Below are 144179 nucleotides of genomic sequence, written 5' to 3'. Positions count from 1 at the left end.
TGGTGGGGATGTGGCGGGCAGCTGTGATCTTGCCCATCACACTCCTGCCCCGACGTGCTTCTCGTCGGTCCCAGAAATTTTAATCCCACTCAAATGAGCCTAGAACACATACACTCACACACCAATCCTACTCCTAACAACGCTCCACCAGACCAGGGTCTGCAGGGCAGGTGGAGTGCAAGTGATTCGGGTTCGACTTGCTTGACAACTCGCACCCCAAACCCAGCAATTTTAATTGCAATTGCCAACTGCACACATTGAGCACTGGGGTTTTCCGGGGTGGCGGGTCGCTGGTGGGTTGATGTGGGGGCGTGGTTGGCCAGTTGGCGGCTGGGTGGGCCCCCTGCCGGCTGGACTCGAGAACTGGCGGCTTGGCCTGGTTGTTTCTGGTGTGCTGCAACCTGGCGGGGCTGCAGAGGTGCCTTTCTGGGCCCCTGGGGGGCCGCTCGCTGTTGTGGGTGTTGGTTGGGGTGCGGGAGGCTGCTGTCGAGCTTTGCTTCTGCTTCGCAGCTTCTCTTTTGCCGGTGCCCTGGGTGCCGGGGGTGGTGGAGGGCCCATATATCTGGAGGCCTGCTGGTGTCAGTGGGAGAGGGGGGATCTGCTGAGTCTTGTGCCTGTACATGGCGGTGGGTTGTATTTGTGCGCCTCAGGGGTGTGAGATCTCCTCGCGCTCCATGGGACTGGGTTGAGCTCCTTGGGGCTCCACAGGCTTCCAGCTTCTCTCGGGGCTCGGGGGTCTTCTGCGGCTGCGGGGTGGGGTGCCCAGGGCCATGGGATGTCTGTGCGGCTGCGGGGCTCGGGGTGGCTTCAAGGCCCTTACCACGGCTTGAAGGCGCCACGACATAGTGTCGACCTTATACACCAGAACCACACACGTGTACACACACACACACACACACACACACACACACACACACAACCTTCAGCATCTTGGATCAGTCTCTCTCTAGTGTTTCACTTTCATTTACTGCAGGACTTTAAATGATTGTAAAATCGCCCTTTCACTTTCTGTTTACGGTAGAATTTAAATGTATATTTAATACAACACAGTCAATTAATGCTATTGTATAATTATAGAACGCAGAATCGCGATTGTGGCGCCTCCCCTTGCGGCTGCCTGCGCGAGCACCTTGTGTCGATTACGCACATTTTTTTTTTTTTTTTGTACTTTTAGAGCTTATAGAGCTTATTGTGCGTAATCACCAGGTGTCATGACATTTCACTGCATATATGTATGACCGTATGTATATGTATGTTACAAATAATCTCTTGAACTTGAACTTGAACTTGAACACACAAACACAGACACACACACACACACACACACACACACACACACACACACACACACACACACACACACACCCACACACACACACACACAAACGGTCTCATCACAGACGTGTTCACGTCACCTGCTTTGAACGCATCCCAGCACCCTCCTGGTTGAATTCCTCTCCTTTTCTTCCTCATTTATTGCCATAACCTTGACAGGAAGAGGCCACGTGCCCAATTGCTGTTCCAGGTTTCCTGGATCTCATTAACTCTGTTTTTTCTATACATGTTGTCATCCGATGTACATGTTGTTGTTTATTTCTCTGTTTGTGATTTTCCATGTACATGTTGTTATTGGGTTCTATGTTTATTTGTCTCACCTATGGTGATTCTCACCCTCTTGCAGTATTGATTAGTTGTTTATAGACCCAAACATGGAAAAATAGTTCACCAAAGAGGGAGACTGGTGGCAGTTCTGTACGACAAAAAACTGTGCTCTATTGTTATTGCAGCACTTCTTGATGATTTAAGAATTAATAAAGAGTTGCATTGCAGGTTGAGAACAGCATCCTGACAGCACTGGTTAAAAAAATAATAATAATAATAAATAAATAAAAGTAAACAGCACTGCGTAAAAGAAAGAAAACAAACCCATCTACAAAAAAAAAAAAAAAATGATGTATATATATATATATATATATATTTATATATGTTTTTTTAATGTACAAAAATGGAGAAAGGAAGGAAGACAAAGAAGGGTTTAGGTTTCACACAAGATGGTTGCAAGATTTTCTGTGGCAGTTTTTCACAGAACAGAACTTCCAAGCCATCTTTTGACTCAAAAATGCAGAAACGACTTTCACGGTCAATGGGAGTGATCCCCCAAATGTGACTGTTTGCTCCAGAAATGTGACGCCAGCTTCAAATGCCCTATACCTTGTCTTTTTCAAGTCACTGCATTTGCTGAAAAGATGAAAAGATTTATATATTATCAAGATACATTTAATATATTATTATAGAAATAAATATATAAACTAATAATACAAAGTCAATAATATTATAAATTATATAATCAAGGGGAAAATAAATAATGGGGCCCATTGGCGGTACATTTAACCAGCAGGATATTAGGAATGTTGATGCAGTTCACTTATCCATGCACACAGGTTTTTAATTTGAGGCTAGGCCTATGGTTTAATAATCTGTATGTACAGATTTCTCATTTCTAATTTCGGATTTCTTACGGATGAATCATCTTTGTGCGCGGGTGACTTAATTTTAAAAGTAAAATTAAGTAAAATACTTAAAAGTAATTTGTGGCTACAGTTTACTAATCTGTGATATCAGATTATCCTGGATCAATTTTCTCCTCTAACATGGTAAAATCCACTTAGGTATTGTTTCAAATTAAGATATAGAAACATGTATTTTTCCGAAATCCAGCTGAATCATACACAATGTGGGTGAATGTTTGGCTACGGACTCCCTGGCGAGCTATTTAATGGCTCCATCGGTGATTCATTGGATTAGATGTAGTAAGCTGCTTTGGGTTGAGAATAGTATCAGCATGAAGTGGAGCAGTCTCAAAGGCACAGGGGATGTGGGGTGTCTGGAAATGAGGCGGTCTTTATTCAAGGACGATTTTCACTGCACATGTCAATGTATTCCCTTGGAATTTAAAGATTTAGTAACACTAGGTAAGTCATGACATTGATTATTTATTATATATTATATATATATATTCTTTTGCTTAAAAACAAAACAAAAGAGTGTTTATGAGTGTGTCAATGACTCTGAATACTGTGGAATTTAAAGGTTTTACACTAGAATATATTATTATGTCGTGAATTGTTTTATGTTAGATTTCTTAGAGACAGTTTAGGCATGAGAATGTTTTTGTTTGTATTTTAAATAAATTTTGAATATATTTTGAAATTTGTTTTGTAACTTGAACATTTTGTCATAACCTAAAATGTTAAAACATTAAATATAGTATGTTATATATACTGTATATATGTGTGTGTGTGTGTATATATAGTACCTAAAAACGTTCACATTTCCGATAAAAACATTCACATTTCTTTCATTTCATTTAATTCCTTCTTCTAAGAAAGCGATATCTCCATTTTAGCAAATTGTATTTAGGGTCAAGGGATTGATTTTAAGGACATTTTGTGAACTGGTTCTTCATACCACATGGAACAAACTACACTTACTGTAATACTGTAATATGGGACTTCTTTTTCACTTCACAAATTATACTGTATAGGCCTACATCCACAATTGTCAAAGTGGGGTACGCATACCCCCAGGTGTACGTGAATCGATGTAGGGGGTACGCAAAATTAATCTGTGATTTACCTTCGCAGACAGTCCTGTTGAATAGCAGCTGCAGTCTCAGTATCAAAAGATTAATGCATGCACCCTAGTGTGACAACAAAATAATATTATCACAATGTCTAATATTGTAAGGGATTATGTTCATAAAATATCCATTCGTGCAGGGTCAGTACATTTTATGGGATGCATTTCTCATATCTTGCCTGAACATATCCTGCCTATACAATCCATTAATTATGTTAAAAATAAGAAAAATCAACTGGTTTCATTTTAAAATGATAATTATTTTGGCGATTGAGTGCATGCAGGTGCACGGGGAAGGCATCTTGAGTGAGGGGTTCTGCCATGTAAAAGCCACAGTTGTAACCTTGAATCGGCTAAGTTTTAGTTTAATGTATATAATAAACTAACTAATTTAAAATAATTATAACTAAAAGTCATTAGTTATATTTGCCCCAAGCAATGACTAGATTTATTGTGATGGAAGTATTCTCTCACTTTGTCTCATGCGCTGATAGTCATTTTGATCGCTCACACACACACGCACACAAGTGTCGATTTTGTAACTGACCAGTTTTGTTTAACTTATGTGTTATGTTGTGTGTGAGTTTAGGTGCAGACTGTTCGAAATCCAAAAAAAAAAGCAGGAATTATTGGTTATTCTGTGTCATATATACAGTATATATATGTATGTGTGTGCGTATGTGTGTGTTGTTTCTTTTTTTCTTTACAGACAATAAACATTATAGTAAGCTGTCCTTGGTGCTCGGGGTTCTCAGTACGATGTAGAGTGTCTCACGGGTTACATGACTGTTAAAAGTTTGGAAACCACTGGCCTACATCAATTGTATTAAAGGACCATGACAATAATTAAAGGACCATACCAGCCTAGAATTGAGTTTTAGCCCTTTAAGTATACTCATCACACATATTTTACAATACCCCTGACCATTTTCCTAATGATAGCTCACATATATTGTTATACATCAATTCAAATTATATTGGATATTGCTGAGAAACCTACCATGAAATGATGTCCTGGTTGCGCAATCAATATATATATTTTTTTTATTTAAAAGCACATATTTGTGTCAAAGTCACTATATTTTGCAGTATGTTGTATCTGCTCATTCAATAAAGAACAAGGTTACGGAAGTAAACATTTTTTGTGGTTGACAATTATAGATAGATAGATAGATGGATAGACAAATAGATAGATAGATAGATAGATAGATAGATAGATAGATATAGATAATAAACCAGAAAAAAAAAGAAAACGGTCAACTTGTTAATTATTAAAAAATTTGAAATAACAAACAACTTAGAAATCAACAATAGGAAATTGGCAGTATACCATAAACCCAATAAATCAACAATAAACCTCTGTATAGGTTTCACATTCTTACAGAAATAGGAAGTTGTGTCATTTTGCATAATTATATATAAGAAAATCCATAAATCATTGTAGAAATGTATCCAATGTATGTATGTACCCTGTACCAGAGTGGAAGCGAATTGGCTATGACAATGTTATATATATACTGTATATAAACCATAATTTTTTAATTTTAATTCATTACATTTCCAATTACATTTTTTGTGAAATGGGAATGGGAATATTAAACAAAAAATGGGAAATTAGTTTAATACCCCCCTGTCTGACTGAGATCACCAAGGTCAATCCCACCAGAGGAGGAGTTGTACGTCTTATTTGCAGCAGGCAGAGAAGACCTCCAATAGCCAAATACACTGGCAATAGATGAGTAGTCAAAGCACTTCTGCATGTGACAAGTATCTTAATGGTGTTGTGTCTGAACTCTATGGCAAGTCATTTTAACATTTAATCCATATGACCAACTAGTCACTTTTGTAAGGTCATTTCTGGTCATATAGTTTGTAATCCAAGAAATAGCGGGGTAGTCCACCTGCAGCTTATCCGCAAGTAGTAATGAGCTGTATGGTGTTGGAAAGGAACTTCAGAAATTAAAAAACACATGACATGGATGATGTGGATTTATATCGAGGTAACATATACAGTCAAATGTTCTGCAAAAACCATCACTCTTCCCACAAAAAATTAAAACTATTAGGTAACTTAATTATTACATCGACCTTCACTGACTTTTATTTTTCAATACAGAGAACACCGAACGCTGAGTGAACCGAAAGAATGAGCAGAAGGGGAAGGCGACGGAGCAGTAGGAGGAGGAAGAGCTCCAGCAGCAGTAAACGTGAGCAAATTTAAGCGGACGGACCTCAAGTAACAATGTATCAACGTTGGTAAAAAAATCATATACAGTGGGGCAAAAAAGTATTTAGTCAGCCACCAATTGTGCAAGTTCTCCCACTTAAAAAGGTGAGAGAGGCCTGTTATTTTCATCATAGGTTCACCTCAACTATGAGAGACAAAATGAGAGAAAAAAATCCAGAAAATCACATTGTCTGATTTTTAAAGAATTTATTTGCAAATTATGATGGAAAATAAGTATTTGGTCAATAACAAAAGTTCATCTCAATACTTTGTTATATACCCTTTGTTTGCAATGACAGAGGTCAAACGTTTTCTGTAAGTCTTCACAAGGTTTTCACACACTGTTGCTGGTATTTTGGCCCATTCCTCCATGCAGATTTCCTCTAGAGCAGTGATGTTTTGGGGCTGTCGCTGGGCAACACGGACTTTCAACTCCCTCCAAAGATTTTCTATAAAGTTGAGATCTGGAGACTAGCTAGGCCACTCCAGGATCTTGAAATGCTTCTTACGAAGCCACTCCTTCGTTGCCCGGGCGGTGTGTTTGGGATCATTGTCATGCTGAAAGACCCAGCCACGTTTCATCTTCAATGCCCTTGCTGATGGAAGGAGGTTTTCACTCAAAATCTCACGATACATGGCCCCATTCATTCTTTCCTTTACACGGATCAGTCGTCCTGGTCCCTTTGCAGAAAAACAGCCCCAAAGCATGATGTTTCCACCCCCATGCTTCACAGAAGGTATGGTGGTCTTTGGATGCAACTCAGCTTTCTTTCTCCTCCAAACACGACAAGTTGAGTTTTTACCAAAAAGTTCTATTTTGGTTTCATCTGACCATATGACATTCTCCCAATCCTCTTCTGGATCATCCAAATGCTCTCTAGCAAACTTCAGACGGGCCTGGACATGTACTGGCTTAAGCAGGGGGACATGTCTGGCACTGCAGGATTTGAGTCCCTGGCGGCGTAGTGTGTTACTGATGGTAGCCTTTGTTACTTTGGTCCCAGCTCTCTGCAGGTCATTCACTAGGTCCCCCCGTGTGTTTCTAGGATGTTTGCTCACCGTTCTTGTGATCATTTTGACCCCACGGGGTGAGATCTTGCGTGGAGCCCCAGATCGAGGAAGATTATCAGTGGTCTTGTATGTCTTCCATTTTCTAATAATTGCTCCCACAGTTGATTTCTTCACAACAAGCTGCTTACCTATTGCAGATTCAGTCTTCCCAGCCTGGTGCAGGTCTACAATTTAGTTTCTGGTGTCCTTTGACAGCTCTTTGGTCTTGGCCATAGTGAAGTTTGGAGTGTGACTGTTTGAAGTTGTGGACAGGTGTCTTTTATACTGATAACGAGTTCAAACAGGTGCCATTAATACAGGTAACGAGTGGAGGACAGAGGAGCCTCTTAAAGAAAAAGTTACAGGTCTGTGAAAGCCAGAAATCTTGCTTGTTTGGAGGTGACCAAATACTTATTTTACCGAGGAATTTACCAATTAATTCATTAAAAATCCTACAATGTGATTTCCTGGATTCTTTCCCCCCATTCTGTCTCTCATAGTCGAAGTGAATCTATGATGAAAATTACAGGCCTCTCTCATCTTTTTAAGTGGGAGAACTTGCACAATTGATGGCTGACTAAATACTTTTTTGCCCCACTGTATGTATATATGTATGTAGAAAGAGTAGTGAGGCTGTGAGGGAATGTCGTGATGGAGTATACATGTTTTGCACTGTCATTGAGCGTTCCACTATTTTACACTTAACTTAGCTAATCTAAAGTGCATTCATTACCATGACATCTATCTTTAATTGTGTTATGGTTATATATGTTCTGAAAAGAAAAGCATGGAAAAAAACACTATAATAATATAATAGATAACAAACAAACAAAAACGAAGTGGGCTCCATAGTAGGCATTGTGTACTTTAATATTGAAATTAATGATTTCACATTCTCTGTGAATATGTGTATTCATTCATCTCAGACATGTTTTATGGTAGTATGACCCAACTGTAGACAAAGTGATACGAGAGACATGAAACCAGACGGAGAGGTGGTTGCCCATGCCACCATTATTAGCAGATCAGCAGTAACTATTCAGAAATAACAAACTTCTTATTACCTCTATTGACAAATCAGAATAGAGTATACCACAGAGCCATGTAATACATTTGGATATCCATACATTTGTCTTTGGCAGAGTTAAGTTTGTTTCCTTTGGAGAAATTAGGTTTGTGGTTTGCTTTGATAAATTTATAACAAAGTTCTACTATTTATAGGTTAGACTATTATTTATAGTATTAATATTAAAATTCCAAAGTTTCAAGAGCATTAAATTAACTGTATGTTCATCTTACATGTGCTTGACTTACAGAGAGCATCTCACCAGTTGCCATTCAGAAGCACAAGAAAAACTACGTCATTCATCAGGACAGTATCCATGAATCGGGTGAAATCATTTTTGGAGCACAAAGCGCTTTGTCTGGGCCAAACGAAGAGGATGACAACATACCATGCACAGAGGATGAAGATTATTCCCTGAATTTCTTTCAAAGCCAAAAGAATCATAAAGGAAGTGTAGAAACAGAGGGAAGATCTGTGAAGATCGTAACGTTTGTATCTATTGATAACTACAAAGATTCATCCCCAAATATCGTATTTCAGCAGTCGCAAGAGCCGACGTATGAAAACACGCTAGGATCAACACAGGTGGTTACTAACGCGATAAAATTTAACTGCACAGGCTCATGTGTGCAGTTTGAATTTCAAGAAATCCTCCAGCTCGATATCTCGGTACCCATGTCAACCATTAAGACCTCTTGTGTTCACTCGCATCAAACAGAAGAGCGTGCCGAGGCTCGTTTTGAGAGCAAATGCCCAAGGAGATGGATGGCTAATTCCAACTCATTGAAACAAACTTCAAATCTGAATGGAGCCATCAACTACAGATTTTGTTTAGGAAACATAGGTGATAATCATGATAGTCTGAAAATGTCAGAATATGTTATTCCGTCTAAATCTGAGAATTCGACCTGTTGCCAAAATTGTTGTCAAAGTAATGGAGACATTGCATTAGCAAGACTGTCACCCAGCCTACCTGCAAAATCATATTTTCCACCTCATGGGACAACGGCGTTGATTCACAAAAGGTTTGACAGTGATCAGTCCTGGGACATTCCCCCACCGCACGAGTTTGCAGATAACTCTTTAGAGGACCTGACACAGGATATTGGTTCCTTCAAGATTGATTCTTGCAATTCCTCTTGTAAACATAATTTTCACTGTACACACAAACAAATGCATTACCAAAACTCTGGTTGTCACAAATTGGCAGACAACGATGAAGTCACTAATGTGATGCAAAGTGTTGATCAATTATCTGAATCTGACAACTTTGAGCCCATGTTCATGAGGCCTTCCATGTCCATTAGCAGGTCTAGCTTTACCAAAGATTTTGTCAACAAACACGAGAACGAAAACTGGATTCGAAACAACAGCATTTCCACCTTTCGATACAGAACATGTTCCATACCGCAAAGGAGACGCCAGACATATCCCGGAATGTCGGAGGGTCCAAGTATGATGCAGGAGGATCTCCTGCTCTATCGGGAATCCATTTCCGCAGATTCCGTCTCTTCTTATATCATACAATCTCTTTCCCTTCAAGCCAAGAGACTTTCAAGGTTCGGCCAGGGAGGTGAGACATTTTCTCCACTTCATCAAGTTTTAACAAACAAAGGAAGCTCTAATGACGACGACGAATTGGAAAGTTTCGAAGGCTACATGGGAAGGCATCTCATTGAACCCCTACACATTGAAAACCTTGACAGCACCTCTGAGGAGGCATTAGGGGTCAATAAACATCCTAAAGTTCAACTTGAAAACTGTGGCAAGCATAACATTGATTTTGAAAAGGATCTTTTTGACACTGAATTTCTGGAAGCCGCAGAGGGCGGAGATCCAGCAGAGTACAGTGAAGTAGCAGAGAGTGGTTTTGATGAGGAGCTGGTAGAGGAAGGGTGTCCCAGTCCAGGACCAGCTGCAGACAAGCCTCCTCAACAAACATTAGTCATACGTGTAATCCCCCCCTCACTCAGTGGTTCCGAGGAACACATATTAGAAAACAATGCGCCCAAATTACGACAGAACATGGCTACGTGGAATGCCATGGCAATGCCAAATCAAACAAGTCGGCATCGTCCAATTTCTGCACATTCACTACACCAAAAGCCCTCTGTTTTGACTATTACAGTCGACGCATTGGAACGACAGCCACTGCAAAAAGACTCTGAGTTTTTAGAAGGTTGTTCTCCGGAAGCACAAGCCAAGGATAACTTCAACACAACCTCTGAAGAAATGGTGGTCACGTCTATATCGAAAACAAACAGGGTCAATTCAATGGAGGTGAACAAAGTTATTGAGGATGTTCAGCCAAGTATCAGAACATCGAGACCAACAAATGGCTCGACTAATCAAGAAACCGAGCAGTTCTGCAAAACTGACAACGCCGAAAAATATTGCATGTTCAAATGTAAGCTATAAGGTTCATTGAGACAGACAAGATATACACCGATCAGCCACAACATTAAAACCACTGACAGGTGAAGGGAAAAAACGTGAGTCATCTCGTTAAAATGGGACTTGTCAAGGGGTGGGATATATTAGGCAGCAAGGGAAAAGTTGGTTCTTGAAGTTGATGTGTTGGAAGCAGGAAAAATGGGCAAGCGTAAGGATCAGAGTGGCTTTGACAAGGGCCAAATTGTGATGGCTAGGCGACTGTAAGAGCATCTCCAAAAGAACAGGTCTTGTGGGGTGTTCCCAGTATGCAATGGTTAGTACCTACCAAAAGTCCTCCAAGGAAGGAAAACTGGTGGGCATTTGAGTGTCAGAACTGCACCATGGAGCAATGGACGAAGTTGGCCTGGTCTGATGAATCATGTTTTCTTCTACATCATGTGGATGGCCAAGGTTAGGGTGGAATGTTCTGGAAGAAATTAGCCAATCCATGGGGGCCACACCTTGCAACTTCTACTGTTTTTACACCAAGATTAGCAGTTTTAAATGTGGGTAAACCCACTAAAAATGGGTGCCTTTCCCATTTCCAGAGTGTAATCAAAAGTGTCAAGAGTATCTTTTATTTTTTGGTGTGTCACATTCGATGTCACAAACACGCCGGAAAAGGGGCATGTCATGGTTCCAGTGTGATTGGGAAAAAACAGTAGAAGTGTCCATGCCCGCACCGGCAGACCCTGATGCCGGTCCTTCGACGGTGGGAAGTGGAGACGCTCCTCTGGTTCGGAGACCAGCTTGGGGCAGTGCTGAAGTTGCTTGGAGTCCGGCGGGGAGCGTGGGGGTTCTCAACTGTGGTCCCCACGGAGCAATCCCCACACTCAAAACATTTAATGGTCCCACGTGGGAAAAAAAGTCAATAACTTCACATTTTGATTTTGGATTCTAAATCGGTTATGAAATGATCGAATGATACACAGATATTCCTGTCTATTAACACGTCAACGTCCGTAACTTCAACGTGTATCGCATCATGCCTCTAAAGGGGCAAAAAATGTGCGTATCTACCTGAGTGTCATGTTTCCATCTGAGCCGACGGGAGCTGGAGACGATAAATACTGTGACTATTGCAGGGTCATTTGTCCAGGGACTGAAATCCGGGTGTAACCTTTCCCACTAATGACAAATGTCAGATGTTAGCAGATGTTATCAGTTTTTGGTGCAGTGGGAAAGGGATATTACAGGACCTTCTGCTAATGTCTTGGTGATAGATACCACAGGACCACTTCAGAGGTCTTGTAGAGTTCATGCCTTTTCAGGTCACAGCTGTTTAGGTAGCACGAGGACGAGCTACACAATATTAGTGGTTATCATTGGTGGTTTTAATGTCGTGGCTGATCGGTGAACAATAATTGGCATTTGAACATAGCTCTGCATCACTACATATATGTTTTATTTGACTTTTGCAGCTTCTCTGGAGCTTAAAGGGCACCTCAAACCGTCTATCCACATAGACTCGGATAGCAGCAGTTCTGACCACTGGACAAAGAGGCGTAAACTCTTCAAGGAGTCCAAGCAATGCAGCTCGGCAGGGGGGAGTTCTATAACCAGTTACATCACAGAAGAGTCAGGTACCTCTCAGTAGACTGGAAACTAGTATGTTTGTCTGGGTAACAGAAATAGATATGCTTCTGCCAAGATACACATGAATCACGGAGCACAATGAACCAGACAGTGACTCGCTATTTCACCGGATGAAGCATATCATCCTGGTACTTTTGGCTTGGCTTTTGCTAATTTTGTGCACTGAATACTATGCAAGCATTCCTTTTTGGATGCAGCAGTTATGAAAACTGCAAGGGGTCTTTATTTCCTGTAAATTCTGATTTGGTAACTGAGCCACTGCCACATTCATCTTACATGCAAGTATGGCTTGTAAAAGCAAAAACAACATGGTTAATTTTGTCTTGCCTTTTGTTGGATATCAAAACAATGTAGATCACAGTCACAGCCGGCTACAACCAGACTTCCTTTATATATAGAATTTGCTAAATACACTCAACAATATCTCTTTAATATAAAGAGAGCTGAATATGAGAGCTGAATATGAGAGCTGAATATGAGAGCTGAATATGTACTGAACCAACGCTATTTTATTTCCATCCCATATGAAGAATGCAAAAAGAGGAGGTGCTCAAGGAACTACACTGTGCCAGACCCGCCCGGTCTGTTTGACGGTCACGTCTGGCCCATGTACGTCAAACACAAGAACATCTTCAAGCTGCATAGTTAACTTGAGTGACATTTTTTTATTGTGCATGTACATTCATGCACATTATTTCTGCATGTACAGAAACTTTTTATTAAAATCACAAAAGCAGCCCCACTTTAGGAAACTTTAAGTCAACATCGAGTTAGCATTAACCCCCCCTCCCAAGGAATAATAGAGAGTTATCTCATCTTGTCTTGAAGACTCTCTCAGTAACCAATCAGAAGTGGTATAATAAGTGAAATGATCAAGTTAGTGGATTATGCAACGCGCGCATACATATATCACCTATTCAACCAAATAAAAACTACAACTGCGTTGAATATGAACAGGTAGATATTAATACAGTTTGACAACATGTTATATAGTGACCCACCGCTGTTATACTGAGCGATCTTTTATATTACTAGAATTCTGATTCAATCCTAATTAACTTTTTTTCACAGAAAAATCACTTGTTCAGCTACAAAAAACAAACAAAAAAAACAACCTGACCATTCCACTTGAATTACATAAAATTCCTAGTTAGCTGCCTTTTTACATAATATCTCAAAGCCAGCTGAATAACATTATATACATGATTGTACACTGGACAATTTTTGTTTATTTTATTTTATTTTTTTGTGCTGTGAGCATGCTAGGCATACAACACGGTGTATCTGAATGCTATTGCTTCTAGGACAGGGTTAGTCTGCAAGTAGAGTTCAAGTTCTCAACCTGCAATGCAACTCTTTATTAATTTTTAAATCATCAAGAACTGCTGCAATAACTCTGTCCTGTGGATGACCTATAGGATGACAAGAGCACAGATTTTTGTTATACAGAGCGGCCACCAATACCCCTCTTTGGAGAACTATTTATCATGTGTGTATCATGTGTCTATAAACAACTAATCACTACTCCAAGAGGGGAGATTTACCATGGGTGAGACAATTAAACATAGAACCAAACAACATTTACACAGAAAACATAAACATTGGATGACAACATGTATTGAAAAGGAGTTAATCAGGTCCAGGAAAACCTGGAACAGCAATTGGGCACATGGCCTCTTCCTGTCCTAGTTATGGCAGTAAATTAGGGAAGAAAGGAGAGGAATGATATGAGGAGGGTGCTGGGGTGCGTTCAAAGCAGGTGTTGGTGGTGTGTGCGTGTGTGTGTGTGATGGGACCGCCTGTATGTGTGTGTGTGTGTGTGTGTGTGTGTGTGTGTGTGTGTGTGTGTGTGTGTGTGTGTGTGTGTGTGTGTGTGTGTGTGTGTGTGTGTGTGTGTGTGTGTGTGATCTGTCCACCAGTGAGTGTACAGGACTTATCCCAATTGGTTCTGGTGTATAAGATCGGTATTATGTCATGGAGTCTCCAAGCAGCAGAAAGGGCCCCAAACTCACCCCCGAGCTCTGCAGCTGCATAGACACCCCACAGCTGCAGGAAAGCTCCGAGCACCCCGCCAAGCAGCCACAGAAGACCTCCGGGGCCTCAGAGAAGCAGAAAGCCCAGAAGCCCAAGGAGCATAACCTAGTCCCAGGGAGCACAAGGACACACTGTACCCCAGTGGCGGACACATACAACCCAGCAGAAGATGCAGCAGCAGGCTTAGAATCCGGGCCACAGGCAGCAGGCCAGGCTCCACCCTGGCGGACACCCCGCCCGAACCGCCCGCCCCGCAGGCGAGCCGGTGGCACCCCCATGCCCACTTACGCCCCGCGCAAGGGCGAGGCCCGCCCCGCTGCAGGGGGGCGGGCCTCGAGCCACAAGCCCCCAGCGCGCATCCACGTACAGTAGCTGAGTGTGCTCAGCACGGTGCATGGGGATGTTAGCCTCCCCCGCCCACTGACACCACCAGGCTGCCATATATATTGGCGCTCCACCACCCCCAGCACCCGCCCCCCGCACCCCAACCCACACCCGCAGGGGCGCTCTCTGCAGCCCCACCAGGTAACCAAGCCACCAGGCGCCAGCCGCCAACATTCCAGCCCAGCCGGCGGGGGCGTCACCCGCCCACCCCCCGGCCAACCACACCCCCACACCAACCCACCAGCGCCCCGGCACCAAGGAAGACCCCACTGCTCAATGTGTGCTTTTGGCAATTGCAGTTAAAATTGTGGGGGTGCGAGTCCTTCAAGCAAGTCGAACCTGAATCACTCTCATCCCTCCTGCCCCGCATAACCTAGTCTGGTGGAGTGTTGTTCGAAGTAGGATTGGTGTGTGAATGTTTGCGTTCTCAGCTAATATGAGTTGGATTCAAATTTTGGGACAGACGAGAAGCACGGCCCCAGGAATGCTGCAACCCAGAAGGGTTGATAGCTTCTTGGTGATGTTGATCCAGAATGCTAGGATAGGCCGGCAGAGCCAGAAGGCATGAAAGTAGTCATCTCTGGTATTAAGGGAACAGAGAGAGCAAACGTCTTTATCCACATCACCCATTTTGAATATTTTGTTTTGGGTGATATGAGCTCTGTTCAGAATCTGATATTGGACGAGATGCATTTTTAGAATTGCGGATCATAGAAAAGGTGTTGTTGCAAATAAGCTTCCACAGGATGATATTGGTGGGAACAGTATGGTCTCTTTCCCATTCCATGGTAGGTAAAGTTAAAGTGTCATCTGTTTTTAAGAAAAGTTTGTATATTCTGGAAAAGGGATTTTTGAAATTTCTGACATGAGTAAGATGTTCAATCATCAGACGTGATTGTAGGATGTTGTTCCTTAATTTTATTTGAACTTTTGAGACTGCTGTAGTTGAAGGAATTGAAGTAAGCCGTGGCCACCGATATTATACCTTTGGGTTAAATCTAGGAAGGATAAAAGCAAATTGTTTTCAAAGATGTGTTCACTGGACAGTTGATGATGATGTTAGCAATAAACGATCTAGGGTAATTTTCATGATTTTCTGTCCTGTCAATTTTCATATGGCAAGCATCAAAATTTGCGGAATAATCACATACGCACAATTCTACTCAAAAGTGGAAAAAATAATCTTTATTTTAATGCTTTATTTTCATTGTTTTCAAATGTATTTATTTATTTTCAATTTATGTATTTCATTTCTTATGTTTTTTCCTTTTGTCCAGTTTCTGAGGATACTCGCTCCATAGATATGACAATGCGAGAGATCGAAAACAGGGGTTTTTACACTGAGACTTTCCACTCTACTGCATGGATCTACAGGGGAGATGACGTTGGCTCGGCTGCCAGCCCCCACGGACTGAGCGCACGTCCTTGTGTGATCTCAAGTAAGCTGTTTTGTCCTTAAATCAAAAGGGACAGGCCTTAATTCACTCCAAGGTTATTGTATGTTGATACGTATGTTGATGTATGTGTTTGTGTGTGTGTGTGTGTGTGCGGGTGTGTGTGTGTGTGTGTGTGTGCGTGTGCGTGCATGCATGTGTGTGTGTATATTTATATATATATATACATATATATAGAATTAATTTAAGAGAAGCCAATCTGTCCAATAATTAACGGATGGAGATAGAAAAGCGGGACATAAATCCCAAGGTGTAGCTTCCCTGGGTAGGGTTGGTTGACCTTGGTTGACCTTCCACTTATTTGACATACACTTATTTTACATCTTCTAACCCTTTATAACAAATTTTCTTCCCTTTTTAGTTCGCGAGAGAACCGTCAAGATCAACAAAGGAACGAGAGAGTACGCTTGGGGTTTCCGAATCCAGTTCTCGAAACCCATCGTGGTCACGGAGGTGGACACGAGTGAGTAAAAGCATGTCGGGCTCAATTTAACAAAGTATTAAACATGTCATCCTAAAATTCCTCAAGGGACACTAATGTTTTGGCGTGAGATAAAAAAATGCAAATTTCCCCCCCAAAACTGACTGGAGTATCCATTCGTTTTGAAACTCTTCTCGGGAATATGAACGTTTGCGAAGGTGCTTCTTTTTTGCCGTAAATGACGTAGACCGTTTAACTCTGTATTTTTCAGATGGAGCAGCTGAGGAGGCAGGCCTGTTGGTAGGAGACTACGTTTTGGCTGTCAATGGTACTGACGTGACGAGCGTTCCCCACTCTGAGGCTGCTGATTTGGCCAGACAAGGTACTACAATGACCTATTTAGGGCTACTTACGGTATAGGAGAAAATATATATAAGTAATATCAAAAAATAGTATTTGTTTGAAATAGTAGATATGAAATAGGCACACCTATGCTACAGCCTAGTAATTGTAACATGGGAAAAACAGGGGTTGGCTTTCTGGTTGACTGGTGATAAAAAGATCATTTAATATATTACCCATAAGTGACCACAGCACAGATAAACATCAAATACATGGTCGGGAGCCACTTAAAAGTCAGATGGCATTTGATTTAAAAAACAAATCCTATTTTATGCTCCTGTTTCGTGCGAATTAGACATAAGACATAATGGTTATGGCCTTTTAAAATGTTAAACATTTTTATAGCGCCACCATCAGGCCAATCTCGAAAATGTTGATTAGAGAAGTACCTTCAAGTGAACATCTCTGCAATTGAAATATGTCAAATACATGGTGAGATGGCAGAGATGTTTTGAAACGCAGGTTATACTTTAGATAAGGGGTGCCCACACTTATTCGGCTTGCAAGCTACTTTTAAAATTACCAGGTCAAAATGAATCTGAAATGAATGGAAAATCTACCTGTATTAAAAAAATGCTAAATATATTTAATATATATATAGTATACTTTATATGTACTTTGTTGGCGTATCTTGCATCACTGCATGAACCCTTACGGCACAATACAATTAAATTCATTTATGGTCACTACCTTACTCTGATGACTTGCACTGAATGGAGTCGGGCAGGGTTGCATCGTCTGGACAGTAGCTGCTGGTAGCCAGCCTCAAGGAGGCTTCCAAATGATCATCAGTCATGGTGGAACGGTATTTGGACTTAATGATCTGTAGGAAAAAGCGAACTCGCATAAATAAGTAGAGCCGAATAATGCAGTCAAGGAGGTAGCAGATTTCCTCATGTTTGGGTACTTTTCCTCTGTGAGTAAGTCCAAAACTCTCCATGAGCCCTGGACTTGAGCTTAATGTCAGCCTGTAGTGTCAACATCTCATCCTCCACTGCAGACGATTTGAGGTGAAACAGTGTTGCAATTTTTGATGCGAGTGAATCAACCCTAATATCTTCCCTCAATAGGTAGCATATAAATGTAGTGATTGGCTCGAGTAAAGCAAAATCTTGAAACCGTTTGTGAAAGTCTGACAGACAGTTTTCAATCTGCTCTGTGTAGCGCCCACTGTCAAGTTGCGTACACATCTTCCCTTGTGTCTCCAGCTCTGATGCAAGGTTTTGAAAGTTCCCCAAATCATGGCGCTTTGAGGACAGAAGTTGCATTTTTCGTTTGAAAGCATTGACTGAACTGATCATGTTGACGACGGTTTTGTCTTTCCTTGCAGCTCTAAATTGAGCTCATTGAACATGTTGTTCAGATCGGTAAAAAAAATTTTTTTTTTGAATGGCGCGGGATCTACCCACACTACCTCTGCGATCTACCGGTCGATCACAATGGTCGTATTGGGCACCCCTGCTGTAGATCTACTAGCATGGAATACTGTCAGTGGATATCTATAATTTATTCCAGAGTTTTATTCCAACACCAGAAAAAATAACTGAACTCCTACATACAATATATACGGCCTAGATCTGGAGTCAGGCAACATCTGGCTTAAATCCATTAACCCGTATCTGGAAATTTCCAACTAGATTATATCCAAAAGATAAAGCAATCCAATGATGTCAAGAAAAGGACTGTGGCAAACATTTAGTCAAGTATACCAGAATAATTGGTCTTGGGAGCACCACCTAATTGCATCACAGGAAAAAGTATAATCTATTATAGTGAATGAATCCATTAACTAGTCGCTATTATCCGTTAGGTGTATCTATTAAAGTTGCATGTGCACAGAAATCCCCTAGAATGCATGGTTTTCCCTCTTGAAATGTGTCATTTAAACCTTTTATATGGACATTATCTAGCCATTCACGAAATATAAAGAAAAGTCTCCTAGTTACATTTTGACTGTTAAATGATATTATGTAGTGAGAAAAATATTTTTTTTTTTAGCTAAACGATTTTTCCTAGGTCAGGTTAAATTTGCCCACAATCGGCGCCGAATACAAAATATATAACAAATAACCTGAACAAGTGTAATAAGCATGAAATATGCATATGAAATGAAAAAGCTGACTGTCTGTACAATTGCCTCATGTTCATGTTCTGATTTCAAATCCAAATGCTTTGAGTATGTTGCAAAAATAAATAAAATTCTAGTGTTCCCACACTTTTGGAGGGCACTGTATTTTTCTTACACAGCTCAAATTTGGCTGTTTGCTGGCTCCTCAGGTCCTGATGTTTTGACCTTGACCATCGGGTCCGACATTGGGCGCAACCCCAACTCCCCGAGACCATCATGCCGCGGTTATCTTCACAAGCGCACCCAGTCTGGAATTATCAAAGGCTGGAGAAAGAGGTGGTTTGTGCTCACACATGACTGCTACCTTTACTACTACCGCCACAAACGGGTAAGCATTGTACGAGTGATTCCTTTTAAATTATAGGTTGGCAATTTTTCCATCCAGGCCTTTTTTTTATTTAATGTCGGTTCCGATCATTTATAACTGTTCATAGCACACACATAGCTCACAGCCACTCTGAAAGCTTTACGATTGAGAAATGTACCACTCTGCTGTAGCTTTTCATTGTGCTTGAATGGAAACTGGAAACTCACATTATATTCCCATGAGTGTATTTTTTATAATAACATCACATTTTATTTAGAACTACCTTTTCAATTGGCACAGTACATTATAGTTTTTTGATGAATTTGAGGAGTTGATGAAGGAGTGACCGCTGACGCTGACTTGAGTAAAATAAAAGGTTTATTACAAAAGAACAGCATCAGACCAGACTTGCCATGGACGTCTATGAGAGAACCGAGCCGGATGGATTCTCTGTCGAATGAAACTCAGGCGGGTTCTTTTATCCTTGTCCAGAAACAACGTTGACCATCTAATTCCCCTAGATAGGTCACCGTTCACATTTCACCTCCCTTATCACTGGGACCCCTGGTGATGTGCTCTCTCTCTCTCTCTCTCTCTCTCTCTCTCTCTCTCTCTCTCTCTCTCTCTCTCTCTCTCACCGTTACATAGGTCATTTTTCTTCTTACCTCCCCCCTTGCAACATGGACTAACCCATGTGCTTCCTGAATCATCAGACCTAGTAGGTCAGGGGGTGCTACCATCAGTCCTTCATGATTTCTCCACAGACCAGCAGGCTCTTGTGTGGCCCCTTGGTCCATAATTGTTTTCTATGGCTGACGCCGCTTCTTGCATCAAGATCACATCTCTGAGCGTGATTTTATCTTCCAAGTCCACTTCATGGGTGACAAGAAGAACTTTGCCTGCTTTGTTTGCTGCTGTAACTGCTTTTGCAGCCTCATCCGCTGCTTTGTTACCTTGAGTAACCCTTGACGTTTCCATCTTGTGTGCTGCACACTTAGCTACAGCTATTTCCTTTGGCTTCATCATTGCATGCAACAATTTCATTGATGAAATTGTATGAATGGACACAGAAGCATGATGCTTCTGTGTCCATGGGTAATTGTTTGACCCATATAAACTTCTCTTTCTTAGTGCAGCGTTAGTGTGTCTTAGTGTAGCTTCTTCTATCCTTTCTCCTATATGCTTCTGCTCAAATCCTTCAGCCACCATTAAAGTCATATGTGGCACAATTTTCTCAATGTCATCAGTGTTTATCTTCATGGCTGCTTCTTTACTTCCTCATTCCACCACCAAGAATCCTCCTCTTTCGGCTGCTCCCGTTAGGGGGCGCCGCAGTGCATTATCTACATATAATACCTTCTGTTCTGCTCATCTATAAACCTTCTCTTTGGCCTTCTTATCCTCATTCTTCTTATCCACCAACTGTATTTGGTTGAGTTTTTTGAGAGTCTCCTGGTCTTGTTCCTTCCGGTCATGCTCCTTTTTCCTCCGCTTTAGCCAACATCCGTCTGACTGCGGGGTCGTATCCTCCAATAGCTTCGTCCGAGTCACTCACACTCTCTTCTCCTATTTCCAAGCTTCTGACTTGTTGTCTGCTTCCCAAACAGTTCCTTCCCTTGGTACTGTTGGAGCTCGGATACATCTTTATGGTTGTTGTAGCCTTGCCCATCTCTATTATTTGCTCATCCTCATCTTTGAAGAGATAGTTGCCCTCTGTTGTCATCACTGGGAGCTGGGGATAAACATCAGTGAATTTCACCTCCTTCTCAAAAGGCAGGGGCTTCTTTACAGATGCTGTATTTGAGAAGGGTGCGGTAATCTTCTCCATCAATTTTCTGCTTCCTTTTAATTTGTCTTTATTTCTTGTCTACTTTGTTCTCTTTTTTCTTTTGCAGCTTCGAATCATGTCTGTCCCTCCTTTACGAACAGCTGTAAAATGCCAAGTTCTGTTTGTCTTTTCTCCGTGCGTCTCTTTCCTCTTTTTCCTTTCTTTTGATTTACTTTATGTGGACACAAGTGCCTGCATTGTTTTAATCACATCCGGGTTAAGAGTTCCTTCAGATGGCCATGGTTTTTCAATGTCAGGCCACCACTTGCTCCATTTTCCTGATATTTTTGCAATATCTTTAATAAGGGGATTATTCTTTCGCACTACATCAATAGGAGTGATTACTTTTGTAATTTTTGTATCCATTTCTTTTATTGTAAATTAAATTGATTTATTTAAAAAACATTTATAAAGCACCATGTAATCACACTCAACCAAAAACAAATGAATTTACCAACCCCAAAGGAGACCAATAGCTTCCCACTTATCAAAGCAACTTCACTTGTTCATGTCATCTGCAAGCTTCCGGTGTCTGTGAAGAACTGCCAGATGTCTTGTCATCTGCCCCTTGGATGATCCAATTCAGACACATTCCATCTTCGCTGTCTTTCCCCCAGCTCTCACTCAGCAAAGTAAAAGAGAGGAAGAAAGAAAAAACAAAAAGAACAACACAAGAGTTCAGTGTCTTAAGACCACTCTACATTCTTATACATACTATAATACAATTCAATGAGCCATACATTACCAGCTTTTTTATTTCTTGCGCATTTGAAATAAAGCAATGTTTACTTTTATTCATACAACGCATCTAAATCTAAAGAGTACATTAGACAATCTAATATCACCTCTAATTAATTATTTTCATTCTATGTTCCAATTTCATTTTATTTTATTTTTATTTATTTTTATTTATTTTATTTTAATATTCATTTATTTATTTATTTTCTATTATCATACTAAGAATGTAGAGAGAGAGGAGGGGGCTTCTTCTCTGCCCCTCTTGTCAGGGGTAAACATTATGATTGTGCTCAGAACAATGCAGGAAGACGCAGTTTTACCACCAGTTTTCTGGCTTTCAATGAGTACTGTCTTGGGACGCCACACATTCCAAGACACCTCAACATCAAAGCGCCACGTTGGCTACAGTCAGTTGCCTTCCTTGTTGTTGGATTTAACAACAATTTAGGGGCTTTCAAATTATATTTAATGGATGGCAATTTCACTGGCAATTTCAGTTCATTCTTGACAAGGTGAATTCGGGACATGCTGATTTGCCCTGCCACGCAGAGTTGCATTGTGTGAGTCGGGGAAAATGTGATTGTGAATGAAAATTTTTTTCATTGTATGAGGAAATTTGTCATTTCAAAGAAATGAAAGGAAACAACATGCAACATGCTGAAACTAAACCTGCAAGGACGAGATCATGTGATCACTGACATGTTTGACTCTGTGAAAGCCTTACAAACTAAATTGGGGGGGTCAAATGCAACAAGACACTTTTCATGCAAACAAATTATCACAAACAAGTTCGCTGACACTTTTTCCAAGTGTACATTTTGCCTGAGAACTGGGCACACTTCTGACAGAGTCTTTGCAAGAAGAATTGTAGACATCGAGGGTCAGTAATTCAATTATGTTTTATATGCTGAAGACGAAGATCATGAGCCCTGTCAACCAACCAGTAGGCCAATATGACCCTAGTCAACCAACCAAGAGGACAATATGACCCTATTCAACCAACCAGTAGTTCTATTTGTCCCTAGTTAACCAACCAGTGGGCCTATTTGACCCTTGTCTACTAACCAGTAGGCCTATTTGACACTAATCAACCAATCACTAGGCCACTATGACTGTAGTCAACCAACCAGTAGGCCAACATGACCATAGTCAACCATACCAATAGGTCTTGTTGGAGAATTCTCACTGCATGGTCGGTAAGGTTAACCTGCCTGCTACAGGAGAACAAACTGAGAGTATAAAAGTTATTTATTCTGCACAATAAAGAGAAAGATACAGATGCACTACAAAACAGTGATCTGATTAGTATAGTTTTACCTTTGAAAAAAACAGCTTATATACAGAGAAAAGGTTATGCCTATTCTGAGACTAGACATGTGATTCACTGTTGCCTTCAGTAACAGCTGAAAACATGTATAACAAAGAAAGACAAACACTATCATAAAAAGAAAGCATACATTGAGTGTTTCTCCAATTGGTCATTTTACGAGGTCAAAAAATAGCGATAACAACTAAAACAGTTGTGACAGTTGAATGCAGCAATGTAAGATCTCCTGAAAAAGACAGGCTGGGAATAATCACTAAACAAAACAAATTCCCTTTAGCATTTAGACATCGCTTGGTTGGAAAGCAATATCTTTCATGAGCATGAATCATCTGCATTTTCTCTCACACTCCCTTCTGTTGTTCCCAGTGGAACAACACAAAAGAAAAATGCACTCATGTTATGATTTCATATAATTGAGGCAAAGGAATCCTTTGCCTCAATTATAACAACCATGCAACAGAATAATATTATAACAGAATAATATTATAACAATGTCTAATATGTAGGAAATAATGTCCATAGAATATCGATTAAGCTACAAATTAACCGACAGTGTGTAAATTGTGCAGGGTTTTCAAGTTTTCCTAGAATGCATTTCTCGAATGTTGCCTGAACATAATCCCGTCTACACAATCTATTTATTAAGTAAAATCTAAAAGTAATAAATACTAACTGGAACATCTGATCACTACTAGTTTGCGTGATGTAATTCATGTGTGGCTTTTGTCGACAGAAGACAGACCGAATCGCATTGGTCTCCCGGTCAGCACTTCATGCTTGGACAGTCCGGTCACACCATGTGATCATCCTTGCATTCCGATCATCACAAATGGCAGGAATGAAACTCAGTTGAGCTTACCTTCACTGGGATTCCATTAAGAAAAACAATTACAAACATTACAAACAATTATCACTGAACAATATTTTAACCATGACAGGGAGTCAGCTTGATAAAGTCCATCATGAGGTGTTTGAAAGGAGCACTTGGAATAGAATGCAGAAAACTGGTAGTAAAACTGCATCTTCCTGCATTGTTCTGAGCACAATCATAATGTTTACCTAAATCGCTAACTATCCCTCATTTTTGACAAATGGTAGTTACCATACTGTATGTCAAACAAGCAAAGCAATGAAACACTAGCGGGGGAGATACAGCTCCCCTGTGGATCATACAGTACCAAGTGGCTCTGCCACTACAAACTTTGGCTTGCCACAACAATAGTTCAATGCGGAATGCCTTCGAGTAGACGAAAAACAAGGTTAGTGAGGAATCCTGTGTCCTCATCTGAGGAGGAAACAACCATTATTAGGCAGCAGCAATATCAGGTATGGCGGCTTTGTTGGCTGCGTTGGCTCCAACATTTCCTATAGAGATGGGGTCAAGTACATTCATGTAAATAACACAAATAGGAAGATCAGAATGGGAGGGTTATGACATCAAAACATTAAACGGATGTTCTCTATATCTCATTAATCAGCTACACCACACCGTATCACAGTCATACAATCAAAATAAAACAAAAGACAGCTTACAACAGATAGAAACACAAACACAACTGGTTGTACAAAATAGACAAACTGTTTTATACAAAAAACAGATGATGGACAGACAGACAAAACAAAATCCCTCCTCATAGTTGCACTCCATAAGATTGCAATAAGACAACAAACATAAACCCATCTCCCTCATCCACAGTTAAAGTAATCCAGCAAAGCCAACATGGAGCAGGTGAAAAGCTAGTTTGAAAGCAACAAAAACATTCTCCGTCTAATGGCTCAGCGAGCGTTGCCTCATTCCATGATCCGAAATCACAATAAGCACGACAGCCAGGAAATTCCATGCTAGGGTGTGACCCTGAGGAGAAAAGAAAAAATAATAAATGAAATGTCATGACTCAAATTGTGAACGTTCTTTTGTGCTGGCTGGAATTATAAGGGGGGGAATTAACTATGTATCCTCCTGTGTATAAACGACACAAGCAGATCAATAAATGATCAACATTTGGATTAATGAGCTGCCATTAATAAACTCAAAATCAGCTAAAAATGTATTTCCGTAATATGGCAGAAAAAACATCTCCCGAGGCTCCACATAACTTTAATAATAAGTTAAGCAACTAGATAGTGTAAGGAAAAAAATGTGATTCACATACCAAAACATTTTAAAATTTAGCTTTCAATACAATATTCCTAATTTTTATATAATTTTTACTTATACCCTTAAAGGTACAATTAATCACTTCAAACAATAAGCCTGAGATCTCAGCAGTCATCAAGCTAACAGAAACCTGACTGGCATTGATCAACAATATTTGATTAACTATCCATTATATCATGGTCAATTTGTGTCATCTAACTTCTAAAACATCTAATGAATTATGTGTTCAGCTTTGAACTGCTTGTCTTACCTTTTGGCCAGGGAGTATTAAACTCTAAGTCACATCATTCTGCAGTCTGATTAGGGAAATTGCTAGGTTATTTGGCATTTCCAATGAAGTTAATATATTTACTTAAAAAAAATATATATGACAATAACATAGCCAGATGCCATATGCTTTAATTTAGAATTACCAAATTACTAATGCTTTATGCTGTTGCGCCAATCTGTTACTGCTGTAATACTGCAAACTATCTCACTGTGGGGTAGAAAGAGAGTTATTTTATCTCAACCAGCAGATCACTTTCACACAAGAACACGAAACAAAGAACTCAAAAAGAGAACAGAAATTATAAACCAAAAACGAATGCATTTCTTATGCCTCATATCTGCTCTCCGCGCATCACAAAAATATATTTTGTATCCAATTTATCCTGATCAATTTAGTTTTATCAATTTGGAATGCTTTGCAATAAAATCTATTTACAAAGCACAAACTACAGTTCTGAAAACAAACACTCATCATACTCCTTGCCTTTACCAAAGTAGTATTAATAAACCAACAGACACCTTTTCCAGCAACTTAAAACCTGCTCCAACACCACACCACTTTGATGAATATAACAATTATCTTGCTGAACACAATCCAACAGTTCAAACCGTTCAATATCTATTTATAGTACCTCAGCATAGACTACTGTTTTTAACTGGCACTTAAATACAATTAGATTTCCATTTAGTGTGCTAAACGCCACTAGTTATCCATAATCACAGTGTACCATTTGAATATTGGTTAAATCACTCAGTCCTGCAGTTTTCTCTGCTGAAACAATATCTTACTAAAATGATATTCCCAACTCTCTTTGCTTCAAGTTCCATCCTAAACATAAAATCCCAAATGCATCATGTGCCAACTTTTCCACTTTCATTGCCTTTCTCATCTTCTTCTTCTTTCGGGCTGCTCCCGTTAGGGGTCACCACAGCGGATCATCAGCCTCCAATACCTTCTGTTCTGTGCATTTCCTTCATTGCCTTTCTCATCAACTTACATAATCCTTTCAGTCCATCAACTATCTTTACATCTCTCTCTTGCCTTGCTATACTGTTTTCAAATGAATTTAAAGCCTTGCAATCTCTTCCAGCAATCACACCAGGTATTTTTGATTATAATGCTACTGTTTCACCAGGGACCCATGTGTTAAGCTAGTTTGACATGTTATGTACAACACACATACCACTCTTATCTTGTGTTTATGCATTCACTTGTTTCATTGAGATTTTATCAGGCAGGTAGCTAACATAACCGAGACACTGATAAAGTCACTCTGAACTCATTTCATCCATATGAGTTCCAGTGTGATCTATTGGCCATGCGTTCACACGCTCCAGACACCAATAAGTCACCCAGGATTCATGTGAAGTTTATCACTACAAATAGAGTAAACACAAAAGCAAACCACACAATGGGCCTTTGAATTCTGTCCTCCCCCTAACTATTCAAAACGTACTTAAACTAGTAAACCGCACAAAACTGGATTAGTTATTAATACTCCAGAAGTTTCTTACCATCCTCAACACTTTGCTACAGAGGGATCAAAAGTACTATTCGCCCTCAAGTCTTTGCTTCAGAGGGGTCAAGAATAATAACCTGCTCACTACTCTCAACACTTTGCTATAGAGGGGTCAAGTAATCTATATACCTATAGTTTAATAATTATGTATTCAATTATGCCGAATTTATTATTTATTAATATATTTAAAAATATATATATTTAAAAAAACAAACAAACAGACAGACAGAAAAAAAACACCATCTGTCTTGATTGATACAAATTTGGCAACTTCATTCACAGTCCTCCAGACTGATATTTCCACTCCCCTTCCTAGCCTGTGCGGCTGGCAACACGTCTGTCTGGGTGAGGGGGGGCGGATTTCTAAGCTTAACAAAACTTCTTCAACGATTCTCTAGATCGATGCAATCTTGAAGCTTACTCAAAGCTTTTTCCTTCCATCTTCTCTGATCGGCACAATATCTAAGCTGACTCAAAGCTTTTTCACAATACCTAGGCTTACTTAAAGCTTTTTGCAACTATTATCCTGATCAACCCAATATCTCAGTAAGTCCGGTCGGTCCTTGACTGCCATTGTGCACACAACCTGGACATGAAGAGGTCCAACACAGCCAACCAGAGAATCTCATCATCATTGCCAAGTTATTGGAGAATTCTCACTGTGTGGTAGGTGAGGTTAATCTGCCTGCTACAGGAAAACAAACTGAGAGTATAAAAGATATTTATTCTGTAGAATAAAGAGAAAGATACAGATGTACTTCAAAACAGTGATCTGATAAGTCTAGTTCTACATTTGAAATAAACAGTTTACATACAGAGAAAAAGTTGTGTCTATTCTGAGACTAGCCATGTGATTGACTGTTGCCTTCAGTAACAGCTGAAAACGTGTTTAAAAAACAAATACATCAAACACTATCATAAAAAGAACGCATACATTGAGTGTTTACAAAAATGGTCCTTTTAGGAGCTAGAAAAACAGATAAAAACTAAAACAGTTGTGCCAGTTGTGTGCAGGAACGTAAGATCTCCTTATAAAGAGGAGTTGGGAGTAGTCACCAAAAAAAATATGCCCCTTAGCATTTAGACATCGCTTGGTTGTAAAGCAATATCTTTCATGAGCATTGATCATCTGCAATTTCTCTCACAGTCTACATGACCCTAGTCAACAAATAGGTTTAGTTATACCCCAGTCAACCTATACTGTACAGTAGACTTTCATGACCTCGGTCAACCAACCACAGAGCCTTATTAACTCTATTCACAGCACCCTATGCATATCATGGTAGCACAAAGACAAATGCTGGGTGTCTCTCTGTCTCTTTTTTACTGTTATTCTCATTGAGAATAACAGTAAAAAATATATATTTAACCGGCCAGAGGAAATAAATCCTTCAGAATGCTGTATTTATGCCTGAACTATGTTTTGATACATCTGGCATACACATTCTAGTGATCTGTTACATTACATAGAGAAACTCTATTGCTGACACATCAACTCATTGTACTGCAATCTAACCATCATGTCCATGAAACCATGTGTGGCTGTGATTGTGTAGTTTTTTTTCTGTTTTATAATTACAAAAATGGTTCACGAAAGAAACAAACACACATTTGCATTACCAGGTATTACAGTCTCAGTCACTAAGTTGGCTCTAGTAACACCATGAGACAAAAAAGGCTGCCCTAATAAGAAATCAAGGTGCTGCATGGGAATTGTCTGTTATCACCCCCCTGAGTGTATCAATGATGCATGATGACACAGGGCAGGTAACATGAGTCAGTTCAAGTCACTATTTAAGGGGAAGCTCTAAGTCTGTCAAAGACTGTCTAAAGACTATATTGTGAGCTTTCTGTTTCCAAGGAGTTGAATTAACATGTTTTTAAGGCTTAAAAGTTAGCCCCAATGGACTCCATTGCGTCAGTGAAAAGCTGCAGCAGGACAGTACATTTTGATAATAGTAAGGTGTTCAACAATGTTGTGCTTTGAACAGTTCCAAATTTTTTGGGAACAACATTTTAATAAGGCCTGGGTTGAACAATGGCAAAACCCATATGTTAACTAGGAATTACACAGCAACTGAGGTTAAACACAGGTTGACAGAATCCACCTCTATACAAAACCTGTTTCAAATATTAATTTTAGGATGAGGGGAAGCGACACGCTTTGTCAGCAGTCAAGATGGAAGGAGCGGAAGTAGGACTGGATATTAGCCTCGGGAAACCGTTTGTGTTCAAATTCTGCCCCCAGACAAGCAACCAGGTGTTTTTCCTCTGCGCCACTTCAAACCAGGAGATGAAAAGGTATTTATACAGTATTTTCAGTGTGGAGAACCTTTGTTGCTGTAACGACCAAAAAAGAATGATGTAAAAAATGACAAAAAAATAAAAATACTCAAAAAATATTGCACTTAATTCAATATGCTAAATAAATAATAAAAGATAAAACAACTTTTGTCATGCTGTGGTAAATAAATATTTCCACATGATGATATATATATATATATGTGTGTGTGTGTGTGTGTGTGTGTGTGTGTGTGTGTGTGTGTGTGTGTGTGTGTGTGTGTATGTGTGTATGTGTCATTGGGGATTAATAAAGTATCTTTATCTTGTCTTTTCTTATAACAAGATAATTAAGTGGTTAAGTGGTTCATTTTCTGTCTATTTCAATTTTCATTTATCTGTATTTTTGTTGTTTTAGGTGGCTGGAGGCGATGGAAAAAGCTGTTCATCCCGTTACACAGGTATTTGTGAATTGAATGTTAATTAAATATACAATTGGTAATATTTTCTATCCATAACCAACTATTACACCATTACAAACAATTACAAATCATCCAAGCCAATGTCAACAACAACAACAACAACAACAACAACAAAAACAACAACAACAACAACAACAACAACAACAACAACAACTCTGTGACTACGGGTAAGCAAGGTTCTAGTATTAAATATACAACTAACTACACCAGCTTGGGAGTTTCACCAAAAGAACATCCATGATGAGCACACCGTTTCAGAAATAAAGAGCCAATACCAGGTTTTCCTGGTTTTCCTACCAGGTTTTCCTGGTATTGGCTCAGACGCACAGACAAAACTTACAAACCACTCAAGTAGTGCCGGCCCTGGCAAACATGGCACCCTTGGCAAAATTTCCGATGGTGCCTCCTTGTGATCCGAAATATATGCTTTCAATGTACAACAGAAAAAAAGTAAAAACTTTAAGCCTACATTACGAAGCACCACTATAAATAATAGTCATATAGAGTATTTTTTTATTTTATTCAAACTTGTATTTATTCTCTTTATTTGGTTTATAAGGTTCTTTATAATCTTCCAGATGGGTCAATAACTTGCAAATTTGTACAGGCTATAAAAGCTATAGAAATAAGTCAATTCAAATAAAAGTCTGACAGAAATATTGCACAGAATTTTGAAAAACAAATAGCTTGACAAGCTCCCCCAAAAAAGCCTATCTTTCAGTACAATCAGAGGTGTGCCAATAAACACTTTTTGTTGGACAGTATTTGCATAATTAATCCCCGAATGCGTTTCACAAGATTTAAAACAATTAAATACACATGTTTTTGTAGTTTCTTGATGAATTTGATGTGTTGATGAAGAAGAAGTAACCGCTGACGCTGTCTTGAGTAAAATAATAGGTTTATTACAAAAGAACAGCATCAGACCAGACTTGCCAAGGACGTCTGGGAGAGAACCGAGCCGGATGGATTCTCTCTCGAATGAAACTCTGGCGAGCCTTTTATGCTTGCCCACAGACAACATTTACCATTTGGTTCTCCTACAAAAAAAAGGTTAATGTTGTGCGCTCCGCCACCACATGCACACTAAGTCAGTCAGGCTACCAACTCCTCCAGGCCAGTTTTTAAGGTGACCCTGCTACAACCATAATAATTAACAGCCACCTGCTTAAGTCCTTGATTTTCTAAATATTGCATGCTCTAAGACCAAAAAAGCGTATTGTAAATTTACATAACTCCAGGCAAAATGGACTCCACATTTTTCCTCCCAAACTTTAAACTGGAGCAAGACCTATCCTATCATCTCCAATGCAGACCTCTGGATTAAAAAAGGTAAAAACATATATTCTTTATGACCTTTAACAATAACCTACTAACCTCTTACAAAGTAATGTATAGGACTATAAGACTACACTGGGCAAAATATGTCAAAAGTGAGATTTACCACATTTGTTCTTACTGCACTGAAAAGACCGGTGAGCCGCCGACCAACCTACACACCCCCTGGCACGGTGTACCTGTTAAACTCCTCTGTCACTCCTTCTGGGCTGTTACATCCCACTACCCACTCAGTTCACTGACTTGGAGACTAACAGTGACTGAACGCAGCATGAAAAATAACCTACCATACAATACTCCTCCTCCACTCTAACCATCGCCAAGAAAGCCTCAATAAAATTAACATTAACTGACTTCTTACTCATACACGCAGTAGCAACAACACAAAGTTGGATTTACATGATATTTTTTAGGCTCTTACCCCATCGTACGTCGTACCATACTAGCTCTATGTTAAGCCTCAAGGCAATAACACTAACCTTAAAAATTAAATCCTGTGTCTAGAACCATGTGTGGGTTGACGTGACTAGACACAACTCCAATCTTCCTCCACTGGCAGTCAAGAACCCAGATTGTCTGGGATTGCTTCATCAAATTGATAAGAACAAGGATGCGTGGGCACAGCACTACTGCATCCTCAAAGATGGCTGCCTCTACTTCTACAACGGCATCCGTTCAACTCACGCGCTGGGTAGGCTGACTTTTCATAAGTTTAGCTAGAAGGGTGGGAACATATTGTTAAAATGTTGTTCTTCATTGTTATTGTTATTATTGGCGGAAAATGTTGGTTCCCAAAATTTACTGTTCACAGCACAACCCGAGAAAATGCAGCTTTTTGCTGTAATGAAAGTCCAATGGGGTGAAACCCTAAACACAAAAAAATAAAAAAATTAATCTCCTTTACAGAAACGAGGAAGCTTAATAAGATTACTGTCATAAAGCCTGGCTTGAAAAATGGCGAACCTATCCTTTAATTCACAAATGAGTCGCTAATCAGTATGTGATTATATGTGCCCACAGGTGGCATCTACCTTCATGGTTACATGGTCAAGGAGCATACCTTTGGTTCCAGAAAATCTGCCATTGAACTCAAACCTCCATCGGACGAGTTCAAGACTTTTTTTCTCCGCGCGGAAAACCCAAATGAGAACACGAGGTGAAGGTTGAAAAGAAGATGAAAAAATGTTTGATTTCAATACCACCGTAAGGTATATTAATGTTTGTTTATTTTATGTTTTTTTACAGATGGATCGAAGCAATCAAGGTGTCGATAAACAAGTGGCTGCCTTTACATCGAGCGATTCGGGATTACATGAAACGATCACCGGAGGAGACAAAAATGTGATTTATATGAAGTTATGCTTGAACAGCATCTATCACCATTTGCGCACACCCATGAACTTTTACGAATGTTCAATAAAATGATACCAAACCAAGCCATAATTCCACTCCACTCTTTAAATTTTATTCATAGTTTGCAACCATGTAAATATATGGACTCGTTGGGACTGGGACTAGAGAAATCAAACAAATCAAGATTTTCTTATTATGAATTTTTGGGATCAGTTTGGGTTATTGATGGTAATAGCTAAAACCATGGAAACAGCCACTGTAAATCTTGATATTTGTGATTTTACATTTCCTGTTTTTGTAGTTTCATTTGATGATACTACTTTAAATGTATAACAAACAACCATCAATTGCTGCTTTTGTGTGAAAATTGTATTTTGAGTAACAGCTCTCTTTGAAATTTAAATGAACTTTCAAGACTGTGGATTCCCAAATGGAGTTGTGCATTCCCAAATGTAAATACACAACTGTTTGTGCGGAATGACCTGTGGATAGGGAAAGTTGTGATTTGGGTGACGTCTCAATTCAACGCCGCTCATTGTCTATTTTGCAAGCGGTGGTGTTGCTGTAGATTAAAATAGCGAAGACTTCAGGCCAACGAAACGAACCCTTCGCCCATTTATTGAATTCTCCGGCTTCATAGTAACAAGAAACAAATAAGCTTTCTAAGGTTGTAAGATTTCTATTGATTGTATATTGACTTCAGGGAATTTAAATAAACATTTGAAATATGCAGTCTTTGGATCAAGCCTAATTTATTAGATGGTCTTCTAACTTGCAGATGTTACAAAGTACTAAACATTTTGGACAGTCACATTTCTTCCACCACTGGATAAAAAGCACTGTACACTGCTGCTTCTTTTTGGCTGAAGCACTTCCAGAAAGACAGTTAGTACAAGGAAAGACAACTGGAAAAATGTCAACTAGGGACAGCTCAAAAATTGTCCAATTAAATTCAAAATCTTAAAACACAGAGCTTTACCTTTCTATTTTTGTTATGTTAACATGGGGACTACGGACATGAATTACAGTTTTCTGAGTTTCTGTGGAATGCAGCATCACTTCCTGCTGTCTCTTGACCCAATACAAACTAGGAGCACTTCCTAACCCACCTGAACCAGAGAATGCGGGCAATAGCCTTTATCAACGATAGCACCAGAACTGGTGGAAGAGATAATTAGTGAAATCACAATCAGAATCAGAATCAGAATTACTTTAATAATCCCAGGGGGAAATTACTTTTGTTACAACTCCAAATCTACATACAACATATTTACATGCAACATACAATAATTATTAAGAAATAAATATATATAAACGGTTACAGAGAGGGGGTGTCTGACTCTCTGAGGGAGGCGTTGTAGAGATTGATGCCCACAGGCAGGAATGATTTCCTGTGGCGCTCTGTGGTGCATCTGGGTAAGAGGAGTCTTCTGCTGAAGGTGCTCCTCTGCTGGGCCAGTGTGTCATAGAGAGGTGTGAGACATTGTCCAAGATGGACTTAAGCCTGGACAGCATCCTCCTCTCTGCCACAGTCGTCAGGGTGTCCAGCTCCTCTCCTACGACATCACCGGCCCTCCTGATTAGTTTGTTTAGTCTGTTGTTGTCTGCGACCCTCAGCCCACTGCCCCAGCATGTGACAGCGAAGAAGATCGTACTGGCCACAACAGACTCATAGAACATCCTCAGCATCGTCCGGCAGATGTTAAAGGACCTCAGCCGCCGTAGGAAATAGAGTCGGCTTTGGCCCTTTTTGTAGACTGCCTCAGTGTTTCTGGTCCAGTCCAACTTGTTATTGAAGTACACCCCCAGGTACTTGTACTCCTCCACAGTGTCCACAGGGACCCCCTGGATGGAAACAGGGGTCACGGGTGTTTTTGCCCTCCTCAGATCCACTATGAGCTCCTTTGTCTTAGTCACATTGAGCTGCAGATGGTTCTAGCTCTTTCAACCAAAAGGTGCAAAATAGAAAGCGCAAACACAGATGCCCACGATCTAAAGAAATCCCCTGTCGATGTCCATATATGACGTCCAGCCTTGACTAGTAATTTTTTAAAAAGGGGTTGTAGCAGTTCCGCCTGCCACACGCCACCCAAGTGGCGTTTCCAGGGCCCTCCTGCACAGACGACGATGGGTTGTAGACATCAGTTTATTGTAGAGAGGAGGCTGATGGAATTAGCTAGGAGCAGATGAAACATGTCACGACAGGGCTCCTCTCCTGAGTGTGAGTGAGATGGGGGTTTTAACCTGCTGCTTGTTAGGCAAACCAATGAGCCACAGGTATGCAGCCACCTTTATCCAATCATCTAGATCCAGGTCAGGTGTGGCTGCAAAAACCATCCTGCCACCACATACCCCCAACACCAAACTGAGGCCAGGAAAAATTCCTGGCCGGAGCCTACTCCTACCCCCCCACCAAGTACAGAACAAAAAGTTTGTTTGAAGCACACTCTGACACAGGGTTTCAATACCTAAAACTACAGACTCTGACCCAGTGTTCCAATACCTTAAATAATAAAAACACCAGACTCCGAAACAGGGTTCCCATACCTTATACAAACAAATGTCCAAAGAAAATTAACAGGTCCCCTTCCAGAGGACCTGGGTCCCCGGAGCAGCATGACCGACTGGCGTCCCTCGACCAGGGCGATGACAGACTGTCCCCTTCTCCCTTCCGGAGTGTGGGGCCTCAGGCTGCTGTGCTGGCTGGTGACGGCGTGGCCAGAATTGGCTCCTGCAGGGGCTGCTTGGAGGAGTGGCCAGGCTGCTGGGCTGCTGGGTGGTTCCAGCGGTGGCTGCTGGGTAGAAGAGATAGCCGCAGATGGTTACCCATTGTGGTTGTTGCAGCTGCTTTTCCTTCAGTCCTCCGCCGGACCCCTGGGTGCTGCTGCTGCCAGTCGGGAGAGGGCTGGTACTGGGGCCACACGTTGACCCGCTGGTGGCTCCAGGGCATCTTCCGACGGCCCCTCTGTGTCCCTTCCCCCGTGCCAGAGTCCCTGTTCAGGTGTCACTGTTGCAGTTTCTCCTACCACACGCCACCCAAGTGGCGTTTCCAGGGCCCTACAACACAGAGACAGACAATAATGGGTTGCAGTCATAATTTTATTGTAGAGCGGAGGCTAGATGGGATTAGCCAAGAGCAGACATGTCATGACAGGACTCCTCTCCTGAGACTGTGTGAGATGGGGGTTTTAACCTGCTGCTCGTTAGCCCAACTAATGAGCAACAGGTATGCCGCCACCCTGACCCAATCATCTAGATCTAGGTCAGGTGTAGCTGCTATAACCGTCCCATCTCCACACCACAGTGGTCTTCCTCTCTTCTCTTTCTGAAAGAGAGATTTCCTCCAAATGGACATTCTCCAAAAGAGTTTTTGCAAGAGTTCACCTTTTCCAACAAATCAGTTTGTCAAATTTCTGCCCTGCTAGAACATAAATTCTGTTGTTGTGAAGTGGGAAAAGTCTTGGAGAAGCAACAGCTCAACCAGGAACTGGTAGGCCACACAAGCTCACAGAACGGGACTGCCAAGTGCTGATGCATGCTGCATGTAAAATTTGTCTGTTTACAGACTCTGGTGTGGAAGAACTTGACTGGCCTGCACAGAGCCCAGACCTAAACCCCATTGAACACATTTTGGATGAATTGGAACGCCAACTGCAAGCCCCTAACCTCACTGATGCTTTTGTGTCTGAATGGGAGAATATCACCACAGCCGTGTTCCAGAATCTAGTGGAAAGCCTTTCCAGAAGAGTGGCAGATAGCAGGTCCGTAGCAGCAAAGGGAGGACCAACTCCATATCACTGCCCATGGTTTTGAAATGAAACATGGCAACATACTTTTGGCCATGTATCTCATAGTTTTACTCTGATGCAGGAATGTACTGTATATTGCCCTGTCTCAAACCACCAAGTATTAAGACGGTCTGCTAAACTCTTGTCAGAGTCAACTCTAACTCCAATGCCGAATTCAGACAACATGATTCTAGCCTGAGTTTCCACTTCCAGACACTTTTTGGAGATTGCCGACAAAAGCCCTAAATAAGAGTGAAATCAACACTCTCTCTTGTGAGCGATGATCACTATGTGTGAATGTCAGAGAGTGAACCCTGACTTCTCTGGCTGAACATGGGATTTAATGTTCCCCAGCACACAACTCTGACACAAAAGACCAGGACAGGTAAGTAAGCTCTCAGGTAAGTTTTATTACAAAAACAATTTATTTGGTGTGTCCTGGTGGCCCGGGTAAGCGCGAACACCATTTTGGCAAAAAGCACCCGTCCAAACGGTAACCCGTCCGCCTAATCACTGCCAGCCACTCACTAACCAGTCAATCAAATCAGTCTCAGACTGTGACATGAACTGTTAAAGACGTGATCCATTAAATATATGCAGTTTGGCAGCTCTGCAGGTGATATTTTTTCTCCAAACAAAGCAAATAAAGACTCTAGATTTAATTAATTTACTCCGTTTCCTGCTGCTGCTCTGCTGCTGAGCAGATTGCTCCTTAAAAGATTCCTGCCTGCGTTCCCATGGCCCCGTGGCAAATAACCTGCGGTGCGGCACGGTCCACGAGCCTCTGCACTAGAGGATGTGCGTTCACTGTGCAACAAACTAGATTAACTTATATTGAACTTTATTGCTCATCACATGTGAATTGATTTGCTAACATCAGCCAAAACATTTCTGGTCAATTATTTATCTGCTAAAAAAAACCCACAATCAAATGGCAATTTCAGTATTCGAATACTGTTATTTTTTCAATCTTCAAATTTTATTCGAATTACGACTTTAGTTTCTGCAGCCCTATTGTGTCTGTGGGCGCCATAAGCAACATATACCGAGTGGTGGATTTAGCCAATGGGGAAATGAAGTAGTACAGAACCTGATCCCTGATGATCATCAGCTGTGGAACCAGGACCTGACCAGAGGAGTGATAGGGAGAGAGGGGGAAGAAGAGACAGAGAAGCCACCAAACACTTACTGTAGATCCACGCCAAAAGAGAAAAGGGGAAAAGAAAACCACACACAGCGCAGGAGGGGTAGGAGGCCTGTGTCGAATTTCAAGGGAAAACCGGTCTTTTTTTTTTCTCCTCATGCACATTAATTAATTGACTTGTAATCCTGTCAGAAATAGCTCTCTTTTGATCTATTTATTTCTGTTTATATTTTTTTCAATATTAAGTACATTTGTGTGGATTAATTAAGTATTGTGATTTGAAGAAAATATTCACAGCCAGATTTATCAATATATTATTATATTACCACAATGTAGCGGGCCACATTTAGTTGTCTCGCGGGCCGGTTGTGGCCCCCAGGCATGTAGTTTGAGGGCCCTGGTCTTATCTCAATCTGTCTAATCTATATCTGACCCTTTGATATATATCCAATCTAACAATCCAAGTATTTTCTTTTATTCTTCCACCAATATCTCTCACCTGCGTATCAGATACACTAAGTGTGGTGGTGGTTTAATATCCATTTTTATAAAAAAAAATGTCTTGCTGTCACCAGTAGAAACCTTAGTTTTACCAGTAACAACTTATTTTTATCCGTCAGAAAGAATCTGTGAGAAATTACTGGACAAAACAGCTTGTTGATTTTTTTTTTTTTTATTTTAAATGTAAAATTGTACACTTAAAATGTAAAAATGGTACTGGTAACAGCAGGAAAATGCACTAGTCACGAATGAATAAGTACTAGTACTCAATTAATATTGACTAGTACAATTAAAAAAAAAAAAAAAAAAAAAAAAAAAGTTATTAGTAACAATTAAAATAGATAATAGAGGGAGGCAAATATTTGATATGTCAAACACGGAGCCCCATAAGATTTAATGACAATTGTTACTAGTAACATTGCGATAGTTACTAGTAACAATTGGAATAGTTACTAGTATCGAAAGAACAAGTATTAGTACCTAATATATTTTGACTAGTAAAACGAATAGTTACGAGCAGAGCTACCAAGTCTTGAGCGTTGGCCGTGAGGCTCACGAATATCAACCAATTTACACGCTCACACCTCGTAACTTTCCAGCTGAGGACACCATAATAAGTCGAATTGCTTTGTTTCCTCGACGTATAGATTCCCTCGCTCGGGCTTGGCTGGGTGCCCGTCAACGCGTGGTGAACGGGAGACGCGTTCAGCACGTTACGCATGGGCGGTCATTCCACAGGGCGCTTGGCAACTCAATTGCCTGGGGCCTCGTCCATTTGTGTGGATTTTTATTTTTCCATAGAATATGTTGTTTCCTCTGTCACCCACTCCAGCGATCAGCACTGTGCATCGCTCACACCTGATGACTACAATTAGAAGAAAGTGGGCGGAGAAGAGACAGACGGCTCTTACGGCTTTCAAGCACTTCTATAAACTATGAAATTGTATGAAATATTTTGTTTATATTCCACAAAACCTTACATTACTTATGATGAAATGTGACTGGACTCAATGTATTATCCGTTAAAACAAATTACACAATTATAAGAAAAGCAAGGCATTTGATGAAAAAAAAAAAAATCCTGTTTAAAAATAATGAAGTGTGATATTCATAATATTTTTCTTGCCCTATTTGTAATGACGCGAGTCCCCTTTAAACCGCTTCTCAAAAGAAAGAAAATAAAAACAGTGTTTATATCATTTGGAAGTGAAGGACCCCCCCCCCCCCCCCCCCCCCGCCGTAATCTCACTCCGATCTTTTGGTGAAACTTGGCAGCCCTGGTTACTAGTAACTGTTGAAATACCAACTGGTAACTAAAATATAAAAACTGTGCTAATAACTTAAAAAAGGGAATTAAATGTTAAAATGGTTTGACATACTTCGCGGGGGTGGTGTGGTACAGAGTAACTTAGGACAGAGGAGGAGGCTTCGTCGTGTGGTTTGGGACGCAGAGGCACTCCCGAGCCGAGGAAGAAAATGGCGACTGCGGAGAATCGTCTTTCGTCGGCGGCGGCGGCTCAGATGCTAAAAGCAGATGCTGAATACGCCGCGGACCCCGAAAACGACACCTCTCGTCGTGGGGGAAACTCTGGTCACCGTGATTTTCGCAGCGAGGCGTGGCGGGCAAACAGTTCCGGGGGAAATCCAAAATGGAGGCGCGGAGAACTGCGTAAAGTCAGGAGTGTGGAGCTGGGGACCACCGAGCTCGGAGATCCGACGACAACGCAACTCTACTCTCCGTCGAGTTCCAAGTCAAGTCTCTGCTGTGGGGATGAATCCGAACGTTTTTTAATCGCCCAGGAACTGTTGAGAAGTTCTTTCCCGGGAACGTTACTGGAAGCGGATACAACACAACACCGGTAAGTTTTACAAAAGTCACTGAAGTATACTACCGTCTGAATATCTTTTTTAAATATTTGAAAACATCTCGCTGAGGTGTTTATTTAGATATTTATGAAAAAGTAGAGACAGTTAATGTATCTGTACTAAACGTACTTAATTGACTGATCTCGTCATTACTAGATCAAATTATGTCGTTAAGTGCTACACAAAGTGATTTAAACGTTGCTGAAAAAAATTCCTCTGTGTTGACACATGGCTAATAGAATCCATTACTAACAACTCATTAGAAGCTAATGGTGGTCAGTGTTGTACGTTTATTTATTTGGGTCTGTAAGAGTGTGTTTTGTTTCAACCATGGTGGCTTTCTTTTTAACTAGTCATGAATAATTCATTAAAGCTTTAAAGACATGCGGTGACCTGTTTTAGTAAGATTAAAAATAAATAAATACAACTCTAAATTGCTATATTAGTATTGTCTCACTTCGTGTGTAATACTTCAGCACAGGAAGTAAATATTTTTTACTTCCCTCGTTTTGAAATGCATGTGGGGGAAAACCAGCCAGGGGACCCTAAACTCGGGGGTACCACCAGCTTCATTCACAATTTCCTGTTGACATGGTGCACCGTAGCCATTGGTCAGCTGTTTGCAGGCTTTGCAGATGACTGATTCTTGAGAATGTAGCTCAAGTAAGGCTGTACTCTTTTTAACCTCTCTTAAGGGTTCGTCATTCATTCGCCGTTACAGCAAGATGAACGAAACAAGATATATATATATATATATATATATATATATATATATATATATACACACACACTATTCACAAAAAGTTAGGGATATTCGGCTTTTGGGTGAAATTTCAGGATGAACCTAAAATGCACTATAACCTTTTACAGGTGAACTTAATATGACCTTCTCTAAACTTTTGAATGCATACGTCCAACTGTTCAATGTTTCAGTACTTTTTGCACAACTTGCTGTTCTCTAACAAGGAGCTGAATGTCAAAATTCACAACAGGTGTTTGATCCATGAATCGACCAATACATTTCCTGGTTCAATTAGCATTGGTATTTAAACAGTCCCTTCATCATGCTGTTCACATTTTGACATCATGAGACCAAGACGACACCTAACAAATGATCAACAGTACCTCGCCTTTGCGAGACTTCAAACAGGATGTTCTCAGAGGGAAGTGGCCACTGAGCTTAGAGTGTCACAGAGTGTCATCAGCAGGTTGCAACAGAGAGACTGGAAGAGTCACAGAAAGGCATAGAAGTGGACGTCCTTTGGCCACATCCCACACTGATGAGCGCTTCATTGTGAACAGTGCCCTGCGGAACCGGATGATGAATACCACTCAACTCCAGGCACATTTAAGTGAGGTGAGAGGCACCCAAGGGTCACGTCAGACCATTCGAAACCGTTTACATCAGCGTGGTCTAGGTGCTAGACGACCTGCAAGGGTACCTGACCACACCACCAGGCACAGGCATCATCGTCTTGCACGGGCCAGGGAGCATTTACGCTGGACGAGGCACCAGTGGGCCTCAGTGCTGTTCTCTGATGAAAGTCGATTCAGGTTGAGCAGAAATGATGGTCACCAACGATGTTGGAGACGTCAAGGAGAGTGCTATGTATCAGCCACTGTTGTCCAGACGAGCCTTTGGTGGTGGTGGTGTTACAGTGTGAGCAGGTGTGTCTAGTCAATACAGAACTGCCCTACGCTTTGTGAATGGTACAGTGACAAGCCCATACTACCTGAATAACATCATTACTCCAGTCATTGTGCCCCTTGTGCCGATTACTGGGTGGCAGCGATTGCAAATTTACGATTCTATTGGGAACGGGGGGGTGTGCGTGCATAGAATGTAATGTAATGGGGCAAATGCGGTCTCCCCATTACAGAAGTGCAGGATTTATTGCTAATGAGTAAAGTATTTACACAAAAACATCAAATTTTTCCTAAACTAAGTCCCAAAGCAACGGGAAGACGTGCGTAACGTGGCACGGGACACGCAGGTTTATTTTACAACGGGAAGGAACGGGATGCTCAAATTCTCAAGTGTTGCAGGAACGGTTATCCCTGTAATTTACTAGGAACTATTTGTGAAAGGGGCTCAAAACAGTTCTGAGGGGAGAGGGCGAGAGGGAGAGTGCAGCTCTCTTCCTCTCCACCCCCACGATCAGTTTCAGAACACAGTGAACTGCACTTAGATGGTACCCCATTTCAATGCTCAGATTTTTCCTGGTGGATAAAATGAAAATCGTTTGTCAATTGACGATCGATGGAGTCAATTGCCGATTGCCTATTTAATTGTGAGTTGTCAGTCAAAAGACATATGTAAATGTTTGTAAAAATGTAATAATACTTTTGTTTTAGAGTAACATGATTTAGCTCAATGTACAGTAGCTCTATGCCTACAACTGTGATGAGGCAAGCGGCAACTGCATCCAGGCACACAGGTGTTAACTTGATTCTCAAATATGAATTTGTGAATGAAAGAGCTGTGAGTTGTGAGTCATGTTTGCATCTCAAGCATATAGGAAATAGACTGGCCAGCCCAGCAATGTGCAAAACAAGTTTATCAAAGAAGTACTGCGCACTAGAACATGTTTTTTGACCAGAAACTGAAATATGAAAGTGCAGAGAAGATGCTGATGTAGATGGGCACTTTAACCACTCTATGTTACAAATTAAAAAAAAGAAATAAAAAATGTAAGTGGGGGGAGGGCAGTCCAATCCCCCCTTAACCAACATGCATTGACTGATTGAGGACTGAAACCAAGGCCATTTGAAAATAAGAAATCCCCCCTCCCCACTCCCACTCTTGTCCCATTGAGTGAGTGAGCGAGTGAATCTTTGACTCATGACCTTTAAATAATAACCAAGGACTTAGGACTGTGAGGGGAAATAAGTTTTTATCTCTCTCTGCTAATTGCAGCTGACATTTGTATGTGGAATTTATGGATTGAAAGGCGTGTTAGAAAAATTGTAACTTTAATATAAAATAGTAAATTAGTCTATATTGTGGTTGGTTATTCATTTATTAAATCGCTTTTGTAGAAGTGTTTATTTTCGAGTTGGGGTACAGTTAAATTCTATTTAGCTGATAAAACCATATATAGTTTACTCCATATGCTATTGAGGGAAATTCTGTATTTATTTTCATCCTAGTGTACATGAAAAACTTTTGTATTTTGACTGGAAAAGTTAGTGAAGATTTAAGCATTTCTGGAAACTGGGTATTGTAATATTTAAAAGTGGTGTCCGCATCAAAATCCACATTTATTTCAATGGTGGATCTAGGGCTGTGACGATGGTTGGACCGTGGTTATGTGATGTCACTGCAGTATTGAGCTCATTACGGTAATCACCACAAAATCATTTATTTGTATTTCATTTTTTTGCTGGTGAAAGGTATAGGAGGATATGAAATGTAAACACAATCATTGTTTAGTTATCATCATTGACTGTCTTCCATGTTCAAGGACTTCTGGAGAATTCCCCCCCCCCACACTCTGGCTTTGTGCACCACGCGTGAGGGGCAGTCCATTTAAACATACTGTTTGGGGGATTTATTTTGTGTGTCCCATTATTATTAATTATTTCTAGGGCTTTACCCGACTCAGAATTTTGTCAGTCGAATCGGATTTGGCTGTTCAGTGCAAATATGAATAGGGCACAGCCGACGGAGAGCCGTGTTGCCTAATATTATGTAGGTCCCCCTCCTACCACCAAAACAGCTCTGAACCATTGAGGAGTGGACATCGAGGCATACAGAGACACGGTGGAGCTTCAGATGGAGCAACAGGACATCAGACCCTTGTGGCATGGGCTACAGACTATTACCAATTACAAGAGCAGCCCCTCCCTAGCCAACGAACTGAGCTCCTTTAAGCGCGGTTTGAGGCTGGCAACATCACTGCTAGCTTGCTGGCTAATTGGAGTTACACCGCTAGGAATGAGTGCGCACTCTGTGCAGCTGTCCAATCATGTGAGAGTGATCAGATCACGGGATGTGTTTGTCATTGACATACAGCAGATCAGAAATCGGAATCTGCAGGTCAGACTTCTCCTGACTTCAAAATGTGAAATAGCAATCAGCCAAGCAAATTGCAATTAGTGCATCTCTAGTTGGTAAACATGTTTGGTAACTTTACGAGATGATTCATTTCAAGGGGTAAATCCTAATGATATGAATTTGTATACTGTACATAGTAAGCCGTAGTAGCTTGCATACGATGTGATGAGCCTCGTTACGAGATGGCTAGGGTGTGAATGACTGGAGTAATTTAGCTGCAGTAACTCAAAGGCCATGGAGACTCCCTGTTACACTATTGTGTTACTCAAAATATTTTCCCAAGGTTGGCAGGTCTACTAAACATTTCTGTAGAATTTTTTTCCTTCCTTTCCTCCTTAAACTCCAATTCCTTTCATGACCCGAGTCTCAATCGTATTAATCTGGCTGAAATATGAAGCAGATGAACGCTAAACAGATGTATAGGGACAGAGTGGAGCGACAGATGGAGCAACAGGACACCAGACGCTTGTGGCAGGTGCTGAGACTATTATGAACTACAACAGCAGCTCCTCCCCAGCCACGAGTATGGACGCCTCCCTAGCCAATGGACTGAACTCCTTTTCTGCCCGGTTTGAGTCTGGCAACAACAGCGCTAGCTTGCCAGCAAATTGGAATTACACCGCTGGGGATGAGCGCGCACACTGTGTCCGAGCATGATGTCAGGAGGGATCTGATGCGTGTAAACACCGGTAATGCTTTGGGCCCAGGTGGCATATCTGGGCAAGTGCTGAAGACCTGTGCAAACCAGCCAGCCCCGGTGCACACTAGGAAATTCAACGCCTCCCTGGCCGAGTCGGTGGTCCCGTCCTGCTTCAAGAGGTCCACCATCATCCCTGTGCCGAAGAACGCCTTTCCCGCCTGCTTGAATGACTGACTCCGGTCGTTTCATCTTGGTCTCATCTTATGAAGTGCTTCGAGAGGCTGATTGAGGACTACATCTGCGCCTCCCTCCCCGACGGCAACTTAAACCAATAACATAAACAAAAAATATATTTTTAGCCATTCAACAGAAGCACTCCATAGTGCCGGTGCGGTGTGTGTACCGGTCCTTCGATGGCGGGGAGCATGGGGGTTCCTCGCTTTGGTCCCCACAGTGCGATCCCCACACTCACAACATTTCACGGACCCCTATGCGGAAAAAAGTCAATAACTTATGATTTTGGATTCTAAATCGGATATGAAATGATTGATATTCCTGTCTATTTTTGCGCAAACATCCTGAATTTCAATGCATGTCAAATTGCGCCGGTAAAGGTGCCAAAATAAGCAACTCAACCCGAGTGTCCTGTTTACATCAGAGCCGATCGGAGGTGGAGCTGCTTAAGAGCTGCTGGGTCTATTACTGGGTCATTTGACCCGGGTTTTTCCTTTTCCACTGGTGACCCGATGCTGGATGTTAGCGGGTGTTACCGGCTTTTTGGTGCAGTGGGAAAGGGGTATAAGTTGCAAGGTGGGGTCCGCATGGATTGGGCTTGTTGTTCTAGCATATCCCACAGATGGTCGATGGGATCGACATATGGGGAATTTAAAGGGCCAAATTAACACCTTGAACTCTTTATCTTCCTCAAACCCTCCTGAACAATTTTCTGCAGTGCGGCAGAGCGCATTATCCTGCTTAAAGGGCCACTGTCATCAGGGAATACCGTTGCCATGAAGGGATGTACTTGGTCTGCAACAATGTTTAGGTAGGTGGTACGTGTCAAAGTAACATCCATATGAATGCCAGGACCCAAGGTTTCCCAGCAGAACATTGCCCAGAGCATCACACTGCCTCCCCTGGCTTGCCTTCTTCCCATAATGCATCTTGGTGCCATCTCTTTCCAGGCAAGGCAAAAATGCATCCGGCCATCCCCATGATGTAAAAGAAAAACAAAAGTGATTCATCAGACCAGGCCATCTTCTTTTATTGCTCCACGGTCCAGTTCTGGTCCTGAGGTGCCCAGTGTAGGCGCTTCCGGCGGTGGACAGGGGTCAGCATGAGCACTCTAATCGGTCTGCGGCTACGCAGCCCCATATGCAGCAAACCAAGGTTGCACTGTGTGTTCTGACACCTTTCTATCATAGCCAGCATTAACTTTTTCAGCAATTTGTGCTACAGTAGCTCTTCTGTAGGAACCAACCAGACAGGCTAGCCTTCGCTCCCCACGTAATAAATGAGCCTTGGACGCCCATGACCCTGTCGCCATTTCACCGATTGTCCTTCCTTGAACAACTTTTGGTAGGTACTAACAACTGCATACTGGGAACACCCCACAAGACCTGCTGTTTTGGAGATGCTCTGACCCAGTCATAGCATCACAATTTGGCCCTTGTCAAAGTCGCACAGATCCTTACGCTTGCCCATTCTTCCCCACACATCAACTTCAAGAAACTAACTGTACTGCTGCTCCCAACCCTTGACAGGTGCCATTGTAACGAGATGAGCAATGGTATTTATTTCACCTATCAGTGGTTTTAATGTTGTGGCTGATCAGTGTAATTCCTCATTGAAATGTTATCCATCTGCATTTTTGTAAGCATCTATCTGTTTTATCCTGTTATTGTAATGCCCCATCACCCCCCTCACAAAACCGCTATACTGCCCTAGGTGAAGCTCAGTTGGTTGAAGTTATTTTAGTGAAACAGTTTGTGAAGCTATTGCTTGTATGCTTGTAGAGGTAGGTAGAGTAAACAACCATGTCCCTGTTCTGGAGGAACAACAGATACTGCTTCCTCTTGGGGAAAATCTCTTATTTCCGAGGATTGGGATTTCATGTTCATCTGTGACATCATGCATTCCCTTATCAGTTCCTTGGGTAATTATCATCATTATAATCAATGTAGAAATTAGATTATTGTTATTTATTTTCTTTCCATAAGCATCACATTTCGGCCACTGTCTCATGGGACTGGGCAGGGCCACCAGAAGCACCTCTTTCAAAGCCTGGGGTTAGTGGTAAAGCTCAGAGCCCCGAGTCAAGCAACAATAGGCCGGCCTATTTTCATCCCTTTTAGGCCCCCCCCCCCCAGATACTGTTTGGCTAGCAGCAAGGCGAGCTAATGATTCCGTGTGAAAAGAAAACACGTCTCACTGGTTGACCGGGCCATATTACCAGTTGTTATAGCAGTACCCTCTCAAGCTCATAGTTCCCAGGCATGCACCACATATGAATCAATACTGTTGGAATTTTACCCATTCTAACTTGCCGACAACTGAATCAGCTCTTTGTTTGCAGGGTTGCAAGATGCAACAGAATTATCTATTATCAAATGTGTATTGAAAACTTTATGGCTCCCTGTTAAATGTGATTTGATGGCATTCTTGCGTACGCAGGCTATTAAGAAAGTTATAGATGTAACTATTACTGGACATTAAAGGTCTTTGTTTCTGACATAGTCCATGGAACATTCTTTGAGTAAAAAAACTTTATTTTTTGGGCAGTTTTAAATGAAGCACTTTTGCAAAGGTTTCTACCACAATCCTTATGTAGTGGTTGTTTCTTCACACCATTAGGAAAAATACAATGATTTCCATTGAAAGTATTGACCGAGTGCAGTTTTTTTTTTTTTTTTCACTCTCCATTCATCATTGCAGATTCTAAATAATATAGTTGTGTGAGCAGCAGAATTAATTTGTTTGGTTTTTAAATCTGCATTGAAAGCCGTGAAATGTTCCATTACAATTAAAAAAAAAAAACAAAAACAAAAAAAAACAAAAAAAAACAAACAAACAAAAAAAAAAAAACACAGCCCACCTTGGGCTGCACACGGCACCCTGACTCTGAAAGACGCATCTACAGTCTGAGTGGCATTTTTAAGAAGAAAAGGAATTAAATTCAAGAATATAAAGACCTGTCTCGACTGGATGTATTTAAGTTTCTTGTTTTTGCAGCCGAGGGCCCGCAGTTCGGATCAAACTCGCCATTTTCAGAATGGTTTTTTTTTTTCCTTCCTGAAAACAAATAACTTTTGAAATATTTGTATGAAATAAATATTCGTAAAAACCCACTAGTTGTGCTTTATTTGGATTCGGCTCCACCCCTACTTTACGGCAACGTTACTGCTTCCATTCCAACACACTTCCATTCATAGCTGTACCGGCATTTTTCTGGAAATTATACTAGGTAGAGAGTGGGGAAATTTACTGAACAACTTTTACAGGACATCAGCTCGGAGTCCCACATGACGGCAGCATGGAACATTGCCAGTAGATTTCAGTGCAAGTGGGGAAGGGGCTTATGTTTGCAATGGGTAAGTGCCCAATTGCTTATAAGTGCCCAATTGCAATTGTATAACTTACAAGTTTAACTTGTATTAAAATTCAAATTCTGACCAATGCTACTCTTTACACTTACAGCAAAAATATGGCTTCATATTTATTAAAGAATAGGAGGTTGTTTGACCACTGTAGTCATTAAAAGATTGATCATTCCACTTGGTGGTCATAAGGCCCTAGTTACTTCCTGTTGGTTGCACATGAATGTGCGAGGCTAGAGCTGGGCGATAATCAAATTTAACACCCAGTGATAAATTATTCAATTATTGTTGATTTGAAAAGGTGGAAGCACCATTGCTTTGACAGATACCAAATACGGCAAAATACAGTGAAGAAGAAAGTGTTCCTATTACACATGGTTGCTCACAGTATGTTTTTTATTTGTATTTTTTTTTTAAATTTTATATTCATTCAATTACAATAAATCCGTATACAATAAAAACACTCTGTATTTGTTTTCTTTGGATAAATGGTGAAACTTAAAGTTTCACCAAGTTAAAGTTTCACCACCTAAAGTGTGTGCAGAAAGGATCTCCCGTTCACCAGTCAGTCAGTTTGCATTACAATAGCAAGATAAAGCAGATTTACAGGTTTAACATTTCAATGGGGAATTATAAATAAGGGAAATCATAAACATATTTTTATGTGTGAATTGTCCGTGTCTGGACACCAACGAGAAACTGCTCTCTGTGCGCCCTGATCGCCGTGCCCTGTTTCTCCAAATAAACCAACTAAAAACAGTCTGGGGACCGGGCACAGAGGAATGGGGCACAACTTGTAGACTCGTTAAGATTATTTTCTGTGCATAACGCACGGAGAGGGGGTGATCGGGGAGGGAGTCAAGGAGAAAGTGTCCCGATTAGGCGCGGTTTCGTTCCATACCGTTCCATGTGCACTTGTTTCGTTCCATAAGCAGACATAAAATTCGATAACCTACATCTAAAATAAAAACACTGTTTTAGTACAGCGATTACGGGCAAAGCTATTAATGCCGCGTGCATCACTAGTGCACGCATTGCAAATATTGCAATTTTAGTTATTAACGATTATCGGCCTAAGCCTACAGCATGGGCACTCTGACCGGTCTGTAGCTACACAGCCCCATACCCAACAAGCTGCGAAGCACTGTGTTCTAACATCTTGCTATCATAGGCAGCATGAACTTTTTCAGCTATTTGTGCTACAGTAGCTCTTCAGTGGGATCCCACCAGAGGGGCTTGACTTCACCCCCCACGTGCATCAATTTGCCAATGGGCGCTCATGACCCTGTCACAAGTTCACCAGTTGTCCTTCTGTGGACCACTTTTGGCAGGTACTAACCACTGCATACCAGGAACAGCAGTGGTTAGCTTGGAGATGCTCTGACCCAGTCATTTAGCCATCACAATTTGGTCCTTGTCAAAGTCGCTCAGATCCTTACGCTTGCCCATTTTTCCTGCTTCCAACACATCAACTTCAATAACTGACTGTTCACTTGCTGCCTAATACATCCCACCCCTTGACGGGTGCCATTGTAATGAGATGAGCAATGTTATTCACTTCACCTATCAGTGGTTTTAATGTTTTGGCTGATAGGGTATTTCCTCACTCGTGCTAGCTTGTTGCCTGTCACTGTTCGCATGGTGAAAGGGAGATCCTTTCTGCACGCACTTTGTGTGAATGCCCACATGCAACTTCCTTGTTAGAGTGGCATAATACATCCGTTCGGCATGATCCGGCATAAAGGTTCACTGCTTCTCCAAATAAAATCGTGTTTTTATTGTAGATGTATTTATTGTAATTGAATGAAACCAAAAAAGCACTGTGCGTAACGGGAACACTTTCTCTGTCTCTCCAGATGGTCCAGACGACATTATCTGGATGTTGTCTAGCATGCATGTGTGAAAGCAGCTTAGGTTTACGTTTTGCCTCAAATATGAAGTATTTCCAAACAGCACTTCTGCCATTTTCTTTCCAAACCAGCTGTGGAGGCTCGGCACTTGAATGACTGTCCTCATCTTCAATGAGCTGACACCATAACAAATGAGATAAAATGAGACAGTGGAGACAGCATGTGAGTGAGAGGAGGCAGGGCTATGTGGTACGATTTGGGGAAAATAATCATTGTTTTCTTTGTTGTGTTTTTTTTTTTTTTTTTAAGACCAATATTGCGATTTAGCTTGCAAATCTTTTTAAAGTTCCTTACCTTCTGTATTATTCACTAAACACAAGCAATAAATCATTCTATAGTATGACCAACACACAATGGATACACTAAACATATAAACTGCTCTTTTCTGTAGGCCAGGCCAACGTGTTGTGATGAAATGAGATGGATGTTTTGTTCCATTAGGAGACGTAAAATAAAAACACAGTTCTGGCGCATCGTCGGTACCGTCGGAGAGGAGTGCAGGTGCGCAAAATGTGAGGAGAAAACAAGGAAGCAGCTGCTACTGGTATATCGGTAGTGCGGAAAATTAGTTTATAGTTTCAAATATTCAGAATCTATGTACAGAAAAAATATATATTTTTGATATATATATTTTTTGGTTTATCAGTCTTGTGAGCGCAGGCATCAGCCGATGCTGATGATCTCAAAATTCGCAAATATCGGCCTCAGCAATACGAGGGGTCCAGGGTAGTTGGCCCTTCGCTAAAGTTCAATGAACGAGTGTGCTTTGGCTCTCTGTTATGTCGTATATTGTGACTGCAGAAGTTACTTTGTTCCGGTCTGGTTACAGTGTAATTCTATGATCAGGCATTGTTTGTGGCTATGGGTGTCTTTCCTATGCTGCAACTAACAGCGGGTATCATTCTGAAGTAAGGCTGCGTGATTATAGCTAAAATGATAATCACGATTATTTTAGTCAATATTTTGATTGCAATTATTTATCGTGATTATTAATCTATTTTGGGGAACAGAATTCTTTGATGGCACTTTGTAAATCAACAGAAAACTGTCTTTACTTTAATTATGCATTTTACAAACCTATAAATAAACTAAGGTCAGTGTTTTAATTTTAGAGGATATACAGTATAATGAAATCAATTGTGCGTAGTTGGCCACATCAAAAACACAAAGAGAATGGAAAATATATAAAAATACATGTTCACATGCCAATTGCTTGCTTGGTTATTGTTACCGGTAATTATAATTCAGGATGTTTGTATACATTGATATCTCTGGAATGTCTTTAAATTCTGACAGTGACGTGATATTGGGTTATTATTTTGTAGAACTTACTCTGGTGTGTGCCAGTTGTCCTCAGAACAGTATACTGGGTATTTATGATGTTTAATACACTGTGCTTTCTTTGATCAAATTGTCTTCTGGTAATACTCTAACTTAATCTTTTTCAAATATAGGAAATATTAGTTAATAATAATAAAATAATACATGTGACTTTGTATAGTTAAAAGTTTGTATCTTATATTCCTTGAGTTTAAATCCAATTGCTACTATGTCTGCAGGATGCACAGATTTCCTTCAATACAAATCTCATTCAGATTGTCTTTGGGTTTGTCTGATCCATGAAAGTCTGACGTTAGTCACATCTGCACGTGTCACCATCTTGCTGAGGACCTGGTTGTTGACTAATAACTAGACTGCAATGTTATCATGTGACCTGTGTGAGCTATCATTTGCGCATTCATTCGCGTTGCGGCGATGATTAAAAATGTTTTTTTTACAAGATTATTCCACAATAATGGACCGATATGTCTATGTCGGTACTGCCCCGAATACACATTTTATTTGTCTTGTCTTTGAATGTGGCGGATCCTTGAGATGCTGAGGCTACTGACGTCACTTTTTCATGAACAATAGTAATAGAGCTGGACCCCTAATTATTTCTTCATTGTGTAAAGAGAAGTAGGTCACGTGTAAACAACGGTAGCTATGTGTGACTTAATGTCAACATGAAAGCAGCAATAATCTTTCATCATAGCATGTGTGTGGTAGTTGCCAGAACGTCAGCTGTGCGTTGATAGTTCACACTCCAGGGTTTCTCTGAGGAAATTGGTAAGTGGAGGTGGTGAGTGAAAGAACTTACATCTGATCTGGGCATAGCTATGTCAATTGGAAGCTAACAATATTATAATAGATATGACTGATTGTAGCACTCCAAAGCCTTAACAAAACATTTTACTGAAGATACAGCACTTTCTGTACAAATCATTTGAAAATCATCGAAAATAATTCACACAAATATCCTTTACCATGGTTGCTGCCTGTGTTATTACAGAACTGATCATAAAGGACACGGTGAAAGCATCTGTAAATGAGCAATTTACATACTTAATGTCTGACTATGCATTAAGCAAACTCTGGATTCCCTAACCCAGGGGCTCTAAAACTTTTTTTGCTGGCTACCCCTAAAAAAAGTCAAAGTCTCGTGACCCTGTAATTCCGACTCGCTGATGTTCGATCCAACAACAGTCTTGTTATGGTGTTTACATCGGAGTCCACCAAGCAAGTGGTCCTGCTAGAACTGACTGTCCCCTGGGAGGACCGGATTGATGAGGCCAATGAGCGCAAGAGGGCTAAGTATGCTGAGCTCACCAGTGAGTGCCGGAGCAACGGCTGGAAAGCCTGCTGTGAGCCTATCGAGATCGGGTGCAGAGGTTTCGCAGGTCATTCACTCCAGAGAGTGTTCAAACTCCTTGGTATTAGAGGACTGCAGTTGAGGAGAGCCACTAAGAACATTCTTGAGGCCGCAGAAAAGGCCTCAAGAATGGCTGTGGATCCATAGGGGGGATCCGTGGTGCGCGCTACTTGTACACAAGCCGGGGGGTTGATCGCCCCTGGTTGGGTCGCCTGGTGGAGGGTGTCCGATGATTAAAGACCCGTAACACCCTGAGAACCCAGGTCAATCGCTGAAGATGTGTCCAAGTATCACCGTAAGGTGTATTAAAGTTCTTGTTATGTACACGTACAAACGTCTATGGAGTTGACATGTGATTCGAATTTGAATAAGATTATTGCCATTGCCAGTGTTTGTGCTGATTAGTGCCGTAAAAAATTTAATTTGTGCCGCTATGGTTTTTGTTGTATATATAATTTCACAGGGCTTGACATTAAGCTTTAAGCCGCAAGATGATTTACTTGCCCAATAGCCAATTTTACTCGTCTGAAATTGTTAAAGTAGGCCAATTTAAATAAAACCAACAGGGATTTGGACAATTATAATTAATGGACAAAACATACAATTAACAGGTAACAATTACAATAAATAAGGTATAGATACACAGAATAGTGTGTGTATATATATATATATATATGTGTATGTATGTATGTATGTATGTATGAATGATTGGGGTGATCGTTTCTATTTTCATATCGTCCAATTGTCAAGATGAGGGTGGGAGTTACATCATAGCCCGCCAGTGAAATGGCAGCAATGGGGGGGGCAAATGCACATTCTGAAATTGAGGGGGGCGTATCACCTGCACTCCCCCAAATCTATCTCGCCAAACCCAATCTTGGCTAGTAAACATTATCTATTTTGGGGTATAGTTCTTTCCAGTGAACAAAGCTAAATGAGAATTCTAACTGAACCAGTCAAATGCTCTGCACTCTGTTAGAAGACAATGGAGCAAGAAAAATATAGGGGATATAACATGTCATTTAAAACAATAGTTTAAGGCATTTAATGAAACAATAGTTTCATTAAATGCCTTGCTTTCATTGCAATTGTGTAATTAGTCTTAGAGGATATTAATTGAGTCGAGTCACATTAAATCTTTATAAATAATGTTATTTTTTGTAGTGGAATACATATCAATTTTCATACAATTTCATAGTTAAAAGAAATGCTTGGAGCAGTAAGAGCCAGCTCTACGAACTTTTCGAAACTACTGCAAGTGCGTCTCTTCTCCTCCGCCCACTGCCTCCGCGTCTGCTCTGTACATTCTTCTCTTATATTATCCTCATTTCTACTCATCATATTACAGCGTCATGTTCTGTTGAACATTATTATCTTATCTTTGATGTCACAATCCACATGTCACGTGAACTACTCTTATGGATCGTGTACCAGCACTTCTCAACAGCTGCCGGTACTCTGTTCTACCCTCTCAAGTGGACAAATCAAGTGGACATTATGGTTGCAATGGTGCACGGTATGTTATCGAACAGTTTAGTATGCCTCTACGGTTAAATACGTACACATGAACCGCGGTATTACGGTATCACAGAAGTCTACTGGACGCCTTGGATCAGCGTACAGGCGCCGCACAGCGTGCAGTAAGTGCTGCTTCCTATTGAATCTACTGTTGGAGCTCCACTGCCATGTGGGTCGTGCGGGGTCCGTGAGAGGCTTATTTTATTTTTACTTTTTGGTCAAGTTTTACAGTTTTATGTCGTGTTGTTTATTTAAGTTGCTGTCTCCTGCCACCAGCAAATATTTCTCCCACACCGGGAGGTATCTTGGCTGAAAAGGAGTGCACCCACTGTTATGTCATGTTCACAAAGTGAAGGCACATGCTCTGGTCTGACTGTGAGGAAGTTATTTTACTACTATTATTTGTGTGAAAAATACTGTTTATTAATTTTTTTCAATGATAACTAACTATAGTACAGTATGGTTTTATTTATTTTTTATTGTGAAAAAAGTTATATAAATAAATATTAACGAAAATGACACTATATATATATATATATATATATATATATATATATATATATATATATATATATATATATATATATATATATACACACACACACACACGTGTATGTTTGTACAGTGGGGGTAATAATTATTTGATCCCTCACTGATTTTGTAAGTTTGCCCACTGATAAAGAAATGAATGGTCTATAATTCTAGTGGTAATTTTTGGTAGGTTTATTATAACAGTGAGAGACAGAATATCAAAAAGAAAATCCAGAAAATCACATAAAAAAAAAAAAAAAATATATATATATATATATATATATATATATATATATATATATATATATATATATATATATATATATATATATATATAAATTATTTTGCATTTTATTGGGTGAAATAAGTATTTGATCCCCTACCAACCATAAAGAATTCTGCCTCCCACAGATTAGTCCTCTCGCTTTAAGAAAGTACTCCTAATCTCAACTTGTTACCTGTATAAAAGACACCTGTCCACAGAATCAATCAGTCAGACTCCAACCTCTCCATCATGGGCAAGACCAAAGAGCTGTCTAAGGACATCGGGGACAAGATTGTAGACCTGCACAAGGCTGGAATGGGCTACAAGACCATAGGCAAGAAGCTGGGTGAGAAGGAGACAACCGTTGGCACGATTAATCGAAAATGACAGAAACACAAAATGACCGCCAATCTCCCTTGGTCTGGGGCTCCACGCAAGATCTCACCTCCTGGGGTATCAATGATCATGAGAAATGTGAGGGATCAGCCCAGAACTACACAGTGGGAGCTTGTTAATGATCTCCATGCAGCTGGGACCACAGTCACCAAGAAAACCATTTGTAACACACTCCGCCATAATGGATTAAAATCCTGCAGTGCCCGTAAGGTCCCCCTGCTCAAGAAGGGACATGTACAGGCCCGTCTGAAGTTTGCCAATGAACACCTGGATGAGAATGCTTGGGAGAAGGTGATGTGGTCAGATGAGACCAAAGTCATGTAGCGTGAAATCCTGGGTGACAACCTCCTTCTCTCAGCCAGGACACTAAAAATGGTTCGTGGATGGGTCTTCCAGCATGAAAATGACCCAAAACATACAGCCAAGGCAACAAAGGAGTGGCTCAAGAAGAAGCACATTAAGGTCATGGAGTGGCCTGGCCAGTCTCCAGACCGTAATCCTATAAAAAATCTGTGGAGGGAGCTAAAGCTTCGAGTTGCCAAGCGACAGCCTCGAAACCTTAAAGATTTGGAGAGGAGTGGTCCAAAATTTCTCCTGAGATGTGTGCAAACCTGGTAATCAACTACAAGAAACGTCTGACCTTTGTTCTTGCCAACAAGGGTTTCTCCACTAAGTACTGTCATGTTTTGATAGGGGATCAAATACTTATTTCACTCAATGAAATTCAAAATAATTTGTCTTTTATTTAATGTGATTTTCTGGATTTTCATTTTGATACTCTGTCTCTCACTGTTATAATAAACCTACCAAAAATTACCACTAGAATTATAGACCATTCATTTCTTTATGTATGTATGTATATGTATATATGTATGTGTGTATATACTGTGTGTGTGTGTGTGTGTGTGTGTGTGTGTGTGTATGTGTATATATATATGTTTGTATATATATATATATATATATATATATATATATATATATATAGTGCTCACACCCCTTCACTTTCCCCACATTTGTTATGTTACAGCCTTATTCCAATTTCACACCCTTTACTCAGTACTTTTTTGAAGCACCTTTGGCAGCGATGACAGCCTCCAGTCTTCTCTGGAAGGATGCTATAAGCTTGGCACACCTGTATTTGGGGTATTTCTCCCATTCTTCTCTGCAGATCCTTTCAAGCTCTGTCAGGTTAGATGGGGAGCGTTGCTGCACAGCTATTTTCAGGTCTTTCCAGAGATGTTCAATCGGGTTCAAGTCTGGGCTCGGGCTGGGCCACTCAAGGACATTCACAGACTTGTCCCAAAGCCACTCCTTTGCTGTTTTGGCTGTGTGCTTTGGATCATTGTCCTGTTGGAAGGTAAACCTTCGCCCCAGCCTGAGGTCCTGAGCGTTCTGGAGCAGGTTTTCATCAAGGATCTCTCTGTACATTGCTCCGTTCATCTTTCCCTCGATCCTGACTTGTCTCCCAGTTCCTGCTGCTGAAAAACATCCCCCCAGCATGATACTGCCACCACCATGCTTCACCGTAGGGATGGTATTAGCCAGGTGATGAGAGGTGCCTGGTTTCCTCCAGACGTGACCCTTGGCATTCAGGCCAAAGAGTTCAATCTCTGTTTCATCAGACCAGAGAATCTTGTTTCTCATGGTCTGAGAGTCCTTTAGGTGCCTTCTGGCAAACTCCAAGCAGGATGTCATGTATGGCCACTCTACCATAAAGGCAATTTTGAGTGTCAGAGCAAAGGGCGTGAATACATAGTGTATGAACATGTGATATTTCAGTTTTTTATTTTAATTACATTTGCAAAAATTTCTAAAACAACTTTTTTGCTTTGTCATTGTGGGGTATTGTGTGTAGATTGATGAGAAAAAAGATTAATTTAATCCATTTTGGAATAAGGCTGTAACATAACAAAATGTGGGGAAAGTGAACGGGTGTGAATACTTTCCAGATGCACTGTATACAGTATATACAAATTCATACATATATATGACCCACCACAGAAAAAGCCGCCATCTTGTGCATTTCTAAAATCGCCAGGAGCAGCCAAATAAGTTGAAAAAGCCTTTCTTGAAGGAAAATTAGATTTTTCCAGATTCGTGTTCCGTTGTTTTTTTTTAATTTTTTTTTTTATCTCAACGTATTTTCAAAACTGAGTTTGATTTATTAATAGTCAAAAAATGTTAAAACGTGGAGTTCAATATTCCCGTTAGATTACATGGGGAAACACAGTTCACTTACTGAGACGCTAAACAACGCTGAACGACGCAGATCGATAGTTTCCTTTAAAGCGACCTTCCAGGTGAAGATCATTCATCCATATTCCATGTGATGTGAAGTCACAATGTAAAACCATTTTGATAGAGTTCAGCCTTTAAATATTACATGTTTTATACACACACGGAGACAACGTTGTGGAGGGGGCGTGTCACTGACGTCACCGTCACTTCCGTAAACAAGACGAGGCTCCGGTTTCACTTGTCTGTGAAAACCCCGGTTGATTAGGAGAAGCGGGTGGAGGAAGATCTGAATCATATAGCGGACCTTAATCTAAACAGTGCGATAGATCCAAGTCAGTATAAGCAGCGCGCACTGGACTTCTCCTGCAGCGACATTGCAGGACCCCTCTCCGCCCTAGGGGGTGGGGAGCCACAGTTTGAGAATCCCTGCCCTAACCTATCCCTTTTCCCCTGTTTTGTACTACTCCATCAGTCCTTCACTTTCAGCTGAATTTTTTCCATTGTCATGAATATGAAAATATAATTTGACAGACCTTAACAGTATCTACATAGGAGTGTGTGGGGGTCTCTGCCCATATGTAAGGATTTAGGGAGGGAGACAGTCATTTTTACTGTGCTGTGCCAACATGGCAAGAGTTTTTATTATAACGTTAAACAGAAAAGCTCGCTGGCAACAACTATTAGTAACAAATTATAATGATGAGGATGATGATTATTATGAATATGATCATCTCGAGTGCAGGAGGAATGGCGTTTTTCTCTGTCTCCTGTCCGGCTGACGAGCCTGTGCGCGGATCCCCCCTGCAAGACAGACAAACATTAAGAAATCTCCCTGCCTCGAGTTGGACCAATCAGCGCTGCAGCTTGTCAGCAGCGGAAAGGGAACTTTGCTGTCGTCCGCTGCCGGTGCTTGACCCTTGGTCCGCCGCAGAGTGTTACATTTCACTCAACCGAATTACTTTCGATAAACACACCAATATCCAGAGTGTTCTTGGTTTTGTTAAAAAAATATAAATAAAAAGGATGTTTGAAACTATTTCGTGGGGCTGTGCCTACTCTAGCCATTGGATAGGGACACAATGACTTTAGAGTAAGAGTTTAGCTGTGGGAGTCCATCGAGGTAAGGCCATTGAATAGGGAATGGATTCTACCTGTGGGAATCCATCAAAGGAAGGCCATTAAATGGGGACAAACCAGGACTAGTAAAGCCATGGGAACACTACACGACTTTCAAAGTCGTCAGATCACTGTACTGTTCACATGACATAACTTTCTGTCGTGTGATCAGGAATCTTGAATTTGTTGTGGTTTCACCCTACATGACTGATCAGCGACAGGGTGTCACACATTATACAATCTTTCACCAGGAAGAAACCAACACGAGTCTGTCGGGTCTCTAAATCACATTTTGTCACGAAAGCACAGCGAAGAAGTGACACCGGATATCAGGTGATGCCATGCGCAGGACAGGATTATTATTATTATTATTTTTTTTTTTATTTGATTCTTGATCACTGTCAAAAAAAAGACTAAAAGCACAATTTACATAAGAAATATATTGAAAACGTGCTGCTGCTGCTGCATGCACTCCTGTCTTCTCGACTCCTCCCCTCCCCCTCACCCCGTGTCTGCTCTCATTGGCTGTAGCTTGTTGCTACAGATATTAAATCTGCTAGATATATTGACGGCATCTGCGAGCGCTCTGCAAGCAGTGGGATCCTATTGTGAGCAGTTCACACAACATTCGCGACACTCACGGGAGCGCGCTACGATTTGCCTCCCATCTGGGGCTTTGTTCGACGATCTCCAAAGACCTGTCGGCGAGCGGATAAACAGGCCAGAAACACGTAGTTTAAACTCGGCATTAGTTGGGAGGTGCCCATGAATCAGGCTTGTTGTTCCACATCTCACAGATACTCGATCAAATTTAGATTTGGGGAATTTGGAGTCAACACCTTGAACTCTTTGTTATCTTCTTCAAACGATTCCTGAACAATTTTTGAAGTGTGGCAGGGTGCATTTTCCTGCTAGAAGAGGCCACTGCCATTAGGGAATACTGTTGCCATGAGGGGTGTACTTGGTCTGCAACAATGTTTAGGTTGGTGGTACATGTCAAAGTAACATCCACATGAATGCCAGGACCCAAGGTTTCCCAGTAGAACATTGCCCAGAGCATCACACTGCCTCCGCCGGCTTGCCTTCTTCCCATAATGCATCCTGGTGCCATCTCTCTCCAAGGTAAACGGCATACAGTCACCCGGCCATCCATGGTCTAGTTCTGAAACTCATGTGCCCATTTAGGCACTTTCGGTGGTGGGCAGGGGTCAGCATGGGCATTCTGACTGGTCTGCGACTGGGCAGGCACATACACAGAAAGCTGGGATTCACTGTGTGTTCTGAGATCTTTCTATTATAGCCAGCATTAACTTTTTCAGAAATTTGTGCTTCAGTACTCTTCCGTGGGATCAGACCTGACGGGCTAGGCTTTGCTCCCCATATCCTGCTTCCAACATATCAACTTCAAGAACTGACTTTTCAGTTGCTGCCTAATACTATATATCCCACCCCTTATCATGTGCCATTAGATTGAGATGAGCAATGTTATTCACTTCACCTTTGGTTTTAATATTATGGCTGATCTGTATATTTCCTCACTTGTGCTCGCTTGGTGCCCGTCACTGTTCGCGTGGTAAATGGAAGATCCTTACCACGCACGCGTTGCATTAACGCCAACACAAAGATTCACCGTTTCTCCAAAGAAAACAAATAGTGTTTTTATTGTAAATGTATTCTTTGTAATTGAATCAAACCAAAAAAGCGGCTTGCGCAACCATGCAAAACAGCAACACTTTCTCTGTCACTCACCCCCCTATCAGCAACGATTCTGTCGTATCGCGATAGTGAGGCGGGACTGCATCGCGATATAACATTTTGGATATCCCTCAAGCCTAGTGTGTATGTGTTCTAAGCTAGTATTCAACCAGTCTCTATATGACAGAGAATTGAATTTGCCAGATTAGATTGTTAAACATAATTTGTAACGACCAGGGAAGTATTCCTGAAAGGTCCCTAGGATTAAGAAGGTGATAGGTGACCCACAATAGCTTGTGAAGCGCCATTTTGCTTTTGTTGCTCAAATGATTCCTTTAATGTCGCTTGGAGCTCATTCAGTCTGAAGTGAACTGGAGTGAAGACGTGCCATGCAGTGGAATGCTGAGTGCTTCAGGATCAATACAGAATGTGTCATTTCATATAAATGCACAGAGCAAGGATTTCAGATGGAACAATATGAGGACAATATGGAAATACTAAATGGTAGCCTTGTGGTTGAAGTTGTCGTGCACCTGAGCCTCCTCTGGAACAACAGCCTGCTTCTGTCCATTCCTGTAGAGTGTTTTGAGTCAAGTCCAATTTATTGTTTATTTATACACCCCTCTTTACCTCCTCCCCATGAATATTAACTGATGCATAAAGTTGAAACCCTCTCAACTTTTTTTGTCACGTGAAGCTGTCAGCACCTCGCAGGTTGACTCTCTGCCCCTTGCAGCTGGATGAAGCTGAGCTCCGTTTGAAATGCTTTACAGCCTGTCGCTTTGCAGCACCCCATCGCCAGCGGTGTGGCTGTACCATAATGTTTTACAAAAAACTCAAAGTGATCGTATGAACTTGTTCCATAGATTTCGCCACACTTTTTTTACACAGTTAGGGCCTCTTACACCCAACTTCTGGACAATTCTGTTCCAGGAGTTGTTGGACATTTCTCCAACTATAAAATCCCTTCTTACTACATGATTCACATGTGGAAATCCTTCCACAAATTTTGCAACATTGACTTTGAAAGGCTTCTTTTAGCTTGTAACTCACAATGGTGTGATGTGATGCTAGTTGTTGTTATTGTTGAATAAACTGGAAATAAAAAGTTGATCTCTGGTCCCCAATGCCTTTTAACCGTGACACAAACAACCGTGTGATATACAGGTACCTCTCATGAAATTAGAATATCATGAAAAAGTTCAATAGTTTTTGTCATTTCCGAAAGTGAAACCCATATATTATATAGATTCATCACACATAGAGTGAAAAATTTCAAGCTTTTATTTCTTGTAATTTTGATGAATGTGGCTATAAATAATGAAACCCAAAATTCAGTGTCCCAGAAAATTAGAATATTTCATAAGATCAATAAAAAAAAGGATATTTTAAAAGTATGTTCATTTCTATGCCATCAATACTTGGTTGGGCCTCCTTTTGAATGAATTACTGCATCAATGCGGCGTGGCATGAAGACGATCAGCCTGTGGCACTGCTCAGGTGTAATGGAAACCCAGGTTGCTTTGATAGCAGCCTTCAGGTCATCTGCATTGTTGGGTCTGGTGTCTCACATCTTCCTCTTGACAATACTCCATAGGTCCTCTATGGCGTTCAGATCAGGAAAGTTTGCTGGCCAATCAAGCACAGTAACCCCATGGTCATTGAACCAGCTTTTGGTACCTTTGGCAGTGTGGGCAGGTGCCAAGTCCTGCTGGAAAATGAAATCAGCATTTGCATAAAGCTTGTCAGCAGAAGGAAGCATGAAATGCTCTAAAATTTCCTGGTACATGGCTGTGTTGACTGTGGACTTCAGAAAACACAGTGTGAACACCAGCAGATGACATGGCAGCACAAATCATCACTGACTGTGGAAACTTCACACTGGACTTCAAGCAATGTGGATTCTGTGCCTCTCCACTTTTCCTCCAGACTCTGGGACCATGATTTCCAAATGACATGCAGAATTTACTTTAATCTGAAAAGAGGACTTTGGACCACTGAGCAACAGTCCATTTATTTTTCTCCACAGCCCAGGTAAGGCGCTTCTGACGTTGTCTCTGGTTCAGGAGTGGCTTGACACGAGGAATGCGACATTTGTATCCATGTCCATGCCTAGGATTCGTCTGAGAGTAGTAGCTCTTGATGCGCTGACTCCAGCCTCAGTCCACTCTTTGTGAAGCTCCCCCAAATTCTTGAATGGCTTTTGCTTGACAATCCTCTCAAGGCTGCGCTTATACATTTTGCTGGGGCACCTTTTCCTACCACACTTTTTCCTTCCACTCAACTTACTATGAATACGCTTGGATACAGCACTCTGTGAACAACCAGCTTCTTTAGCAATGACCTTTGGTGGCTTACCCTCCTTGTGGAGAGTGTCAATGACTGTCTTCTGGACATCTGTCAAGTCAGCAGTCTTCCCCATGATTGTGTAGCCTACTGACCCAGACTGTGGTCGTTTCTCAATACCAAGTACACGAAGTCCGGACTTGTGGACTTGGTAGTTCAGACTTGGCAAGTTCGATTTGGGAGTACAGAGTCCAGGGCCATTACCATTACCACCGCTTGGTGCGAAATGCATTCTGGGATACTTGGCCGTCATAAGTCCACACAAGTCACCAACGAGGCATCCCTGATAAAATGGGCGGAGTAAGTCCACATCCGGGCATTTGGACTAGACTTGGCTTGATGTGGACTTTGAATTGGAACAGTACTTGGGCTGCGACTGATGACGTTTCACAAGAAAACAAGTATAGACAAGAACGCAGATTGAGAAAGGCCTTGTGAGACCATTTAAAGGCTCAGGAAACCTTTGCAGGTGTTTTGAGTTAATTAGCTGATTAGGGTGTGACACCATGACTTTCCAATATTGTACTTTTTCACAATATTTGAATTTTCTGAGACACTGAATTTTGGGTTTTCATTATCTATAGCAACAATCATCAAAATTTCAAGAAATAAAGGCTTGAAATATTTCACTCTACGTATAATGAATCTATATAATATATAGGTTTCACTTTCTGAAATTGAGTGACAAAAAATATTGAACTTTTTCATGATATTCTAGTTTTATGAGATGTACCTGTATATGGATCCATTGAAGAGAGGGGCGGGTCACCATTCTACAAACTGCACTGAATAAAGTTTGCCTCCGCAGACTGCAGAAAACAACATACAAAGGCAAACATTGACTCGTTTTGTTCTGTTTGGTGCCATCCTTTTGTCAGTGCCACATACCATGTTTGCAGGTCCAGCGTCCTGTTCTTCCGTGTCTTATAGGACGGGTTGGAAAGGGGGAGATGATTGAAATCCTCCTTGAGCAAGAGTTGAGCATGGGAGTTTCTCAACTTATCAACTAACAACAAGCTCAGTGAGAAGCTGCAGCACAGTCATTCGTTTCTTAAGAGTTCAGTAATGTGCTCTTAACAGTGAGAAGTGGGAACCAACATTTTAGTAAGGCCTGGGTTGAAAAATGGTGAATCTATCCTTTTAAAGTGCCTGTAAAGTGAATTCAGTGATTTGTTTCTAAACACATTATACATGTTTGAGAGTAATTGCTGAAAAATCATGAAAAGACTGAACGATCTAGTACTGAATTGTGGCGTTACTGTTAAACTGTTTCTCACCATGTTTGCGGTCCAGATTTTTTTTGGGTGAGGCTAAATCATGACTCGATGACGTAGAGTGGTCATGGCATGGCCCTCCCCCTAACACTATTATAATCACCAGGTCGGACCATCGGAAACGGAGCATCAGTGTTGAAATAAGCAAAGCTAAGAGAGTTTGGGATAAAACACTGCTTTGGGAATGAACACCTGGAGGCCTCTTCAGGGAGACCATGAACTCATACCAAGTCTTGGCGCAGATCCCGTGGGTACCTCAGGGTGCCTCCTCCCCTCCCAAGTACACTGTGCACCTGCAATGTTGCACAGCTGAGTGATTATTTTCACTTTAGAGGTACTTTGATGTTAGTTTTGTGTATACATATGCAAATGTGATTGTTTCTTTCCTCGTTTAGGAAAGTTAATTTCAGTCCTTGAATGATCATCATTTGTTTGCAATGGTATTTTTGCTCTTTTTTTGCTTCATACAGTCATGTTACATACATATTACATTTAGTCATTTAGCAGACGCTTTTATCCAAAGCGACTTACAATTGTTCAAACACCGACGGACGCAGCCATCAGGAGCAATTAGGGGTTAAGTGTCTTGCTCAAGGACACTACAGCATGCTAGCAGGAGGAGCCTGGGATCCAACCAGCAACCTTTGGATCACTAGACCACCAGCTCTACCTCCTGAGCTACCATCCCCGACTCTACGTATAATGAATCTACATACAGTCATGTTACATGCTTGTAGTCAGGTAACAGGGATTAATGTTTTCCCATTTTTGTTTTTCCTGGACATGTTTTTTAATTTTGATATTTATTTTTTACGAGAACCTTCCAGCTAAAATTATCTTTCTATTCAACATCTACCCCCTCCCCCCAGCAGATGCATGGTATTGTATTAAAGAAACCTGAGTTTTAGGAGTTGCCACTCCCAAGGAGAAAAGGGTGTGCCTAGCCCAGCTACTCTTGACTGCTTACGTGGACGTTTGAAATGGACTCCTTGCCTGTAGGCGCTTCCAATGCCACACCTGCACAATGCAACAATGCCCCTTTGTTCCAGACTCATAACACTGTGGGATTGCCGTTACTTGAGAACTGTGGGGGCGGCCACAATAGCAACCTTTTATTCGGAGTGGAGACTGTAGTCTTCTGTTATCTGACTTCATTCTTCCCCCCATGATTCAGCTCTCGAGAGCCCTCAGGCTGAACTCCACAAAACTTAAAATAAGTACCTTAAAACGTAGACTCCCCAACAAATACATTCATAACACTGAAAGGAAAAAAAATCCCTACAAAAGAAATATACATTTGGTACAATGGGGATGGAAAAAATAACATTGCTACTAAGTGAATATAATCCCTTAATTTGAGTGTAACAAGTGTATTTGCCTTACAAGGGCAATCTTCCTTTTTTGTTGTTGTTTTTTTCATTTTTTTGCCTAAACTGTAACTTTTCACAAAATCCCCCAAAAATTCTCATTACCTTAGTTTGAAGAGTTAAGAAACACTGGCTATATAAGTGGCTATACTATGTTGTTGATAGAACTTGGATCACTCTATCTTCATAAGATAACGCTGTATTCATTTCTGTGGGGAAATTCTGGTGTTACTACAGCACAAACAATGCAAGTCCAGAAAGGGATAAGAAATAGATGATTAAAAAAAAAAAAAACCAAACCGAATTGTTAATTCTGAGTCCAGCGCTAATACCACGGATGTGCTGGGTAGGTGTAACTACCCATTTCTTCTGGTATAGGGTAGGTCAGTTAATACTGGCAGGCACTTTGTTGTCAGCACCCTACACTGGCGGGTCGAACTGTAAACTCTCCACTCACCATCACCACAAAAGTTTAATACCGTGGTCTTTATCGGTTGGGGTGAGAATCTGTGTAACTGAAGAAGAAAAAAATACCCCGAAAAAGACAGTGGAAATTATGTATCTATTGCATCATTATTTAACTGTATTGTTGTGTTAGATTCACAGAAGTTGATAACTGAGATGAAACGCGATCGCTGTCCGCGATCGGGACGCATGGGGACTGGGAAGCTGTGTCCGTTTACAGACGTGGGCGATTCACACATATAAAAATATATTTATGATTCCCCTTATTTATACTTCCTCATTGAAATGTTACCCCTTTGCATTTCTGTGTGCTTCTGTTTTATCCTCTTATTGAAATGCACACTGACTGACCCCCCCCCCGTCTGTGTACCGCTGTTATACATTGCCCTTCACAGCGGTTAAAAAAAAAAAAAGTTCATACTGTCACAGCCCTCGTCACAATCAGTGTTGGGCAGTAACATGTAACTAGTAGCGTGTTACAGTAATAATATTACTTAAACAAAAATAAGATTTCAGGAATAATATTACATTTACCCCCCAAAAAAACTACAATCTCACTTTTGTTGATTCATTTTCGTAATCATCGAGCATGCACGTACCAGCATGTACCCTGACATGCATATTTTTATAGATACATAGGACCGGAGGACTTGTTATGAGATATCCAGACTTCACTTTAACAGCATGAGCTCAACATTTGTTGCAGGCAGTCGAAAACTGCGTCCGCATTACATGCACTCTGAGCTTATCCAGACCACTTCTCACGGTACTCCGCCTCCACATCACGAACTTCATCACATCAGTATCACTGTGCAGCACTAAATACTACACAGACAGAGGCGCACATGCAAAGACTGAACTTTGAGGAGAAAGGACGCAATTACCAATTTTGTGGGGTATAACGGAAATGTAATATAACAAGTAGTGTAATGCATTAATATAATAAGTAAAGTCATAACATTACTTTTGAAAAGAGTAATGAGTAATACATTACTTTTTTGCGTAATGAGCCCAACACTGGTCACAATGCATACAATTTATTTTTCATACAATTTTTCTCCGATGGATATGAACTGCTGCAGAAAAGTAACACTGCATGATATGCAGTGAATCGTGAGGTAGGAATAGATGGTGTGATGATGTTTCTGACCTTGTGAACCAATGGTATTAATTTTGAATTGGTACCCCCTCCTTTGCAGGGACATGGAAAGGAATTCTTCTGCTATTTCAAGGCGTGATATGGAGAACCGAGAATCCCCAAGAGGGCTGCAGAAGTTTGAGGACAGACCAGAGGAGCGCATGATCCGGGAAAAACTCAAGGCAACATGTATGCCCACCTGGAAGCACGAATGGATTGAAAGACGCAACCGGAAAGGCCCTGTGGTATGGCAAGCGAACACCTCTACACAAACTCATTCATTTCCTACATGTTGTTTGCATGCAAATATAAATTGCTCTTGGCATCATGATTTGGAGTATCAATGGGAGATTTTAATGGGGTTTCCAAATCAATTTGCATAATTTCTTTGTTCTTGTATATAAATGAAGTGTAATTCTGTTTAGAAAAATAGAGTGCCAATGTGTCACTCATAAGTCACATAAATAAGTTGAATGAAAGAAAAACACAAACAATAACTAAGAGACTGAGACCAGTGTACTGAAAACACTAGTGTGTCGTAGCTCGCCAGGAAAATAGATTCTAATTCCACTTAACAAATAGATAATGGAAACTAGCTCTTGTGTTACAAGATTTAAATGACAAAGCTTTTAATTACGTCCCATGTTTTCCATCTGCATAGGTGGTAAAGCCTATTCCGCTGCATATAGTCGAGGTAGAAGCGGAGCAGCAGGGCGCTGAAGCAGGATCAGACACCCAGGCCAACTCTTCACCCCAAGGCCACAGCCACTGCAGTTCTTCCTCCACGTCCCCAGTTCCGTGTTCCTCTGTGAAATCTTACGCGAAGCCCAAGTCACCCAGTGTACACAGGAAGAGGGTGTCCCCGATACCAGTGAGTTGAGTTTTGGTCTTCTTAATTTGTTGTTCAATTGGTATTTCTTAATTGCAGGAAATTGCATGTGTTGGATGGATACCACTGTAAATCCTCAAATTCAATTAAAAACTGCAATACTCCCCAACATCTGGGAATTAACACATCTACATCCTGGCAGCATCCTTATCCACAATCCAAAAGGGAAAACACCCCACCCGTCTTCTTGTATGGTTTAGGGGGCCAACATACCATCTCCTTTTCCTTTTCTTCTTGATTTGCTTAGCCTTCAACAAATCATCTTCCCCCTCCTCCATCGTGAGATGTTCCATTATCACCGTCAACATCGACTGTTTGTTTTGGTTTTCACTGCACCTTATACAGTATGCCATTATTTACATTTTTTCTCTCGTCTCCTCCCATCTCGACTGAGCCCTGTTCCTCCCCCTGGTGTGGAGCCGGTCACACCGAGTATGCTGGCCTTTGATTGAAACGCTTCGCACACTGGCAGTCGCAAAGTCATTCGTTTTTGATCGCGCATGAAGTATACTGGAGCCTTTAATAGTAATAGTAATCGAAATGTTTGCTGTTTCTCTCTGTTGGTAGGCTCGGCCCTCGTCCTCCCTGCCCCTGGCCGCCTCCTCTGTCACTCTTTTGTCACTTTATCTACTGACACTGGTCCATCAGTCTCCGGGGATCTGATGACTTGAACTCTGCATCCACTCTGCCCCATATCCTCTGTTTCCTCCTCTGCCGAGTCGTACAATCAGATCTTGTCCTGGTAGAAAACATCCAGCATGGCTAGGAATGCAGTTTGGAACCAGTTTAAAAGCTTTTCTCTAAAAAGGTCTTTGCATCAACAAGTTCCTTCGCACTTTCTGCCGCCCTCCGGAGCAGAGTCGCGGTCCTTGTTGACACTTTTTTTCTGCCAGAGGAAACCTTTCTTTTGCTACGTTAGTTAAAGAATTTCTTGTTTTCATGCCTTGAGCACCCCTCCTGGTCAGTTACTCTCTTCTCGAACTAGACTTTTCGTGTCAACCTCTCAATCACGACATCCTCCTTGGGCTGTAGTCTCTCCTCTGCTTTTTGGTTCTTTTCCAAGCCTCAGCTTACCTTTTCATTGGCTTTCTTAGTGTCTTGCCTGATGTCTTTGAGCTGTTCTTTGTTGTGATGCTGAAGATCTTGCAGCTGAATGCAAAAAGGAATGGAATGAAAGTACAAGTTTTACCAAAGAAATATGAAAGAAAAAAATAAAACTTTCTTATCGGTCCCAGCCAAATTAAACTAAAGGAAGGAAAGAACGAGCCTTCCATGCAATGGGCTGTCAGACCGTACGCCCAGCTATCCAAAGAATAACCTGAAAATTGTAGTTGAAAAACAGTAACCTCCAAAACAAAATTACTACAAATCAAAAGATTGTAAAAAATATGGCATAGTGATAATTCATAATGGCATCTTGATGAAAAATCCAGGTGCTGTGTGGGAACTGTATGCGAACTGTATGCATCAGGCTCTGGTCATTCTTTCATTCTATTCAAGGACACACTCTGATCCTGGCTTCAACAGATGCTATTCAACTTATAATGATGTTGTTATTTGCTGTACGGATCTTTAGTTGAAAACATGGACAGTTGGGTACAACAGCTGAAATTCTACCACAGCTGCTTTCGGACGTACTTTAGGATGACAGAACAGTTTGAGGCTCTTTAAATTTGGTTTCCTATTTTGACAACTACAACTTTGTGAGGCACGAAAACATTCAGACCATCTGTTGAATGTTGTAAAATGTCAAATAAACATTTTCTTGATTTGTTGACGTGTACATCTCTGGAAAAATGTACCTTTTTCAAAATTCAGTAAACTATGTAATTTGTGACTTTTTAAAATTTGTTTTTCTATAGTTTCAAAGCGGCAGAGTCACCCCTCCCCGGAGGGCACCCTCGCCCGATGGCTTCTCTCCCTATAGCCCTGAGGAAACCAGCCGCCGTGTCAACAAGGTCATGAGGGCTCGCCTCTACCTGCTTCAACAGATAGGACCCAACTCGTTTCTGATAGGCGGAGACAGCCCCGACAACAAGTACAGGGTTTTCATTGGCCCTCAGGTATGGAAACGGATCATGCAATTGCCAAAGAGAATGTTTTAGCTGCCCAACTGACATTAAAATAGTCCCTACATCTGAAATGGCGTCCAACATATTGCGTGTTTGTACAATCGTCCAGCGCACTATTTTTACAGTATGCAAGTAAAAATAAGGATGGTTTCTTGGACCACTTCCACTTCCTTTCAGCACTTTGCGGGTTAATGACAACAATGCTAGGGCTGCCCCCTGAAAGTCGATGAGTCTAATCATCAGTCAGTCGGCTGAGATTTTTCCAGCAATCTTCAAGCAGTCGTTTTTTATTTATTTTGTCAGTTAGTGTGCATTACAATAATAGGTAACAGATAGAAGCTTACAAAATTCACAGGGATACTTTTTTTATTGGAGAATAATAAGCTGCTTTCACAGATGCATTCCGGACAATGTCCGGATAATGTTCCGAACTAATTATCCGGACATTGTCCGGACTTAACCTTTCATACATGCAAAAAAATGGAGATTGTCCATGTCAGACGCATTTGCACGACATAGAAATAATCAGTTTGGTTTAGACGAGGGGCAGAACCTGGATAGAGCATGCAGGAGGCAGGATATGACACAATGACGCTGCAGAGTTTTGCAACACACCCAAGATGGTAGACGAGGCTACAGGCTTATCAGTAGTTGGGCCATGTATTTGGACATATCTACAATATAAATGAGACAGTGGAAAGGAATAATAAAAAAAGCAGAAAGGAGTACGCAGCAGCTACGCTCCGTGCACGATGACAAAGGTAAATAACTGGCGCATGATAGAGATGTCATCAGCACACGCCCTCTTGCTCGATGTGAATGATCCAGACAATTGCCTGCTCTGTTCACACATACCGCTCAATCAGACATTACCCAGGCTTTGTACTAGGCTGGGTAAAGTCCGGGTAATGTCTGGCTGAAATGATTCGGACATTCTTGTTCACACATACATCTTATCCGGGTAATGTCTGGCTAAAATTATTCTGACATTCTTGTTCACACATACATCTTATCAGGGTAATGTCCGGATAATTGAAGGTTTACAGTGCATGTAAGAAAGCAGCTATGAATATATTTTTATATTATATATTTTATATAATATACATATATATTTTTTTTATATAGTGTTCGTGTCCGGCTCTCCGTGTACCATGATCGCCATGCCCTGTTCCTCCAAATAAAACAACTAAAAACAGTGTTTTCAGTTGGGGAGGTTGGCCCCGTTATGCACAGTGTTGCATATAACAGAGTCAAATAAAAGATATCCAAAATAAAGTCACAATGTTCTCAATGTGTTATTGAGAGGAACGGAACGGTACGAGCAGAGAACAGACATGGCGGCCGCAAATCATGCATGGAGAGGGAGACAGGTCCCGATCTAGAACCGATCTAAGGTCTTCCAGAGCCTTCTTTCTCTCGTCTCCTCTCCTCCCGTGATAAGTGAAATGTGACTATGCAGTCTGTGCTGCGACTCTGCTGCGGATGCACGAAACAGCCACTTTCAGTTTTGTAGTGTCCGACTGAGTATTGAACACATGTAACTGTTTTATTCGATGAACGTGGACACGTGAAAATAAACAAACTTGTTTTATTTCTATTAAAAAAAAAAACAACGGTGGAGGCGGTGGGCAAGTAATGAACACTGTGTGACACCAGTAACCGTGGCAACCCTTGTGTGCAGTGTTTTCATACTACAATATTTCACCTAATAGAGCATGTCATACCATGGTCGGAATGATAGATCCAGGGCAATATTTCTTATTCTCAATTATTCTTATTTTTGTAAAAGAAAAAAAAATTAGATCAGGTCTATTTAAGAGATTTTTTTTATTTGTCCTTAATTACTTTTCATATACTTTTCACATGTTAACAAATATCTGACAGTTTAACTAGGCTTGGGCAGATTTACAATTAAATCATCTATCGGCGTTGATGACAGACATTTTGTTATGTTTTTTATCCGCCAGGAATGATCCGAGCATTGAAACGGTATAAGTGCAGTTTACCGTGTCCTGAAACTGGAGCAGGGAGGGGGAGAGAGGGCAGAGGCTCTCCCCCTCAAGTTTCAAGATTCAAGAGGTTTATTTGTCACATACCTATACAGTACATATGTTCATACATGTATGCTGTCCGCTCAGAGCTGTCCAGTAACCACTGGTGATCGGATCTTACTTCCCTACTCTACAGCCCCGTACAGAGACTGTGAGGGGCAGGTGCTCAAAAAAAAAGAAAAGGCACCTAGCTCCGGTTCTCGGCATTTTGCCACTCTGGGCAAATGGAGCAGCAGAGCGGAGCCGCTGTGCGCACAGTGCAATACATGATACATCCTGCCCGGACAATCGGTGACCTCGATACCCATTCACGCTTAAAAAAAAAAAAAAAACCCGCCTGATTAAAAGGGTATGGGGCAAGGGCCCTAGGGGCCTAACCCTACCCTTATCCGTTAGAAAAAATTGGTGCCGGTCAAGGTGTCCTGGGAGATTTCAATTTTACACACAAATGGGAGAGATTCCATTCAAATATTATCTGTGTTAATTGAGCTTAAAAACAATTCATAAACAGGCTATATACACCGTGTTCCAAATTATTATGCAAATTGGATTTAAGTATCATAAACATAAATTTTTTGTTTTTCAATTAAACTCCTGGATGGTATTGTGTCTCAGGGCTCTTTGGATCACTGAAACGAATCTCCGACACCTGTGATAATTAGTTTGCCAGCTGAGCCCAATTAAAGCAAAACTACTTGAAGAAGGACGTTCCACATTATTAAGCAGGCCACAGGTTTCAAGCAATATAGGAAATAAAAAGGATCTCTCTGCTGCAGAAAAGTGTTAAATCGTGCAGTGCCTTGGACAAGGTATGAAAACATTAGATATTTTACAAAAACTTAAGCGTGATCATCGTACTGTGAAGAGATTTGTGGCTGATTCAGAGCACAGACAGGTTTGTGCAGATAAAAGCATAATGAGGAAGGTTTCTGGCAGACAAATTCATCGGATTAAGAGGGCAGCTGCTAAAATGCCATTACAAAGCAGAAAACAGGTATTTGAAGCTGCTGGTGCCTCTAGAGTCCCGCAAACCTCAAGGTGTAGGATCCTCCAGAGGCTTGCAGTTGTGCATAAACCTACTATTCGGCCACCGCTAACCAATGCTCACAGGAAGAAACGGTTGCAGTGGGCCCAGAAATACATGAAGACTAATTTTCAAACAGTCTTGTCCAGATGGATGGAGTAGTGGATGGTTGGTGGATGGCCACCATGTCCCAACAAGGCTGCGACTTCAGAAAGGAGGTGGCGGAGTCATGTTTTGGGCCGGAATCATGGGGAGAGAGGTGGTAGGCTGCTTTAGGGTCCCTGAAGGTGTGAAAATGACCTCGGCAAAGTATATAGAGTTTCTGACTGACCACTTTCTTCCATGGTACAGAAAGAAGAACCGTGCCTTCCGTAGCAAAATCATCTTCATGAATGACAATGCACCATCTCATGCTGCAAAGAATACCTCCGTGTCATTGGCTGCTATGGGCATAAAAGGAGAGAAACTCATGGTGTGGCCCTCCCCTGACCTCAACCCTATTGAGAACCTTTGGAGCATCCTCAAGCAAAAGATCTACCAGGGTGGGAGGCAGTTTGCATCAAAACAGCAGCTCTGGGAGGCTATTCTGACATCCTGCAAAGAAATTCAAGCAGAAACTCTCCAAAAACTCACAAGTTCAATGGATGCAAGAATTGTAAAGGTGATATCAAAGAAGGGGTCCTATGTTAACATGTAACTTGGCCTGTTTAGATGTTTTTGATTGAAATAGCTTTTGATTTCAGTAAAAATGACCTCCTAATGCTGCAAATTCAACAAATTACCATTTTCAGTTCTTAACAACCTATAAAATGTTTTGAAACTCTGTTGTGCATAATAATTTTGGAACAGTGCATTGAGTTTATTTATTTTTTTTTTTTGAAAAAAATACTGTTATGATTGGGAGGTTTGTTCAATAATTCAAATTATACCCTAACGGTTGATACTTGAAAATTATACTGACTGTCATTTGCATCGACTATTTAGGAAAATCAGAGAAAAATATAGTTTGCATAATAATTTGGAACGCAGTGTAGAGAATGACATCATGTCATGTAGACGTATAATATTTTTTATTAAGTTACAGTTAACACCATTTTAAAAACAAATATTGAAATCAAATAATTTCCGTTTGTGAACAATTAGTAACAAGTGCATATGCTTTAACAGTTCAGTTAAATACAATTTTGATCAAATCAAAAACAAAATATATAAGGCAAGTAGGTCTAAATAATCATCGTCTTGCACGGGCCAGGGAGCATTTAGGCTGGACGAGGCACCAGTGGTCCTCAGTGCTGTTCTCTGATGAAAGACGATTCACGTTGAGCAGATATGATGGCCGCCAACGATGTTGGAGACGTCAAGGAGAGCGCTATGAATCAGCCACTGCTGTCGCCAGATGAGCCTTTGGTAGTGGTGGTGTTACAGTGTGGGCAGGTGTGTCTAGGCAATACAGAACTGCCCTACACTTTGTGAATGGTACAGTGACAAGCCCATACTACCTGAATAACAACATTAATCCAGTCATTGTGCCCCTGCATGAACAACACAGGCCTTATTTCATCTTCATGGACGACAATGCTCCAGCTCATCAAGGTCGCATCATTAGGGAACAGCTGCTGGAGACTGGGGTACCTCAAATGGAGTGGCCTGCACTTTCTCCAGACCTGAATCCCATAGAAAACCTATGGGATCAGCTGAGTTGCCATGTAGAGGCTCGTAACTTTGTACCCCAGAACCTCAATGACCTGAGGACTGCCCTTCAAGAAGACTGGGGTGCCATGCCTCAGCAGACAATAAGTCGACTTGTGAACAGCATGAGACGTCGTTGTCAAGCTGTAAATGCTCAAGGGCACATGACAAGTTATTGAGACATTGACATTTTTTGTTGTGGTATACCCACCACTGTTGTTGGGTTTTGTTTCAATCAATTGTTTGAGATGAGGAAATCACCATTGCATGCTTCTACTTAAATGCCCTACTTTCATGATATAATATCACTGTGGCCTGAACTTTTTACGTTTTCCATTAATTTCACCCAAAAGCCAAATAACTTCCCTAACTTTTTGTGAGTAGTGTGTGTGTCTGTGTCTGTGTGTGTATATATATATATATTACATTTTACATTACATTTAGCAGACGCTTTTATCCAAAGCGACTTACAATTGTTCAAACACTGACGGACGCAGCCATCAGGAGCAATTAGGGGTTAAGTGTCTTGCTCAAGGACACTACAGCATGCTAGCAGGAGGAGCCTGGGATCGAACCAGCAACCTTTGGATCACTAGACCACCAGCTCTACCTCCTGAGCTACCATCCCCTGATATATATATATATATATATATATATATATATATATATATATATATATATATATATATATATATATATATATATATATATATATATATATATATATATATATATATATATACACACACACACACACACACACTGGGGCAAAAAAGTATTTAGTCTGCCACCAATTGTGCAAGTTCTCCCACTTAAAAAGATGAGAGAGGCCTGTTATTTTCATCATAGGTATACCTCAACTATGAGAGACAAAATTCGGGAAAAAATACAGAAAATCACATTGTCTGATTTTTAAAGAATTTATTTGCAAATTATGGTGGAAAATAAGTATTTGGTCAATAACAAAAGTTAATCTCAATACTTTGTTATATACCCTTTGTTTGCAATGACAGAGGTCAAACGTTTTCTGTAAGTCTTCACAAGGTTTTCACACACTGTTGCTGGTATTTTGGCCCATTCCTCCATGCAGATCTCCTCTAGAGCAGTGATGTTTTGGGGCTGTCGCTGGGCAACACGGACTTTCAGCTCCCTCCAAAGATTTTCTATGGGGTTGAGATCTGGAGACTGGCTAGGCCACTCCAGGACCTTGAAATGCTTCTTACGAAGCCACTCCTTCATTGCCTGGGCGGTGTGTTTGGGATCATTATCATGCTGAAAGACCCAGCCACGTTTCATCTTCAATGCCTTTGCTAATGGAAGGAGGTTTTCACTCAAAATCTCACGATACATGGCCCCATTCATTCTTTCCTTTACACGGATCAGTCGTCCTGGTCCCTTTGCAGAAAAACAGCCCCAAAGCATGATGTTTCAACCCCCATGCTTCACAGTAGGTATGGTGTTCTTTGGATGCAACTCAGCTTTCTTTCTCCTCCAAACACGACAAGTTGAGTTTTTACCAAAAAGTTCTATTTTGGTTTCATCTGACCATATGACATTCTCCCAATCCTCTTCTGGATCATCCAAATGCTCTCTAGCAAACTTCAGACGGGCCTAGACATGTACTGGCTTAAGCATGGGGACACGTCTGGCACTGCAGGATTTGAGTCCCTGGCGGCGTAGTGTGTTACTGATAGTGTTTTTTACTTTGGTCCCAGCTCTCCGCAGGTCATTCACTAGGTCCCCCCGTGTGGTTCTGGGATGTTTGCTCACCGTTCTTGTGATCATTTTGACCCCACGGGGTGAGATCTTGCTTGGAGCCCCAGATCGAGGGAGATTATCAGTGGTCTTGTATGTCTTCCATTTTCTAATAATTGCTCCCACAGTTGATTTCTTCACAACAAGCTGCTGACCTATTGCAGATTCAGCCTTCCCAGCCTGGTGCAGGTCTACAATTTTGTTTCTGGTGTCCTTTGACAGCTCTTTGGTCTTGGCCATAGTGGAGTTTGGAGTGTGACTGTTTGAGGTTGTGGACAGGTGTCTTTTATACTGATAACGAGTTCAAACAGGTGCCATTAATACAGGTAACGAGTGGAGGACAGAGGAGCCTCTTGAGAAAAAGTTACAGGTCTGTGAAAGCCAGAAATCTTGCTTATTTGTAGGTGACCAAATACTTATTTTACCGTGGAATTTACCAATTAATTCATTAAAAATCCTACAATGTGATTTCCTGGATTCTTTCCCCCCATTCTGTCTCTCATAGTTGAAGTGTACCTTTGATGAAAATTACAGGCCTCTCTCTTCTTTTTAAGTGGGAGAACTTGCACAATTGGTGGCTGACTAAATACTTTTTTGCCCCACTGTATATATATATATATATATATATATATATATATATATATATTTTTTTTAATATATATTTTTTTTCCAGTTAAAAGGTGTAAAATAACTAGCAGGGCCGATTGGTGATATAGGTGGCCGCCGAGGAGACTGCGAGGCAGAGAGGGAGTGATCGGGGTGCACCTGTGTGCCTTTCCGACGGTACCGATGATGCACCCCCCAGCGATGGGGTGCCCGTTATAGGCACACCAGAACAGTGTTTTTTTATTTTGTCTTACGTCTCCTTATGGAACAAAGCAAGTGCGCATAGAACGAAACCAAACGTAATGGGGACACTTTCTCCCTGACTCTCTCTCTTAAGGACACGCCCATCCCACAGGGTTTTCAGAATGGACACCTTGATTGCACCGTTTACAAAAATATTTCTTTGTACTTTTATATTGTGTTTCTATTAAAGGCTTGCGTAGCCGCGTACAGATGAAAAAAGAAATAAACCTCTCGTACAAAAATAGAGAAATGCGGCACGGTTCCGAGCTGCTCCCCACACAGCCGATGTGGCCAGCTGCAACTCTGGATTCAATAGGAAGCAGCACTTACGGCACGCCTTCAATCGGAAGCAGCACTTATGGCACGCCATGCCTGTACACTGCACCAATGTGTCCGGTGGCCTTTTATCGTGATAGCCTTATACTGCAGTTCACGTGTGCGTATTGAACTGTAGGGTGCGTACAGAACAGTTTGATAACATACCGTGTACTGTTACATCCCTAGTGTGAACATGGCTAGTCAGGAATGTACAGAATGTGATGTCCTCAAGCAGCATGAGGATAATGACTGGTAGTGCAACTGGATGTCAACCACTGAGTTGACGGTGATAATTTCTACTGGAAAATATCAAATGTTAATGATACAAAAAATCAAGTATGAGCAACATTTATTTCCCAGTAGTAAAAAACTCCTTGAAATGGAGGACTTGGATTTAGAGTTTATTGCAAATTTATTTATTTTTTGTTCTGTTCATGACATTATTGTATAGAGGGGGATAACAAAGGCGTAACAGGCTGTTTTTGAACCACCTTCATTTGCCCACATTGCCAGCACAGCCTGTATTTTGTTGGTTTTCCATCAAATTCCGGAGTAATTAGTAGATGTGGGAAGTGGACAAAATAGGCATCTTTTCTACTTTATTGTAAAAGAAGTAGAATTTGGAAATTTGACACAGGTGTTCCTCAGGTCCCTCTTTGAGTTCACAAAAGGTAAATCTAATGATTTCCATTTGGGGTCAAGTCATGCATCAGAGTAGATTAACATCAAGCATGTTGGAGCGGTTATGTAAGAGGTTCAAAATAAGCATTAAAATCAATGAAATAGAAAAGCAAACTGACTCATAATGATAAATGACACAGCAATCAATTTAACTTTTGTGATCCAACGTTGCCTAATGCATCAAACCCATCTTGCGTCTCCTGCATTGCATGAGTCGACTATGATTTTCAAGTGTGCTGAGACTTGAGTTAGATGTGTGCATATTGGAGGCAAGACTTTGGAAAAATTTACCCTGCTCCAATAACCCTATCCCAAAAATCTTTGTTGATGTGCAAGGTCAGGTTGTGCCTGATGCTTAATGACCTTTATTCTGTTTTCAGTTCAATATTTATATGCAACAATTCTGCTATGCTATTCCCTTTGTGTGCCTCCACAAAATTTCATCCGGCCCCCACCTGACCAACTCTTTGAAAGTTTTCTCAAGGCCACACTATCTGAATTTCTCCTTAGGAGCAATAAAATTGTATCTTTTGCGATCTGTAGACCTGCAGCTGTGGACGGGGGGTGTTCTGTATTCACGTCCTCTTCGTCATGCTCAGGGTGTTTCAGTTGGAGCCCTCGGACCCTTTGCTCTGGAGAAAAACACTCAAGAACTTTGAGGTAACCACATACACCTAGAACACATAGCATTTTTTAAATGGTGTACCATTTCTGTTAATAATTTGCAATCTTATTCTTATTCTTATTCTGTCAGTTAACCATGTTTCCTGTTCTGGGAATTGCTAGTTTCAGAAGTTTTCAGAAAAATAATGCTTTAAAGAAATGATTTTCTATTAGTTGTATGTTGTAACCCATAGTTAATCATTATTCCATGCCAGTAAGAATTAAAATAACTGATAGTTATTATCAGTTTTAAATGTTCAGGGTTCGTACAATGTTTGAATTCATACAAATTCTTGAAATCTTCCAAATATGCTTGAATTTTAATCTTGTATTTGAATGGTTAAAAATGTGCATTACATTTGAATGAATTGGCTAACAAAGTTATTCAAAGTTATGAACTTTTCATTATAGAGCAACGTTCAGGTTGGCATACCTGGTGAATTTCAGCAGCAATGTAACTTTTGGTATTTGGAAATTGGCACCCCTACAGTTTCTAAGTGCAATTGCACATTTTTGCCATCGTAAAATTCGGTCCGGTGTCCGCACATCATTTTTTTTACCAGACTAATTTTAACATTATCTGTCACGTTTCAATAGCAGTCTACGTTACGAACACAAATGTAATGTACACCTAGGTTACAGCACCCCTTGCATGGACCTCGCCGCTTCCCGCTGCCTCTCTCCCCATGGCTCCCCCGGAGAGGGCGCAGGGATCGTGTAGGTACTAGATGTACTTGTCCTGGCAGATGGGCTCACATGTACAAGTCAGAGAGTGAAACAAACTCCATGGGGCACCTACGTTTTGTATGAGCATTATTACCAGACATTTTGACCGGCAGGTTTATTATTCATAATTTTTTTTAAATCATTTTTGTCAGCGAAATAAACAGTAATTACATCAAGCAAGTGATGTAGTGCTGTAAAGCGTAACGCACTTTTCAAACGGTTTCAAACCCAAACATAGAACTTATATAGAGCAAGAACAGGTGTTTGAGGGGGCTGTGTGGGAATGGAAGAGGTGCCATTCTCTATATTACAAGTTAGTGTACTATCAAAATGATTTTGAAGCAGTTATTTTAAGGTAAAAAATGTACATAGTGTTGCTTTAATGTACAGTATGGGTAAATTAAACCACATGGCCTCAGCTATGTTATTTATATAGTTTTTATTTTATATTGTTAATGCTAGGGTTTCTACAATCTGCAAAAACACTGTACTTCACCATCCTAAATAGCTGTGAATCTGACTGACCTGCCAACAAACTACCACCCTGCTACTACCTGCTGGCAGTCAGTGAGACAACCTTCTTGACATCACCGGCTGAAAGTTATTTGTTTATTTCAAGCAATGATTGTAAATTCATAAAACATTTTAACCTGATGGTTGCTTTTCATGTCAAATCAAACATCATGCTTTGAGAAATGTGGCCGTTCTCAAAAATGTTGACTGGTCTACGTTCCATTATCTTTGTTAAAAGTGCTGTATGAGCCCCTCCAAATTTTCTATTAAATTCATAGCTTTGTGGGAGCACTTAAATCAGACTTTGACTGACGGTTGGTTTCAAACTTTGTCCAGGTGGAGAGCTTGTTTCAGAAATATCACAGCCGGCGCCGCTCTCGGATTAAGGCACCCTCCCGCAACACCATCCAAAAGTTTGTCACCCGCATGTCCTACTCCCACACCACAAGTACATCCAGTGACACCATGACCAGCAACGAGAACAGGTCCGCTTCACCAAACGTGCAGACACTTACTTACACTTTCTAGCATGCTGAAATCCCCGGAAACTGTGAACTAGCTGTGTTTTGATTTTTCCACTCTCAAATGAGCTGTGCCATGCTGAGGTACCCGTCCTGATTTTTGCTCCTTGTCTGGCCTATTACCAATTGTACCAACCGGGCTCCATTGACAGAGTGAAGTAATACTGCAGGCCACTCATTAGTCAATCCCGGTCATCTTAAAAGCGAAGAAGTAAAGTGCAGTTTAAAGTTCCTCCATTAAATAAACAGAGATTGTGTTGTGTTATTGTAGAGAGATATGGTTCGCAAAACACTCCAGATAACTCCTCCTACAACCACGGCTCTGATCATGGCTCTGTTGAGATCTGGAAAAACTCAGTTCAGTTCAGATTGCAGTGTTTCTTCTACAACCATATTTTAAGTAAGGTAATTAGGTTTATTTAACTACTACTTATTTAACACTACTATACAACTATACAGGTACTCCTCACTTAACGACCTACCTGTTTGACGACTGTTCGGACTTATGACCAGCTCTCGGACCTGTCTGTATTGTGCGCTGCATACAATACACCGCGGCATGTGCACTGTGTTCACTGCGTCTCAGCGTCAAGAACCTCATCGCGCATCACCATTCTCAGCCTCAGTGTCGTTCCTGCAGTCTGTCAGTATTCACTACACTAGCGTTCGCAATTGCCACGCTCCTTTACCGTGAATTAACACGGGTCCTCGCTTATCGACCAATTCGCTTAACGACCTGGTCCTAGGAACAGAACTCAGTTGTTAAATGAGAAGTACCTGTATAACAAATGAAGATATGAACAAGGGACCATGAAGGATGTTATCCTATGCTTTAACATGTTATAGTTTTTTCGACATTCTCAGGCTGTTGTTAAATATTCCACAGCTTGAAGTTGCTGTAGAAATTTGAATTAAAACGTTATGTCAAACACCACAGAAGAACATTGGGAGCATGCACATTGATGGGGTTCTTCAGTGAGGAATAAAACAACACAGCATGGCGTATTTTGAACCGCAGATGGAGAGGTGGATTGAGAACTTTTGGGCACAGTGTATTTACATGCCTCAGCACAGCAGTGTAATGATGAAGTAACGCTAGGTTGACTTAAAAATGTTACACGTTAACATGTAATTGACCAGATGTCCCAGTTTGCTGGGATTGTCCTGGTTTCAACCTCCCCTAGCTTTTGTTTTTATTCAATTACAATAAATACGTCTACTTTAAAAACTGTCGCTGTTATTGGTTTTGTGTGAAGAAACAGAGAGCGATCCATGCCAGTGGATCGCATAGTGGTCAGCAGAGATCGTGGCCCCATCAACCTTTTTTATTTTTAGAAAGGTTAAAAATACAGGATATTTACAGGAAACTACACCTACATTAAACCTAACAGAACTAGCCATACGTAAACGTTTTTAAAAACCTTTGTTTTCAGTTACCTCAAATGCCGTTATGGTGTGGACAAAAGGCCAAAACACAGAGAGAAAACTACGTTTTTAAAAATACCCATAGACAAGGCCACAGATAATTCTCAAAAAAAACAGCGAAGTCTAATCAATACTAAACTGAACCTTTGTTTTATGAAGGCCTTTTATTAACATACATTTTCCCATTTCACTGTTGGTGGGGGAGTTGCAGGTGGATATTCAACATTAGTGGAGGGTAGGGGGAATACTGCACATGTTCGCAATCATGGTTTAAGAAAATGATAAAAGAACTATTTACATCAACAGATATATAAAGTATGTAATATAAACAAGATGAAGCTTTAAACATTTTTTGAAAGGATAGACCATTTTCAACCCATGCCTATTTCAGCTATTTATAACTGTTCATAGTACAACCTCACTCAATACTACAAATTGAGAAACATACCAATCTGTTGCAGCTTCGCATTGTGTGTGAATGTAGTCCAATGGGGCAAATGTTTAAGCCTCCTTTTGGGGAAAACTTTTTTTTATGCTACCCATCTGTCTGCTCAACTTTGCATCAACATTTTGTCAAAATGTACTTGGCAGAAAAAATAGGCTTGTAAAAATATCAATGAAAAGTAATGTACTGATAGTTTGCATTATCAACAGTGCATTGCAGACCCACAGTCCTGCTCCACTTAGTCTGACAGTTACTGGGCAAACAGTTTTTTTATATCTTATACTGGAAAATTAGCCACCCATTCAGATGGATTGGCATCCAAGATGCTAACTTACTATAGCCAACGTTAAGCTTTGGATGGACTGGCAATTGCAATACCCTTAGACACTGGGAGTATAATTTGTGCTTCCACTTTCAAAAAGTATATTTAACATGATTTCTTCAGAGTTTTGCCCGATTGGACTGCATTCAAGCACAGTGAGATGCTTCCCAATAGTAGAGCATTTAGCAAGGTTGTGCTATGAACACACATAAATCAGGGAAACCAACATTTTGGTCTGGGTTAAAAAAAAATAATAATAATTAAAAAAAATATATATATAGCGAACATATCCTCTAACAAGTTATGAATAAATTATTGTGCTTTTCCCATCATGTTTCTCACTTCTAATCTTCCGTGCTCTGTCCTTGTAGTTTGAAGGATGAGGAGCAGATGTGTCCCATTTGCCTATTGGACATGCTGGACGAAGAGAGCCTGACCGTGTGCGAGGAAGGCTGCAGGAACAAACTTCACCACCATTGCATGTCCATTTGTAAGTGGATGTCATTCAAGTGGGATACATGTAGAAAACAAATCTGAAATTGAAATTGTACACTGATGAAAATTTGCAAATGTTGGGTGCATTAATTATTTTCAGTACTCATTGTGCTTCAAGGACCATACCATGTTTGACCAGTGTCAAATGTTGTTTCAGCCTGTTTCCTAGTCAGCTAACACGTTATATATTACCCCTGACTACTTTCCCGATGAAAGCTCATGTTTTAACATCTTTTATATAGTCTCTATTTTTGTGTTTTGGAAATATTGAACCAGGTTGTGAGAAACCTAACTCAAAATGTTCTCCTGATCCTGCTGACATTTACAGTAACATATTTTTGGAATTATCTGGCTGTTTTGCAATCTATGGAGTCTAAAGAGATTTAAAATGTATTTAAATTAGTTTAACTTAGAATTACAGGACTCCTTTTTGAAATGCAATTTGCCACGTCCACCTAAAAATCGGACATTGTCCACAAACCTGCATGTGATGTCACGGGGGGGGGGGGCAGAGCTAGAACTACAGTGAATGGCAAGTAGAAATGATGTAGCGTTTTTATGCAATATTTGTTTTTATTTTAGGTTTAGATTTATTTCCGTTAGTTTCCTACTTGTATGAAACGAAAAACTTAACATAACTAAAAGGCGGTTCCGTTCCGTCCCCTGAAATAGACAGGGTGTGTTTTTATTTTATTTTTGATTTAGATGTATTTGTTTTCCTTGGTTTCCTGCTTGAATGTAGCACAACAAAACTTGTGCACATGTGCCATGTCACACACATCTCTCTGTTGTTCTCTTTAACTTTACCGTGGTCTCCGTTGGCATGGGACTTTTTTTGTTTTGAATTTTGTAAATATGTTTTTTGTTTTTTTTTGTGAGTAAATACTCACCCCCTGTCAGCCCCTTCCTCCTCCATCCTGCTTCTCTGGTGCTTATGCAGGCACGTGACCCATGGCCTCAGCTGTGTTATTTATTTTATTTTATTGATTTTCTTTTTAATTTTATGGTTAAAGCTGGAGTTTGCGCAAACACAGCACTTCACCATCTTGAATAGCTGTGAAACTTAAACTGACTGACCTGCTGACTGCCTAGCCTAGAACCGTGACCGATTTAAAAAAAAAAAAAAAAAAAAAAAAAAAAAAAAAAATTGCGATGTCTTTAACTTGTGGCCAGGAGCTGGATTTATCACCCTTCCATATGCTTAACTTGACCTTAACTCCACCAAACCTATATTCAGTTGGGGAGGTTTTGTTTTGGAGCGCTGCCTTGTCAAAATGCTTGTCATCTGAACAGAAATCTTAAAAAACTCCTTAAATATTATTGAACATTCTAATAATATATCACAGAAATATTATGCCTAAATGCGCAATACTGTCATCCACATTTGGTCCTTTCTTTCTCGAATGACAGCCAGCTGAAGTTTAAGGCTGTAGGTACTGAAGTACATGCCCACTTGGAACAACTAGTTATTTTAATCCCCCGGTAAAAAAAATATCCATGGTCTAACTGGCACAAACTGGAAGCCTTCATCCACCCATCACTAATAAAAACTGTATGCTAGAGCAAGATTACCTCAAAATGCACCCAGTGTACAAAAGATATATTAGAGCCAATTCACTCCATATAGCAAGCATTATAAAAGAAACAAGGAGATTGATAACACATTCAATGACGCATACAGTTTACCGATAACACACTTAATTAATTTTATCCTCTTCAAATGCTGCACTCCCGGCACTTTCTTCAGGAAATGGAAGCCTATTACAGTGTATAGGCTGTGTTGAATAAAAAGGTTAGCATTATTTGGTCATGGAAATTAAGATCACTAAATTCGTCCATTTCAAAAATCACTACAAGTTATATCTTCCTACACTCAGGCTGTACCTGGGAGAGTGTTTAACATAAAAAGTTGATTTACTCTTAGTTTGTTATTTTGTGATTCACATGCATTAAAAAAAGAATATTAGAATGGAGGGAAAAGTCTCTGACCAAAGACCCTTCTGAAATTTGGACTCTCCCCAACCACACCAAGACATAAATTCCACAGAAAACACTGCCCATACCTAAACTTTACCATTTCTAAACTTTACCATTTATAACTTTATACCTAAATGTGGGAGGCTCTACCCACGGGTTCAGAAAGGGAGATGGAGACTTTCAGGCAGTGAGGTGCTGACATGGCGGGGTTTTTAATAAAGCATTGGCTTGCTGGCCAAAACGTGAACATAAAGCAATGTCGGAATAATTGATGTCAATTGATTAAGAGTCAGAGTCTGTGTGCCTTGTGATCTAATCCGCAGGGACACGTCTCTTGCACCACGCAGTCCCCACTGCAAGACAAAATAACACATAAAAAACCTCTTCCAGCCGCGTCCGATGAATCAGCACTAATGAAGCTGATTAGACGGATCCGGAACAGCTGCGCCATGTCTAGAAGAAGCCAGCGATTAACGCCCCCCACCCCCCATTGCCACACTAAAGTCAACCATTTATAACCTACCAAAACTAATACTGAAACATAAACCTCTCTAACCTTATAGACAATTAACCCTAACCCCTGGGCCACACCAGAAGTGACATCGTCAGTGTCAGCAACACAAAAGCGTCGCGTCATTTGACGGTCCGTCAACTTCTCCCAGGTCCGTCTTCACTCCGTCTACAGCGTGTTCGCGTAAGCAGCATTTTCGAGACTTTAAACTTCTAAATTGTGAAATTTCTCAACTTTCAATTGGTAAGTGAATTAAGTGAATCTTTGCTTTAGTTTTCAATCATTTACTTTTCATCTCTTTTGGAGTGTTTGTTTGTTTATTGTTTAACGTATTTGCATTAGTTTGTGAGTTTAGCATTTATTGTTTATATTTCACATCAGCTTCTGCCTTGAATGCAACACTTTTATCACTGGAATTAATAATAACCTTTAAATAGAACGTATTTTATTGCTGGAATGAGTAATAATCTGAAAATACATTGCTGCTTTTGACAGGAGGGAGGTGGTGCCGATTATCCTCTATGGGTCCGAGGGAGAATCCAGAGACGGCAGCGGTGGGTTCGTCCCATTAACCAGAGGAGGTTGCCGGGGATTCCCACAATCTTTGTGTTATTATTGATCTGTTTCTGTAATAAAGTGTTTTCTGATTATTTGTTGTGATTTGTTATTTGTGGTATGATTATTAAATGAACACAGACATGCAATGGATATATTCTCAAACATTTGATAAAACCTGTTAATAGCTTACTAATAACTTATAAATAATTTGACAGATTTTTATACAACAAAAAAGTGTTGCTTGACAAGTCAGACACAGAGTCCAAGCAGCAAGGCCCCCTTCTGTGTTCTGGTAATTTTTGGTTGGTTTATTATATCAGTAAGAGACAGAATATCAAAAAGAAATCCAGAAGATCACATAAAAAAAATATATAAATAATTTAGCATTTCATTGGGCTAAATATGTATTTGATCCCCTACTAACCATAAAGAATTCTGGCTCCCACAGATTAGTCTCCTCGCTTTAAGGAAGTACTCCTAATCTCAACTCTTTACCTGTATAAAAGACACCTGTCTCAACTTGTTACCTTTTATAAAAGACACCTGTCCACAGAATAAATCAATCAAGACTCCAACCTCTCCATCATGGGCAAGACCAAAGAGCTGTCTAAGAACATCAGGGGCAAGATTGTAGACCTGCACAAGACCGGAATGGGCTACAAGACCATTTGACAAGAAGTTGGGTAAGAAGGAGACAACTGTTGGCGCGACTATTCGAATGGAATTCGATGGAAGAAACAAAGAATGGAAGAAACACAAAATGATGGTCAATCTCCTTCGGTCTGGGGGTCCAAGCAAGATCTCACCTCGTGGGGTATAAATGATCATGAGAAAAGTGAGAGATCAGCCCAGAACTACACAGGGGGAGATTGTTCATGATCTCCTGGCAGCTGGGACCACAGTCACCAAGAAAACCATTGGTAACACACTCCGCCGTAATGGATTAAAATCCTGCAGTGCCTGTAAGGTCCCCCTGCTCAAGAAGGAAAATGTACAGGCCCATCTGAAGTTTGCCAACGAACACCTGAATGATTCAGAGAATGCTTGGGAGAAGGTGATGTGGTCAGATGAGACCAAATTTGACCTCTTTGGTATCAATGCGACTAGCCATGTTTGGAGGAAGAGGAATTCTGACTATGACCCCAAGAACACCATCCCCACCGTCAAGCATGGAGGTGGAAGCATTATGCTTTGGGGGTGTTTCTCTGCTAAGGGGACAGGTCGACTTCACCGCATTGAGGGAAAGATGGATGGGGCCATGTACCGTGAAATCCTGGGTGACAACCTCCTTCTCTCAGCCAGGACACTAAAAATGGGTCGTGGATGGGTCTTCCAGCATGACAATGACCCAAAACATACAGCCAAGGCAACAAAGGAGTGGCTCAAGAAGAAGCACATTAAGGTCATGGAGTGGCCTGGCCAGTCTCCGGACCTTAATCCTATAGAAAATCTGTGGAGGGAGCTAAAGCTTCGAGTTGCCAAGCGACAGCCTCGAAACCTTAAAGATTTGGAGAGGAGTGGTCCAAAATTTCTCCTGAGATGTGTGCAAACCTGGTAATCAACTACAAGAAACGTCTGACCTCTGTACTTGCCAACAAGGGTTTCTCCACTAAGTACTAAGTCATGTTTTGATAGGGATCAAATACTTATTTTACTCAGTGAAATGCAAAATAATTTATATCTTTTATTTAATGAGATTTTCTGGATTTTGTTATAATAAACCTACCAAAAATTACCACTAAAATGATAGACCGTTCATTTCTTTGTCAGTGGGAAAACGTACAAAATCAGTGAGGGATCAAATAATTATTTCCCCCACTGTGTATATAAACACATACACACACACGTGAGTGTGTATGTGTGTGTTGAAATCTGGACATTCCAAAATGAACTGAAATTAAAATAATTATTTTCACATTTAACTGTTGACGAGATGATTCGTGGGCGACCTGACCACTAATGACTTCTTCCTTGTCTCCAAGGGGCGGAGGAATGTCTGAGAAACCAGGAGACCCTGATCTGCCCCCTGTGCAGAGCCAAGTGGAAGTTTCACGATTTTCACAGGTCATCTTCTTACATTTCCTTCACATTACATTTTATCTCCACTTGAGCAGAGTTCAATTACAGAAACGTCAGAAAATTTAATTAAATAAATTAAATACATCTACGGTTTTGTTTGGAGAAACACGGGGTGGGTCACGCACCGCAGCCTACATGACAGTCAACCTAACGTGGACACGGACACACACACACACACACACAAACACACAAACAAACAAAGAAACACACAGCAGAATCAATTTTTAAATGCTTACATTTCCCTCATCTGCAGTTTTTTCACGGACAGTTGGTATTGATTCCTCTTTCTTTTAAAATATTTGTGGTGGTCTCTGCAGCCAACAGAGCACTTCCCATGACTAGCTCTTAGCATTAATGCTAGTGGGTCAAGATTCAGGATTCAAAAGGTTTATTTGTCACATACATATACATACTTCAATACATATATGCAGTGAAATCTCCTTGCATTACACTGCTTTGTTTTCATCAAATCTATCTGGAAAAACAGCCGCTGACATCTGTGTGAAATTAATGTGTATCTAGATTTAAAGGGATACTCCAGTCATTTAGGAAATTACCTTTTTGTCTATCATACACAGATTAAGACGAGAAGGTCAATAGCTACTTTATGTGTCGAGTAGTGAGATAGCGATGCACTACGTGCTGACTGTATTCACTCAATGCGATGCAAAGGAACTATTCTTGCCCTTGTAAAATTAAGGAAGTACACCCTCCTCAAAAGTGGAGTTATTTAACTTGTATTTATATCTTGTGTCTTTATGACAAGTAGTTCTATGTTTAGAACTATTTAGACGCATAACCATTTATTTATCTGCTGCATCCACTTTACAGGTAATAATCACTGGGCCCAGCGGATGGATAGTCAAAAATAGTTTTGAAAGTGTAAACTCAGTTTTTGAGATACTGAAAGTGTATTTCCCCAATTTATCAAGAGCTAGGCCAGCTGATTCCCCCTGGAGCCTTGCATTGATCACACACGGTCAGCATGTAGCCCGTAAACATCTCAGTACATCTCAGTCACATACACAAATGAAATTGGTATTGACCTTCTCATCTGAATCTGAAGATTTTAATCTGATTGTGAAATTTTCAAATTTCACCAAAAATGTAATCTTCCTTTAAAGTACATCGATAAAATTCCTAATCATTCATAAAAAGTGCCACTAATTTACATTTGGTGTCCTGTCTGCAGTCACGAGTCCACCATGTCTAGCGAAGGATCATCAGGTCACAACCGTCTCCAACATGATGCCTACTCATCCCAGAAAAACAGCTCAAGGGCTTCTCCTCAAGATGGAGATGTCACCCTGCCCCACTTCAGCGTTCAGCAGATCCCTAAGTCATACCGTGAGCTGGCTGAACCGTGGATAAAGGTAGGCAAAACAGTGGCAAATTCTGTGATAATCGCGCGACTGTCTGCGTATTTCACTTATCATGGACAGAGATGAGAGAAAAAAGCCTCTAGAAGACCTTAGATCTTCTCAGGGATGTCTCCCTGTCCATGTGTAATTTGCCGCCGCGATCTCTGTCCACTGCTTGTCCCTGTTCCTCTCAATAACACATTGAAAACATTGAGCATTTAGATGTATTTATTTCTACTCATTTTTATTTAACTTTTTATTTTACTCCGAAACCAAAAAATAAACAACCAAGTGCGTAAGGGAAATTATATGTTGTATTATCGTTTAAAACACGTAAATAAAAATACACTAAGACACCTAACAAACGTCTGTCCCATCAGACTGCATTGAAGCATAATGAGAATCTTCATCTATAAACATATCCTTTAAGCTGAAACCAAACTGAAAATAATAATTATATTTAAGCGGAACTGAAATATTTTTGATGTGTCAGAAATTGTATGCCGCACTGGCTCCCTCTGCAGGTGTTTGGTGTCGAACTAGTGGGGTGCCTTTTTTCCCGGAACTGGAACATCAGGGAAATGGCCCTACGCCGTCTCTCACATGATGTCAGCGGGGCGCTGCTCCTCGTTAATGGGGAGCGTTTCAGTCCCGGTTCCGGACATAAGGAAATGACAACCACATGTGGACCGGGCTACGACAAGACCTCCGGGGACGGGGTGCTTGAATCTTGCTGCAGCATCCTCTCCATGGTCTGCGCCGACCCCGTCTACAAAGTCTACGTGGCGGCATTGGTGAGTCTTCTTTACTTACGCGTCTAAAGCTAGGGCCACATTAGGTGATTTTCAAGGCCTATTTGGCAACGATTTGAGATCAGGCTGAATCCAGGTTAGTCCAGGGTAGTCACGCTATAGAATCGTAGCTAACTTTTGTCGGACAATATAGTGTCCCAGGAATAATTGCGTCGAACTACACCGATCAGCCACAACACTAAAACCCCCAATAATAACTAATATTGTTTAGTTCCCTCCTCGTGCCACTACAACAGCTCTGACCCATCGGTGCATGGATTCCACAAGACTTCTGAAGGTGTCCTGTGGTATCTGTCACCAATACATTAGCAGAAGATCCTTTTAAGCCCTGTAAGTTGCGAGGTGGGGCCCTAACCCCGACCATCCACATGATGTAGAAGAAAACGTGATTCATCAGAATATACCTTCTTCCATTGCGCCATGGTCAAGCTCTGATGCTCACTTGCCCGTTGTAGGGGCTTTCGGCGGTGTTCTGACACCTTTCTATCATTGCCAGCATGAACTTTTTCAGCAATTTGTGTGACAGTACTACTCTTCTGTGGGATCGGACCAGACCGGCTAAACTTGGCTTCCCACGTGCATCAAAGAGCCATGGGTGCCCATGACCCTGTCGCCAATTGTCCTTGCTTGGACAACTTTTGGTAGGTACTAACCACTGCATACTGGAAATACTCCAGCTCTGACAATTTGCCCTCACAGTGTGGCCCTTGTCAGAGTCGCTCCGATCCTTACGCTTGCCCATTTTTCTGCCTTCAACACATGTCACATGAGTGTGTGGAGGAGCTGCCTGAGCCCCGCCCACGGGGAAACTTCGACACAGAGAGCAGATGACAGGACAGAAGCAGTGAGAATAGAAATGACAGCAAAACGTTTCTCAGCATAGTTTTTTATTCTGTTAATTTGGCCCAGTTACATTAATTTATAAAATGGTTCATACAAGACAGTGACATTATTTATTTGTGGATTTATAAATACATTTGTCTGTGATCTTTTTAAACCTTTTTCTATCACATTTGTATATTGTAGTATTTATGATGATCATGATCTTTTCCCATGTATTTATTGCATTATATGTATTTGTGAATTGTGACACATACAGTAATTCCTTCGATAATGTGTTTTTATTCACTTTAAAACGTACAACATTTTGGCTACATTATGTTATTTAGCTGGCACTTTTGTCAAATATAAGTAGAGTAGGAAATCGTAAATTCTCACGTGACTTGAACACAGCATCTGTAGGAGTAACTGGGTGAGCAAGCGTCCAAACGACTGCCTGGTGCAGTGCTTCATCTCCCGCTGGAATGATGCGGAGGAGTGGCACAGCACGGCTCAGAGCCTCCTCCCCGGCTGCTCTGCTCCTCTCAACTCAGACTGAATGAATATTATTAATACTATTCATATTATCTGTATTATTGTCCTAACAGGGTTTTATCACTGTTTCACCACTCGTTAAAAACTTTCCAGCCAGGTGGAGGTGTGGGGTGTGCCGGGATGCCGCTGGCCCTTGCAGCAGATCAGCCCCGGTCTGTCTGAACGGCTCTCAGTAATAAACGTATTAATATTTATAGTATCGATACTTGGCACCACTGTATCGGTATTGTGTTGTGAAAGAAATATTTGTCGTCCTTTAATTTGTATTCATTTAGATAATAAGAATAAAAAATATAAATAAGAAAAAAAGACAAAACACTAGACTGCTGGCCCTGAATTAGATACCAGTCCTGTTCGGACTGCTCAATTGTGCCACCTGGTGATGTTTGGTGTGCACTACAGATGTTTTTTTTGTTGTTTTGATAGGATAGGATCAAAACAAAAATAGGATAACATTATGAAGCAATGGCATTTTATATCCCAAAGGTCAACTTCATAATGCTCTGCAAAAACAAATTTTCTGGGCATTATTCAACGCCATAACTCAGGAACAGAAGGGGAAATTGTGACCATATTTCATATTTGGTTAGATACTGAATCAGATACTCTCATGAGTCTGGACAGACAGGGATGTAAACTGCTAAATTGACTGGTTGGCGGAGGCATACAACTGCAATGCAGTAATTGTGGTTACTTCTTGTGCAGTTTGTTACTCACTGTTTCCAATTCATGCCATTGTTAATGGATAAGTTTTACTGGTTTTGAATTTGTGATTGTGGAATTAATGTACTGCAGCAGGGAGCGTCATAGAAAAACATCAAATAGCTCAAAAAGCTAAAAGAAATACCGGAGGGTTGTCTGTAAGTTGAAAATACAAAGTCCACCTTTTACACTTTAGATATATTTAGATATTAAATGACATTTGTGCAGATATACCACATTTTGGTAGCCCACAGCAAGCTGTTTTCTCTTATTGTTCTCTAGGCCTTCATTTTATAGTTTATGGAGTGCAGTGCCTTTCAAACAATGCCTGTTCGGAATGGGCTGCACTGTGGATGTAAGTGACTCAGTCGCAGAGCCCTGAAGCCCCACCTCGCTGCTGCACACGGTTCGCTGTTTGCGAAGCCCTGCCCCGCAAGCGGAGTGGCTCGCTGTTTGCTTGTTTATTCAAAGTTTAATGATATTACAGTGTTGCGTGTCCAAATTGCACCAAACACTGCATGTCCTTGGGTCCCCAGCAACACGCCTGCCAAGTGTTAAGTAAATCGGATGAACTGTTTTTGAGATAATCGACATGCAGAGATTGGACAGACAGAGATTCCTTACTTTATAGTTAAATAAGTGAAGTGCTGCATAATAGTTCTTATAGAACTGAGTCCTTTAACATGATGTTGCAAATTGGTGTGTAATTCTTAAAGTACTGCAAATTATGAATTGAACTCGAATTGAACAAAAATATTTTATCAGTGCAAATTATTTTGGTACAATCCTTGAATCTCAATGCAGACATACATTTATTCTCTCTGTCCAATACTCAATGATTATTAATTAACGGGGTCACATTTAATATTCCAGATCCAGCAATTTCCTTGTAGGTAGGCGATAATCGGCACGTTTGCGTTCCACCATGTTTTCCAATCAAATTAGAATTTTGTGTGTTTACTCCCTTGGTATTTTTTTCTTTTTCTTTTTCTTTTTACCCACAGAAAACCTTACGAGCTACGCTAGTGTATGCGCCATGCAATTCTGTGTCGGAGTGTTCACGACTACAGCAGCTTCTGCAGCCCGTTATTGAGACCATCCTTGTGAAGTGCGCCGATGCAAACAGGTAAGTCGTCGGGTCACTTGGTAGCCTGCAAACTCAGAAGACACATTTATGTTAGCTTTACAGGGACTTTACTAAACTCAACAAATCATGTACTATATGTTGACCCAAAAATGCTCTATGTTTACTATATTATATATTATAGCACTCCAACAAATGCTTCCGAAAAAAAAACATGTTTAGAAAAAAACAATCTTGAATCGCAAAATTATTAGGCAAAAAGGAACAAAAATATATACACTACTCACAAAAAGTTAGGGATATTTGGCTTTCGGGTGAAATTTATGGAAAATGTAAAAAGTTCACGCCACAGTGATATATCATGAAAGTAGGGCATTTAAGTAGGAGCATGCAATGGTGATTTCCTCATCTCAAACAATTTATTGAAACAAAAGCCAACAACAGTGGTGGGTTTACCACAACAAAAAATGTCAACGTCTCAATAACTTGTCATGTGCCCTTGAGCATCAATTTCAGCTTGACAACAACGTCTCATGCTGTTCACAAGTCGACTTATTGTCTGCTGAGGCATGGCACCCCACTCTTCTTGAAGGGCGGCCCTCAGGTCATTGAGGTTCTGGGGTACAGAGTTACGAGCCTCTACATGGCAACTCAGCTGATCTATGGGATTCAGGTCTGGAGAAAGTGCAAGCCACTCCATTTGAGGTACCCCAGTCTCCAGCAGCCGTTCCCTAATGATGCGACCTCGATGAGCTGGAGCATTGTCGTCCATGAAGATGAAATTAGACCTGTGTTGTTCATGCAGGGGCATAATGACTGGATTAATGATGTTATTCAGGTAGTATGGGCTTGTCACTGTACCATTCACAAAGTGTAGGACAGTTCTGTATTGACTAGACACACCTGCCTACACTGTAACACCACCACCACCAAAGGCTTGTCTGGTGACAACAGTGGCTGATGCATAGCGCTCTCCTTGACGTCTCCAACATCGTTGGCGGCCATCATTTCTGCTCAACGTGAATCGACTTTCATCAGAGAACAACACTGAGGCCCACTGGTCCCTCGTCCAGCGCTGTAAATGCTCCCTGGCCCGTGCAAGAAGATGATGCCTGTGCCTAGTGGTGTGGTCAGGTACCCTTGCAGGTCGTCTTGCACGTAGACCACGCTGATGTAAACGGTTTCGAATGGTCTGATGTGACACTTGGGTGCCTCTCACCTCCCTTAAATGTGCCTGGAGTTGAGTGGCAATAATCATCCGCTTCCGCAGGGCACTGTTCACAATGAAGCGGTCATCAGTGTGGGATGTGGCCAAAGGACGTCCATTTCTATGCCTTTCTGTGACTCTTCCAGTCTCTCTGTATCTCTGTTGCAACCTGCTGATGACACTCTGTGACACTCTAAGCTCAGTGGCCACTTCCCTCCGAGAACATCCTGTTTGAAGCCTCGCAATGGCGAGGTACTGTTGATCTATTGTTAGGTGTTGTCTTGGTCTCGTGATGTCAAACTGTGAACAGCATGATGAAGAGGACTGTTTAAATACCATTTCTAATTGAACCAGGAAATGTATTGGTCGATTCATGGATCAAACACCTATTGTGAATTTTGCCGTTCAGCTCCTTGTTAGAGAACAGCAAGTTGTGCAAAAAGTACTGAAACATTGAACAGTTGGACATGTGCATTCAAAAGTTTAGAGAAGGTCAAATTAAGTTCACCTGTAAAGGTTGTACTGCATTTTAGGTCCATCCTGAAATTTCACCTGAAAGCCGAATATCCCTAACTTTCTGTGAGTAGTGCATATATTTTGGTCATTGCATGACGTTATTTAGCAGATGCTTTTGTCCAAAGGGACTTGCGATAAGCAAATATTGTTGTTAAAAATGATTAGGACGACCTCAATAATGATAATGAATTATATTATATTTTAATATCTAAAAATGTCACTTAATTTACCTGAAACAATGCATTTGGGCTGATTGCTTAAGTGAGATCATTGAGGAAATTTTCTCAGCTAGCTAGCTGAATGAGCGTTTACACATCCTAGCTCATAGTCAAGTCTCGTAAAAAAAAAAAAAAAAAAAAGCTATAGTATTTTGAAGATTGTTCTTTTGTTGTATTTTTTTGTTCTTGTTCTGCGGTGCTGCCTAAATTTAAATGATGACATTAAGATAAATATCAGCCATTTACTTCAATATGTATTACTTTCACCTGGATTCTTGAATTATTTATAGTCTTCAATTTGTTACATACAGTATATATTACATGTTGCATGATCATTTGCATTTCTCAGTCGTACCAGCCAGCTGTCCATATCCACCCTTCTTGAGCTGTGTAAGGGCCAAGTTGGAGAACTGGCTGTTGGCAGGGAGATCCTCAATGCAGGTAAGAAATTACACCTCTCTAAAAACACATCTTGTGCCCAGTGAGATATTTGTAGTTCTCTTGCTTCTGAAGTTTGTGGATCTTCATTCATAACATGGGGGTGCAGTTTTAATCGAAAGTTGCATTAGCACTCATGGCAAGTGTCAAGATTGGGAAGCGAGAGTGAAAGTAGGGACCACTCAAACTTAAACGTTTTCTCTCTAAATAGACTGGTCATCAAAAGATTGTAGTCACTGAGTAGCAAAAGATAAAAAAAAGTAACTAATCAAAATACCATGCTGTATTGCCATAGAAAAACTCCAAATTGCTCCAAAACACAAAAACCATTGGTGTTTTTTGATGTCAGATTATTTTTGCAAAAAATGTTAAATAGATTCTCGACAAAACTTCAACCATGAACACTCAATGAACAGCAGAACAGCAATTATCTGAAAGCGAGCCGGTTCGTCGCATCTAATGTTATTGTTCGTTCAAAATCCTCTGAATTCTCAGCAACGTATTGTGTCTGTGACAGACCGAACTGGTGCATGGCTGAACTTATAAGAATATAAACACATGGTAAATGGTTTGTATTATTGTATTGATATTAAACACCATGTTAAAACCTATTTCAGATTTGTAAAAACGTATTAAGTATTTTATTCATCAAAACGGAGGGAGTGGATTTCATTGTGCATTTTTTACATACAAGGCATTTAAGACCAGGTCTAGAAGAACAGAGAAGAAGAACAATCTTTAATCGTCACACAACACAGAACACCACACTACAACACATGCACGCACGCACACACATGCACATGCTTTGGATGGTGGCCGGTGAAATGAGGCCTCTGCGTTTAACCCATCCTGGCTTGTCCTTCCTCCGGGGGCACAGCAGGTCTAGATAATAAAAAAGAAAACTACTGCATTTATAGTAGTCATACCTGGACTAGATAATAATAAAAAGGCCAAAACAGCATTTCAAACCCTTTCTCAGATTTGTGAAACCTTTTTTCTCTTTCTGAAAACAAGAAAAGGGTGACTTTTACTGTATTTTTTTCAATACAGACCAGTCAGACTCCATGACTGGTCTACTAACAAAACTAAATTAACAGAAATAAACCTAAATCTAAAATAAAAACACACAGGGACTGTAAGTATCATAACTGAGTATATGAATAGGTTATAATGGCATTATAAACAGGGGTGCACATAGGTTATGCGCAGGTGCGCATGGGCTATCAAAATAAACAATGCGCGCCAGATCAGATGTTGTAACGCGCGTTTGCGTACCTAACATTTTGGTACAGATAGTACAAAACATTGGACTGCAGTGCAGAGTATTAGCCAGTGCGTTTAGGACTTTCTCCATTCATCAAAATGTCCAAGACGCAAGCTCCATTAGGCAATTACGTTAGTGTTCCTCCACCTCCAAAGAAACGTCAGACTGAACCGCAAAAGATGCGTGTATGCCATGAAAATCCCACTCCAGCGGATAAAAACAGTGCCTTTTATAGAGGGACTAAAAACTTAAATCATCCAGCTTTTGATAAGCATGCGAATAGCAGAGAGCACTAGAAAGTAGTGCAAGTGATTGATAACAGGCGCAGCCAGGACCAGAGACCCAGTGGCCTGCTCGACAGATGGCAAGACAAACTGAATGAAGAACAGCATCGAGCACTGTGTAACGTTTTCTGTTGGCCTTTCACAAAGCGAAACATGCACATCCTATTTGTTCATATAAAGAGGATATTCCGCTTCTCAAGAGGCTTGGAGTTAACGTCGGGACCGCTTATCATTCACGAGATCAGAGCATGCAGAGCATCGCACAGACCATGGGTTGAGAATTGAGTCAAAAAATGAAAGCAGCTGAATTTTGAGACTATTTGGACTATTGATGAATGCAAAGATGAGCTCATGGTTGCTATTGGACAGTTGACACTACTGATGGACAGTGAGGGCAAGTACAGGAAGGAGACTGAGTCACATGCTGATGCTGACAGGGACAAGATTGATGTGTTGAGAGCTCAAATTCATGAGTTTGAAAGCAGATATGAACCCCTCAAGTCTATGTGATCACTTTTTGATTTTTGATCCTACAACTTGGCCTCTTGAAATTATGTTTTTGCAACACAACACAATCCTTCCGAAATATAAAGCCAGCTTGTCTGTTGACAGAGACTTCACTTTAAGAGAGTGGAAGGAGGATCGAATCAGCAGTCTTCCGAATCACTAGACGTTTTTGTTTTTGTTTTTAATGAAATATAACATTTATAAAAGAGTATTTCAATACATTTTGTCTGTGACATTGTCTGCAGTATTCAAAACTGAATTTACCATTAGACACATCAATCTATTACGGCTTTGAGAGCGCATTTCTGACCCACCGCAGCAAAACCTGCATTTGTCTATTTGAGTTGGAAAAAACCTTTTAGAAGGAAAATTCAATTTTTCCAGATTCATGTCCCTTTGTGTTTTTTGTTTTTTTTATCTCAACGTAGTTTCAAACACCGAATTTGATTTATAAATAGTAGAAAAATGTTAAACCGTGAATTTATATATTGCGGTTAGATTACATGGGGAAACAGTTCCCTTACCGAGACGCTGAATAGCGCTGAACGCCGATCGATCATTTCCTTTAAAGCAACCCTACATGTGAAAATCATTCCTCCGTATTCCATGTGATGTGAAGTCACAATGTGAGACTGTTTTGATAGAGTTCAACCTTTAAATCGTACTACTTTTACACACTCACAGACATTCTTGTGTAGGGGCGTATACCAACCAAGAAGTAATGCTGACGTCACTTCCGTAAACAAGTCGAGGATCCGGCTTCACTTGTCTGTGAAAACTTTCATCTCCGTGTTGTTATGGATTACGAGAAGAGGGTGACGGATTTAAATCATATCGTGGACCTTAATCTGATCAGTGCGATAGATCCAAGGCAGTGTAAGCAGCGCGTACTGGACTCATTTTCTGCAATGATAGTCAGTTTCCGGACAGCAAAGCTGAATCTGGTACCGGCGTTGTCCTGGACTTGGAGAACATTTTAAACAGCAGATTTCAACCTGAATGTGACGATGAAACAGAATATTTTCAAGAACGACTGGAGGAGAGCGATGATACACCCGTTGTTACAACGGATGACGTTGACGGCGATAGTGGCGCCGCCCCTAGCGGTCGCCTGCGCCGGCGCTCCGGTTACTTTCTTACTCTTTAGTATTTTTTTCCTTTTTTTATCACAATGTTCGCCAGAAAAACATCAACAATTAACTCATACGCCCGCGATGCACTCATGGATATAAAAATTTCCCTAAACGAACAACTTTGGGACTTTTTATCAACAACAACTACAACAAAAATGGAGCCGCTGTTCCACGAGCGGGCCCACGGAGGAAGCACCGAGGTAAACGAGGCGGCATTCGGGTCAGAATGAGGACGCAACCTTACCGTCCACCTCTGCCAAGCATCCTTCTTGCTAACGTCCAGTCCCTGGAGAACAAGATGGATGAACTTCGAGCGAGGATTCAATTCCAGCGAGACACGAGGAACGGTTGTGTCCTCTGCCTGACGGAAACATGGCTGAACCCACTGGTGCCGGATGAAGCCATACGTCCAGCCGAGGCCTTCTCCGTGTTCCGCGGCGACAGAACGGGAGAATCGGGGAAATCCAAAGGTGGAGGCATCTGCCTAATGGTAAACAACCGCTGGTCTAACGCCAACAACACCAAATTCCTCTCCCACTCCTGCTCGCCGAACCTGGAACAGCTGACTATACTATGCCGTCCATTTTATCTCCCCCGGGAATTCAGCACGGTCATCATTACAGCCGTTTATATCCCACCGCAAGCCGACACCGACGCAGCTCTGTCGGTTCTGTACGATGTGTTGTGCGGATTTCAGAACAGACATCCCGACGCGGCTGTGGTGGTGACTGGGGACTTTAACAGGGCCAACCTTAAAAAAGTTCTGCCTAATTTCCACCAACACATCACGTGTGCCACCAGGGGAGACAGAACTCTGGACCATTGTTACACTCCTTACAAGAACGGATACAAGCCCGTCTCGCTCCCTGCTTTCGGGAAATCAGATCACGCCGCGATCTCGCTGCTTCCTGTTTACAGGCCTCTGATCTCGCGGGATCTGGTGATGACGAGGGAAGTGAAGCGGTGGACGGACCAATCGGAGGCTGCATGTTCCAAACACGTTCAAGTGACGTCAGCGAGTTTACGGAGGCTGTAGTAAGTTTTGTGGCTACGCTAGCGGATGAAATCGTTCCCACGGTGAAAGTTCGGATATTTCCAAACCAGAAACCATGGGTTGATAAATCCATCCACTGCGCTCTGAATGCGCGCACGGCCGCTTACAACGACGGTCTTGTATCTGGTAACATGGACAATTACAAAGCGGCGTCGTACAATCTGCGGAGGGCGGTGAGGGACGCTAAACGGACGTACAGAGACACCGTGGAGCTGCAGATGGAGCGGGGGAACACAAGACGCTTGTGGGAGGGGCTGCGAACAAAAACAAACTACAAGAGCAGCTCCTCCCCAGCCACGAGTGTGGACGCCTCCCTGGCCAACCAACTGAACTCCTTTTATGCGCGGTTCGAGTCTGGCAGCAACACCGCTAGCTCGCCGGCTAATTGGCGTTATACCGCTGGGGATGAGCGTGCACTCTCAGTGTCCGTGCACGAGGTCAGGAGGGCTTTGATGCGGGTGAACCCCAGGAAAGCTGCGGGCCCAGACGGCATATCGGGGCGAGTACTGAAGACCTGTGCTAACCAGCTAGCTCCGGTGTTCACTACAATATTCAACATCTCCCTGGCTGAATCAGTGGTCCCATCCTGCTTCAAGAGGTCCACCGTCGTTCCTGTCCCGAAGATCGCCTCTCCAACCTGCCTGAATGACTACCGTCCGGTGGCCCTCACCTCGGTGGTCATGAAGTGTTTCGAGAGGCTGATTAAGGATTACATCTGCGCCTCCCTCCCCCGCACCTTGGACCCGTTGCAGTTTGCGTACCGGCAGAACAGATCCACGGATGACGCGGTCTCCCAGGTACTGCACACCACGCTCACGCACCTGGATGGCCAGAAGGGGTCCTATGTGAGAATGCTGTTCATCGATTATAGTTCAGCTTTCAACACCATAGTTCCCACCAGACTGGCTGTCAAGCTGATGGAGCTCGGATTGAATGGTCCGCTGTGCACCTGGATCCTGGACTTCCTCACAGGCCGCCCCTAGGTGGTCAAGGTGGGGAAGTACATGTCCAGCTCCCTCACCCTGAATACAGGATCCCCCCAGGGCTGCGTCCTCAGCCCCCTACTGTACTCCCTGTACACACATGACTGTGTGGCCAGGTCCAGCTCCAACACCATCATCAAGTTTGCTGACGACACCGTGGTCGTGGGCCTGATCACCGACTGCGATGAGAAGGCCTACCGCGAGGAGGTGGCTGACCTGTCACTCTGGTGCCAGGACAACAGCCTACACCTGAACGTCAGCAAAACCAAGGAGCTGATTGTGGACTTTAGGCGTGGATCACAATCGAGGACGCACGCGCCCTTGTGGATTAATGGGACTTCTGTCGATAGGGTAAGCAGCTTCAGATATCTGGGAGTCCACATCACAGAGGACTTAACATGGACTGTTCACACAGACACTCTGGTGAGAAAGGCGAGGCAGCGTCTCTACCACCTCAGGCAGCTGAGGAAATTCCGGGTCTCGGTGAGGATCCTCAAGTCCTTCTACTCTGGAGCAGTGGAGAGCATCCTGACAGGCAACATCACTGCCTGGTTTGGGAACTGTACTGCCCAGGGCAGGCGGGCCCTGCAGAGGGTGGTGCGTTCAGCTGAACGTACCACTGGAACTACCCTCCCCCCCTTGCAGGAGCTATACACCAGGAGGTGTAGTAGCAGAGCCCGTAGGATCATGAAGGATCCTCATCACCCCAACAACGGACTGTTTCAGCTGCTGCTGTCAGGCAAGCGCCTCCGCAGTCACACAGCGAGAACAGAGAGAGACTGAGACGGAGTTTTTTCCCGCACGCCATTAGAACTGTCAACGCTGACCTCACCAGGGGTCCTAACTGAGACACACACTAGGCTCCACTACCTACTGTACTGTATGTAGCATACTGTACCGCATACTGTATCACTGTTCAGGGTTGTTCGTGATGCCGTATTGCTGCGCCGTACTGTTGTATACTGTGCTGTATTATCCCAAACACTACTCCCTCTATTCACATTCACATGCCACTTTAATTCACATGCCACTTTAAATGCACATATCTGTATATACATAGGCATATTCCTTCTATCTATTCCATTTTATTTCAATTTATTTTTATTGTATTTTATTCTTTATATTTTTATCTTATTCTATAAGTATTCCACTTACTGTATTACGTTTTAGGAGTCAGTTAGTCGTTCTATTAGAAAGGAATTTTCTACTTTTTATTTTATTTTATTTTTTTCCCTAGGACATAGTGTGCTATCACCGGGTGCGTTGCATTACATTTCACTGCATATATGTATGGAAGTATGTATATGTATGTGACAAATAAAAAATCTTGAATCTTGAATCTTGATGACGTGATGAAGTCCGTTGAGGTTGGTGATGCAGATTATTAACAAGTAGCAATGCACAAGATTGTTAATTTTACCTGCAAATGCAGCCTGAGGAGAAGTAAAATGAAAAGATGCAGCCCCTAACAGGCTTTCAGAGTGTAGCTGGGGTAGGCTTGGGGTTAGCCCACATAATAACTCCAAGAACTTTGAAGATATTTGGCATACACACATTTATATAAAAAATGACACACCGAGGCTGATATACAGTCTTCTGCCCTCACCACGTAAAGCCGTACGTGGCTGTACAGCAAGCTAAACACTGTTCCAATAAGTACCCGGAGTCGTGCTCTCACTCTGGTATCTTGAATGAAAGCGGTGTAAAACAGTGGAACAATACAGAAATATCCAGGTAAACGACCATTCTATGCAGGTGTAGATAACAATACGTTGTCATTGTATACGTGTATAGTATGAACTTACTGATTGTGCTTTCTCAAGGGCAGTGCCGAGGCTGATGGAAGAGATGGTAATCCTGGGACATAATCAGATTCACTGTGTTTATCCCCTTCTGCCTATGCCTGCTCTGATGTCATACTATCATCACAGTACCCTGATGTTGCAACACAGACTGGGGGAGGAGCTTCTGGGGTCGGAACGTACATATACATATACAGTACATAGACTCATATTATTGATAGACTCTACATTTTGTTGTGTTGTCTGCACTTTTAAACTCCTAAATAATTCCACTTTTATAAAATATGTATATTCTTACTTTTACATAAAAGCTTCATTTGAGATTCAAGAGGTTTATTTGTCACATATATACTTTCATACATGAATGCAGTGAAATGTCTTTGCAACACACCCGGAGATTATGCACAATAGTTACTAAACCAAACATAATAGCTAACCTAATTCCTACCTAGCTAACTAACTGAAACTGATTCCTAAAACGTATTGCAGTTAGTGAATAGAATAATATAAATAAAATAAAAATAAAAAGACTCAAAAAGATAATACAAAGTGGGGGTACAAAATAGAAGGGAATAGAGTTATGTATATGGGATAGGCTATTTGTATATACAGATATGTACTGTAAAGTGTATGTGAATAAAATGAGTATGGAGATATACAGTACAGTATACAACAGTACGACGCAGCAATACAATGCAATATGCAGTAACCCAGAACAGTGATACAGTATGCAGTACAGTATACTACATACAGTCCAGTAAGGCAGTGTGAGTGACTCAGTGCTTTTTGTTAGGACCCCTGGTGAGTCCAGCATTGATAGTCCTTATGGCTTGCGGGAAGAAACTCTGTCTCATTCTCTCTGTCCTCGCTGTGTGACTGCAGAGGGGCTTACCCGACCGCAGCAGCTGGAACAGTCAGTTGTTGGGGTGATGAGGATCCTTCATGATCCTGCGGGCTCTGCTACTACACCCCCTGGTGTATCAGTCCTGCAGGGAAGGGAGGGTAGTTCCAGTGGTACGTTCGGCTGAACGCACCACCCTCTGCAGGTCCCGCCTGTCCTGAGCAGTACATTTCCCAAACCAGGCAGTGATGTTGCCTGTCAGGATGCTCTCCACTGCTCCAGAGTAGAAGGACTTGAGGACCCTCACCGAGACGCTCAATTTCTTCAGCTGCCTGAGGTGGTAAAGGCAGAGTGTCTTTGTGTGTGTAGTCCACGTTAAATCCTCCATGATGTGGACTCCCAGGAACCTGAAGCTGCTCACCCTGTCAACAGAAGCCCCATTAATCACCAACGACGTGTGCGTCCCTGGTTGTGACCCCCTCCTAAAGTCCACAATCAGCTCCTGACAGGTCAGCCACCTCCTTACGGTAGGCCTTCTCATTGTCGTCGTTGATCAGGCCCAGCATGACGTTGTCGTCATCGAACTTGATGGTATTGGAGCTGGACCTGACCACACAGTCATGTGTGTACAGGGAGTACAGTAGGGGGCTGAGGACGCAACCCTGGTGGGATCCTGTTTTCAGGGTGAGGGAGACATGTGCCTCCCCACCCTAACCACCCGGGGCCGGGCTGAGAGGAAGTCCAGGATCCAGGCACACAGCGGAGTACTGGTGGGGACTATGGTATTGAAAGCTGAACGGTAGTCAATGAACAGCAATCTCACATAGGCCCACTTCCGGCCATCCAGGTGCGTGAGCGTGGTGTGCAGTACCTGGGAGACTGCATCATCCGTGGATTTGTTCGGCCGGTACGCGAACTGCAGCGGGTCTAAGGTGCGGTGGAGGGTGGCGAAGATGTAATCCTTAATCAGCCTCTCGAAGCCCTTCAAGACCACCGAGGTGAGGGCCACCGGACGGTAGTCATTCACGCAGGCTGGAGAGGCAATCTTCAGAACAGGAATGATGGTGGACCTCTTGAAGCAGGACGGGACCACCAACTCGGTCCAGGGAGGCATTGAATAGCCTCGTGAACACTGGGGCTAGCTGGTTAGCACAGTACTCACCCAGATATGCCATCTGGGCCCGCAGCTTTCTGGGTGTTCACCTGCATCAGAGCCCTCCTGACATCATGCTCAGACACTGAGAGTGCATGCTCATCCCCTGTGGTGTAACTCCAATTAGCTGCCAAGCTAGCGGTGTTGTTGCCAGACTCAAACCGCGCAAAAAAGTAGTTCAGTTGGTTGGCTAGAGAGTCATCCAGACTCGTGGCTATGGAGGAGCTGCTGTTGTAGTTTGTAATAGTTCGCAGCCCCTGCCACAAGCGTCTGGTGTCCTGCTGCCCCATCTGTCTTTCCAGTCTGTCCCTACACATCCGTTTAGCGTTCTTCACCGCCCTGCGCAGATTGTACGACGCCGCTTTGTAACTGTCCATATTTCCAGATTCAAGACCGTCATTGTAAGAAAGAAAGAAGAAAGAAACAGTCTTTATTTATCACGCAACACACCACACTACAACACATGCTTGCACACACACACACACACATGCACATGCTTTGATGGTGGCCGGTGAAATGGATTCTCTGCTTTTGACCCATCCTGGCTTGTCCTTCCTCTGGGGGCACAGCCAGGAGCAGTGGGCAGCATACGTGGACGCGCCCGGGGACCAGGTGATAAATGTCCATTGCTGGTCAGACAATGATGGGTGCATGTTTTTGGTGTGGGTCCTTACTGACGTGAGGTGGAGGAAACCCCATGTCAGCACGGGGAGAACATGCAAACTCCACACAGAAAGGCTCCTATTTGGGAGATAACCGCCGGAGCACGGTGCCAACAGCGCCCCAGGCGGGAATCGAACCCAGGACCTTCTTGCTGTGAGGCAGCAGTGCAATGCACTGCGCCACCGTGCCACACCGTGCCAATCGGCTGTGCGAGCATTCAGAGCGCCGCGGATGGATTTATTAATCCACGGTTTCTGGTTCGGAAATATCCGCTTACATAGCTATGAAGCACGTAGCTACTTCCGTAAACTCTGTAATGTCACTGGAACTTGATTGGAACATGTCCCAGTCTACGTCAGTAAGAGCGTCCTGCAGCGTGGCCTCTGATTGGTCCGATCACTGCTTTACTTCCCTTGTCAATACCGTTCTAAGCACGATGCACAGCTAGATGTTGTGTGTCGATGACGCTGTTGAACATTCCCTCAAAACACAAGAACAATGCAGAGATTGCCCCATTCCGCAGGGTACAAGTCCCCATTCAGCAGGGTGTGTCATGGCCATGTGACAAGTAGCTATGCGGCTCTGTTGGTCCTCCACTCATTTGCATTCTGGGAGCTGGCTGAATGAAGCCAAGCGTGGGGAAAAACTTTGAAAGTGATTAGCTCAGAAACACAGTTCACCACACCCTTGTTATTCACAAGTCAAAGTTTTAAAAATATTTGCTTGATTTGCACTAGTGACAGCTTGTTTTGAAGCTCTGATTCTTCACTTTCAAATAATGTGAAAAAAAAAGTCAAATGCCACCAAATGTACCTAAAGTGCGGTGGATCACATTTATAGACATGTATTTCCTGGTAGTGATCAATGATCTCATAAACTGAGTGATCAATGCTGAATTGCTTTCTCTACTTATCTGCCGGTTTGCTGTCTATCGTAATCCATGTGAATGCAGCGCATCCTATTCTAGCACTCTGTTTGCAGTGTGCGAGAAAAGCCGTGTGACTGTGGGAAAACAATCCTAACAATCCCGTAAAACTTGGCAATAATAATATGGTAATAATAATAATAAATTGCAATTATTGCTTAAATCATGCCTTTCATTCCATAATAAGATATTATTAGTAGCCTTATTTTAGAATGCATAATGGTTTGATGGAGGAAAGGGACGTTTTAGAAATTTGGCACTTAGGAAAATATTTTTTGTCAATGTGGCTCCTGAGCTGGGAAAGGTTGAGTACCACTGGCGTAGACAGGCAACCTGAGCCGAGAGGATCATAGAGTTGCATTCAATTGTGCCAGGACAATTGCATCATAGAGGGATTTTATGTTTAATTATTATTCCAAAATCCATATTATGTCCATTCTTCATCCAATATATTGCCAGAATTTTAGTGTCGACACGAGCCAGGAATAAAACCAGTTTTATTGAATTCTTCAAACTTGTTTTTGAAAAAGCTTTAATATACTTTTACTGTACTTTGACATTCACAGCGTTCTGTAATGTTTTCCTTTTTATTTATAGGTTCTTCTGGTATTGGCGGAGTGGACTTTGTCCTGAAGTGCATCTTGGGGCCTCAGACAGAGGCCAATAACTGGCAGGCTCTGTTGGGGCGTCTGTGCCTTATCGACAGGCTGCTCTTGGAATTCCCAGCTGAGTTCTATCCACACAGCATGCCAGAAGAAAATGTCAACCGTGGCGATTCTCGAGATCTTTTAGATAGGTAAGTCCTTTGACTCAGTAGCAACAAAGGGTATGTGGAAAATGTGATGGTTACTAATGTTTTAATTTTGAGCTATTGTGTTTTCTCATCATTAACATACTACAGCAGGGATCTTCAACCTTTTTCAGCCCAAGGACCCCTTTGGTGGATAGTGAAACAGAGCAGGGACCTCTAGATTTTTGTGTTGCACTTTAAGTCTGGCCCATAATAGCATGTTTATATACTCAATTATGATGCTTACGGTTCCTGTGTCTTTATTTTAGATTTTGATTTATTTCCGGTAGTTTCCGTGAGTGGACCAATCAGAGCGTGACTAGTCTGTGTGTGGGGGGGATACAGTAAAATCCACCTTATTCTTGTTTACACAAATAGAATATAGGTTTCACAATTCTTAAATCGGGTTTGAAACTATATTAAGGTTTTTTATTATAATCGAGTCCAGTGTACGATAAGTACAGTTGTTTTTAAAATGATAAAAAATTGTACCCGTTAGTTTCAGCCATGCACCAGCTATGTCTATCAGAGACAGTATGTTTCTGAAGATTCAGAGGTTTTGGCATGCACCATAACGTCAAAAGCTGAATCAACTCGCGTTCAGCTGATTACTGAAATAAAAAAAAATCTGCTGTTCTAGTGTTAATGGATGGAAATAATTCTGACATTAAAAATAATTGGTGGACCCCCTGCAGTACCCCCGGTCGAAGACCACTACAGCATTTACAAGGTTTTCACCGTTTGGTCTGACTGACAGTAAAGTCATGGCAGCTGGCACAGCAAAAAAAATCTTAGCACACCAGTTTCATAGGTTATTTCAACAATTCAGAAAAATCTGTTTCCGGAAATATTTTAGTTGGCAAATAGTCCACGCTGTCACTGGCAGCTAGGTTGAACGTTTTTTGATAGTTTCCCTTATTCTGGCACCGAAATAAGTGATCCAGTTATTCTTTATGGAACACTGTTTTTATCAAGGAACCAGGATTTGGGTTGTTTATGATAATTGTATATACTGATGAGGTGGTTGGTAGAAACAGCTTGACAGCCATTATTACCAGTATTGGTAAATGTATGCAGATTTATGAATGCAACTTTCACTTTAAGAACTTGTATATCCACATGCTATATTTTAAGCCAAATTAGAAACCAATTGCAATATGTATAAATATGCTTGCCAATACTACATCTTACAAATGTCCCTCAGCACTGTGCCCAGGGGTTAAATTAAGGGTAGGCCTGGATGGACGCCATCCATCCACCTTTGATAAACACATGGATGAAGATAGCGGTGGGCAGGGGCAAGGAGTTCCCTTGCCAATGTTGCCATTACTTTTCTCTATGGGTCTTCCAGAAGGGACCGAACTCACTGACATTTTGAAGACTCCCATTAAATTCCCATTGCCAAAGCTAAACCGTCCTTCAAATTTTCAGAACAAATCTATTTTTCCACAGTGTATCAGTCCACTACAATATTTCCATCTCACACAAAACATTTACTTATTGATTTTTTTTTTTTTTTTACCTTTATTTAACCATGGGAGTCCCATTGCTATTTCATCAAATTTTATAGAGGACCCTAGCCAAGAAAAGAAGCATGCAAATTAAAAGTCAAGTCTATTTACATAGATATAGTTTAGACTAGGGCTGTGACAGTATGAATGTTTTTTACCACGGTGAAAGGCAACATATAACTGCTGTCTTGTGGTTTCCCAACGGGGGGTCACTGTCCGCACAGCTGACACCGTCGGCACAGCCGGTACCATCGGCAAAGCTGGTACCGTCAGAGAGGGAGCGATCGGGGAGCAGAGCCCCAATTATTTAAAATTATATGGTTATGTTTACAATGATATAGGGGGACAACTCTCTGTTTTTTCCAGGAAGGTGGGGTCTGGACCCCCCTGTCCCACCCTGTTTCCACCTCTGGCCGTGCCCCGTTCCTATTCGCAATTGAGCTGAATCCAATTAGACTGACAACATTCTGAATCGGGTACAGCCCTAGAAATAATTAATAATAATTGGACAAATACAAATCCCCAATATGTTAAATGGACTGTCCCTCCCCCTAGCGCGCAGCATGCAAAGCTCAAGTGACGAGCGGGAGCGGGCTCAGCAGAGCAACCGAAACGTTTCTCCAGAAGCCCTTGAACATAGAATGGGAGACAGTCAATGATGACAGTGTTTATATTTCATATCCTCCTTTCACTAGCAAAAAAGTGTGTGTGTGTGTGTGTGTGTGTGTGTGTGTGTGTGTGTGTGTGTGTGTGTGTGTGTGTGTGTGTGTGTGTGTGTGTGTGTGTGTGTGTGTGTGTGTGTGTGTGTGTGTGTGTGTGTGTGGTATAAAATTTTTTTGCTGGTGAAAGTCACGTAACCATAGTTATCGTCACAGCCGTAGTTTAGATATAGTTTATAAACATATAGACATTGAAACAAACACATCTGCAACATGAAATCAATTGGCAACGTGAGCGATCTATTTTATGAATGCTGACAACTCTGGAATAATAACCCATCGAGTGGATCAGGTTTTTAAGGCATTCGTACTGCAGGGACCATTATTCAAACTTCAAAGCAACTCATCTGACAGATCTGGTTCACTATTTTTAAGCTAAGTAAAGAACAGGGAACAACCAACCATCCAACCAAGACAGAAATGTCATTGTATTGATGGCACTGCTTCAAGGTCCTTGCCTGCCATTGGGCACTAAAAAAAACTTTAATATTTGCAGGTGATTTATTGTTTGCAGAATCTGGAAGTCGGTAGTTCTGTATCAGTAGGTCCCATTTTCAACCCAAATGTGTCCCATTGCCTCTTTTCAGGAAAACATGGACGCCTGTCAAGAATGTGCGATTGTTTACCAAGTTTGTGAATTCTCCAAGCTGCAAAACGTATGTCTATTGATCTGACTTCAGTGGAATGCAGCAGCAGTAGTATTTGGGGGAAAAAAAATCGATTCCAGATTCAAACGCTTTGAGCATTTGCTGAACTATGCGTTCTTTTCATTTCCACTCAGGTACCAGAAGCTGCTGCCGCTGCTCAGTTTTGCACTCCAGTCTATTAACCATTCCCACGTCATGGTGGGTAAGTTGTCGCGCCGCGTCATCCTCAGTGCTGCGCGCATGACAGCTCACGTGCCTCATGTCTTTGTTAAGCTCCTAGACATGCTGAGCATCACAAGCTCCATCCATTACGCTCGTATGCGATGTCGTCTGCTAGCTATAGCTGAGGAGATGGACATATTGGATGCTGTGAACTCAGAGAGAAAGGCCCAGGAAGAGCTTGGCACCTCTTTCTACAAACCTCCTACACCTCCAACCGCATTAAATTTGGATCAGCCCATGATGGGCCCGAGCCAGGCATTCTGCCAGCAGGTTGGAGCAAGTCCCCGGGTGATAACAGAGAAACTAGCTGCCGCAACTGTCGCTGAACATCATCACGAGTTTCAAAAGCCATCTGCACCGACCCACGGTCGGTCAATAAATCAATACCTCAATTCTCTCTCCACCAATCACACATGTCCTTCTGCTCCGTTGTCCTACCCTCACACCAATGAGAACCCATTTCAGGTGTTGGTCTCGAGCAAACTAGACGGTTTTACGCGCCCAGCCTATTCTTGCCCTTCGGGTTCCCAGTCCATGCTTTTGAACACAAAGTGTGAGGATACGCCAATAGAGCTTCCTTCCGCAGTACTCCCTCGCAATCAGCTCTTCCCCTCGAGCCACATCTATAGACCAAAGCCCTCTCTCCCTTGTCCAGCCTCGGCGGCACACAATGCCGCGTATCCTCAGGCCACAATGTCCAAAGGATCCTCAAATTCGCCCTTGCACTGTGAAAACCGAAGTTCCGGCAACCATCTAAAAGGTCCCCAAAGCAACGACACATGTTTCACTCCGGTCGGGGAGAGGTTACATCATCCAAGGGCCCCAGCAGAGCATGCTTCTCCAACAGACGACATGGCTTTGCCAATGCAAGCGGACACTGGTGTTACGTTCCAGTCCGAAATAGCAATCCTTTCTCTGGAGCAGGCAGACAAACTGGATCTGGGTACCTACAATGAGGACATGTCGCAAAATCAAAAGTGTAAGGAGAAAATGGAGGCCGAAGAAGAGGAGGCACTTGCGGTGGTGATGGCCATGTCCGAATCGCAAGACGCCCTGCCAGTCATCCCCCAGCTGCAGGTTGACAAGGATGCAGACGTCATTCTTATCCAAGTGAACGTGAGTAGAGACATGTAATATTCTACCTTTGGGCCTTGCATTTGCACACAGTACCCTGAAAACACTTCTACACCTTCAAGGATAGGTTTGGTACTTTTCAAGCCAGTGATTAATAAAAAGTTGGTTCATTGGCTGTCAAACTATTAGGGTAATGAATCTTGATTAGTCGCATGATATTTCTGCAACTAATCACTATTGTTACATTTCCCCAAATTTTAAGAACGATTTTTAAATGTCATATTTTAAAAGCTTTACATTAAGTTATAGCCATACTATATATTTGATTATTGTGAACGGAAACACAAAATAATCTTTATCAGGATTTATTTAATGGCATTTCCACCATAAACAACCACCACCCATAAGATCATTATCACTCAATTGTAAAATGATTAAAATCTGGCATCCATTTTGTCATTATTTACCATTATTGCAACCAATAGCTGATGCGTGGTTGTCAACTTGGCAACTTCTTCTAGAAATAAGTTGTGGTCCCTGATAATGCAGACTTGATTTAAAGTAACATTGAGCCAAATCGTGCTCAAACACTTCATACAAACAAGATACACTGCTGGTATACTGCACTGTCCACAATTTGGGCCCTTGTGATTTAAAAGGGTTCCATCTCATATTTCCCTCAAAGTCTGAATAGAATGGGTTTTCATTAACATATATTCATTTCAGTTAATGTGTAATTATACTGTAAATAACCAAAACAATCATATTCATTTTTCTTCTTCAGTGTATGCCCAATATCTGTATCTGTTATCCAATAGAACGGGTAAACATTCAACTGTGTTGGAGGGATATTAATAATTTGTGCTTAGCAAAGATTATGGTAGTGTTTGAATTGATTGTAGACCTGTGATTTTGTGATTGGATGCTATGGGATAACTCACTATTGCCATACGTCTCATCCTCAGACACCCGAGACTGTGCCTGACCATACCAAAGCAAAGAAACCCTACAGAGAGGCTGCTGAATGGATAAAGGGCCAACAGATTGGTCTTGGGGCCTTTTCCTCATGCTACCAAGCACAAGATGTAGGTACCGGAACCCTCATGGCTGTTAAACAGGTAAGAGTCAGTCAGTGTCCGTTATATGGCAGTACAGTATGTATTCAGGGATTAAATTGGGATCTTGTATTCAAGTTATTTTCAAAATGTTATTGAGAAAAATGTGTCATGATTTGAGGTTTGATGTATAATGGGCTTGGACCTTCCGATCTACTCTAGAAGAGTAGCGGGTATTTGACAAGCTACAGCTCATTTGACCCTAGTGCAGCACACCGTTTGGCCGCTCAAAGGGAATTTCAAAGGAGTCCTCAAAGTTACAGTATCAGTGAGTTTGATTACCTATCCCACCGGGACGCCCCAAATAAAACAGCTTAGTTTAACCCCCGCCGGATTAAGGGGGTGGGGGGTGGAGTGTGGTCTATCCGTCGGTTTTAGGAGTTCTGTTCCTCCCACCTCGATGACGATTTCCTGGGAGCGAGGTCAACACTTCTCCTATGGCGTTCAGTCCTCGTGCACAAATGAAACAACCGAGAGTTAAACAGGCAGCTGCGAGCGAGAAACGAAACATAGGGATAGGCAAAGAATGGTACCTGCGTGTGTTGAACTAAGTAGGAAACTCACAAAGCAGCTAACACATGCAAGAGTTTCTGTTTGGTGAGTATACACGTGTAGTTTCTTGATGAATTTGATGTGTTGATGAAGAAGGAGTGACCGCTGACGCTGACTTGATTAAAATAATAGATTTATTACAAAAGAACAGCATCAGACCAGACTTGCCATGGACAGCCTGGGAGAGAACAAAGCCGGAAGTATTCTCTGTCAAATGAAACTCTGGCGAGCCTTTTATGCTTGCCCAAAGACAACATTTACCATTTGGTTCCCCTACATAGGTCACAGTTCACATTTCACTTCCCTTATCACCAGGACCCTGGTGATGTGCTCTCTCTCTCAGGACCCCTGGCTCCATCTCTTAGTACGCCACACATTCCGAGACACCTCATATTTCCCCCCTTCGAGACTACACAAAGTCTCGACAAAGATAAGAGTTATTGAAGTTACGATGTTAATTAGCTTCATAGAAATCACCTACTAACAAACAGACTGATTATAACTTACCCTTCTGAACATGCTTAGTTGTAGCAATACAATAAATTTGTGGAGTGGGAGAGCGAAAAACCCATCTGGCAGCTTCCTTTCTCAGTTCTTTCAACAAACAATCAAGACAGGAAAATTCTCTCACGGTTCCTCTGCCCCAGGCAACCACCTATTGCACTCCAAATCAATTAACCACAAAGGAGAAGGGTTTAGACAATTGTACAGGATGTTACATATAAATGCATACACTCAGAACCTCAGAAATAAATCAAAACTTTTGTCCAAAGTCAGACTGGTCGACCGATCGACCTTCCAGTGAACCTGTCCCTGCCTATTATCAATGTCCCTCAAAACCTTGCAAAAACAATAAAACACCTGAGGTCCCAACATATCCATTTCACCCTGTTACAGCAAACTTCAAAGAAAACAATACTAAATCAAGGTAATATGTCTTGCTAAAATATCTACTGTAGAGTAGACTTTTCATCAATAATACAGGTTACATTGTAATAAACAAACTCCAATATTATAAAAACCTGCATAACACCATCAACTTTAATGATATTTCACTCGACACTCCTGATCATGATCACTCCTCATTCAGGGTCCGTCGTCCATTTTCATCCTCCATTTTTGAATGTCCATGTTTGAGTGTTCAAGTCCATTAGGCTGTTAGGATCTCCGGACACAGCCAAACTCATACTGGTTCTGAAAGAAAAATTCACCAGCCAGTATCTTGCACACACATCAAATACAGTATAATAATTTCACTTTTGCATTATACCTTAACATTATTCCAATATATGATTAACATTTTCCTTTCCCCCCCTTTGTCCATGCATTTTCTCAGTTCAAAAAAGTCTTGAGTCTATGACGGAATCAGATATTCAGTATAGATATTTCTCTACTAGTGTTAGCTCCTAACTACACATCTCTACCCAATTCAGACCTGTATGCTGACCAATTGTAATAATGCAATTTTTCAGCACACCATTCAATTTTTAACAAACACCTTGGCTTTGCAGATGATGAACAGCTCCTAGCTATTGTTTGATTCCCAATTTTTGCAGAATCAATTTTACTGTTTTATCAAGGAACTCTTTCCCATTATCTGAAGATATGCGATCTGGAAGTCCCCACCTGCTTATGACCTCACGACACAAAAACTTGGCTTGGCAACTGACTGAGCATCTTTTACGCTTGGTTGGACATGCTTCAGCCCACCGTGAAACTCTCTCCAGGTCAACTAACATGTATCTTTTCCCTCCTACTGGTCTTATCATGTCAACAAAATCCACAACCAACTCACGCATAGGACCTGTCGCAGGTGGTATGTGACCGGGACCCCTCCGAACATTGTTTTTAAGGCCGATTGTACATCTGCCTAAGACATCTCAATTTGCTCAAGCAAGTACGCTGCCCAAAAACCAAAATACTCTTTTGTGATTTTTCTTCTTATCTCCCCCCTTGCAACATGGGCTAACCCATGTGCTTCCTGAATCATCAGACCTAGTAGGTCGGGGGTGCTACCATCAGTCCTTCATGATTTCTCCACAGACCAGTAGACTCTTGTGGCGCCCCTCAGTCCAACCATAATTGTTTATCTATGGCTGACACCACTTTTTGCATCGAGATCACATCTCTGAGCGTGATTTTATCTTCCAAGTCCACTTCATGGGTGACAAGAAGAACCTTCCCTGCTTTGTTTGCTCCTGTAACTGCTTTAGCAGCCTCATCCGCTGCTTTGTTACCTTGAGTAACTCTTGACGTGTCCATTTTGTGTGCTGCACACTTAGCTACAGCTATTTCCTTTGGCTTCATCATTGCATGCAGCAATTTCCTTATCCGAGCATGATGCTTCTGTGTCCATGGGTTATTGTTTGACCCCAATAAGCTACTTTTTCTTGACAATACAGCAGCTTCTTCCATCCTTTCTCCTATATGCTTCTGCTCAAATCCTTCAGCCACCATTAAAGTCATATGTGGCACACTTTTCTCAATGTCACACTCTTTATCAAGATAATCATCAGTGTTTATCTTCATAGCTGCTCCTTTACTTCCTCATTCCACCACCAAGAATCCTCTCCTTTCAGTTGCTCCCCTTAGGGGCATTATCTACCTACAATTCCTTCTGTTCTGCTCATCTATAAACCTTCTCTTTTGGCCTTCTTTTCCTCATTCTTCTTATCCACCAACTGTATTTGGTTGAGTTTTCTGAGAGTCTCCTGGTCCTGTTCTTTTGGGTCATGCTCCTTTTTCCGATATACGTAGCTCCACTTGATGTGCTATGTGATCCGTATAAACACCTGTGGTCATGCTTCCAAGACCAACCACTTCTGCCAATTTGCTCCTCACTTGAAGAGGCAGCCCCTTCTGTATTTTGGCTCTGACAATTTATTTCTCCATTTGATTCAAATCTGGATCATTTCCTGTGATATTTCTCCACACTTGATGAACCCTTGACACATAAGCTCTTGGGTTTTCTTGTGGGCCCAATGGCTCAACAAAGATGTTGTCCGGGTGTACGTTTGTTGGAAATGCATCTCTCAATGCTCTCCACATCCGACCTCTGGTTGCAGCAAACAATTCTGGGCATACACCGCAGTTGCCACATATCTGTTAAGGCCTGCCACCTGCAGGATCTCCTCCATCGCTGGGACTACAATAAGGCTAGCCAGACGTCTCTTAATATCTCCCATGGCAGGTTGTGTTCCCACCAAAACCTCTTCCAGCTTTGAGATCCACGGATGTGCTCCATCTTGAAGAGTGGGAAATTTTTCAAGTATGTTCTGCCAAGGCTTGTACTCTAAATTTGGTCCTCGTATTATCACTGGACACATTTTGTTGGGTCTCTTTCCTTTTCTTAGCCGTAGTCCATACCTCAAAGTGTCTGGCTTTTGAGGCTTTTTCTTCTGTAATTTCTTCTCCGTTATTTGCAATTTGTGTATTGTTTTTCCAATATTTGTTGAACTTCTGGACAGGTGGTGTCACTAATGTCCTCGAGGCATCTGTCTATACTTCTCTCAATCTCTCTTAAAACCATGCGTCTGTCATCTCCTACCCCTGTACTAGCTGCTAACGGTTGAAAACAGGAAGGACCTTCTTTCTCTGATTCTTCATCATTTTCAGCCTGTTCACTCTCATCTGTCGTCTGTTCCCGGAGCCATTTTCCTCACTGGTCGATCTCCTTTTTTCTCTGCTTTTGCCAACATTCGTCTGACTGCGGGGTCGTATCCTCCAATAGCTTCGTCTGAATCACTCACACTCTTCTCCTATTTCTAGGCTTCTGACTTGTTGTCTGCTTCCCAAACAGTTCCTTCTCTTGGTATTGTTGGAGCTTGGATACATCTTTATGGTTGTTTTGGCCTTGCCCATCTCTATTATTTGCTCAACCTCATCTTTGAAGAGATAATTGCCCTGGGAGCTGGGGATAAACATCAGTGAACTTCACCTCCTTCTCATAAGGCGGGGGCTTCTTTACAGATGCCGGGTTAAGAGTTCCTTCAACTGGCCATGGTTGTTCAATGTCAGGCCACCGCTTGCTCCATTTTCCTGATATTTTTGCAATATCTTTAATAAGAGGATTATTCTTTCGCACTACATCAATAGGAGTGATTACTTTTGTAATTTTTGTATCCATTTCTTTTATCTTAAATCGAATTCATTTATTTAAAAATTATTTATAAAGCACCGTGTAATCACACTCAACCAAAAACAACTGCATTTACCAACCCCAAAGGAGACCAGTAGCTTCCCACTTGTGAAAGCAACTTCACTTGTTCATGATCTGATGCATCTGATCATACTCATTTATCTTCAATTATCAAAATGTCCATCAATGTTCACTCTCAAAACAGCCTCAATCAAGGTAAACCATACTCAGATAATGAAAGCAATATTCACAGCACTCAACCGTATTTAAATCAAATCAGTTTTTCGCATGTGATCAATCAAATCAATAATACTCCATTAATTAGGCGAATGCCTTGATTAGTCAGTCCATTACAAAGTCTCTTGAATAGCTAATTGCAAACGCAATTTAAGAAAAATTACTGTAATCCTATATGTGAGAACAAGCAATCATGTAGGTTATAACTAGATTAACACACATATAGGTAAATGCAGGTGAGGTCTGTTGAAAGAGTTTGTGGATAATCCGTACTGGCCTTATTCATCCTGGATTCAGAATTCTTATGCGCTGTCATCCGCAAGCTTCCGGTGTCTGTGAAGAACTGATGACAAGATGTCTTGTCCTCTGCACCTTGGATTATCCAATTCAGACACATTCCATCTTCTCTGTCTTTCCCCCAGCTAAGCTAAGCTTTCACCTAAGCATAGTAAAAGAAAGAAAGAAAAAACAAAAAAGAACAACACAAGAGTTCAGTGTCTTAGGCTCACTCTAAATTCTTATACACACTGTAATACAATTCAATGAGACATACATTATCAGCTTTTTTATTTCTCGCGCATTTGAAATAAAGCAATTTTTCCTTTTATTCATACGACACATTTAAATCTAAGAGTATATTAGTCAATCTAATATCACCTCTATTTATTTTATTTTATTATATTTTAATATTCATTTATTTATTTATCTTCTATCATATTAAGAAAGGAGAGAGAGAGGACGGGGCTTCTTCTCCACCCCTCTTGTCAGGGGAGTCGACTAAGTTCCACTCTGTATGTAGCACCACCCCTTGCTCCACCTCTTAAATTTAGTCACACCTTCCAGTTTGCACTGGTCGTCAGCGAGCGAACATCCTGTTTTAGCTCCCCTAGGCCACGCACAGAGTCATAAATCAAAGCTGGTTCCTTTCACTCAGCAGCCGAAACACAAAACCTCTTCTCTTGCATCAAAAACCCAACTTTTCCTTCTATTTCACCATGACTATCTGCTTCTTTAACCAACAGAACTCAAAGCAAGCACTGTCACACACTCCAAGCACAAAGAGAAAAAACTAACACACCAACCAAACAATCCACAAATCCTACCCATAATTCAGGGCAGGAGATTTTCTTTTCTTTTCTGAATGTGTACATGCATGTGTAGGCAGACTGTTTCTGGTGATTCTAGTCCTTCTCTCAAGAAGGCTCATTTTGTTATCAAATATATAAAGTCCTGTGAAGGTTCATATCCTTTATCAACTGTATAAAACGTCCTTGAAAGAAAAAGGCTCATATATATTTATCAAACGTCCTTTGAAGAAAGAGGCTCATATATATTTATCAAACGTCCTTTAAGAAAGGCTCATAATCTTTATTATCAGCTTTACAAAGTCCATAAACAGACTCATATATTTATCACTAAAAGGGTAAGAAATGTTTCTTTTTATGTATTATATAACTGCTCACCACATATGTATACCTATTTAATAACCCATGTATTCTATATATCATTTACACATATACACGAAACAATACACAAATCTTTTCACACCTCTTTAGCCGCGGCACACTCTCACACACACACAGGCACACCCCAAAAGGAAAAAGACATGTCTGAGCGGCAGCACATCAGATTCTCCAAAAACTTCAACAGTGCTTAAATTTGTACTTTAACGTCGACTCATGTATACTTTTCTAATTTCATCAAGATTTTCACTTTGGCCAGACTTTTGACAAATTATCCTTTTAATCAGATTCTTTCAGCATGCACTCATTCTGCTTTTCCCTATTTTTTCTCAAACTTTATTTTTCATCCTTTAAGCCTTTAACTTGTAACTCTTTTTACTTCACTTTTCATCTTTTTCATCTTACTTTAGGCTTTTAAAATTTATCTCTTTCTCACTTTTTATCTCTTTCATCTTCATTCATATAATTTTAAAGAACCACACACAGCTCAATTTGTGAGGAAACACTCACCCTAAGAGTGGTAATTTGCTGGAGCAGACAACATCGGCAGGTGAGGCCCAGCAGATCCTGTTTGTGACGCCACTTTGTAGTTTCTTGATGAATTTGATCTGTTGATGAAGAAGGAGCGACCACTGATGCTGACTTGAGTAAAATAATAGATTTATTACAAAAGAACAGCATCAGACCAGGTTGGCCATGGACAGCCTGGGAGAGAACAAAGCCGGAAGTATTCTCTCTTGAATGAATCTCTGGCGAGCCTTTTATGGTTGCCCAAAGACAACATTTACCATTTGGTTCCCCTACATAGGTCACAGGTCACATTTCACTTCCCTTATCACCAGGACCCCTGGTGATGTGCTCTCTCTCTCGGGACCCCTGGCACCGTCTCTTCGTAATTATCTTATACGATGGGGCTGTCTTGGGACGCCACACATTCCAAGACACCTCACACGCTTTCACAGGTCACTCTGCTCTCGCAGTTGAGTTCTGTTTGCGTGAGTCAACATGACTTTTGACAATTTGGGGGCCTAAACCAAGGGAGGCACTGGCCCTCTTATGATTGGTCACTTCCTTAATCCTTTATTTCAATCTCTACAACGCCTCCCTCAGAGAGTCAGACACCCCCTCTCTGTAATCTGACCTCAAAACACGGATATCCACTTCTGCACGTTCTTCTTCTTGCACATTTTTAACTGTACATTTTACACTTTACCATGTGTATATAGATATGTTTATATATATATTTTTATATAAATATGTTTCTTAAGTATTATTATATGTTGTATGTTAATATGTTGTATGTAAATATGTTGTATGTAGATTGGAGTTGTAACAAAAGTAATTTCCCCCTGGGATTATTAAAGTATTTCTGATTCTGATTCTGTTTCTGAGGAGCTACCATCCCCATACCCCATCCCCATAGAATCAAATGACTCAATTAAAGTCATTTTTTTGTCGGTTTATATAGCTGGCCCCCAAACATAAAATATGTCTGTTTTAACATAATGGCTGGGTTAATTTAGATTTTGACAACCACTTCTTCTTCCCGTTAGGGGTCGCCACAGCGGATCATCTGCCTCCAATACCTTCTGTATCTTCCTCCCTTACACCAACCACTTGCATGTCCTCCCTCACCACATCCATAAACCTTCTCTTTGGCCTTCCTCTTTTCCTCTTGCCTGGCAGCTCCATCCTCAGCATCCTTCTCCCAATGTAACTCTCATCTCTCCTTCACATGTGTCCAAACATCTCAATCTCTCCTCTCTCACTTTTTCACCAAACTGTCCAACCTGAGCTGTCCCTCTAATGTACTCATTCTTAATCATGTCCATCCATCCTTGTCACTCCCAATGAAACTCTCAACATCCTCAACTCTGCCACCTCCAGTTCAGCCACCTGCCCTTTTGTCAGTGCCACCACCTCTAAACCGTACAACATAGCTGGTTTCACTACTGTCCTGTAGACCTTCCCCTTCACTCTTGCTGGAACCCTTCTGTCACAGATCACTCCGGACACTCTTCTCCACCCACTCCCCCCTGCCTCTACTCTCTTCTTCACCTCTCTCCCACATTCTCTGCTGCTTTGTATAGTCGACCCCAAGTACTTGAACTCATCCACCTCCACTCCTTGCATTATCAGCTTTTTGCCACCCTCCCTCCCATTCAGGCACATGTATTTTATCTTACTCCTGCTGACTTTCATTCCTCTTCTCTCGAATGCATGCCTCCACTTCTCCAGGCTCTCCTCAACCCGCTCCCTACTCTCGCTACGGATCACAATATCATCTGCGAGCATCATAGTCCACGGAGACTCCTCCCTGATTTCATCTGTTGACCTGTCCACCACCATCGCAAACAAGAAAGGGCTCAGAGCTGATCCTTGATGCAATCACACCTCCACTTGAATTGCCTTGGTCACGCCTACTGCACACCTTACTACTGTCTGACTGCCCTCATACATATCCTGTACCACTCTTACGTACTTCTCTGCCACCCCTGACTTCCTCATGCAATACCACACTTCCTCTCTCAGCACCCTATCATATGCTTTCTCTAAATCAACAAAGACGCAGTACAACTCCTTCTGGCCTTTCCTGTACTTTTCCATGAGCATTCTTAAAGCAAACATTGCATCTGTAGTACTCTTCCCTGGCATGAAACCATACTGCTGCTCGCTGATCCCCACCTCTCCTCATAACCTAGCCTCCACTACACTTTCCCATAGCTTCATGCTGTGGCTGATCAACTTTATTCCCCTGTAGTTACGACAGCTCTGTACGTCTCCCTTATTCTTGAAGATGGGTACCAGTACACTTCTTCTCCACTCCTCCGGCATCCTCTCCCTTTCCAGGATGGTGTTAGACAGCCTCGTTAGGAAAGCCATTGCCATCTCACCCAAACATTGCCATGCTTCCCCAGATATGTCATCTGGGCCAACTGCCTTTCCACTCTTCATCTTCTTTAATGCTGTTCTCACCTCACCCTTGCTAATTTGCTGCACTTCTTGATCCACTATCCCCACATCATCCACTCTTCTCTCCCTCTCATTTTCTTCATTCATCAACTCCTCAAAGTACTCCTTCCACCTTCTCAACACACTCTCCTCACTAGTCAGCACATTCCCATCATTATCCTTCATCACCCTAACCTGCTGTACATCCTTCCCAGCTTGGTCCCTTTGTCTTGCCAATCGGTACAAGTCCTTTTCTCCTTCCCTACTGTCCAACCTCTCATACAACTTGTTGTTTGCCTTTTCCTTTGCCTTTGCCACTTCTCTCTTCACCTTGCGCCGCATCAGCTTGTACTCCTGTCTACTTTCTTCATCTCTCTGACTACCCCATTTCTTCCTTGCCAACCTCTTCTGCTCTATGACACAATACCTACCCATTACCTTCTCGTCACCTATGTCTCTGATCCCTTCGCCGACATGCACATTGAGATCTGCTCCAATGACCACTCTCTCTCCCTTGGGGACGCTTTCCACCACTACATCCAACTCACTAAAGAATTCTTCTTTCTCTTCCATCTCTTCCCATCTCTCATCTCACCCAACTTGGGGAACATATGCACAAACCACATTCATTATTACCCCATCAATTTCCAGCTTCATGCTCACCACTCTGTCCAACACTCTCGTCACCTCCAAAACACTCTTGACATATTCTTCCTTCAAGACTATCCCTACCCCATTTCTCCTGCCATCCACTCCATGGTAGCGCAGTTTGTACCCGGCTCCGATACTCCTAGCCCTTCTCCCCTTCCACCTGGTCTCTTGTACACATAGTACATCTACCTCCAGTCTCTCCATCATGTCAGCCAGCTCTCCCTCTTTAGCTTTCATAGTGCCAACGTTGAAAGTTCCTATTCTCAACTCTACTCTCCTACCCTTCTTCCTCTCCTGCTGTCTCAGAACACGCCTTGTCCCTCTTCTTCTTCTTCGGCCGACAGTAGCACAATCTCCACTGGCACCCTGTTCTACTGTATTTGTCCGGGCTTGGGATCGGCACTGATGATACACTGGCTTGTGCACCCCCAGTGGCTAGATCATTTTGATTTTGACAACAGAGGATGTCTTTCATCAGTAGCTCACAGGGCCTTTCAGTGTCTATTCACATTGTTTAATAAATTATTTATAAGAAATAGTTTAATAAATACATTTTATTTAAATATTACATAAAACATTTAAAAGAATTGGTGACTTTTTAAAGACTTGACTTGAATTAACTTTATATTGGCCCATTTTTGAGACAATTTAATGGTTGAATATAGTTCGCATGAATAAACTCTGTATATATTTTTTAATCCGTGTTCATGCGTCTTCACGGAGGAAAATGCATGAAGAAGACCAGCTTACGCTGCTGAGGTCAGGTTATTTCCGGGCTCCCCGTAAAGGAAGCTGTCATCAAGGTACAATAAGGTCTGTGTCCTTGGGTTTCTGCCCCCAAATTGTGAAGTCATGTTGACTCGCGTGAGCAGAACTCAACTGCGAGAGCAGAGTGACCTGTGAAAGCGTGTATGCCCGCCAGCGCTCGCCAAGCAGAAGCTCTCTCTCACGCATGGTGGCTGCTTTGTGCGTTTGCTGCTTAGTTCAATACACACAGGTGCCATTCTTCGTGTCTCCCTATGTTTTGTTTCTCGCTTGCAGCTTGTTTCTTTTGGTTGTTGAATTTGTGTACAAGGGATTATATTGTGCGAGTGGCAGCGGGTGTCTGCGTGTGTGAAATAATATAATTTGTTTGTGAGCATGTTTTATCATGCTCATGACATATGGCATAAATCTGACGCCATATTCCCTGCCCTTGCTGACAACAGCCAGGGTGGTGTCCTACTTTCCCCTCATCGAGTTCTGGTTTCCCAGAAATGAAGGTCCTTCTCCATGGTCTCACTGAACTCTTGCCATGCTCTAAATTCTTGCTTCTGCAACCACTGCAGCTGAAGTTCTTCTGGCCTGCTGGTACCTGCCTTCCAAATCTGGGGTCCCCCATGCTAAGTCTGAAAGGACTCACGTTTTAGCTTGACAGCCCCTGCTTGACGGGCTGGGGTGATTAATACCTTGATGTCGTGACACCACAATATTACGGTCATTGTCGCTGAGCCCTATCGGAGTCTGTATTTTCCACATTCTCAGGTGACGTACGTGCGGAACACATCGTCCGAACAGGAGGAGGTCGCAGGGGTCCTGCGCGAGGAGATCAGGATGATGGGCCACCTCCACCACTCAAACGTCATCCGGATGCTAGGCGCTACCTGCGAGAAGACCAACTACAACCTTTTTGTGGAGTGGATGGCTGGTAGGTGTGAAAGAATAACTCTGTTCTTCTCTCAGATTCCATGTGGTTAAGTGAAATTATATTTTATTGAGACGTACCTTGAGAGAGAATACGAGACATCAGAGATACACCTACAAATCTCCCTCTTTGCAGTCTTCCTGACACAGACACATAGACTTTATACTCCTTAAACAAAGAGTCCTGTTCTAACAAAGACAGATGTTCACTCAACAATGGATGTCGTGGACACGCCGGGACATCAACACAGGTTGACTATGACTGTGACCGGTTTCACACCAAGCAGACAATCCTTTACATGTGTGGTGGTATGGTAAGCCTTTTCAGAGGTATTGGGGAGAAAATTGGGTTGTTGTTCTCCCTTGATTTGAATGTGACTATATGCAGATGAAAGTCCATGTGAAACAGATCAAAGTGCCACACATCTCTGATCAACCAAAACACTACTCAATCAATTCCTTGCAGTAAATACACAAAAAGCAGGGATGAATATGATGACATGCGCAAAGAACTAATCATGATTTCCAAAACACAATGTTATATTTTATATAGATATAACATTAAACTAGAAACAGCACTTCCACATAGGCCATGGATCTAAACCTAAATTTATGACAAGCATATTTCTTCTTCTACAGTACTGCTTGCGCAGTATTTAATCACAAAACAAAGATGTATGAAACCAAAAAGAAACCACTGTTAAATCTCTATTGTATTTAGGTGGAAGTGTGTCTCACCTGCTGAACAAATATGGAGCCTTCAAGGAGCCTGTCGTAATAAACTACACAGAACAGCTCTTGCGGGGCCTGGCATACCTCCATGAAAACCAGATAATCCACCGCGACATCAAAGGTATGGGGGCAGGAGATACAGCCTTCTCCTATGAACATTTGTAAAGGCCGCATCTAGTATGTTTAGATTTTTTGATGTTCTAATGTTTTAATTTATTTATGGCACATTCTGCTGCAATGCATCAATTCCATAGTAAACCGTATATATGAGACCCACCGCAGCAAAACCCGCCATCTCGCACATTTCTCGAATCGCCAGGAGCAGCCAAATAAGTTGAGAAAATCTTTCTTGAAGGGAAATTAGATTTTTCCAGATTTGTTTTCCTTTGTGGGGTTTTTTTTTATCGCTCAATGTATTTTCAAAACCAAGTTTGATTTATAAATAGTAGAAAAATGTTAAACTGTGGAGTTAAATATTTCCGTTAGATTACATCGGGAAACACAGTTCACTTCCCGAGACACTGAATAGCGACCGTCCAGGTGAAGATCATTCCTCCATATTCCATATGACGTGCAGTCACAATGTGAAACCGTTTTGATAGAGTTTAACCTTTAAATTATACTACTTTTACACACAAATGGAGACGCAATTGTGGAGGGGGCTTGTACCAACGTCTACCATCGAAGATGAAATCCTGATGTCACTGCCATCACTTCCATAAACAAGACGAGAATCCGGTTTTACTTGTCTGTGAAAACTTTTGTCTCCTTGTTGTTATGGATTACGAGAAGCGGGTGGACGAAGATCTAAATCATATCGCAGACTTTAATCTGACCAGTGTGATAGATCCAAGTCAATTTAAGCAGCGCGTACTGGACTTAATTTTCCGCAATGATAGTCGTTCTCTGACATGACGCAGAGAACGACCGCGCTGCTGAATCTGATATTATCCCGGACTTGGAGAACATTTCGAACAGCGGATTTCAACCTGAATGTGACGATGAAACGGAATATTTTCAAGAACCACTGGAGAAGACCGACAATACGCCCGTTGTTGTTACAACGGAAGAAGTTGATGACTTGATGAAGTCCGTTGAGGTTGGTTATTGGCAGATTATCAGATTCCAGAGACTCATATTATTAATAGACTCTACATTTTGTTGTGTTGTCCGTACTTTTAAACTCCAAAATATTACCACTTTTATAAAACCTGTATATTCTTACTGTTAAATAAAAGCTTTTTTAAAAACAAAAATAGTTGTGTGTTGATGACGCTGTTCAACATTCCCGCAAAACACATGAACAAAGAAGTGATTGCCCCATTCACCAGGATGCTAAGTAGCCATGTGGCTTTGTTTGTCCGGCAACTCCATTTGCATTCTGGGAGTTAGCTGAATGAACTAAGTGTTGGTAAAACTTTGAAAGTGATTATCTCAGAATCCCAGTGTGCCACACCCTTGTCATTAAGAAGTCATAGCTTTAAAAAAAATTTGCTTGATTTGCACAAGTAACACCTTGTTTGGAAGCTCTGATTCTCCACTTTCAAATGATGCGGCGAAAGAAGTCGAAAGCCGCCAAATGACCCTTAAGTATGCGGTGGGTCACATATGTTGTTCACAAATACCTCACTGAAAGCTTTACTCTTGAGAAACTTCCAGCTGTACTATGACATCCAGCAGATATACCCAATGAGACCATGATTTCTCCGATCCCGGATATAAACTCAAAATGATCGGACGACAATCCTTATTGGACAAATCACAATATCTGTAACGGATAGTCATTTCATACAATCAAACAGCCTACCCCTAGTATTGCACGTTGACATGGTAACTGTAATGATATTACTCATATTGCGTTAGTAACTTGTTATGTTACTGTTAAAAAGTAATTATTCCCGACACTGATTATATCAGGTTTTTCCGGGTTTTATTGACTCTTTTGCATTTATGCATTCAGCACTTTTGAGACTAGACACAGGAATTTGCACCACTTCCTACACGCAACCTACTGTAGCCAGTGTCACACTTTAGATGTACTGTGGCAATTGCAAAAAGTAGATTAAAAAAATATATTACCGTTATTCATCACACATTGCAAAAGTGTGCTAAGATACATGTGACCGTAATGTGAGTTTCCCATTTTCAATAAAGGAGATTAAATGTTTTCTGAAGGTTTATACATTTGCCCCGTTGGACTTTACTTATGCATGGGAGTAACTGATCAAATATAATAGAATATATATGAACATTGTTATTGTTATTGGTATTATTATTATTATTTAAATTATTATTATTAGACTGAAATAGTTTGAAATTTTCTTGGTATTTTTCGGGCTTAACTCTGAAACAGAACAACAGCCAAAGTTACAAACACGGTTTATGTCTCGCCTGAACCATTATGTTGCAAACTGATTTAAGTTTCATCCAAATCGATCCATACGTGGAGCAGAAATGAGTGAAAAACGGTCCAAATTTGACCCACAGTAGCCGGACGGTCATACGTCACCGACACGCCAACGTTCGATAAATAATGGAACAAGATGATATTTACAGTAAGACGCTTTATGATGTCAACATACTATGTACTATAATTGGGCAGGTTCTGATTCAGAATGTACAGTACATTAGCACCGTGTCCAGTGTGCAGTGTAAACTCTGTTGCTCTGTAGTGGTTAGAGATTACAAACGTGGCGTGTGTGTGTGTGTGTGTGTTTATGTAACTTCTTATCTGGTAGATGTCTGTGGATCTGTTTGATTGATATTTTATCTCTTTGGTCCCTATTACTTTACTGGATTCATGAAGAAACACGAAAAAACATGAATCCACAGAAACTCGTGACCACGTCGAGTCCACTTGACTATGCGAGTGAGTGGCGCGTTCAAGATCCAGGAAGGTATAGGGAAAATAGAAGCTGTGATATGGTAATTACTCATGGAAATACCACTAAATTTTTCGTATTTCATGGAAAAGTAACTTATTGAAAATTGAATCCAAGGAAAGAAGTCACCGCTAAAATTATGTAAGTTTGACTACCTTCGTAAACTCCTGTAAATATGTAAACCTGCATGAATACGTCATAATTGACGCACACAAGAACAAATGTCACCTGCCGTCACAAAGACTCTACATTTTACTTCCACACAAAATAAGGTGAGTTATAACGATGACAAGGTTTAAAGTAAAAAATAAACGGTTGTTTTACAGAAACTTCATGTATATTCAATGACCTACAGATAAATGTAGCAGACTTAAATGAAAAGGCAGAAGGTGTTAAGTATTGACAAGTTCTTTCATAAAAATTCTAACGCCAAATTAATGTTAAGTTCCATAAATGTTTGCATTACAATATAATAAGTAATTAGTATATAAGTAATTCATTAATCTGAATTTTCCAGTTAAAACAAACATTTATTTATTATGTTTATGAAATATTATTAATAACATTTCATTTTATTACTTTTTTATTTTTGTTTGGATTTTTATTATTATTAATCTTCATTTTTTAGGGCTAATAGTATCTGAAACACAGCAACCGCTGTACGCACTGACATGGTTTAGGTTTAGGTCTTGTTTAAACCGGGACGTTTCAGGCATCTTGTGGTTCAAGTTTGATCAATATTGACACACATTTGGAGCAGGAATTTGTGAAAAACCGCTGCAAATGTACCAGAAGTTGAAGAATGTTGGCTCACCTTGATTGGTTTGAGGAATGGGGCACTTTGTGACATCTTCATGCGATGTATATTAAATCCCGTTCTATGAATGCTCATTCGCATTCGGAGAATTGCCACTTGTCACTGTGTAGATCTGGTTGCTTTGCGTAGTTTTTATGCTTCTTCGCGATGACAGACCGTAGCTGATGCGGCATTCAATGTAAACTCTGAAAATTGTCGATAGGAAATGATGGTGTGTTTTATGCTGGGATCAAATTAGGCAATATTTTTAAGGCGATCAATGTGCCATAAACCTTCGCCATGTCTTAGTCTGGAGATTAGCAACACTACAAGTACATGTATGACCCTCACCAATTATCGTTGTGCGAGTTTATAGGTTGTCGGTGGGGAGGGTCAAGAAACTGTCAACAAACATGGCTACAGAAGCGCTATGGGTCCAGTTTATGACTAAACTGGATCCTGGGTATTGCTGCTTGCATCTTTATTTGTTATTATTATTATATTTGCTTCCAAATAGGGGAAAATATGTCATAATAATGAAAACTCCCTCACACTGTTAACCTCTTTAATGTTATATTCACTTAGGCGCAAACCTATTAATCGACAGCACAGGGCAGAGGCTTCGGATAGCTGACTTTGGAGCGGCCGCCCGGCTCGCATCAAAGGGTACAGGTGCAGGGGAGTTCCAAGGACAACTTCTGGGAACTATAGCCTTCATGGCTCCTGAGGTAAGCTTAATCATGATACTTATAATAAAATGTAACCACTTCTAACCTAATACATAAGCCAACCAATCTAACCTGATAACTAAACATAAAATATCTAACCTAATGCCTAAAACTAACCATATAACCTAAACTCAACCATTTCTAATCTTATACTTTTAACCTTATACCTAAAAATCTTTAACCTTATACCTGACCATAGCCATTTCTATCCTAAACATCAACCTAACCCTAACCCACCTCTTACCTAACCGTAAACCTTTCTCTAAGCTTAACAATCTTTCACCTTAAACCTAAATTTAGAAATCTTTAACCCAATACCTAAAATTAACCTAACCATATAACCTAAACTCGGCCATTTCTAATCTTATATCTTAACAATCTTTAACTTTATACCTGATCATTGCCATCTCTAACCCAATCACCCTAACCCTAACCCATCTCTATCCTTACCCAAAACTTAACAATCTTTCCCCTTATTCATAAACTTTAAAATGTAAAGAAAAGTAAAGTAGTAGCAAAGTAAGTAGTGAAGAGAGCACTCTAATTATCACTGTAAGACATACCACTTTTTATTTTGAATAAAATGTGTTAAGAGAGAGAGAAATTGTTTTTAAGAATTTACTGTACTATCATTCAGCCACACTTCTATTCGGTCTTCTGTCTTTGATTGCACATGTCTGAATATGACTGTTTCTCATCTGTCTGTAAGCCCTCTAGTCAAAAGTTACCAAATGGTAAGGTCACGTTATACACGCATCACGTAATTTGTTATTCCAAAAAGCATCAAAAGCTTTTACATGTGGATGGGTTAGGAAAGGGTAGCTTGGCTATTATTTCAACCCAGCTTGGTATCCTTCATATTTCAATAAGATCATTGTAGTTACATGGTTGATGTTGTGTGGAGAAAGGTAAAGGTCAGACTTATTACATTTATTATGGTTTATTTATCATAGTGTATTATAGTACCTATTTACCTTTGGTATCTGACCTAAAGGAAACTGTCATAATGATAGTTAATCTAGTTTATAAGCCAATTAGCGGCGTGCGTCACTCTCACAGTCCAAAGGTTGGGACTTTGAGATGCAAGTCTTCAAAGCGCTGACGAAACGCATCCGCAAGCTCCTCGGACTCAAATCGAAGCCCTCTTTTAACGTGCATTCCAAATCAGATTGGTGCTGTCGGTGTTTTTCAGGTGCTGCGTGGACAGCAGTATGGCCGCAGCTGTGATGTGTGGAGTGTCGGCTGCTCCATTATTGAAATGTCCTGCGCCAAGCCCCCCTGGAATGCCGAGAAACACTCCAACCACCTTGCTCTCATATTCAAGGTATTGCAAGACCGTGGGGAAGACACAAACGTAAACGTAGCAGAACCAAGTTTATTTAGAAGCTGGCAACAGTGGCCGTAACGAGCAAAATAATTTCTAGACTATTTTAAAATGCTTATTGAGAACTGTACGGATAGACTTTGAGTCGTGGGTTTATCCATACACATTCCTAACCATAACGATGAGGATGATACTTGGATATTCACCCGTTTAGTTTTTTTTCTGGTGGAGTTTAAAGGACTATGCTGATGTCAAAGCAAGTTTGAACCCATGGACGTGTCAGCACACATTTTCACTATTATTATTATTATTATTATTATTGTTATTATTATTAATATATTATTTTCGGGTTTTGAGAAAATTTTAATGGTATGGTTGGAAACCTACCTTTAAAATTATCTACTTCTTTTTGAATTGCTGTATTTTCATCTCTCAAAGGGTTTAACGATGGTCGCCCCCATTTTTGTCTTCTCTTATGAAGTACTTAATTTTTGAACAGTGTATTTCCTGTGTCCTAAATTTTTAAAAATTAGTCTGTGTCCTCAGATCACTGGAGGAAGAAAACGTCATGCCTAGCACTGTACCCAATACTTTGCCGTATACTTTGAAAAATGCCGATTCTGTACAGTGCTTGGCGTCACTGCTCCTGTTGCCTGTCATATAGCAGCTCCGCTTGCTATTTTATTTGAATTATTTCCATTTTCTTGCCTAGTTGGGTATTTACAGTACCATGATATCTGGCCTAAAGGAAACTGTTCACAGAATCTTCTAGCTCATAACTGACCCCATTTCTTCCCAATACTTATCCTAAATCCCAATTTTTTTTTAATTTGTCTGAAATTGGTCTTTAAAAGTGCTAAATGCAGCTCTCTAGATACCCACAGACACCAGAAAGTCTATCATCTGTCTTTAACAGCCGCTTTCTAAAATATTTTTTTCCCCACCCCAGATTGCGAGCGCGACTACTACACCTTCAATTCCTCCCCAGCTTTCCCCGGGGTTGAGGGACGTGACCCTGCGCTGTCTGGAGCTACAGCCGGCCGACAGACCCCCCTCCAGGGAGCTCCTCAAGCATCCTGTGTTCCGGGTAAACTGGTAGCAAAAAATGCACCAAAAAAGGGGATGCATTCCCCCTCTACTGAAAGCCCCAGCGCAGACTTTTCATCGCCTCCAAAACTGTCGACAATATGCTGTTGAAATTTCATCGGCTAAATGAAAATTGGGTCTACATTGGGTTGGTTAATTTGCGTTCTGTATTCCTGTAACAGTGTATGTGTTTTTTTTGTAAATGTTCCTGACCTGGGTAGAAGCAGGTCGATGTTCTGGCATGGACTTATCGACCTGTTTTTTTGGGGTTTTTTTTGTTTTTTTTGTCTAATTATGCTCTCCAGACTTTGCGAACTCAAGGAAAGTCAACCACCGAATTCTCTCCACGATGATAACAGAATCTTCTTGTAAAAGTGAGTGTCCGCAGCATCTGGACTTATATATCAAGGAATGGAATATATAGAGTCCTAACCTGCTACAAAACCTCTGTCGCTGAAAAATGGCCTTTTGTGGTCTGAATTGTTTTTGTTTTGTAATTCATCCTTCTCACTGTCCGTTTTCAATTTACAACTACAAAGCTCATTAATTGAATTCCGACGACCGATGAAGCATTTCAGGGAAGTGTGATAGATTTTAACAGTCTTTGCTAGTTTGTCTAGCAATAACACTGAATGTGAACACTAACAATGCTGTTATATTTCTGACGTAATTATTTTTATATATTCTATTGTTAAAATGCACCTCTGCCATTTTTTATTTTATCTTATTTTTTTCAGCCTTGCTGTCTATGAAAGCTAGGTTTACCGATATTGACGCCGCCTACAATGTCGTTAAGCATACAATAGGTTTGGTTAAGTTTCGTTAATGTACAATTAACTTGCAACCTATAGGTATGTCGTAGCCATGGGAATTACGATTTCAGTGCTAGGCTAGTTCAGAAAAGGATGCCATGGGGGGGTGGGTTTTCCCGGTACCCACAACATGCTATACACTGAAGCACTTCATTCGATTTTTTTGTAGAATGGCGATTGCTCTGCTCAGAAACAAAATTCTGAAAATGAGGCCTGGGTTGGTAAAAGGGGCGGAATAATACTTTTTAGAATATCTGCATCCTCTCAAGGGCTTATATTTTGCATTACGTGTCTTTTCTAAGGCAATTACAAATGCTGTTAATTTTTTTTTAATCGGTGTGTGGGTACGCCCCAAGTCACATGCACTGCTCTGGGTATAATGAGCCGATGAAAGGCCCAGAACGCGGCCGCGTCCCCGTTCCCGGACGGAGCAGGGGGGGGGGTTCATCTTGTCTTAATAGCTACATATTTGTAGCTAGAACCCTGGATAAAACCTAATTTAGAGTTTTGTTTTTTTTTGTTTATTTTACGCCATCTGGTTGGTTGCTATCACTGGCAAAGAATAAGTCTGTTTCTCAGATACTTTTTTGGCGAGTAGTTAATGTGACTGACTTTAATGTATCCGTTTGATCGTTATGGATTGTACTGTGAGTAAAGAATGTATGTTATAAAATATTTTATTTTTTTGCAGAGTTTTCATCTATAATCATTGTGTGTTTTAACTGTATGGTAAGAAAAAATAAAATAAAACCTTATATTTGGAAGAACCCGCAATATCCACAAAGACATCAAATGTAATCTTTTTCTTTTCAATTCCAAATGAAATTTGATACGTTTTGGAATTTTTTTTAATACTCAAAGCAAGGAAACTAGTACAAACTAAAATTTGGTGTTTGAATTGAAGTATATTTGATTCACATTTGTACATTTGATTAAATTTACAGCTGTTTTCAGCACAATTCCAGTGCATCTTTACATCGGATCGTTCAATGGGTCGGCAATTGATTTTAACCGGGGTGACACCCAATGGCCTTATAACAAACTCTAAAATCTTCTAGGTAAGCCAAGAACATCCTTATAAATTTAGTTTTCCTGAATTTTATTTGCTTTACAAGCCACTGTCACCGTGAGCATTGAGCTTAGCAGTAGCTTGATTTTCACATGTTTTCTGCAGGTTTATTTGTCCTTTTTCATGCCTGTGTGTTTTCTGAAAGCTTTAAATGTATACACTTTTTTTTTTTTTGTTTTGCTTCTGTTTTTCAAATATATATACTGGATGAAAATTGTCTTTAGTTATAAAGGATAATCAGTGTTAAAAACGTTTATAAACCTTTGAATATTATTTACAAACGTTACCAAACTATAAATGTTCTGAACATTCCTTTTTGGGGGAGGGGGGGTCAATTTGCTATGATATGTGTTTTTACATTTTTATATTTTCATGCTGATGTAATCTATCAAAGCTGTGTGGATTGTTTAAAAAAAATGCTGTTTCTTGTGCAATTGGTACCTTTTTTGTTTAAAAAAAAAAAAAACAGAAAAAAAAGATTACGTTTATGATTTCAGTCTTAACTACCTCAAGCCCCCAGTTCGTATAGAGATGGTTTCAGGTTTAAGCTTTAACCACATTGTATTTACACTTTTTGAAACAATTTAAAAAATAAGTTATGTCGGGGTTCAAATATCAACTGTTCATATAATTTCCGTGCCCTGAAGATTCACGTCACAGCGTGGCGTTTCTCACCCCTTTGGCCTTATCTAGCTACAACTTTCCGAAATCTGATTCGAATTGAGCTTCTTAGAGGTGGATAGAGGGATGAAAAACCTAAATGACTACTACTTAATGAGTTAATTATTATTCCAATATCATGGACGAACACAAATTAATTGATAGTCCATTTTTATTTTGTGAACACAATTGTGAGGATTTCACAGTTGACCGAACGGCAGTCAGCAGCAGCATTGTTATAAATGGTTGGCGTTGATGGGCTTGGGAAATCAAATGTTTTGCTGTGTTCCCAAGGGTTATTTGTGTTTTATATGGATTGCTTTTAAAATGCTTTCTTTGTAACAATCAAAATTGGAAATAGGTGTGAGAAAAAAAATGGTCAAAGCAAAAGTACAGAATTTTATTTCTGCTCAAAGTACCATTACAGGGGAAAATGGACTCAAGTACTGTACTGAACTTTACTCTTCATGTAAAGTTGTTACTAGCTACTTTCCACCTCTGGTCACAGCTGCATTTATATTGGGGGTTTTTTTTTCGATAGTGATTCGATCAGTTTGGAATAGCTAAGTGTAAATATGGTATTAGTGTCTATTGCCAAAGTTATTTTGCAGACAATTTTAAAATATATTTAAATATAATAAATATTATTTCCCTGACTTTATATATGTCTATATATATATATATATATATATATATATATATATATATATATATATATATATATATATATACACAGTATACACACACCGCCCACTTTATTAGGTGCACCTGTTCAATTGCTTAACACAAATAGCTAATCAGCCAATCACATGGCAGCAACTCATTGCATTTAGGCATGTAGACATGGTGAGGATGACTTGCTGAAGTTCAAACCGAGCATCAGAATGGGGAAGAAAGGGGATTTAAGTGACTTTGAATGTGGCATGGTTGTTGGTGCCAGACGGGCTGGTCTGAGTATTTCAGAAACTGCTGACCTACTGGGATTTCCACGCACAACCATCTCTAGGGTTTACAGAGAATGGTCCGAAAAAGAGTAAATATCCAGTGAGCGGCAGTTGTGTGGACCAAAATGCCTTGTTGATGTCAGAGGTCAGAGGAGAATGGGCAGACTGGTTCGAGAGGATAGAAAGGCAACAGTAACTCAAATAACCACTCGTTACAACCAAGGTATGCAGAATACCATCTCTGAAGGCACAACACGTCGAACCTTGAAGCAGATGGGCCACAGCAGCAGAAGTCCACATCGGGTTCCACTGCTGTCAGCTAAGAACAGGAAACTGAGGCTACAATTCGCACAGGCTCACCAAAAATGGACAATAGAAGATTGGAAAAACGTTGCCTGGTCTGATGAGTCTCAATTTCAGCTGTGCCATTCAGATGTTAGGGTCAGAATTTGATGTAAACAACATGAAAGCATGGATCCATCCTGCCTTGTATCAAGGGTTCAGGCTGGTGGTGGTGGTGTAATGGTGTGGGGGATATTTTCTTGGCACACTTTAGGCCCCATAGTACCAATTGAGCATTGTTAAAACACCACAGCATACCCGAGTATTGTTGCTGAGTTTATCAAACACAGGATAAGATGTAAATTCCTTGTGCAAGCACATACCTAAGAGTGTCGTGATGAATGGTAGAATGTCTTAATGTCATCTTGTCGTCTTGGTGATGAATGGTGGTGAATGGTGGGAGCTGGATACGCATCATCAGTAGTGTATCCTTGGATCTTGGGATGTTTCGGCCTCTACACTATACACCCTCCCCAAGGTGGCCAGCTACAGGCTGATCGGACCTGAGCTTGCGTGAGTCCAGACTCGTCACGAGAAAGAAAGCCATATTGATGGCAGACTTCTCGAGGGACTCTGCATGGCAGGGGTGTCCTACTCCCTGAGTCAAGCCAAAGCTGACCGCATACCTACTGGTTTGCTACTTTGGGGCCCAACAGGGGTCTTTCCTCCTCATAAAAAGCCACTGGCTGCTCCTTTCGGCTGCCTCTGATGCAGCTTTGATGGCTGAGCGCTGGTTCTGGCCTCTAACTCCCAGGTCAGTGAACAGTCTGGTGGTAGATCGTGCCACAAACCTTCTGCATCCGACCTCCACTGGGCGGACCTCAGCGTTCCAGCCACGGTGTTGTGCTTCAGCAGCGAGCTCGGCGTAGCGTAGATGTTTTCGCTCATAAGCCTCATCCACTGCGTCCTCCCAGGGTACTGTGAGTTTGATGATGTACACCTTCTTCAGAGAAGGAGACCACAGCATCAGGTCAGGTCTCAGGGTAGTTGTAGCAATCTCTGGAGGAAAAACCAGCTGTCGGGCAATGTCAGCCAGCATCTTCCAGTCACGGGCTAAGCGTAGCTGGCCTCGCTCAGATGGTGTAGAGCAGCTTCTAGTTACCGTAGCCCCCTCACGGACAAAGATAGTTGCCCGTTGTTTGTTGGATGCTGGTGGTGGTAGGGAGTTGGTGGCAGTTCGTTTGTCCTCCAGAGTGGATGCAAGGACTTTCAGGACTTGGTTGTGACGCCACGTATAACGTCCTTGGGTGAGACTGGTTTTACACCCTGTAAGAATGTGTCTGAGGGTGGCTGGCATAGAACATAGGGCACACCCCGGATCTTCACCAAACCACTGGTGAAGGTTGACTGGTGTTGGAAGGACGTCGTATGTAGCTCTGATGGAGAAGCTCAACTGTCTCGCTTCCATGGCCCACATGTCTTTCCAGCTGATCTTCCTCCTCTCCACACTGTCCCATCTTGTCCACTGTCCTTGTTTGCCAAGAGAGACTGCCTTGGCCCATCGTGCAGCATCCTCCTGGTGACGTACTTCCTCCACCACCATCTTCCTCCGTTCTCGTGCTGTGGCCTTACTCCACGCTGGGGGGGTAGCTGTTAGCCCAAAGCCTCCTCTTCCTTGCTGAACATGGCCCACAATGTCAGCGTGTTTGAGGGCTGCTGTTGCCTCCTCCACTGCTTTGGCTGGTCTCCATTTGCGGCCAGTGGTTATGGTTGGTGCATTGTTGCTCACCACTATGTCTCTGGATTCATTCAGTGTCATCTGGAGTCTTGTTTTTGCACACTTGAACTCCTCTGTGAGACTGGTGAGGGGCAGCTTGAGGATGCTGTCTCCGTAGAGGCCTATGGTGGTAAGGCATCGTGGAACTCCAAGCCACTTCTTGATGTATCCTGTGACTGTTCTTTCCAACTTCTCTACAGTTGAGATTGGTACCTCATAAACTGCGAGGGGCCACAACATCCGGGGTAGGAGCCCAAACTGCAAGCACCAGGCCTTTAGCTTCCCAGGCAGTTGGGTGCTGTCAATGGACTGTAGGCCACTGCTGATGTCCTTACGCAGTTGTTGTACCTGGTCTTTGTCCTTCAGGCTTGCATCATACCACCTCCCAAGGCTTTTTACAGGCTGCTCAGACACTGTTGGGATTGGCTCTTCTCCGATGAAGAATTTCAGGTCAGAGAGCACTCCCTTTGCAATTGAGATGCTTCGTGACTTGGATGGTTTGATCTTCATACGGGCCCAACTGATGTTCTCTTCCAGCTTCCTGAGCAGCCTCCTGGTGCATGGCACAGTGGTGGTCAATGTTGTAATGTCATCCATGTAAGCTCTGAGCGGAGGGAGGCGCAGACCAGAGTCAACCCGCTGTCCACCTACAACCCACTTTGAGGCTCGGATGATGACCTCCATTGCCATCGTGAATGCCAGAGGTGAGATAGTGCACCCTGCCATGATGCCTACTTCTAGGCACTGCCAAGAGGTGGTAAAGTCAGTGGTGTTGAAGCAGAACTGCATGTCCTGGAAGTAGGATTTAACCAGGGCTGTGATGGTGTCTGGTATGTGGAAGAATTCGAAGGCAGACCACAGGAGTTCATGGGGCACTGAGCCAAAGGCATTGGCAAGGTCCAGAAAGACTACATGGAGGTCCCTTCTCTCTACCTTTGCCGTTTGGATCTGGTGCCAGATCATGCTGGAATGTTCTGAACACCCGGAGAATCCTGATATTCCTGCCTTCTGTACAGATGTGTCGATGTACTCGTTTCTTCGCAGATACTCGCCCATCCTCTGTGCAATGACACTAAAGAAGATTTTGCCCTCAAAATTTAGTAGGGAGATTGGACGGAATTGGCTGATGTTCTCTGCAGCCTTCTCCTTTGGGATGAGGACTCCACCTGCCCTACGCCACACTTTAGGTATGATCTCCTTCTGCCATGCTGTTCTCATAAGCTTCCAGAGAAACCTCAAGACATCTGGTGCATTCTTGTACACCTTGTATGGGACTCCATTTGGCCCCGGGGCTGATGCTGTTCTTGCTCGACGCACTGTGTTTTCCACCTCTTTCCATGTTGGAGGGCCAGTCGGAATGTGATGTTCAGGGGTGTCAATTGGTGGGATATCTGAAGGAATGGACAGATGTTCATATCATATCGTTCATATGTTCATATATGTGCTGACCATGTCCATCCCTTTATGACCACAGTGTACCCATCTTCTGATGGCTACTTCTAGCAGGATAATGCACCATGTCACAAAGCTCAAATCATCTCAAACTGGTTTCTTGAACATGACAATGAGTTCATGTACTCCAATGGCCTCCACAGTCACCAAATCTCAATCCAATAGAGCACCTTTAGGATGTGGTGGAACGGGAGATTCGCATCATGGATGTGCAGCCGACGAATCTGCAGCAACTGCGTGATGCTATCATGTCAATATGGACCAAAATCTCGGAGGAATGTTTCCAACCCCTTGTTGAATCTATGCCACGAAGAATTAAGGCAGTTCTGAAGGCAAAACAGGGTCCAACCCGGTGTGTGCGGGTGTGTGTGTGTGTGTGTGTGTGTGTGTGCGCACAATTATGCAAGTCAGTATTTTGACCATATAAATTTTTATGCATATTTTCCAACTCCAAGCTGGATAAACTTGAATGTTTACCTTATCTTATTTAACCATATCAGGTGATGTGTATTTGTGTAATGAGGGAGGGTGTCGCTTAAGGAGATCAACACCCTGTATCAAGGTGTGCATAATTATTAGGTAGCTTCTTCTCCTCAGGCAAAATAGGCCAAAAAAGAGATTTAACCGACTCTGAAAAGTCAAAATTTGTAAAATGTCTTTCAGAGGGATGCAGCACTCTTGAAATTGCTGAGATATTGGGGCGTGATTACAGAACTATCAAGCGTTTTGTTGCAAATAGTCAACAGGGTCGCAAGAAATATGTTGAGTAAAAAAGACGCAAATTAACTGCCAAAGATTTAAGAAGATTCAAACAACCAGTGAAGCAACCAGTAACCCATTATCCTCCAGTGCTGTCAAATTCCAGAACTGCAACCTACCTGGAGTGGCCGGAAGTACAAGGTGTTCAGTGCTCAGAGACATGGCCAAGGTAAGGAAGGCTGAAACCCGATCGCCACTAAACAAGACATAAGTTGAAACGTCAAGACTGGGTCAAGAAATATGATATCTGCAGGACAATGCGCCATCCCATGGATGGAAGTAATCCACAGCATGGCTAGCCAGTAAAAGCCTTAAAGATGAGAGAATAATGACATGGCCCCCTTCCTCACCTGACCCAAACCCTATTAAGAACTTGTGGGCCCTTCTTAAACAGGAGATTTACGGTGAAGGAAAACAGTACACCTCTCCGAACAGTGTTTTGGAAGCTGTGGTTGCTGCTGCACAAAAAGTTGGTTGTCAACAGATCAAGAAACTGACAGACTCCATGAATGGAAGGCTTATGACTTATTGAAAAGACGGGTGGCTCTGGATTGACCGAGAGCACTGTAGTTGTTTAATTATAGAAAATAATCCTCAGAAATATAACTTGTCTCATATTTGTGCACACTGTGTATATATGTGTGTGTGTATGTATATATATATACAATACTCACAAAAAGTTAGGGATATTTGGCTTCCGGGTGACATTTATGGAAAATGTAAAAAGTTCACGCTACAAAAGCCAACAACAGTGGTGGGTATACCACAACAAAAAATGTCAATGTCTCAATAACTTGTCATGTGCCCTTGAGCATCAATTACAGCTTGACAACGACATCTCATGCTGTTCACAAGTCAACTTATTGTCTGCTGAGGCATGGCACCCCACTCTTCTTGAAGGGCGGCCCTCAGGTCATTGAGGTTCTGGGGTACAGAGTTACGAGCCTCTACACAGCGACTCAAGGGATCCCATAGGTTTTCTCTGGGATTCCGGTCTGGAGGAAGTGCAGGCCACTCCATTTGAGGTACCCCAGTCTCCAGCAGCCATTCCCTGATGATGCGACCTCGATGAGCTGGAGCATGAAGATGAAATTAGGCCTGTGTTGTTCATGCAGGGGCACAATGACTGGATTAATGAGGGTATTCAGGTAGTATGGGCTTGTCACTGTACCATTCACAAGTGTAGGGCAGTTCTGCATTGACTAGACACATCTGCCCACACTGTAACACCTCCACCACCAAAGGCTCGTCTGGTGACAACGGTGGCTGATTCATAGCACTCTCCTTGACGTCTCCAACATCGTTGGCGGCCATCATTTCTACTTAACGTGAATCGACTTTCATCAGAGAACAGCACTGAGGCCCACTGGTAAACAGTTTTGAATGGTCTGACGTGACACTTGGATGCCTCTCACCTCCCTTAAATGTGCCTGGAGTTGAGTGGCATTCATCATCCGGTTCCATAGGGCACTGTTCACAATGAAGCGCTCATTAGTGTGGGATGTGGTCAAAGGACGTCCACTTCTATGCCTCTCTGTGACTCTTCCAGTCTCTCTGTATCTCTGTTGCAACCTGCTGAGGTACTGTTGATCAATTGTTAGGTGTCGTTTTGGTCTCATGATGTCAAAATGTGAACAGCATGATGAAGAGGACTGTTTAAATACGAATTCAAACTGAACCAGGAAATGTATTCGTCGATTCATGGATCAAACATCTGTTGTGAATTTTGCCGTTCAGCTCCTTCTTAGAGAACAGCAAGTTGTGCAAAAAGTACTGAAACATTGGACTGTTGGACATGTGCATTCAAAAATTGAGAGAAGGTCAAATTAAGTTAAAGTGCATTTTAGGTTCATCCTGAAATTTCACCCGAAAGCCGAATATCCCTAGCTTTTTGTGAAGTGTGTGTGTGTGTGTGTGTGTGTGTGTGTGTGTGTGTGTGTGTGTGTGTGTGTGTGTGTGTGTGTGTGTGTGTGTGTGTGTGTGTGTGTGTGTGTGTGTGTGTGTGTGTGTGTATATATATATTTATTATATATTTAGTGACATGGGTAGGTTGTTCCATCAAGTGAAATCTTCTTCAATAGATTTGAGCAATGGAGTAAAGTTAAGGGTATACAAATCTGACAGATTGGTGGAGGTATAAATACCAAGGTATCTAATGTCTCCCGTTGTGATTAAGGGAAGTTTCTTGTTTACAGCATTCCAGACTTCAGAGTCCGTGGTTTTAGGCCAGTTTGCTGAATAGTCTGAGATGGCTGAAAATGTAGATATAAGATTGAACACTTCCTGTAGGGATGATATTGGGTTATGTAAATATACTGACAACTGAATATTGTCTCCATACAAACTGATTTGAACAGAGTTTCATTGTAGAGTGAAACGCTGTCAAGTGTAATCATTGGCGATGACAGAAGCAGATGGTGACTTGTACAGAATTCTAATCCATTGAATGAGTGAGTCTCCAAAGCAAAATTTGTTGAGGATTCAGAAGAGATATGTCCAATTAACTCAGTCATTATGGTTTTTCGGCATCTTAAGAAGTAATAACAATAGCTAAGTTGTTCCTTTGACATATGCTGATCAGACTGAATAAACAGCGCATATTGCTGGATGAGTGTCTACCCTTGACAAAGCCTGTTTGGTCTGGGTAAATTATAAATGGAATTACTTTTTCAATTCTGTTTGTTAGTGGTTTACTAATAATCTTTAAATTGCAGTTAATTAGGCTTATGGGTATATTAACTGGAAGTGAGGGTTGGATCCTTATTAAGTTTGAGCAAAACCAAAATCAGAGTAATATTCATAAATGGAGGCATGGTGGAGTTGACTTAATCTCCGTAACCATTCTGATGAATAATGGGGATATAAGTGGCCAGAAGTGTTTATAGAATTCCACTGGGTAGCCATCTTATCCAGGTTATTCAACATCATTGAGGAATGAGTTAATGTTTGATATATTTGATTCATTATCTGAGTGATATAGCTTATTATAAAAATATTTGAATATTTTATTGATGTCTTGCGAGGTAACCTACCCTGTGGATTTTTGATGGCTGTAATAAGTGTTTTTTCTCTATCGTGTTTCAATTTTTTGGAAAGAAATTTACCTGATTTCTCATTTAATTCAAAATATTTCACTCTTGTTCATTACATGAGGAATTGTTTCTTTTGATAGATGATATTGAGAAGTTGAGATGTAATTGTCTGGATCTCATTTTGGATTTGCTCGCGCTAGTGGGTGAGTGGGTTTGTTGGGAGTGCAAGTCTTTGAATCGTTGTTCTGGTTTATTTTGGCATTCTTGTCCTTTCTTTATCTTGTGAGTGGAGAATGAATTAATACTACCTCTCAGAACTGCCTTTGCCTTTTCCCAGAGTAAGGATGGGGATATTTCTGGAGAGTCATTCAATTCAATGAAGGAAGTCCATTCCCTGGAAAATTAATGGTTAAATCCTTTATTTGTCAGAAGTGAGGTGTTAAATCGCCACCTGCGAGGAGGGTTCTGGTTTGTTTAATTTATGAGGTTGAAACTTATAGGCCCGTGATCGGAGATTACAAAAGGGTGGATTTCAGGTAAGTGATTGCGGCAGTGTTGCCTACCATGCGCCACCTAAGTCGCATGTTCAGGGACCTCCAGCACAGAGACGTAGAAGACGGGGTTGTAGGAAACACACACGTTTATTGTGGAGTGTGGGCTTGATAGAACAAGCCGCGGAGCAGATGTACACAAGTCATGACAGGGCTCCTCTCTCTCTCGTGTGTGTGGGGATGGAGCTTTTAATCTGTTGCTCATTAAACCAACCAACGAGCAACAGGTATGCAGCCACTCTGATCGTGGGTCCCCAATTATCTAGATCCAGGTCAGGTGTGGCTGCTCAAACCATACCAGCCACACCACAGTAATTTTGGACATTACCGAGTTACTTGTCAAAGAAAATGTCAATCCTAGAGAAGCTTTTGCGGGGTGGTGAATAATATGTGTATTCTCTATTATGTGGATTATTTGATCACCAAGAGCAAGATCACTCATATATTGTTTAATAGTGTCAGAAGAATGCCAGGACTTGTAATTATCTCTGGTTTGTGAATGGTCTAAACTTGGATCAAGTACTGTGTTAAAGTCCCCTGCGAGTAAAACGACTGAGTCAGAGAATTCAAAGGGTTTTGAAAATATATTGTGAAAGAAATATGGGTCGTCCTCATTGGGGCCATAAATATTTGCTATGGTTAATTTGATGTTTCCTAAAATTCTGTTTATTATTATG

The 144179-nt window shown here is 41.5% G+C and overlaps 1 protein-coding gene across 1 annotated transcript; it reads left to right on the top strand.

Moving 5' to 3' along the window:
* The first annotated feature begins 39296 nt into the window (after nucleotides 1-39296).
* On the top strand, nucleotides 39297-132316 carry map3k1 (mitogen-activated protein kinase kinase kinase 1, E3 ubiquitin protein ligase). The gene is made up of 21 exons (XM_080018327.1): nucleotides 39297-39727; nucleotides 67040-67223; nucleotides 67640-67849; nucleotides 69730-69930; nucleotides 78850-78966; nucleotides 80545-80693; nucleotides 83293-83411; nucleotides 88445-88526; nucleotides 89734-89914; nucleotides 90427-90696; nucleotides 93795-93916; nucleotides 96165-96256; nucleotides 107460-107658; nucleotides 110470-110538; nucleotides 110664-111867; nucleotides 112791-112943; nucleotides 124458-124620; nucleotides 125338-125469; nucleotides 129612-129754; nucleotides 130947-131078; nucleotides 132028-132316. Exons 1-21 carry the CDS (start codon nucleotides 39345-39347, stop codon nucleotides 132175-132177), a joined length of 4455 nt encoding a protein of 1484 aa, XP_079874453.1. The 5' UTR covers nucleotides 39297-39344; the 3' UTR covers nucleotides 132178-132316.
* Nucleotides 132317-144179: the final 11863 nt, after the last annotated feature.

This window comes from Zeus faber (genome assembly GCF_960531495.2).
Source record: "Zeus faber genome assembly, chromosome: 17".
Taxonomy (NCBI): Eukaryota; Metazoa; Chordata; class Actinopteri; order Zeiformes; family Zeidae; genus Zeus; species Zeus faber.
The sequence above is the reverse complement of the archived record's forward strand: the minus strand, read 5'-3'. Positions and strand labels throughout refer to the sequence as shown.

What these genes read in the sequence shown, in the direction of transcription:
- map3k1 (XM_080018327.1), top strand. Translation starts at nt 39,345, where the DNA reads ATGGCGACTGCGGAGAATCGTCTTTCGTCGGCGGCGGCGGCTCAGATG. An exon ending in GCAACCGGAAAGGCCCTGTG is followed by an intron (nt 67,224 to 67,639) that starts GTATGGCAAGCG and finishes CCATCTGCATAG; the next exon opens with GTGGTAAAGCCTATTCCGCT. An exon ending in GGGTTTTCATTGGCCCTCAG is followed by an intron (nt 69,931 to 78,849) that starts GTATGGAAACGG and finishes TGCGATCTGTAG; the next exon opens with ACCTGCAGCTGTGGACGGGG.